The following is a 144,179-nucleotide window of genomic DNA, read 5'->3' on the forward strand; positions in this document are numbered from 1 at the left end:
AGTTGAGACGAGTTATAACTGTATAAAAATGCTGAAGTATCTTTCCAACGGCATTCCATCTGGTAGTATTATAACTTCTTGAGTAGGTGTTTTTCTGTTAACTAGGGTAACTAGTAGAAGTACAATAACCAAAAAAAAACAAATTATTAAATACTCGGGAAAATAACATACGGAGTTCCAGATATCATCCCACATCTATTTCGTAAAAACGTGTAACAATAAGAATCCTAATACAAGTTACTGTTTTCTTATTGTTACTCAGTACTGAAATCTCATATAAAATTGAGAAAAAAAAACAAAACAAAAACAAAAACAAAAACAAAAATAACAAACAAACAAACAAACAAACAAAAAAAACAAAAAAAAAACTAAACTGACATTTAGTTGTTTACTTTTGTTAAATCTTTAATTTCAACTTGAATAATAACTCAAGAATGATTAAAAGAATTTATGAATTACCGAATAAAAGCAACTTTTAAACAACTCATCGGTATCTTTCTCATTAGGATTCAATCCTCTTTCTGGAAATTCGTATTCTTGAAAAAAAATAATCATCCGACAAACAGTTATTTTCTAAGTACTGCAATTACCTTACGGGTGCACTGACCGAATCAAAAGTACAGGAAACCTTTCAATTCAATATAACAATAACATAAATGTGATGAATTTATTTGACAAAAATCCAAGACGGATAATGAGTCATGGCCATCGCCATCATACGTTACCTAAGATGCATGATGTCTCCATAGATGGTCTTCTTCTTTTCATACAAAAACCTCTTGGGCTTCATCACCTAAACTCTGTGCTATACCTCTCACTCTGCTACACTCTCTTTACAAAACAAGTCTTGACACTCCTGTTTCTGAACTTACCTCATCATTATACAGACTTGTTGCCATCATTTTGGATATTGGTTTCTACAGACTCTTCAAACGAGTTTGTGTAAAAAGTCAAGATAAAGAAATACGATGATTGCTTTCACTACCGTTTGTCAACAAAGGTATAGAGGTAACTAATTTAGCTAACATCCTCCATCATAAAAACGTAACCTAAAAAAAATTCCCCCCATATTTCTAAGACAAATCAATACCGATTATTTCATATTCCTATACTTCACCTATGGCATCCACAATTTTCAGTTATTAAAGGCTATTGCAGAACTTCAAGATCGAGGACTTCAAGGCTAAACCACCTGACTGTTCTTGCAAAAACTCTCCAATCAAATATAGTCTTTCCAGTCCATCAGGTGTATCCATCTGCACCATGAGAACCGATTTGTTTAACATGTCATAGTTTTCTTTCCTCTTTCTTCTTCCCCGGACTTGACTTTTCATGAGCAGCTCAGCAGCAGGTGTTTCTAGAAAAGCAAAGGATGCTTACCCTACCGGTGCACCTGGTCCATGCTACCAGTTTTTAGTGGAGTCCGAGATGCTCATTTTTACTTTTGTTACTTTGTATGTATTATTTTAGTTACTTTATGTTCTTTGTTGTGTTTGTCTGTTTTACATGTCTGGTCTTTGTCCCTGGATTTCATTCTTTTGATTTCCGCTAGAATCTTGGTTCCCTTGATTACTCTTTTTACGTTTTTAGATGTCTACAACTATGAAAGCAATGAAAATGATTTTAGAACAATTTTAAAGGATTAAACTTTCTACAGCAAGTAACAATAAGGAAAAAAAGTTACTCTTATTATAATTTTTATTCTTATCGGTTTTTTTTTCGGGCAAAATTAGGAGTTAACTGTTGCTACGTAACCGACATTGAATAAAATATTCTTGATGTGGTTGCTCCCGAAGTTTGACCCCTGAATTCAATTTTTTGATAATTTCTTAAGGATCCAGAGTTTTAGGAAGATAGAACCCTAATCCGGGGCCTTAAATAATGTTAAAAAATATCGAAGTGATATTTTTTTTATTTATGTACACAATGCTAAATAACTAATTTCCTTGGTTATTTATTTCTGCGTATTTAAAAAAAAACTATATTTATAAAAAAAAAAATCAATGTCAAAAGGGACCATGGCCACCTTGGATCCACCTTTGCTGAATTTTGTTAAACTGAATTATGTCTTGTTTTCATCTCATGTGTGTGGTTTTATACGCATGAGGCTTACATAATTACATGATGTAGTATTTGGTCAACCTTCATGGCCAAATGTGAACATTTCATTTACTCTCACAAAACATTGGGATGGATGAAAATTCATCATTTAGAGAAATCGCGTGCATACTTTCCGGAAATACTAATGTTTGAATAAACACTAGTCACCTGTATTCGAAGCTAAAAATCGATGTAGAATAATAAAATACATCCAGACATTAGATGTGTCAAGAAAAATAATACATAATTGATCAGTTATAGTAAACATTTCTTTTCCTTGTGCCATTTCTATTAAATTCTGTTCATTTCTAGTAAGTCTGCTACCCACTGAGAGACCCCACTGATTTTAATATTCTCTCATAGCCCTTATTACAGTTAAATGAACCTTAAGAAGCCCAAACAAATTTAGTTCAATAGTTTATTATGTTCTAACAATGGACAAAATAGTTTACGAACTGAATTGTGAATTGGCAAGTTACTTGAAGCATGTCCAATTGTATTTCTAACCTTTACACCAAACATAACTCATACTTTAAAGCAGAATATATAAACAAATCTCCATACAATTTATATGAATGATATAAATATTTGAAGTCTTGGATCCATAAAAAGGCATCATCCTGACAATCGTGCAGTAGATAACGCGTGTTGTCGTCTGATAGTTATTGGGACAGGTAGCTGATTCACGTGAGTGGATTTAAACATTCTGCCTTTAACATCGAGAGTATCCAATGGGAACATTGAACTGGAGTCTATATTTGTATTCTTTTCTGAAAACTGGTTCCAAATACAAAAAGGTTAAATTGGAAGACCTGCAGGACTAGTTTTCCTGGTTTAGAATGAGCGGAGATCAACACCGACTCAATGATGCAGAAGACTCAAGGTAAGGGGCTCTATAGAGCAGCAGGCTTGATTAAACTTACTACACGTGTTTGCCAGTACTGTGCACGTAGAACCGAAAATCCGAAAATAATGCATGTGAAAGGATTTAAACTTATTCATGATTTAGTGTAACGTACTATTACTTTACGTATTAGGTAAGTGTCTATAGTTTGATATATTTCATTGTACTTCTATGTACTGTTGGAGACATCGTCCAATCAGTGATTTAGCATCACTTGTTACCGTAGTAACAGTTTTTTTCAAGGGGTATATCGCGTTACCATTCAGATATGTTTTCATATTATTATAGTCAAATAGTGAATATTTTGTTTAAAGATGATATAAACAATAACTGCCAATAGATAAATATTAAAACAATTAATCATAGATTGTAGCATTTATAGAAGAATGACGCATTTCGAAATGTATATCAATATTTCATATCATAAAATAATAATTGAAATCTACAACATGTAAAGTTATGTAATATTTCTAATTAGCCATGTTTTGAATGAATTTAAAAGATACAACGATGATATGTTGTTGAATTTAAATTAGATCAGAGAGAAATTTACATTCTAATTGTTTCATCTAAGTCATAAAATTTTCTGTCAAAGGTGACAAGTTTTATGTCTAAGCTGTTGTAAACCTCCTAAAGATGACAGATGGTTGTAGTTATATATGCACAAACCTCGGAAGCTACAGATTAAGCTAACACTGAGATAATATGTGTCACTGTTCCAGAGCAAGCTTTGCATTAGGCTCATTGATTTGTCCGCTCCTCTTAATTAGGTAAAAAAAGAAAAAAAGTATTCGCAAGCCACATAGAAATTCTCATTTTTGCGTGCTAAAATATGCGCGATGTATTTTGGTTGTGAATTATCGTGAACAAGTTCAGAACAAACGTACCTGAGGTTAGGGGTACCCCCCCCCCCCATTTGGGATGCTACTTCTCATATGGTGGTGTTTTAATACCCATCGATAAAGTTTTGAAAGTGTTAAATCTTTCTGTCATTTTTATTAGAAGTCGGGATAGTTATTGTATATGAAGGAATACATTTATTTTCAATTCTAAAAGATGGAGACTTTGGACTAGAGTGTTTAACTTGGATTTGTAACTTATAATTACGAAATGAAACATACTTATTTTTATGGAGTTGCTCAAAATCACATTTGAACAATATTTTACACCATAAAAACTCTTCATTTCCTTAATGGATTAAAATCCACTATACGAGGGACAGTACTTCAATTTTTGGTTACCCCTAATCTTAACCTTTTTGGATGAAGTCTAGGAATTATAAAACTTAGAAAGGCTAGTAAAATACATTGTCGTCGATCCATGACATTTCAATTAAAATACCATCAATATTTTGTCAATTAAAATGTACAAACACAGAGGGTCCATGTACTTTCAAAAGAGACATTAAATAAGTGACAAGTCTCTGATGTTATCGGTCAACCCTGGGGTATTCCGAACGATAGTTTACGGTAGTGTGTTTTCATCCAATTTCCCACGGCTGTAATTTGTTCTTGTGTCTGAAATACTGCCGTTTAAGTACCTAATTTTAATGAGTAGGTCACGATAATTCACGGGTAGATGAAACCTTTGACCCGCTGCCGCTGCAGGTGGCTTATTTAAAAGGTGTTTGCTCATTTCTTTCACAATTTCCCCTTCCATTTCAGTTTTAATTTGAACTTGAGCTGATAAATGGGTGATTATTGGTTGTATGACTGCAGTGGGGTCAAGGAAATAATTTTCTTTTCAATGAAGTTTCCGTTTGACCACCGATCGTCTCTGTATTATACCCCCTGGTTGATCTTAGGTTTTAGCAACACCACACTATTCAACGAAATGAATTATTACATCGATAAATAAACACTTTTGAAACTTTGTTTTGGGGAATCTAAATCATGTAATGCAAGTAATAATATGGATATGATGGAGTTAAAGAAAGAATAACTACGGGTTCGGTGTAGAAAAGACAACATATAACATCTATATGTATGCTTTCTATTTACGAATATATGAGTTATTCTGGGCAATTTTTGTTAATGATTTCTTCTAATTTCTTATTATACTAATGAAAAGTTTAGAAAATAGGAAGAAAACATCGTTATATGGATTCGATGAAATGATCATTTAATTGTAAACCAATGAATGTTAAACCAGAAGACAGATTGCTATGAATGCTTATTGCAAGGGACTAAAACAGAAAAGGGGTTGTAGGTAGACCTTGCATGTTGTTTACTTGGGACTACACAGAAGAGGGATTATAGATGATCCGGATACTGCTGAATGTTTGGGACTATATAGAGAAGAAATTTCAAATGGATCAAATAATTAGTCTTGCTGGTTACAAATGGCATAACAAAGGAGGAAATATGAATGGACCACAGCCATGACAAAGTTCTAGGCATATTTCCCATATTTTGATACATTGTTTTTCATCCACGTTTGGTAATATAAGGTTCAGTGAAATCTATTTGAGATGTACAGTTTGTTTAAATCATGCAATATTAAAAGTATATAGTTAAACGATAAAACGATAAAAGACAAAAAATAATTGTTTTCATTTTAAAAACAATTCAGAAAGGTGTTTATGTTCAACTAACAGATAGAATTTGTATTTTTTTTCTGTGTGTGCAATCTCACTTTGTTTAGCTTTTTTTTTTGCTATGTTGGGTATAATACTAAGTATACAAATCACAAAAACTTCACAGCTGTAAGTTGGGGAAAAAGCAAAATGTAGTATAATTTAGTACATACCATTGAATGAATTCACAGCTGTGTAGCATGACTGATTCTCTTAACAAATTATTAGTTGGGGAAAGAGTGGACGCGTCGCTCCGAAACTCTGTCGGTCAAATAACAGGTGTTGCGCTACAGAACTGTTGACTGTTATTGATGACTTTATATAATTTCTGCAAGAGACAACTGAAAACCAAATGGATTCACAATTTAGATCTAGGCATTCACGAGAAGCACTGAGTTGCATTCGTCACGATTTTATTGTGTTCTTGTTCCAACCGATGTATGACGCGTAATAAATTTTGTAAACACGGGTACTAGCATTCATACACCAAGCAAGAGTGCTCTAGTGGGTTATACATGTATGGTCAAAACAACTCAGAAAATGTTGCAGGTGATTTAGGTGGTAAATAATAAATCATCTGAACTGACAGTGGATAAATGGGCTTTCCGAAACGATTTTATTATACATAGTTACATGATACATTATCACAAAAACAGATAGGATTTTAACTATACCATGGCTTCAGGCCATTAAAGGTCTAGACTTCATTTCAGTTTCGAAATGAACAACCCAGCGAGTATAGATTAAATCGGGAGTTTGTCAAAAATGTAATGAAAAATATATCTTTTCTGTAGTGAAAATGTTAAGTCTAATTTTACGGTAGTAATTATGCGACATTTTGTGCTTGTTCGTATCAACCACTGAAACAATTGTGTGGGAAAATGCAGTTAGGATCTGCTTTTTTGTCATTAATATAAATATAGTGTTAAAAAATAGATGGCAAATATTGCTAGCCAAATCTGTTCTCGCAAGCCAGAACTTTTTACTACATTATTATATGCCACAAACCAACCAAGGAGAGGTGATTAATTTCAGTAGTTTGAAATAAAACTGACACCAGCAGTGCCGGCATGTGATGTGCTTGTTCGTATCAACCACTGAAACAATTGTGTGGGAAAATGCAGTTAGGATCTGCTTTTTTTGTCATTAATATAAATAAAGTGTTAAAAAATAGATGGCAAATATTGTTAAGCGAAATGTGTTCTCGCAAGCCAGAACTTTTCACTACATTATTATATGCCTCAAACCAACCAAGGAGAGGTGATTGCTTTCACTAGTTTGAAATAAAGTTGACACCAGCAGTGCCGGCATATGATGTGGCCTCTGTAGTTTGTATCCATATCCGTCGTTTTAACACAAACTTATTAAAACAAGTGCCAACACATTCAGACGAAAAATGTCGAAAATCTATTGCAAAAAGTCGGGACACCATTCCAATTATCAATGTTATTAGTAATCGATTAATATAACGATCCCTGTAGCAATTCACGAATCTGAAATCGATAGGAAAATTATCATGACTAACCATCCTTGACTCATTAATGCCAAAAAGTCGGTCGCTGCATCCTGATTACATTTTTTTATTTCGAAATAAATCACGGATCGGTATCAAAGATATCTGTAATTGTAATCATTATTTAAACTCTTTCTTATATGGGCTAAATATTTTACCTCTGGGGCTGCAAAAGATTCCGAGAAATGACGACAGAGGAAATTTATTCAAAATAGTAGAAATATCGAAGTTCCTTTGACAAAACAATTCAGGAAAACGAATAAAAAGACCAATTCACAACTCATACGCTATGCCAGAGCTTGCCGAAACTACGTAGACTTTTTGTATCGCGTTAGAAGTCTAACAAATAGGCTTCTGGAACAGGGTTATGTTGCTACAAGATTGAAGTCATCACTACAGAAGTTTTATGGTCGTCATCATGAACTCGTGGATCGTTATGATGTATCCATCAGCACCATGAAAACTGATTTATTCAACGTTTGTCTACCCCGGGCTTGACTTTTTATGAGCAACTCGGCGGGTGTTTCTAGAAAAACAGAGGACGCTTACCCTACCGGTGCACCTGGTCCATGCTCCCAGTTTTTAGTGGAGTCCGAGTTGCTCATTTACTTTTGTGACTTTGTATGTATGATTTTAGTTACTTTATGTTCTTTGTTGTGTGTGTCTGTTTTCCATGTCCGGTCTTTGTCCCTGGATTACATTCTTTTGATTACCGCTGTAACCTTGGTTCCCTTGATTACTCTTTCACACTACACAAATAACCTAAAACACAGGAAGGAGCAGCAGAAACCTTATTAAAACCGGAAATGAACTCATCTGCTCCATGAGGGTTCTTGCAAGATACACGCCGTGCTGGTCGTTAAACGTCAGGTCCGGTGAACGTGTCATTTGTCGTATTGGAAACGGACACATGTCGATCAACCAGGCCATTGTGATGACCATTGACCTTAGGGAGCGAGAACCTTAATTTATGAACAATATAACCCTGTTGAGGTGGGTCTATATGGTTGCTGAGTCTAGAAATCGGCATGAATGATGAGTTTACAAATGTCGCGTTTGTCATATTTTACTTGATATTGTTCATTGTATACAAATTTTGAGTGGAAGGTGAAGACACGAGGCGGATTAAAGAGTTTCTGTAGTGTCATCTTTTATAATCAATAGGTGATACTTATAACGCATACATAAATATATCCTACTTGTTAATAACGACTGTATATATCTTCTAATGCTTCTACTTTGGATAGTCAACAAGACGAGAATTACTGAGTTATATATAGCGAAAGCTAAAATAAAAGGACTGCAGGTACAGTTCAAAGGGAAGGCGTGATAGCGTAAGCCCAACATAAAAGGACATGGGCCATTTTCCAAAGGCATCAGACCACAAGTAGGACTTATTTCAAAAATTGTTCATATGCCAGAAATTTTCTTTGAATATGTAGGAAAAAACTTATTGTTCCCAAAAATGCAAATTAGTGATAATAGTGTAAAAAATGCAACAAAAGCACTTTAGCAGCATATCATATAGTGTTCATGGCCCAATTAACTTTACAGTCGTCCCGGTGTTTTCCGATCAGCTAAATATAATATTAAGTGTAAGAGTTTGTAAGATTCAGACAAAATGGAAAACAATCAGAAACATGCATGTCAAAACCTCACCGATCTGACATCGTAATATCACTCAAGGATACCTTCTCTATTTGAAAATAACACTATATAATCACAGCATCACTGGCTTTGCTTAGACAATTTTCAATAAAACCTTGGAAAAATGAGGTTATCTGCCCTTGAAATGTTCATTTTCAGTGTATTTCAATAGTCCAGCATGATATAGGAAATCTCGTCTGTTTTCCTTGATTCTGGTGGTGCAAATAGTCAAAGTACACTCTCAAAAGGATGGATTTTTTTCTTACCATGTTTCACTTACTGCCTGATGCTTACAGGGACTAACATTTAATTCATGAGGTATTTGGATGCATAATTTTAGCATTGTTTCGTGAGTATTTTTCAATGAACAAAAGACCGGGAAAGTTGGCCAATATATATTTGTATGAAACCTTAATTTTTCTTTTTTTCGTTAGTTCTTTTATTCTTTTTTTTATCCTACACCCAGCCTGGAATACTGGATCCACCCCTTAACTGCAATTTGTCGAATTATGTTCCTTTTGCTAACAAGTGTTCAGGGTGAAGACGAATATTAACTTAAAGTTAACCTGACCGAGTTTTAACGACATATGGAGCATTAATAGGGAATGCACCGAAGACGGTTTTACGGAATGCACTGAATCGAGCTCACCCTCCTTAAAATGTATCAGACGAGGGAATTCACGATATGTATGTACGAAGTGGGATTGTGTAATAGGTAGGCTTGAAATTAGTATCATAACATTTAATAAACTTTTTAGAGATGTTTAAACATACTCGACTCCACTTATTACCTAGTTCATGAGTACGCATGTTGGGATACTCATAGTAATTTATATATATATATATATTTGAAAAACGTCTCAGAATGTGACGACTCTATTCGCTACACTGCTCCATCGGATCAAATTGATACAAGGAAGATATGTAAACGTATAGAAAGGTCTGAAAAATTCCCAACGATGTTAGAACTGTCAAATTTGCGATGAAAATTTTTGGTCGTTCCCTCCGCGGGACTCGAACTCGTACCGATGTGACATCTATGGCAACACCGCCTGCATAAAGTCCATCGCCCTAGACCACTCGGCCAGCTAGGCTATATGTAAATATATATATATTTTTGTATATAATTTTAAGCAAATGGGGTCAATGAATGATTCACGACTCCGGGGTGCATTCGATTTGTGAAAAGTAGATAATGTACAAATTGTATGTAAATTGTACTCCATTTAACAATTTTCTGCCTTGAACTGTATTCATGCATGCAGTACCTAAGTTAATATTATGAGGAAATTATTCGTAAAAATTTGTTCCAACGTCAAAAGGCAGAAGATATTTTTATCGTTTAAAGCTGCATTAAAATACTTTGACGGACATATATTGCCATTAAATATATTATGCTCTTTGACAAATGATCACTGAAGTTCGAAATGGGTTTTAAACATTTTTATATCTTGTGATAGATTTAAACAGGGGAGTGCTTCCAGTGCATATTGGATTAAGTTTTCAATTATAATTCATGGCTATTCAGTTTCTTAAGAGTATGTGTTAAACTTTGTGATGAATATATTTTGTAAGATTTTCAGACAACAACCTAAAGTAGACTCCCATTAATTCAAATTTGTGGGCATATGTGGGGACATTTCCAAAGAATAAGATATTATACAAATATTGAAATACAAACATTATTTCTAAAGCATATTTAAACTCGATAAAAGATTCAGTGAATTGTTTGTTAACTAAATTAAAAGACAGATACTTCTTTCTGAAACGATTGTGGTCACGACTAACATTGAAGTTAACAAACAGAATTCATAAGAAGTTGAGTACACGGAAAATTCACATATGGCTGTCAAGGGACAAGTTGGCTTAAGCCAAGTTGGTTTTAAAGTTTATAATGCACAAGTTGAAATAAATTGCAAGCATGAATGCTTTTTTATTAGTTGTCAGGAGGTAGATTTGTTTTGAAAAAAATGTACTACTTAGTGACGGATGGATCCAGATTTCTTCAAAGAAGAAAGCAAGCAACATTATTTTTTTCAGAAATCCCCATGAGGGCCACAATCAATTCTTTGTAAATGAAACATTAACGGGAGGGCTTAAACCGGTCTTTGAAGTTTGAATGTTCACAAGGTATGGTTATGCTCATGAGATGAAAAATTTTGTGCAGACTCTCACGAATAGGAAAAATATAAATTTTAAGGTTCATGTATCAACTTTTATTGTTGATGAAAAATCGTTTAAGTCTATGGTTAAATCTTATGTTGCGAAAATGTAGACACTTTGTTTCCTTGTAAAACCTGCTGTTTTTTTTGGGGATAAAATAAAGCAATGAGAATATTCCCAGCTTATTCAAGGTCGGATTAAGAAATTTATAGGGGAGTGTTCCTGGCCACTATTAGCTCTCGCTCTCTATAACTGCACTAAATTAACAAAATATTTTCTGAATAGGGGTTCTTACTTCGGAACCTCCCACTGGATCCGCCATTAATACTCCCCTGTCTCCTCTGTAAGTACTAGAATATTTCATCAGTGTTTCAGATTAGGTAACACTTTATGACATTGCATACATGGCACGAGATATATATGGCAAGCCAAAGAGGACAAAAATGAGCATTTTCTAATATTAAAAAATGATTGTTTTAATATTACAAATTCATTTTCAAATATTACAAATTAGATTTCTCATACCACAAAACACTTTTTTAATATTAAAAATTCAAATGAATTTCTAATATTAAAAATTATTTTTGAATATTAGAAAATGGATTTGTCGTATTCAATGACAATTTTTTAATATTAGAAAATCATTTTGTAATATTAAAAAATGCGACTGATTTTCTAATATTACAAATTCATTTTCTAATATTAAAAATTCAATTTGTAATATTACAAAATGTGTGATATTTTATAATATTACTAAATCAGGAATTTGTAATATTAGAAAATGAATTTGTAATATTAGAAAATATAAGTGTTTTCTAATATTAAAAAATGATTTTTTAATATTACAAATTCATTTTCTAATATTACAAATTAGATTTCTAATATCACAAAACACTTTTCTAATATTAAAAATTCAATTGAATTTCTAACATTAAAAACGGTTTTTTGATATAAGAAATTGGTTTTCTAATATTAGAAAATGGATTTGTCGTATTCAATTGCGATTTTTTAATATTAGATAATCATTTTGTAATATTAAAAAATGTGACTGATTTTACAATATTGCAAAGGGATTTTTTAATATTAAAAACTCATTTTCTAATATTAAAAATTCATTTTCTAATATTACAAAATATATTTCATAATATTACTAAATCAGGAATTTGTAATGTTAGAAAATGAATTTGTAATATTACAAAATGAATTTCTAATATTAAAAATCTTTTCTAACATTAAAAAATGATTTTGTAATATTAAAAATTCATTTTCTAATATTACAAAATATTGATTTTTGTCCACTTTGGCTTGCTATAGATATAAGAAATTTCACATTTGCTCGGATCAGTATCGTCTCAATCTACCTGATTCATTGTTGAGTTGACAACCAGGAGAAAACATACACCTTGTTATTGACCTAATTGTATGTGGGTGCTTTTAAATGTTTATAGATCATAATTTTCAGTGGTCGGTTTTTGTTCTTCAAAAAGATTGTATAACTCTTGTTATTATGACACATGGGTTCGAATGGGTTTTTAAATGCTTTTGTACCGAGTAACAATACAATTGTAGGCCACTGGAGTACGAGTAACATTGCCATACTGTGACGACGTAAGCAGTCGTGACCAATATTGGTCAGAGTTGTTGGCTTAAAAATGGATTTCGAGTTATATTTAAAGAAATTAATTATAGGTTGTATTTAAATTAAAAATGTGTCACTTAACTGACCAGTTACTGTATCCTACTCGGACGGGTTAACATGTTTACAGAGAGGTGAATGACACCCGACTCGTATGAACCGTATATATCTTGTCAGGAGTTCGTGCTTCTGTACCATCTTCACCTTGGCCGTAACCTGAAGCAGAAAGAAAAGATTAGTCATGAATTAGGGTCCAGAGACAACATTGACATAGTCCGAAATACTTTATATTGATGCCCTTCCTCTATATTGTTCATCATAGACACATTATATTTGTCCCATCTGATTCTCAAAACTTCGTCAACTCTATTTTATCTTACAAAATTCAAAGCTAACTAATCTAAATAACAACTTGTTGACTGTGACAAGATGACATTAGTAAAAATAAAACGATTTCTTTTTTTTTAATTTCAATTTTTTTGGCAAACTGCAGGGAAGTGATGCATTGTTTAAGTCAACATTTATTATGCTTTCTATCATATCGTCAAATGTAACTTTGAAGGTTTAGGATTTATTATTCAGTGTTATAATCATTCATAGCTACATGTGGCAGATCTTCTTTTTTTTTCAAAAGGGAATTTTTTAATTTAAAAACATGAATTTATGAAATCTTGCAACATAAGTTTTAGTTAGGATAGGTGGCGACAATTATGAAAGATAAGACTCCCTGCACGTTCACGAAGATTCGATTTTTAAATTTGGATTATTTCAAAACCATGTGTACAAATTTATACTGTGTGTTTAAATGAGACAGACTGTGACCAATAAGCGGTGTGACGGGGAAGCCGGCTATAGAAAACCAATGGAGCGCTTCGAGATAATTATGTGGAATAAACACACGTGAAGGAAACCGAACATAAATAAGATTCTCCCAATCATCAAATCTACTACCTTTTATGAAAGTGCTTCTTATTTATTTGTGTAGATTAAACCAATGATTTTGACTCATTCAAGAGATCCACCCTAGTGTAACATAACAAATTTGAACTATAACCACATGGAATAAGCATGTTAAAATGACCGCTGCTAAAACACTTCTCAAACTTTGGTAAGGTTACTTGTTAAACAGCTTAATATTACATTTTTGTTTATAATATTGCATTCGACTATAATATTAAATATTTAGATGTCTTATCACATGTCATGTGCATCTGGTTTAGTGTGTCTTCCATTGTACAGTAAACAGTCCGAAGAAATTCTGTACATATTATAATGCTTATGTGATCTATTACAAACTTTTTCTTTCTTTTTAAGTGAGGAACTCAAAGCCGGACTTGCAGAGAACAACAACGTGCCAGAGAAGAAGGGACACATTGATCAAGATGGCCCACCAGACGATATACGGGCATTTTTTGGCCACCCTTTGGCTGCAGCAACAACATCTAGTAGTGGTGAAGACACCCAAGCATCGGCTGCTGCCCTTTTACATGAATACATTAACTTACCCGCCTTAGACAAAAGTGGAATGAAAATAGGAGAAAAACTTCATTTTCTTCAGGAACTAATCAGGTAAGATTTTGTATTAGTTCCATAAATTCTCCTGTACTCACACTCCCATACTTCAAATGTAAGATATTTGATGGTCTTATAAACCAGATTGACAACATAAGGCAAAGTAACGTCAGAGTGAATCTTTGATGCCCCATGGTAATTATTTTGGTCTAATGTGCATCTGGTAGGGTTAAAGCAAAGTACACGTCTACTAGTTCTTCCAGTTGTTTTTATTAAGAAATTGACACAATTCAACGGACCTTGTGTTCCAGACTGTTTATACACTAACATGGGTTTTGTATGCATGGTATGGTATAAGTATTACAAACATAGCAGATCTACGGGCCATATTTTACAAAGAGCTTTGAAAACAAATGTAGTGTAAGAAATTTTGTACATTTAAAAGGAAGTTGTTAGATTGTGACATTGTGACAACACTATTGATTAACCGAAATGAATACATTTAAAATAGGGGAGCTTTTAGCCTTTACCTTGAATGAGCTAAATTTTGATTTTCAGTTTTTTTTAATTGTGGGACTGAAAAGACATCCACACATCAATAACATCTCTTCATGAAGGATCCATTTTCAATATTTGTTTTTTTTATAGCATGTTAATCGGTATATATTGTACTTTGAAAAAAATTGTAAGTCGACCAATTAAGAAAGTCTTTAAGTATCAGAGAGAAAGTGATACATGAGTATCAAACACTCATAAAGTTCACTATTATTTCAAATTCAGAAGCAGTTACAGGTCACATAAACAGTCTTAATTTATCAATCGGCCCTTGTAAGGTATATAAGAATTTGTCACTTTGCAAGAGTTATCGTTTTCTGTTTGGTTGATTTAAGAGGTAGATGTATGGCATTTGGAGCAAAACTTCCAAGCAGTAATGTGTCACTGCCAGTTAAATACTTTTTCGATCTCACAAGTGATGAATTATAGGTCAAGAAATGTTTCTACATTTTTGTACAAAAGAATACGCTTTGTACAACAGATGATTTTTTTTCTGAATATTTTGAATACTGTATTGATGCACCTTAATTTGTCTGTTATTTTTTTCTTTAATCTTCCTAATCTTACGTAATACTAAACAAATCTCCCACACAGTCCTTGGTTAAATAAGTAAGTTTAAATATACCAAACATAAGATCTTTCCTATCATGCAAATCTTCTTAACAATACACAATGAAATCACGCATTGATTAAATCACACTGTTGAACAACTCGAACCTTTATTGGTGGATTTGTCTCCTGATTACCTTAACGCATTGAAACCATCGTCTGTTATTACCATATTTCGCTAATTTCATTTCTCTACAAATGGGAAAATAGAGGAAGAAAATTACGCTGTCGAGATTTACTAAACATTTTATGCTGTAAAACATGGTCTAAGTTTAAGCTATGAATAATAATAACAATTTTATGCTGGTGCATTGACGAAACGACTGCAACATTCCCCCTGGTTTAGAAGTGGATGGTTCACTTTTCTATTTAACTCCTAAACCTATATTTGATACAGTAGATTATCCGTCGTATCTTCCCTGTCCACAGTGACTGTGAAACTTTGCTCAAGACCGGAAAGAAATACAATTACTTGCCCATATGCGACATCTTTTTCACTTTTTTTTAAATTTTGAATTGATCTTACTGATATCCCTTCCTTCCATAACAACATATATATCAAAAAGTGGGGTTTCTTCTCTCTGTGTCCCCTCTTTCAATCCGTTTGACCATACTCATGGCCTTTACATGTATCTTTCTGTTGCTTTTATTTTCATTCGAGTAGACCTTAACTAGCTGCAGCGTCACCAAAAACGCTATTAATTGAAGAATGCACATAAAATACTGGCTTTACATTTTTAACTTGAACAGCTTGATCTTGAAATCCAATGTTGCATGGAAATAAAATATCATGTACAGTATTCAATTGAAAGATGACAAAGCATGTATATGATTTATAAAGAATTCATTTATCATTCTAATGTGGACTTCGAAGTTGTTTTTAAAAGCTTGTGTAGTAATGCAAGACATTCATTTCAGGCGGACTCAATTTACGAGCCATATTTAAGTTTGACACTAAAGTATATTCACCAGCATAACTTAACTTATTAGGTGGTACTTTGTCAAATTTCCTATAGTTATTACTGATCAAGGTGATCCTAAAAAATTCCACTCATTAAAAAATATGAAGCTATCCCTTAATGTTATTTTGAAGTTGAACTAATGTCCAGAATCTTCAATTCCTCAATAATATTCATGTGATCGAGGTGTGTTCTATCAATCTCAACATACCAAGTATTCCTCAATACACTTATTATACCCCACGCAACGAAGTTGCGAAGGGTGTAATGTTTTTGACCCGTCCGTCCGTCAGTCCATCTGCAGTTTTCCGTTTTTTTTTTCTAAACGCTTGCAGATATTGACATGATTTTTAGTTTTAAGTTGACTATGATAAGTTACAGGTCAAGTTTAACTTTCGTTCCGCTCCGATGATTTTTATGGAAATTACGGGCCTTGAACTTAACAAAATTCACAGAAATAACAGTTTTCCGGACTTTTTTTCTAAACGCTTGCAGAAATTGACATGACTTTTGATATATAAGTTCACCATGATAAATTATAGGTCAAGTTTGTTTCGTTTTGCTGTGATGATTTTTACTGAAATTACGGGCGCTTTCCGGACTTTTTTCTAAATGCTTGCAGATATTGACATGATTTTTGGTACATAAATTCACCATGATAAGTTACGTTTTGCAAAACCCTAAGTGTTGCCGCAACTTTCTTGGTACCATTGTAAAGCTGAGACATTGGGCTACTTGATGATACATACATACGTCTCTTTTCTTCGTTCTGTAGAAAGGAGTAGTTCGAAGACTCAAAAAATTTAAAAAAATATTTTTTACCTCAACGAGGTATAAAAAGTAGCCAAAATGTACAGAAATGCTTCAATCAATTTTTTAGCGACAAAATATTCTTAAATGGGAGGTATAAGGGTAATTGAAAATCATATTTTGGTTGATGAGTGGGGGGTGCACGGGGGAATGTTATCTCAGCCCACGTACTATTAACGTTAGTGTGATTTGATCTCGGTGTCAGACTCGTGTGTGTAAATCATGGTTATTCTGAAAGACATTGTATTATACGAACCCTGTCTGTCCGTTGGTTGCTCTGTCTACCCCCTGTTGTAGCAAATCATTTTAAAGATATCCTTTTGATTTAAATGTAAGACGGTACTACTTTGAGACGACGTGCATGTGGCATATAGCGCTAGTTGAGTTTTAAAAAGAATGTTATTCAACATTTAATCTATTCGGGTGGGTGTCAGTTTCGAAGATAAAAATGTTCTTTGTTAAAAGTGAGCCTTTTTTTACTTTACAAGATATTAAATGAATGAGATTTTCACCGATGAGGCGTTCACATCATGAATAGTTCTAGATGTTGAACTTGAAAACTAGTAGATGAAGTATTTTGCTCTAGTGGTCTTTAGGTCGTAGTAATCATTTGAATAAAGAAGGCAACATGAAACATTGTCCCAGCGGTTTCTCATATTACTGTACGCCATGAAAACGATTCTTTCTATCAAAAGTCAACCTATATAGGCGATTGTGTCGGGAGAAATCGACAGTTTAGTAGTTGCTTTCAAGTAATGGTACTGAGTAAATAATTTCGATAACTTTTCTTATAGTAGTAGGATTCAATTAGTGTGGAAACAGTCCGAAAATAAAAGTTTGACAACTACATAAGTCTACAATATCAACTAATCTACTATTACAAGTGTGTGAGTGGGTTATACCATGTCGTGCCATTTACCAATTTAAGGATACCATTGTAATGTTTTAAAATATGGACCCCTTGTCGCAGTGAAACATCTTTTGAATGTAAAAATAAATTAAGATTTAATTAATCATCATCTTAAAGATAGAACCCTGTGTTTTTTTAGTGTCAGTCACATAAGTAGCACCTTTTAACAAATATACTTTGTGATTAAAACTTTGTTTGTAAATGTATTTTATAACGTCAGATACCATTATTTACAGTGTTCTGTCGTGATAGTATCTTCAATAAAACCGTTAACTGTAAAAATAAAACATTAACTTTAAAAGTTCATTGAAAGCCCACTGTGTGGAGAATTTTTAAAAGATATATATCGAGTGGTGTAATTTTGGCGAATTCTCTGAATTTGTTCTCTTCCTGAAAGATTTCTGAAATAATTCGTTTTTTTTTCACTTCATATTTTGGAGGACCGTTAAATGATTATCACTTGTTAATGGAGATACGTGTTCAAATATAAAAAAATTTCCAATTTTCCTCACACTTTATTTCAAGAATTTTTCACAGATGACTACATTATCCACAGCATGGTCAAAATGTTTCCTGTTTTGTTATATAAGAGACCCGCTTCCTAAGTATTTTAAAATAACTTGAAAAAAAAATACAATGTATTATGCGCAAATATTTTTGAATTAACAATAACTGAAAATTTGTTTCTCCAAGAAGTTTTATATACATAAGTATTCGATATTTCTACTGCATTACCCGTCTCATTCACCATGTAATATAGAACATCAATTAAACATTAAATACTGACCACTTATATTCAGTTTATTGTCCGAATTAAATATGGAATACTGAACACTCATATTCAGTTTATTGTCCGAATTAAATATGGAATACTGAACACTTATATTCAGTTTATTGTCCGAATTAAATATGGAATACTGAACACTCATATTCAGTTTATTGTCCGAATTTAATAAGGAATACTGAACACTTATATTCAGTTTATTGTCCGAATTAAATATGGAATACTGAACACTCATATTCAGTTTATTGTCAGAATTAAATATGGAATACTGAACACTTATATTCAGTGTATTGTACTTGATGTACAAGTTACCAAACAAATTCATAACTCGATATAGCAACAATACTGGTTATAATCATATTAATATTGGGATATTGTTATCCACTTCTTACATTGTTTTACATGGGCAAACTTTTTCTCTGTTTCTCTTCTGTTTTGTGAATACTTTACATGGGCAAACTTTATCTCTGTTTCTCTTCTGTTTTGTGAATACTGTACATGGGCAAACTTTATCTCTGTTTTTACATGAGTGAACTTTATCTGTTTCTCTTCTGTTTTGTGAATACTTTACATGGATGAACTTTGTTTCTCTTCTGTTTTGTGAATACTATTGACAAGACAATGAACATCGACTTGCAGGAATCTGTAAGAATCAGGGAAAATAAAAAATGAATCTGAAAAAACCACACGAATTTGACTGTGTGGGGTCCATTGGAGATGACAGTTAGTTTGTCTTACAAGTGTCAGGGGATGCTGAAAAGGCGAGTTAAGTTACAATAGAATGACAAAGGAACCCTTTGATGTCATTTTGTATAATTTTAACCGCGAATCAAGATTTTGAGTAAGATTTCTAGGAAAGATTGTGTGTGTTTTTTGTCTCATTATGATTCGCTCACTGCTTGATTCTTTGGTACAGGATACTGGGTGTTACCTGTTTTAATACATTTTTCTCAATTTTAAAGTTTTTCATGTCAATTATTTTTAGCATAGATGGCATTGAGTGTGAATTCGTGAAACGTCTCAGGTGTGGGAGGCGCTGGTATCACATGTCGTAGGAATTGTTAGCCTGAAATAAACTGTCAATAAAGGTGTTTTTTTTTCTTCTTAATTTTAATGTCCTTTACACGTCCTTTAATGTAAGTGGTTTCGTCGATGAGAAAAAGTGGGCGTTGCAAAAACTATTTTAAAGTTTTTTTATCATGTAGTTTGAAAGTACTAAAATAGAACTATGCCTATTTAAACCCCTATCTTTCAAGGCCGGTTAAGCACCAATTGAAGTTTTACACAAATGCTATTTTCCTAACCTGGACAGGTTGATAGATGAAAACGATTGGAATCAATAGTATATATTTACTTTCAATTAAAAATTTCTCAGCTTCATTGATTTTCGAAATAAAACAGTGTATCTAATATGGTCGCAACAATCTGGATGAACGTGCAAGTGAGATAGCGTGACGGTCCAATATAAATGTCGTCATTTTTTTGTCGCTCTTCTGTCACTGATAGTATTGAAATTCAATATTTTCCTTACTGATTTAAATGGAGAATAATAGAGGCATTAATAAAGTGAAGTATTCGGTAAAAAGCCATTAAATAATGAACTATGATTCTTGTTCCCTTTCTCGTAGTGTTTTCTCGGGCGTAACCAGTTACGGAGAGAGAACGATACGTTAAATATTTCCGCTTGGTTGTTCTGTTGGCTGGGAGGATACATCTGATTATAAACACATTTCAAATGAATATTAAATAAATACCTATAGATAGATCACTGTGATGGATTGTTCATATTGAAATGTACAAATTTTTTTAGTGCATAAAAATATAATTATATACGTTAATTGCATTTTCAAGCCGACATTCTTTTATGTGAAATAGACGAAAGGAATACTTTTTTATTCTCAGGGACAAAAAGGAAGATTTGCAGGACAGCGATGATCCGGCCGATTATATGACAGTCTTGCAAACTGAAGTTGATAAATTCTTTAACATGCAAGAGGAGCAGGCCAAAGCAAAAACAGACGAAAATGTTCCTAGCGGACAGGTATGTAAAATATAATTAATGTTCCTAGCGAACAGATATGTAAATTATAATTAATGTCAATTGATGATAATTTGCTAATTGTTTTTCAATATGATAATCGCATTAGTCGTTCAGTCGATACCTTCAAGTCAGACAAAACTTACATGTTTATAACCTCAATATTATCAGATTTAAGACAATAAAGATGTAACATATAAGTTCAGGTTAATTTGGCCTGGAGATGACAGTAATTAGATACAATATGTCACTTAGAATGTTATCACATGCATCTGACATTGATCTACTAATATACACATAATTTACTTTTTGAAGATTTTAATTATAATTGCAAATTTACATGGAGGATATATGTTGACATGTCATTGTTTTATCATTGTATTTTAATGCTAGTTTTTACATGTAATAATCAACTTAAGATTATCCAAAGGCCATTCTAGTTTAGCTCTATGCAATACACAAATATTTCTGTAATGAAAAGGACACTTCCAAAAGCACTTCTAAACGAAATCTGTTATAAATTTCTAATATCTTGTTTCTAGGGTTGTATTTGTAATTGATCAATATATGGGGGAGGACAGTACAATACACTTTTTAAATTTCTTTGACTATATTAACATATATGTTTTCCTATGTTTGCCTTTTTAATTATTAATGGAACGAGGGAACCGGGGTATTTTTAGATTTGAGTGTTTTTACATAATCTCTCATGTGCTGTACATTATTTCTGCCATTATACAGAACTCACAATTTGTATACAAGTCAGATCATCTTTAAAATGTTATGCGTCATGAAGCACTAATTGAAAGTATTTCCATCCTCCATTGAATTTATGTGTTTGAAGGTTAACCCAGATGCACATTCCTTTTCAATTGAATTTATTTAAAGTCATATTTAGAAAATCTTGGGCCTATTAAGTTCATTCTATTGATTACCTAATGTACATACCTAATAATCAAGATTTGCAATGCAGAATTTTGACACAGTAATCTTTGAGAGAGGATATTTTGTTGTTGTAAAGAAGTGTAAAAACACTGACATTTTAAACCCGTAGAGGTCACGGGTGACTGTGTTATTACTGAAAAATAGTAAATGTTTTATTATTTAGTCAGTGTTAGCCTTTAACTATCGACCTTAAGGCTACAACTTCCTTCGTGGTGTGGCCCACTATCCACGAATCTGTACCATACTGGTTAATGTATCTTTCGTTCGTGCCTCTTTTTACTCCAAATGAAATTAGAAACGGTTGAGATCCCATGGATAACACACACATTTACCCTATAAATTGCTTCACTTCTCCTCGTATGTTCTCGGCAAAGATATATATCTTTTGTTTGGTTATTTACGTTAAATAATTTTGGCTAAAAGTTTAAAACGTTCAATAATTGCAAACAGTAAGTTGACGCCAGTCTCATCGCCTACTGCTAGATCAGTTACCCCACTAGTAATGTTTAAGATCATGCGATGGGAACTAAAACGAAGACTTTCATGTAGAAATGGTGATATTTCGAGTCTCTTAACTTGTTTTAAAGTAACAATGAATCACATCAGTATATTATATAAAATGTATAATTTTTGTAATTTTGAGTAACACCTATTTTCAGGAGACTGACAAAACTCAGGGTGTAATCCAGAAGGACACTATCGAGAAAAAAGTAGAAAACGACATTGTCTTTGCATCTACGAAGGACTTAGTATCCTCGGGTGCTTCTCATCATGATTCGGTCGCATACAACACCTCAATGGTGCAATCTACCATTGGTACTACCCCATCAGATATCATTAATTGTGACAAAATTCTACCAAATTATAGTGAATCTATCAAACTTCGAACCAGTGCTACACGACAGATTCAAAATGATTTACAAGGACACATTTTTGAAAATGGGCCAACAAAAACGATTGTTAAAGCACTTTCAGAAAAACTATTGAAAAATAAAGCAAATTTACAAAATGTACGAGGCGTGACAATGCCTGGGGGTAGTGCAGTATCATTGACTAATGAGAGTAACGGTATATCAACCAGTGCAATCAACCGTGAAAATAGTGCTTCTGACTCGACAGAAAAATCCGAGGAGTTCCAAAATGTCTCGACGACTACTTTAACCCTGCCAAGTACGGAATCGACAGTCACAACCTCGTTGACTTCTCAAGATACCACAACGATGTCTTATCGTTTAGCAACACAGACTGTTCTTGAAGTAGACCCTGCAACACTTCACCACACAGTTGGTCAAAGTAATTGCTTTTCAGACATGGTCCTTCCAAATATGCACCATTTAGCTAGTCTGCAATCTAACTGTGTTTCGGATCTTCAGAATTCTACACCGATGCGACAAAATCCGTATCCCGTTACAACGAACAGTTTCTACAATCAAAATGGTAGTTTTATATATTCACCAGTTTCAACATCGATAGAGAACCAGATTCCCGATAGAGACATGATGTTGGAGCGATTTATTCAACAGCAACAGTTTTATCAAGAACAACCTCCCCAACAGGCGCCACCTACACAGATGTACCCCTGTGCAATAACAGGAAAAGAGAATTATACAATGAAGTCTCCCGATAGCGGTTACCACGAACCATGCCTGTCGCCAATAGAGCAACAGAATGCATTGGTAAGACATACATGTATATCTTCAGAGGGTTTTATAATTCGTTTTGTTTGAATTTCTTCTTACGGTACAGTCATTTTATTCCGAAGTCAATGGAAACAGTAAATGAACTATTTTTGAAAAATCTGATTTGAAAAGCAAAATAATTATTTTCGTTTTCACTCTTGTAAAAACTAACAGTAAAACTGCTACCTATTTAACAAGATAGATTTTATCTTAATACTAATAATTATTTGTAATGGACTTGTTATTAGGAAATTTGACGAGTAGATGCCTATCTATTAGATTTTTTATAATCCAAAATTAATATAATTGTATTTATTCGATTCCACGGCGTAGATAAAGCTGATATGGTTTGTTTAATTAATTTTACCCAAGGCAAGGCAAGATTAACGCTTTGAATAAAGAAAAATCGTGTTGTGTACTTATTTTGTTGCAACGAGTTAATTTCTAACGTTTCATAGCTATCCACAAAGAGTCTCTCACATTTTTATAAATCTCAGCATTAGAATAATTTATACAAAATACCGTGTGGTGAGTGGTAGAAGTCTTAATTGTTTGTTGCTTGACTTTTGATGGACGCCTCTCTCATTGGCGATCATACAACATCTCCTATTTTGGATATTTAGTTTTTTGTTCATGTTTTTACGTGTCAATTAGAGGAACAAAATATCCTCTTATATGACTAACAGGTACATGTAATTCACCATATAAAGTTTTTATATGCCAATCACGTACATGTGATTCACCATATGAAGTATCCTTTTTTTTTCTTTCCAACTTTGCAATATTGTTTGGGGTGATGAATGAAATTAAGTTTCTGTATATAACATTTATTGAATATTGATTTATAAAAGGTGGTGTACAAAGATGAAAACAACTATCAAGATACCCCAGTGGCACCACAGAAATCTTCAAAGAGACGGAAATCTGCTCCAACACCGACGATGTACAACAAACAACGATGGGCATCCGATAAACTAACAGCATTCCATCCCACCATTCCAAAACTGTAAGTTGTCGAATTTACCATCTATCACTCAGACAATAAATTTTACCATTCCAAAACTGTAAGTTGTCCAATTAACCATCTGTCTCTCTGACAATAAATTCTACCTTTCCAAAACTGTAAGTTACTGTCAAGGCTATATACTATCTTTAAAGGCTGTAAGTTCACCGAACAGTAGTTTTGCACTTTACATTCCCAGCCATTAAAAACGTATGTTACTAGTACATGTATATGTTTTAAAACCAAAAATTTCAAAAATGGTCGTACAAATCTTTGGAAGTTTTTAAAACATTTGATTTATTTGTTACAATTATTTGAGTACATCAGAAAACATTTGTTGCCTTTAGAATTTAAGTAAGATGTTATAAAATCCTTGAACTCAAACGACATTTTAAAGAATGGTTATATTAAAAAATAAATATTTATATTTCAGTGAAGTAAATCCAACAGGTTATAGTTACTACTTAGAAACCCCGATCTCAACCTCAGTCAGAATAGACGAGGACAGGATAACATATGTAAATAAAGGTGAGAAGAAAACTTAATAGTAGATATACATTCATTGATCTCTAACCTATCGTTTTGTCAACCTATGATTCATGTGATTTTACATGATTTACAGTAACCTCAGAATAGAAGAAGGAATTCAACAGTTGTCTATATCACCTAGATGAAGGAGTTCAACAGTTGTCTATGTCATTAAACAGATTTAAAGTTTTCAATTAAAACAGAAGTTCCGACGTTTTCTCTTTTAATATGGTATTAAAACATGGATTTGATTAAATTTCCAGGTCAATATTACCCTCTGACGTTAGAGTTCGCTGCTGATAGAATTCCCCCTCACCAGATGGTCAAAGTAAGTACAAGATAGATCTGATACTACAATAATGTTGCAGATTTCCTTGTTCAATATAAAAGTCTCTGTATAAATATAAATTTTAATAATTTTAGTTTTAAGTATTTTGCGTCTGTAATAGGGAAGTCAACCGGTTTAGTTTAGTTTAAACATATTTTATTTGCGTAATTATGCAAAAGGGATTAGACACAAGTTAGACAAACTTAATAAGTCTTCTCCCATATACAGTGTGTAACAATACATATTGAAAGCATGCAAAAAACAATACAATAAATATATAAACATAATATTGACATGATATAACTAGCAAATATTGTGGTGATGTGATGATGTATGTGGTTGTTATAAATATACTTACAGTATCAATGATACTGATTATACAATATGGAACATCTTAGATCATTTTATATTATTATATACATGACTAAAAATTATTGCATTTTGCTCATCGGTAAGAGCCGGGTGACCACACGTTAAGGTATTTAAATTTACTCGACAATTTTCCGGTAACCAATTCAATTTAGATTAATAAGGAGTCTGTTTCTAATATCAGAATAGTGAGGACATTCAAAGAAAAAATGATTTGAATCTTCAATGCTAGCACCACATCGGCAGGATGGATCAGTTATAATGTTAACTCTCGAGAGATCATAATTTAAAAAAGGAGATCCGAACATCGTATTTGTGTTAAAATAATGTTTAATTTACGATTTCCAAACACGAAATATTTAGGAACTCTGTTTGCTGGATTTGATTTACTCCTCTTTAATTCATTTTTAAATTTACTCCATAACCGTATAGTTGATGGCAAAAACGAGTCTTGTGTCAAAGACAGTCGACAAAAAGGATGTAATAAAAACCGGTTTATAACACACCTATAGCAAAGAAAACCGGTGTTGTACAGACGACTTGTTATAAGGTGTATTTTATCCTATTTCAGTCAGTGATCATGGTTGTATTTAGAGATGACAAATCTTTAGAAGATGAGAGGAAGGCTTGGGAATTCTGGCATTCTCGACAACATAGTTATAAACAGAGGGTTATTGATATTGGTATGTAAGATGTTGGTTAAGATAACTTGCAAGTAAATAGTTTAGTCTCTTTATAAAGTATTTTAAACAACAATTTTTTTACTATTATATGTAGATTATATTTTTGTAATACTACGAGTAACCACTGGTTTGGTGAAGATTTTGGTAGTATGCGTGCTGTATTTTTGTCTATAGTCTGTCAATAGTCTGATATCTGTTTTGTAGACACTAAAGATAGCCAGGGTGTTCAAGCAAGCAATATAAACGAAATTGCATTTAATGCTGTAGCAGTCAAATGGAACCCTAAAGATTCCAATGTTAAGGTGACTATTTAAATAATTCTCCAAACCGATTTTTTACGTCATTTGGAAAATAGTTTTTTTCAGTTGTTTGTTGTTAAACTTAAAAATGCCAAACGTATAGTATATATATAGACCCAGTAACCAAGAAGAAATATTTTCTTTGCTATGTTTGTCATTTGTATTTTCCCAGCATGGAAATACCATTTGACTTAATGGAAAAGTCTATTCAGAATGGATTAGAAATAATGCATGCATAAGGAGCCATTTATAACTTTGTGCTATAGGATACCAATAAATAACTCGCTGATTGATTTTTCTGCCATAACATGCGAAACGTTTTGATGTTTTACAGGTAAATGTAGCAGTCCATTGTCTCAGCACCGATTTCAGCAATCAAAAGGGAGTCAAGGTGTGTGTAGCTTTACACTTGTTAATCAGTATTCAATCTCCTGTCTTTATTTCTTGGTGGGGATGTGAGGAAAATTGTTTAATCAATTTATTGCCTCAGGTTGTTGTGATTTGAATTTCATGAACACATTGAAGTGTAAAATCGATTTGATACCTGACTCAAGTATCATGCTAAAGTCTTGTTATGATTTTGTCATACAATTTCTCCTGCTCGTTAAGGCAAATTAATGAATAAATTTATAACTGAATTTATTTTCTTTTATACCATTCAGCTCAGTGCTGCCTTTCATTGATGAGATTGACATCTTCAAAAATTTATTTTATTGGCAAGACGAAGATCCTTAGTCAAATATATTTACAACCACCAAAGGTAATATCCATACATGTACTGGTGGTTAATCACAGGTTCAATATTGATGTCATAGTCCTCTTTTGTCTGACTTAACCTTCAGAAACCAACAATTTATCTTAACTCATTTTTTAACTTGTATTATTTGTTGTCAAAGCACTTGATTTTAATGGGAAGCCTTAATTTGTTTTTCTAGGGTTTACCCCTCCATATCCAGATTGATACATTTGAGAACCAGAAAGATGTTTATCCAGTTCACAGAGGATATTGTCAAATCAAGGTTTTCTGTGATAAGGTGGGTACTTCAAATTGATTTGTCAAAAACAACAGAATTAATTGTATATCAGGATACCTGCCAAAGACATACTTTTTTATTTGGTGACTGATTGATAATATTCTGGATAGTCTTACACGTTCCATGAAGAATAGAATTATATTTATAAATTAAAATAGTTAATGTTGCTTGAATATTATGAAGCATCAATAATAAGTAAAAGTATCTTTTTAATAGGGTGCTGAAAGAAAGACCAGAGATGAAGAAAAAAGGAGAAGTGTCCGAACTAAGGATGGCCAAGAAACAACCAAAAGTATGTTGGTGAAACTTCTGCACTCAAACCATTATACATTTACTGTTTTAAAGGTTGATTTATCTAACAGAGACAAGTTGTTGTAGTAAATTAGTTTTTTTTCTGAATAGTTCTGAAATGGTTACAATAATGTATATTTTCTGAAAAAAGAAAATTACTGCGGAAATCATTGATAATTCAAAGTGTTTAATATATATATTATATTTGAACAGGGAAACGACATGATGAGGATCTACATTGGCCACCATGTGAAAGATCAGCTTTCTATAGCATGGCTGATACAAAAACATTCCCTGTCTTGTTTACACCCGTTCAGGATCAAGATGATTCTAACAAGGTAGATCTTCATAGTTAAGATATTTAATTACATATACATACATGTCTTACGTCCATTCTAACATACTGATCATTTCCCTTCAGTTTAATTAATGATATTTAAATTAAACAGCAACTTGAACCCATAGAGTCTGAAAAAGCTTTTAAAGGACACGAACTCTTCAACTCTTTAGCATATAACCCTTGAACAACGTATAAGTTAATATAAATGATAAATGGATATTGGAAATAAACACTCCTGTATTTTGTTTCAGGCAAGCACAAGCCCTCTAAGTATCAATGGAGTTACTGATGATGATGGCAACTCGAGGTCAGTTTGATAATTTTATTTTGTATTCAATCTGAACAATTTAAATTGCAAATCATGTTTAAAAGCCTTTCTTGGAACTCCCCGAGAAACACTTATACAGAATACTGAAATATGTAATATTACTATGATTGGTATTTTGTCTTTGTATTTTTGAGCTTAAGTCTGTTTTCGTTATAGAAGATAAGCCAGTTATATCTTCATTTTTTATTCCTTGAAGCTGACAATGTAATTATTGTTGATATTCTTTTTTTCAGTCTGGCTAGTGCAGAAGGTTTTGAAGACTTATTAGGTCCACCGTCAAAGAGGAGTAGAACTGATGCATTTTATAATGAACTTCCTAAAGGTATATTTTTTAAAGTACTTCATATTTGTTGGAGAAGCTAGACAGTATTGTGAAAATTCTTAGGAGCGCTGCTAATAAGCCTAAGACTGTTTCATTTCTATCATTTCAGCCCATTCATTGATTGTTCTGAAGCATCTTTCTTACAAATTTGATTATTGATTTTTTTTCTATTTACAGTGTTACTATATGTTAGAGAGCAACATGAAACAGTATATACAGCACTGATGCTACGCATGCCGACACTCCAGGGCCTCCTACATGCTGTTAGTATAGTTAACTTTTCTACAAATAAACTCTTAATACTGTTACTGACTTATATTGTAACCTGTCTATGTTTTTTTTCTACGTAATTTGATTTCGTTTTTAAAGCTAGTTACTTCTAAAAATAATTCTTTTAAGTGGAATACATTCTGAATTTATTTATTAATTTTGTTCTCTTATTTGTTTGATTTCAGGTGGAAGAAAAGTACAAAATACCAGCCATCAAAGTTAAAAGTACTTACAAACGATCTAAGAAAGGGTAAGAATCTAAGTCTTTCATATTATGTTAAAGTGTAGATTAGCTGTGTCATTTTGTAAAAAAAAAGATCTTAATTGTTTTTTTTGCCTTATGTAGGTTGGATGTAGAGTGGTAGCACTTTAAATTCAAAAAAAAAAAAATAAAACATGCTAAGACTGTTAAAACTAATATTAAAACGATGTTTCTATTACAGAATCCTGGTTCGGATGGATGACAACATTGTTCGTCACTACTCTCATGAATCAACGTTTGTTATAGAACTGAACATCGTCAGTGAGGACAAAGACTATGAAATCATACTATCAGAACTGGAGGTGTAACCATAGTAACATGTTCCAAACAGTCAGTGCTGAATCATTCATTTACATTCGGGACGTTGATTGGTGGGTTGTCTTGGCCATTCGGGTGCGTTGGTTAGGTGGTGCTACAACCATACTTAACATTGCGACATGACATTCCTTTGACATATTGTGACATATCATGACATAGTATATGGCATATCATAACATACTGCTGAAAGCAGCGATCTCAATCTAGTCCTTTCTATGTATCCATGTGTGAGTGTTGATACTTCATTAAAATGATTTATAAATGTGGTCCAAACCGAATTTATAACATTGTGATTGTTGATCAGTATCATTTCGGTTTAAGGAGGAACAGCAACATTGTTTTTAATTAAGGATTAATTTTGGATATTATTTCCTATAGTAATAATTGATTAAATGTGAAAACGGGCATTATTTAGTAAAGAGTTCTGAAATAAGACGAAAATCATTCTGCTAATAAAGCATCTCGTTAATTAGATAAGCTGTAACATACACAAAAAGTCTTTTCCCCTAGTCTTTAACGGTATTGATATTATTTCATGACTTGAGAAAGGCATTTTCTCAGATTACATGTTGATTATTGAGTGACCCCTCTGTCCCTATTGTTTACAGTAGATTTATACCAAAGTTGATGTTTGTTTTTTGTTTGTTATTGTTTGTGTACAGATAATGTGTACAGATATTTTCTATTTTTTCATTACAAATCTTGTAAAGGTAGCTTGTCTCAAATACATTGTACATTTCAATACATGTTCATGTTCATTTATTAATAAGCAATATTTTGATACAATGGTCAGTAGAATTTATTTTCTTGACCAATATATATATATATTCATAACAGGGTATGCGATTTATGAATCAAAATTGAAGTAAATTTATTTAATATTTCCTTTGTTGTGTTTTTCATGCCTTCATGAACTGCTTTCAAATCGGATTTCAAGTGTACACATGGAAAAAAGGATTATTATACATGTATTATTAATCCTTTGAGAATAAGAATACTTTACTCAATCTTTGAAGTCAACAGTTACATTGACAACAAATATTTATTTTACATTTAACTAGGAGAATCCTGGTGAAAGGAACCTAGTCTGGAATTTTTAATTGACAACATATTTGTCCAGTGTGGTGGACGTGTTTTTCAACAAACGGTCGGCATTCCAATGGGTACAAATTGTGCTCCTTTACTTGCTGACCTATCCCTTCACTCTTATGAGGCTGACTTTATAGCTGATCTGATCAGAAAGAAAGAATATCGTTTGGCTAGATCCTTCAATCTCAATTTCCGCTATATAGATGACGTATTATCTTTAAACAATCCTAATTTCGGGAATTTGATACATCGCATCAACCCAAAAGAACTTGAGATAAAGGATACTACAGACACTGTGAAGTCAGCCTCATATCTTGACCTACACTTAGAAATCGATGGTAAAGGAAAACTATTGACCAAACTTTACGACAAACGTGATGACTTTTCATTCAGAATTGTCAACTTTCCTTTCATCTGTGGCAACATCCCTTCGGCTCCTGCGTATGGAGTGTTCATATCACAACTCATACGTTATGCCAGAGCTTGCCGAAACTACGCAGACTTTTTGTATCGCGCTAGAACTCTACCAAATAGGCTTCTGGAACAGAGTTATGTTGCTACAAGATTGAAGTCATCACTACAGAAGTTTTATGGCCGTTATCATGAATTCGTGGATCGTTATGGTGTATCCTCAGCACCATGCAAACTGATTTATTCAACGGGTCATAGTTTTCCTTCCCTCGTTTGTCTACCCTGGACTTGACTTTTTATGAGCAACTCGGCGGGTGTTTCTAGAAAAGCAGAGGACGCTTACCCTACCGGTGCACCTGGTCCATGCTCCCAGTTTTTATTGGAGTCCGAGTTGCTCATTTACTTTTGTTACTTTGTATGTATAATTTTAGTTACTTTATGTTCTTTGTTGTGTATGTCTGTTTTCCATGTCTGGTCTATGTCCCTGGATTACATTCTTTTGATTACCGCTATAACCTTGGTTCCCTTGATTACTCTTTAATTGCTGAAACATCCCAACCCGTCCCTTTGTGTATACTTTTGTCAATAGGGACAAGTGTAAAAAAACTTACTTTCCAATTAAAGTGATAGGTGGAATATTGTTGTCTATCGTAAAATGTCGACGTTAATTTATGAAATGGAAACAAGTTAATTGAAATCATTTGTTTTCTTCCATATTCTGGTAGATTTGGGTTTTAAGTGGCGCACAAGTGCTCCTAATAAATATTTTTAACTGCTTCAAGTTCTAAAATCAATAATCGAACAACAACGCAAACAAATAATGCTGGGGTTTAATTTTATACTGCAGTTTCTGTTGATACTCGTATTGAAAATTTGAAAATATCGAAAGGGGAATAACCTCAGTATGTTTCCCATAACACTATTTCGCTTTTAAGCAATGTTTGTATGTTTGTTTGTTGGGGTTTAACGTCCGAGCAGCAATATTTCCGCTATGTACAGACGATGAACATGAAATTGATGATAAAATGAACATTAAATGATGATGAAATGAAAAAGGGATGGGACACAAGGACAAAGGGGTCGACAAATTTTGATTGCCACTGGAAATAGGGAGAGGTGGGTACGGTCGGGCAATTTAGCCTCCTGTGGCGGAGCCCTATGGTTTCTACTCCGGGAGAATACCACAGTAGGGTTCTTTAACGTGCGTGCGAGGAATGTGGCATCTTTCCCAACACGGTGTACCACTATTGTTTGCGGTCAGATTTTCCGTATTATAGCCTGACAACCCCAGCATGTAACATACCAGGGGTACCCCATTCCACCATCTGAGACACATAACCCAGTTGCTCTATGGACAGAGCGCCCTACTCCCCGGCTAAGGTTCTGAGCACTATTTAGTCGCCTTTTACGACAAGCTTAGCGCTGCTGCCGGCCTATTATTTTAACACCCGGACCTGTACGGGGCTTTTAAGCAATGAAATATTTTCAAAAACGTATTTAATGAACCACACCTTACGAGTAGTGTCAGATATCTTTCTACTGGGAGCGTTTTATGGAACATGAATGACATCAAAAGAACGCAATATGTGATGACAATAAGAACCGGAGATAATTCCCGGGTAAAAACGTTTCATTCTCTCTCTCTCGAAGTGCTCAACCACAGGCACTTGGGACCAGGATTTTTTTTTATTTTCCTAAAAAATATCATTTTGTTTCCATATTTGAGTTATTATGCGTGTTCTCTGACATGTCCGCTTGCTATTTATTGCTGTTTATACTATGCCTAGTTTTCATCTATATAGTATAAACAGCAATAAATAGCAATAGAACACGCATAATTAACTCAAATATGGAAACAAAATGGTTTAATGATACTTTTGAGGAAAATAAAAAGAAATCCTCGCCCCAAGTGCTTGTGATAGCGGCTTGGTTGCAGTTATATTGTCAATGCGTAGTAAATAAAGATAAACCTTCAAAGATACTTGGACAATTGACCCGTAGGAATATTCAACTCCTAGCTTACATGCAAGACATGATGAACAACCGAAATTCAGATATTGTACTAAAATTAACTGACAGCTAAGAACAATATTTGTTTTAAGAATAAACTGCACCAATGACTTATAAGTAATTATTTCAAACATACAAGTAATAGAAAAACTGGAATGGCAAGTTTAATATTCATCTTTGTTCACATCCCATCTTCTACTGCATACCTCATGTCAAACATTATTCAGTAAGTACATAAGCTGGGAGAACCCGTTGTCAACCCACTCACCAACTTCATTCTAATTTTCAAGTACCTTTATATATACACCCCATTTGCGAATAAAATTTTAACCAAAAATGATCTTAGATTCTTTTTTAAGTACAGCTCTGCCTAAAAACCAGGCAGATGCTTATAATGGGTAATTCGTGCATTTCCTAATCCAAAATATTTTTCATTGCAAATCCTTCTGTAGGTCACATAGAAACCATATTCGGAAATAAAAGTGCAAATAAAAGCAGTCTACTAGAGCTATTCAAACTTAAAATTTGGTCATGTTCTACTACTGAAAAAGTACAGGAAAAGTTCCTGCAAGAATATGTGTACTGTAGCCAGTCAAAAAATATTTCACGATAGGTAGCAGATCCAAGGACATGAACATAGGAAGAGTTGTTTTCAGGAACTAACAAGTTTATTTATACAGTATCATTGATTATTTTAAGATAAGATGAATCACCCCGTGTCTGGTTTTTAGGCAGAACCATATTTAAGTAATACCCTAATAGATGAAAAACATCAGATTTTTGTAACTTTTTTAAATCCTAAGGTATAAATGTAAGCCTGTTTGAATTATGGTATTTAAGTAGCTGTCTTTGTAAGAATCATGCAAAATCTGAAAAATGTGATACACCCCAAAAAAAGGCTACATATTTTTATTTTTGTAATTAGGTTGTTTTATGGGTTTATACTGTGAAATGTGTAATTATTCATTCAAATCTGCCTGCTCTTAGGAGATAACCCACATTGAAAATTCAGTAGATTCTATTGTATTTGAGCGTCATTTACAGAGTTATCTCCCTTAATTTTGAAATCTACAGTGCATTCTATACACTTTTTATCTCCTTAGAGCACGGGTTATATGAAAAACCACATGTTAATTTCTGTTTACTATGACATTTCAAACAAAATATCAAAAATAAAAATATGTAGACTTTTTACCCATGAATCACATTTTGCATGATTCTTAGCTGGAATACTACTTAAAAAAACGCAAATAATAGGTGAAATAGAAGAATACATTTTACTAATCAAATATAAGTGTGATCTCACCTTTCTTGATACTACATGTATTATATAGAAAGCTGTAATATTATACTATGTATCTGAAAATTAATATTCATACAATTACGTTGATTCAGTCTTTGTCTCAGAACGTAAAGGTATAAAGATTTAGTAGAACTAAAATTTTGGAATTTTGCTATAAAATTCAAGTAAACTTTTTAGCGACAAATTTGATTCGTAAATGGGGATACAAAGGTACATAAAAGTATAAAACGTATAAAATAACCAAACTGATACGTACAAAGAAACAAAGGTACTAGTAATTGAGCAATTCGGACTCCAATGAAAAACGGGAGCATGGACCAGGTGCACCGGTAGGGGAATCATATCTGCTTTTCTAGAAACACCCACTGAATTGATCATAAGTCGGGGTAGACGAAAAAAGAAAGGAAAAGTATGACACTTTGAACAAATCGGTTCTCATGGTGCAGATGGATACATCGTAATGACACACGAGTTCATGATGACGATCATTAAACTTCTGAAGTGATGACTTCAATCTTGTAGTAACATAACCTTATTCCAGAGGCCTAATTGTAAAAAGTCTAGCGCGGTACAAAAAGGTCTGGGTAGTTAAGACAAGCTCTGGCATAAGGTATGAGTTGTGATATGAGAACTCAATACGCATGTGCTAAAGGGATGTTGCCACATATGAAAGGAAAGTTGACAATACTGAATGAAAAGTCACAGCGTTTGTCGTATAGTTTGGTCAATAGTTTACCTTTTCCATTGTTCTCTAAGCGTAGGTCAAGATACGAAGCTGACTTCACACAGTGTATGCCGTGTGCGTTATCTAAAGTTCTTTAGGGGGAATCAGAAACATGCATATCAAAACCCCACCGGTCAGGTAATATAATTTCACCAAAGGATGTTTTCTCTATTTGAAAAGACCATTATTTGATGACTGCATCACTGGATTTGCTCAGAAATATATGAAAATGAGGTTTATTCAGAGTTATCTGCCCTGCCCCTGAAATGTTCATTTTCAGTGCATTTCAAAGAAATTATAACAAAATTTGCAAAAATGATATGGAAAATCCTTGATTCTGATGATGCACATTGTCAAATTAAACTTTCAAAATGTTTTTTTTACATACCATGTTTCACCCACTGCCTGATTGTTACAAAGATTAATACTTAATAAGGCTTGGAGAAGGGGTATGATAATTGGATACTAAAATCTCAGCGGTACAATTAGGTCAGCACCGTGAATTCGTCAGCATCCATCTAGGTGAGAGACAAGATATTATCCACATGCCAAGTACCATTGGAATTCTTTGGAGAGCAAAAGGACACTTGATTCATGCTTTAATAGTTTGGTGGAATTAGAGTTGTTCATTTAAACATTAGCTTTCTTTTCATCTAATATCAGATTCATCGAGCTTGCTGTCGTCGTCACTTTACATGGGTTTGCTCCTACTATGAAATACACAGAACTGCTAGTATATTATCCGGGTATATTCGTGTCTATAGTCGGCCTGCATATTTGATGGTGAGAGCAAGCCCAAATACATTTTTCGAAGATTTCCCTGTATCTTTTTTCACTGAAATTCGATTGAAAATAACCATTTTATTCAAAACATGATTACTTTTAAAAGAAGGCATTTCATCCCATTTCATAAATAATGCGCCGAATATATGGTATGTACAGAACGCATACTTGATTCTGTCATCTTCGATCTACATTGTCACCGAATGCATTAAATACCGCATCAGTGGTCATGAATAAAATGCTAACTTGACCATGTATTGTTTGTGAATCTATATAAGACTGGTCACATTCTCGTCAATTTCCGTTACTGAAAGGAAGCCATTGTCTGTGAAAGGAACTACCCTGTTACAGGACCTGTCAATCAGGCAGTGGTTTTCCGTTCGATACTCCCCAGATCTTACGTCGATAACCAAGCCATCGTAATCTTTCTTACCATGTTACGGCTTTATTAATAGACATCAAAGTAATAAAGAGACAGTTGTAATCAATTTTATCTTTTTTTCGACACAATAATTAATGAAAATTCAATACTTCACTGTCATATTTACAGGCAGAGAAACATGAAATGTTTAATAGGTGACTTCGAAGTATCGTATGTTTGGTGGAGATAACGCGACACATGAGCTTTTGGGGGATATTTGTCAGACAGATATGTCTTGGGGGAATAAGCTGCTAATACTTAAGTTAGATGAGAACTGAAATCACTAAACAAGTAAGTAAAAGTTTCCTTTCCTTTAATAATTGTTTTGTTACTTATTTGTATGTTAAAAATGGACAAGTAATTCTCACGTGGTGACAAAGGACGGAAACGAATTGCAAATCTAATTTTGAAACATATGAATATATTTAAACACAAAGAAACGAACGAATTAGATAAGAAATCAACAGTGAAATCATTTGGCGTTTAGGCGCACCTCTCCGCGGTTGTGCAAACTAATTTACCTTTTAGATGCTGGAACAGAACATTCTCGAATTCGTACTGTAGCCGTATTTACCGACATCCCCACAAATCATGCTCTAGACAGATTTATTGAAAGTAGTTTTACGTCCTGTGGTAGATATTTCATGCATTTCAGGTCATGAACGGTTGATCAGAAGAATCTGCTTTGTACTAGTTCGACATACTAGTTGAGCTGAATTATAATGTGCTAGCTTACAGAAACAACAACCCTAGGTAGACCTGTCACCCCACTTGTGCCCATAATTCTGAATTCTAGCCAACCAGTCGTCACTCTGTCCTTAATGGCAGTGTGTTCGACAGAGAAGCAATGATTACAAATTTTAAAGTCTTTGGTACTACTCGGCCCAGGGTCAAACCCATGAGTCGAGGCGAACATGCAACCAATAGATCACCAAGGTGGTTACGTGTTCTAGACGTTAACTTAGGCGATTAGAATTGGGTCTAGATCTATTATTCTGGTGCAAAAAAGCATTATATGTGATTGATAATAGAAAACCAAAATCTATTAGCATCACTCCGGTTCTAGCGGATGATGTTCCTATCTTCACCTTGATGATTAGATCTTTAATGATTTATTAAATTTGGCTTTGAACCACATAGTAAAAAAACACAACATTAAAAAATGAATATCAGTTTCCATCGTAAAATTGAATTACTAAACTCGAGAGAAATGCGGTCATGGTCTATACGTTTATATTTTTGAGCAACGCCCTTCTGTAGTTGAAACCTATCGTCTTATAGTACAGCGCTAACATTTGGTATCAACCCATCTTAGTTTCATGATCACTTGTACCGAATTCATACCACCCTACAGTTTTGCAATAGTATACGTTAATGTCTAAACCTAAGTTTCTGCTGGTGCTTGGCGCTTACTGACTCATAAATATACAGATACATCCCGTGAGAAGCATTATCTACGTGTAATTTATTTGGGTCTAAAGAATTGATGTCATTTGAACACTGACCACTACAAACACAAATATTATTTAAAATGATATTTAACTGGTGTTAAAGGTTGAAGAAGACAATGATCTCTAGGCACAGATTTATAACATGCATCGTTAACCTTAGTGTCTTCTATGATTAAAACAACATTTAAATCAAACTACAGTATTATGTACAAGGCTAACATGGGAAAAAATTCTCACCTGAAACTGTAATTACATAGTATCAAATGTATTAGATTTCTCTACAAATCACGACTCTTTCGTTAGATAACAGTCATTTTCAGTAGATCAACATTGATGTCTCCGTCTGTGATAATGCAGTAGTCGAAACATAACAAAAGACCTTTTTGGTCCCCTGTTTAAATTGATACATTGTAACCATTTTTCAATTGAAGTTAATACATTTAGACCTCTATATTATGCACCTAAACTAATGTACTGCAAAGAATCGGCTTTATTTAATTCCTGCAATGAAAAATGGAGGCATAATAGATTAAGCTTATTAAGAGTATTACGATGGAAAGCTTTCTGGAATCTTTCGTATTGAAAACACTGGTAAGACGCTTTTGTGAGTGTTTTATTGAACGTTTTATTGGTCAAGTAGAGTTAGAATAATTTTTCATAAGTAACAAAAGCGGGTTAAACGCATAAGAAAGTTTAAACATCTCTGATTTGATTATTTGTCGCAAGTAAATGTTGACATGTATTCTCAATATAAACTCCAGCAATAATTAGAAGGGAACTTCGTTATGTGTTGAGACGTTTTGTGCTAACATCAAATATTATTTATAATGAAAGGATATTTACTTGTCTATATTATATATACTGAGGATACGACATAATTTATTAAGTTCTGAGATAAATTTAATATGGCTCAATCAGACTACGTGAGACATTATAAAATACCGGATAATATAGCCACTAAGAAACCTTTTATTAAAAAGGTAAGTCTGTAAAATAGAGATACAATCGCTGCCAAATGTAGAGAATATTCATATAGCAACGGTGGTGAGATTTATTAACTAATGACAGTAAGATATATAAACAAACAAACTGTGGTTTTGCGTAAAAGATTCGAAAAAAGTGTCCTTGATTTGTGATGTTCTGTTTTTTTTTTATCATATCATTCAGTTGTTTAATCATTATCAAGTTTGTAGTTAAGTTAAAAGCTCTACACTATATACTATGTTTAAACCATTTCAAAGAAGTAATTTCTATTGTACATGCAGAATTGCATATAATACATGTAGCATAATTATATACAAGTAAAATGTTTATTATATTGAGAATTGTTAAAATATTAGATAGTTTAACTCAATCAATTATTGTAAAATGTGATACCAGTACCATTTTAAATATTTTATAAAATTGTAGTCATCAGTCAGATAAAGTGTTACTTTTCGATGGAAATTCTTTTTTTTTTTGGATATTGTTCCACGCACTTTCCTGAAATGAAAACACTTTTCTATTAATATTCTATAATGCTACAATTTATACGGGTTTAATATTGTCAACGGCTCCATACCTGATCCACCTCATCTTACAAGTCTTTATAAGTTTCCTGGAAAAGCAACCAATCATTACACGAAACAGAAACAATATAAAAGAATAATCAAGGGAACAAAAGTTACAACCGTAATCAAAAGAATGTAATCCAGGGACAAAGACCAGACATGGAAAACAGACATATAACTAAAATCATACATACAAAGTAACAAAAGCAAATGAGCAAATCCGACTGCACTAAAAACTGGGAGCATAGACCAGGTGCATCGGTAGGGTAACCCTATAAAAAATTTTCTAAGACTTAATCATTATTTAATTGTTCAGGGAAACACATTGACTTGAAAAATAAATTCACATAGTTAGTACTGTAACTCTACATGAATCTCTATAAAGTTAAATAAAATATGTAAAATCACAGTAAAACCAGACACAATTTACAATACATGTCATCTATGACGATATGATAAGAGGAAATATCGGACAGTCATTACAGACTGAATCTGCACTCTTTTTACGAGGTTATTTGTAATAAGATTATATATAAATCGAAACTCAACAATTTCCTGACAATCACTTTGACCTAGATGCTCTGTATCTGCTCTTTGTTGACAGAGCCGACCTGCCACCACAGAGATCGATCTATCCGACGGTTCTGATGAAGAAGAGAACAAAATAGACGATGATCAAGAAACTTTACTCGACCTTTCAGGTAATCTCTCACCAATTAAACATATTTACATTAAATCTGTTCTTTATTTGAGGATTCCTTGAATTCAAGTGTTGTCAACAAAGAATTTTGACACTTAACGGATTTTATTCACTTGTCGATGTGACGGGTATAATTAGCTGGGCAGGACAAGCTTACACTTCCAGGCAAACCTATTCCACTTCCGGTTTTTGTGGGAGTTCATATTGTGAGTGCTTTAGTTTTTGTGTGTGCTGTCAGGTTTTCCTTATTTTTACTTTTTATATGAAACTTTAATTAAGCCTGATATTTACATTGTACGTGTAGGTTGCATATATCTCTTTTTCCTGCTTTTCACGTCTTGGCTATGTTTTTTCTTAGTTTGGTGTTCTTGAAGTGTACTTGTATTTTAGTGCAAGGTTAAAACATAATTTTATTACCTCACAGTTTCTTTTGATGACGTGTCTATGATATTTTGTATTCGTGCTTGATATATCTAAGCATTTCACCTTGGCTGCTAGAGCATTGTCCCCATGATTTTGAAGTTTTTAAAAAGACCCGTTTATGTCAATTTCATCCTATATCGGAGTTATGACACACGGAAACAACACTAAACAGTAAATAAAATTCGGAGCGTGCTTTATCCTATCAAATGTCAATATCCTCTTGAGGATACATTTATAAGAAGAATTACGTAATAAACTCAGTAGCTAAAGCCCTTATTTGTCATAGAGGGATTTAAATAAAATGTCACTGAAGTTATTAATAGAAATGCAAATGTTTAGATATACAATTTTGATTTTGTTGGAATCAGCCTTATGTGTTTGTTAAGGGTGCTTGAGTTTTTACACATTGTATTTGATACTACAATATGAGATTTATCAGATTGGGTGTTTAGTCAGTCTCTTAACCGACAGGTCAATATTTGTATGTATTCTATGGGTAGTAAATGGTCTTAAGTGGACATTTCACGGGTTAACACGACATAAAACAATATTTTCAAGAGTTCTTTAAAGTCAACCGCTCACGCTTTCGTTCCGTAACCTACCCCTTCCTGTATTTTTTACCTTTTTGGACAGGATAGTCAAAGCCTTAGGTTTTCCAGAACAATCGATGTTTACATGTGTTTTAGACACTTGTCTCTCCTGATTACTTATCAATTTATGTCGGAATATGAACAATATGTACAGACATACAGACATGTAGTTTATCAATAGCCTCAATTATTACTGCCATTTTACAACATGACTAGGAATTATGCAAAACCATGAACGTAAGTCTCTGACTTAAAAAATAGTTAGTTATATCATGTCTGAAGTCTCTTAACAGAAAATCATGGTTAGTTGGTCAAAGTTTCTACAGCAGATGTTTTGATGACTCTCAGGGGAAGACACATACAGCCACTCCTCACTAGTGAAGGAAATTTGGAAGTCAATGTTAAATGTTTTAGCGTTTTCAAATGTCTAAACCTTAGGAATCTCACATAAAATTAAAAACTGCTATTGTGATATCTTATTTACATTTTATGTTTTAGTCAAATATCCCGACTACGACAGTACAGGTTCCAAGACCTATCAAAAGGCATGTCGGAAATTCGACGTTGTACCGTCATCGAAGATAACAAGAAAAATGGACAATTTGAAGGAAACCACACTTGATCTTAGATTTTATGGGTTAGATAGTAAAGGCACTATGGCTGTTGCCATGGCTATGGTGGTATGTAATGATATTACTTATATGATAAATGGTGGAGTAGTCCCAAAAATGGTAAAATGAAATTTAGGGATCTGAATGTGTCCAAACATATTGTGTAAGATGACGGAGAGGGGGTTGCGCCACGTTACATTTTACCACATTTGGACTTCTAGAGCTGCCATTTAGCTTTCTTCGAGAGCATTCACACATGCGTAGTGAAGATATGAACTAGAAATTTAAATGCTATTACCATATAAATCATAAAAAATATGCAAATGAATACCGAAATACTTTATCAGTAAATGTCTATCTCTTTTATAGAAGTCCAATTTACTTATCTGATACACAGTATATGCTTTAAGGATTCTTCTTTTCGAATATCGTTTTATTTGTATATGGTATTGGCCAACAATTTAAAGTTAAAAGATATTTTTATTTTCATTTAAAAAGAAATGTGGGTTTTTGTCATTATTTAACAAAACATTACTTGCTTTAAGGTAAATTCAACGCTAACGAAACTGAACTTAATGGGAAACAACATTGGTGAAACAGGGATGTGGTATATACAGGTCATGATGTCAGAAAATACAACCATAACGTCACTAGTAAGTAATGTCAGATAATATAACCATAACATCACTAGTAAGTTATGTCAGAAATCACAACATTAGCATCACTACCAAGTAATGTCAGATATCACAACATTAAGATCACTAGCAAGTAATGTCAGAAGTAACTACATTAATATCACTAGTGAGTAATGTCAGAAAATACAGCCGTAACATCACTAGTAAGTAATGCACAAACATGATACCATTACACCAATAAAAAACGTCAGAAAACACAGCAATGATAACAGTATACCGGTAAAAAAAATGTCAGAAAAGACAATCATAACATCACTAGTAAGTTATCAACACTTTATTTATTAAATGTATGGTCTTAACATGTATCAGGCAAATCTATATGAAATAGTGTACTACACCTCATAGCAGTATGCAGGAGAGAGTGTTTCTTCGTCTCTTAACCTTACTCGGTTATATCATTGTTTTATGCCTATTTAAAGGCTTGTATCAGCTATACTGTGTGATAAACAAACACAATAAAACATCTGAAGTGTTATACTTTGTAAGAATCAGGCAGTGGGTTAATCATGGTGAAAAAGTTTCCAGTAAAACTTATTCCTCACTCTGCACTTGTTAGACTGTTGTAGTTTTAAACTCATTTTTCTGCATATTTTGACACTTCCAAAACGAACAAACTCTTAATTCGTCTACATTAGACAATTAATGACATCCTGTCAATTTCGTGTTTTCTCCAACTTTGCCTGATTCTTACAGATTTCAGTACTTAAATATGTAAATATGAAGTTATTAGTTGTGAGGTGGATTTTTAAATCTTTCTAAAAATGACAACTAAGTTAATCAGGTCAATAAATTAATTTTAAATTTGACGTATTAGATATAAGCCATTGTTCTTCACCACAATACATCTGTATGATGTTAAAAACTGGTCGGATTTTTAGTTATAAATTAATATTATCATTTCACGTTTTGGCATGAAAAATGATACTATTTAACGTGTGTATTGGTTTAATTTGACAGGATATTTCTGAAAATAACCTGAAAACATTTGGTGCTAAATCAATAGGTGCGATGCTACAAGAAAATAAGTTTTTGAAAGAACTGAATATTGCAGGTATGTTTAGTATGCTTGTGATTTTTTTCTAAGATATCTGTATTATTAGATCTAACAATGTATGCATATGATCTTGGAAATTAACCGAAAAATCATTGCTCTAAAGTTAATTAAGTTAACAATACTTTACAATTTCCATATTTTAGCATGTGAATTACTTCCAGCGTAAGTAAGTTTCAGGAAGTAGGAATCTCAATGATATCTTGTTTTTATAACTGTATCAATGAAAAAAACACGCGCATATTTATACGTTTTCTAAGGTTTATTTTACCAACAACAATAATGTCGTATTGCATCCATGACTAACTTCTAATAAATTTGATTGGACATACACTTTTTTATTGCAAAACTGATATAGGAAATGAATTTTTTTTGTAATTTTAGAAGATAGGAAAAATGTTTTGTTTTAATGAAAATATGAAATGCACCGGTCCCAACTACCGGTTAATATTGCCCGGTTCCTGAGATTTGTCCTCACATTCTCAAAAGGTAATGCAACAGACCTATCAAATTCATTAAGACGTTATTATTACTTTTAAAACCAATAAATTATACACAAGTTCATGCATCGAAAAACATTTAATTAAAACTAATTTGTAATAAATATCGGTAAGGTCACATGAAGTGGTTGATCGTGCAGACGTGACATGAAGAAAATAATCATTCAATATCCACCATAACCATATAACAATTTACTGAAAATAAAATGATTTATACGGCCAAAGATTCCCCTATGGCAATCCCATGAATGAGGTAATTGGTCATTTCGTGAGTTGACCAATAAGACCTGTTAGAGAGGGGCCACGTGATACTTACAATTTATCTCTATCAAGTAGAAGTCTAATTTTTATTACTGGTGATTTTTTTTTAACCCACCACCACCGCTTTCTACAAACATTTTTCTTTGATCTGCTATGTTATTGTCTGTATTATTCATATATTAGAATTGCTGGGAGTGGCCGTTTTTAATCCCATTCCTTTTTTGTTGTAAGGAGACTCACCAAATTTTAGGGGGAGTAATTTACTTATATCTGTTATATAGTGTCATGTTTACTATTTTCATAATCCCAGTTATTGTATACATATGTACATACTTTCTGTGTTTAATAAATGACATTAACTGGAGACTGTTTTCCTTAATCATTGCCCTTACCAAAAAACCTAGTGGAGTAGCGTGTTTTGTCATAGCTTAAAGAAATGAGAACTTATCTCCTGGGACTTAGTACAATATAAATTAGGCTTTTTTCAAATATAAAGTATAATACCATATGTTTTAGTAATGTGATCGCTATGATTAATGATAGTTATCCCATCTTTCTAATTTTTGTCATTAATTTGTTTATTTTCAGGTAATGGTTTTACAGATTTAGATGCACCTTTCCTAACAAAAAAGATCGAGGTAAAATATTAATCATAGATTATAACGATATTCCTGCGATTATCAATGACAACCGTCTTAAATTTCAAATATTTAAAGTTATTTCTTACAATGTTTTGTGCAATCGAAATCTCAATGTTCAAACTGCCTTTAAATATTATTTCTAATTCTAAAGTAAAGCACACATTTAACTTTTCAGAAATTAGTTTTGTTTTTGGACAAACTATAGGCAAGCCAACTTCTGGAAGAGTTGTCAATTACCACACAATTTATTTGGTCTTCCGCGGATGTTGACTTTATTTTAAAAATGATCACACGAAAACTCCTCGGAAGTGTTTCGATGTTTGTTGATTTTTTGTACTGACCTCAAATTCTTACATTTAAGCGTTAAGAGCAGCGCAATTATGACTCAAAGTGAATTCATCTTTCAATAAGATCGTCTTTGCTTGTCAAAGTGAGCTTCTGGTGAACTTATCGACAGCATAGAGTAACCGTTTACCACGAAGACATATTTTTGCATCTCTTCATAGAAATAGCGGTCATTATACGAGCATAAAAAAGTTGTTTTACTCATCCATTGCACTTGCTTCCAAACCGAGCTAAATATATACTATAAGTTTACTGGATGTTTTAGGAAAAATGCGGGTTCAAAAATCGAGTCGTCGTGAGATTATGTTTGCCAAATGCAGTTTTATTTTCAGGAGCATGCGGGACTACAATATCTCAATCTTAGTCATAATCTATTTGGAGATAGATCTGGAACGTCGTTTGAACACATGATAGGTAAGATTACTTACTTGACTTGTTTAGTCTCCATAATGTCTACTACATAATAAACTATTCTTAATCGAAAAGAGAACATGTCAAGCACAAATGTTTCAATATATTGTTATGTGATGCACTTGTCGTTTACTTTTTGTAATAAACTGTACAACCTGCTGTCTTTGGCCAGCTTAACACTGCAGTAACTAGTATAAGGTGCTACTCAGTAGTAAAATATAGACAAATTTGAAAATATTGAATCGTTTTTGTAAATCCCTCCCTCTTCGTCTAACCTGGACTTGATTTTTTATGAGTAACTCGGCGGGTGTTTCTAGAAAAAGAAGAGTACGCTTACCCTACCGGTGCACCTGGTCTATGCTCCCAGTTTTTAGTGGAGTCCGAGTTGCTCGTTTACTTTTGTTACTTTGTATGTATTATTTCTGTTATTTTATGTTCTCTGGATTACATTCTTTTGATTTCCGCTAGAATCTTGGATTCCTTGATTACACTATTCAAAATCCAATGTCCCGTAATATTGATCTCAATATGTTAAACAGATTTTGCAATTTAGTAAACTTTTGCTCTCTTGATTTTAAAGTGATCACAACTTATAGACAATTGTTTTTTCTCGAAATTATCATTACAGCGGAAAATGTTACTCTCCAAGAACTAAATCTTAGTTGGAATCAATTCAGAATTATTGGTGCTAAAAAGATAGCTAATGGTTTGAAGGTAAGTCATTTTTTTTACTGCAAAAAGTTAATTGATATTTCCAAAACAAATTTAAACAAATTTAAAATATAGATTAAGAGTTATTTCCCTTACAATATACTGAGTTAATTTATTGAACAGATTTGCTTCCATTTAATGTTTTATAATACTTTCCCTAGGAAAATAATTACCTGAAGATAATAGACTTATCTTGGAATGGTTTTGATGATGACGGTGCTTGTGCTTTCGGTGACGTTCTCGCCCATAATGGAATCTTAGTAGAATTAGATATATCTTGTTGTCGGATAGGACCAGAAGGATTCGGTAAAGTCTTAAAAGGAATGAGGAATAATGAAACTTTAGAAGTTTTGAAAGTAAGTACTATTTAAAAAAAGCGATTTAATCATGATCCCTTGACTTCTTAAGATGAGTAATATCAATGCTCTATAATAAAGGATAAAGTCCTCAATACAAATTTAATGCATTACCGTAGGAAACTGATAGACCGACTGTTCCCCAGTATCACAGAGTACGGATCTCTACTTGTATTACCTTAGGAAATTGATAGACAGACTGTTAACCTGTATCGCAGATCAGTCAGAGTAGCTCACAACTTAAAATATTGTCAATTATGAAATAAAAAATATATCCTGGTTGATATAAAATTGTAAAAGGCACAGCATATCAATATATTCAACTACGTTCACTTACAGGTTATATCTGCCTCATATTATATTATCAATAGTAAGCGCAATTATACAAACAACAAACTCCTGTAATATTTTACAATAGAGGCAATCTATTGGCCAAAATCTAAATATAAAGTTCATGATCTTAAAAATTCAACATGTGTAATGTATTAAACATGAGAAACATTATACATTGTAGTTTTGGTTATTATTTGTTCTCAATTAAATCAAATCTAACTTCCATAACAGATTGGTAAAAACAATATACCTGATAATGCTGTGGAGACAGCCGTTGAATTACTCCTGACTTTAGATCCATCAAAATGCCAACTTGTCTGCTTCGATTTATCAGTAAGTAGAAAATTACACGATAAGTACATATATTTCACTACAGCTTTTCTGGTACTAGAAAATAATATACAAATAATGCTCAAATACAGTACGTTGTACTTCATCTTATTTGAACATATTATCAATTGCATTTTATCGCCATATCTACTAACAGTAGAAGTACAGTAAATACTTTACCAAGCGATATAATCGATATATAATTTGTTTCTGTTAAATCTTCATTCTCGAGTATGGTATTTAAGGACGTGATGCTATCTGCCAAAACACAAGAAAGATTGAACGAAGTGAAAGATCTTTTTACCGAGATTGAAATAATTCATGGATACACGGATTCCTATGGTAAACGACGGATGATAGGATTTGGTGACATGGGACAAGAGGCGCTGTTGACATTAAAGGAATACTTAGAAGAGAAAAATATGACAGTAACTGAACTATTTAGTCGATTTGATGATGATGGAAGCAATAGTGTTGATTACGATGAGTTTAGAGCTGGTATCAAGGTAGGTGGTACAGGTAATGCACACTGAAACCAAATGCCATGCCTTGGATTCCACAAACACATCTATTGGAACAAAATGATACTTACAATGTAAGTTTGTACAAACAGTGTGCAACCTATGATTTAAAAGTATCATTTTCGAAAGACTTTTTTTTTAAACGAAACTCTGCAGACAAGTACGATATCTATACATAGAATGGGAATTTCTATGTTTGAAAACCAATTATTAACAACAGCGAACAACAACAAATAACGAGCTGAGACGGAGATAAATTCTTAAGTACCGACCATTTTAGTATTGCAAATTTCGATACGCTGTACACGTGTTTCAAGGATTGACCTCTCATCAGCAGCATGGGAATCAAATACAAGGAAGATCTAAATCCCAATTGTATTAACTATAAATATCGAAGTAGAAATCCAAATTCAGCTAAAAACACTTCTATCACATACAATACAAGAAATAAAGCCTTGGTGTTTTTAGGAATTTAGGAATTTTGACATTTTTAATAATGCGAAATTCTATGTTTACTTCTGGTATTAAATTTCAAACCCTTTTCCGTTATAAGCTTTTTTGTTTTTGTTTCCTGCAAATTGACATTCGACTGTTTCATTTTCTTCCTGTTATTTTTTATCCACCCTGTTGTAGGAAGAAGGTATACCCCTTTCTACAGATCAAGTCGAGGCTTTGATCAAGTTTATAGATATTGATGGTGACGGTGATATAGATTTCAGGTAATTCTAAGACAGCTTGAGAAGATCCTTACATTAAAACAAAAAGTAGCATATACATTACAAATTAACATGCATTTAAAAAGTAAGTCTATGACATTATTACATATAAAACATAATATAAAATATAAATAAACTTGTGATATATGGCAATTCTAGTCTATACTGATAAACAATAACTTGAGTCTATAAATGTATTTTTTGAAATTATTGTTGTCCTTCTACCGTTGTGGTGTTGTGTTGCTTTGGGTTAGTTTTCAGTAATTTCATATGATTTTATAATATTGAATGATGAGCTCTAATTTAAAAATTTTGGATTTAAAACAGACTTGTGGTAGGAAATGATAGTATTTATGAACAGTATGCTATCAAACTAATGCAACAATTTACCATATGTGCAGAAATAATGGGTTTTAACAAACAATGTTCTTAATTCGTAGAATACTGGTATTATTTTTTCAACCACTCTGCGCATTTAATAATATGAAAAGTGCAAAACAAAACTGAATAGGAAATGAGTTGTCGGACATCAAAATGATTTTATTGAAGGAGAATAAGAAAGTGTTGCAACATTTCTTCCTCTTTTAACCTACATATGTAATACATGTTATTTGTTTAGTGACTATTTTCAAATTCCTAGTATATTGATTTACTGGTGTATATCTCATTGTAAAGTAGACTTGGCACTGCCAAAGGTACAAACGACAGGAATGTGTGTACAAAACAATACCGGGAACATCAAACCTGCTATAGACAAAAAAAAAATTCAAACAACGGAAAGCAAATTAAAATGCATGCAAAATAACCAACATCATGAAACCAAATAAAACTTTGGGTAAACATTAAAATTATACATGTTAAGGCAGACCATACCTAATATATAGAGTTTCTCCATTTTTCTTAAAGACGACATTGAACAAGCATGCATTAATTTTTAATGAAAAGGCATAGGTCAACGATCGATTCCGAGATAATTGAATCTAAATATGGATCATATTTTACATTGATTCTGGAGGGAAATTTCACTATGTTGTAAACTATTAAAACAACTGGTCTATAAAACTACTTAAAGATTTGTATAAAGAACACTTATCTAACATTCTTGCATATTTCACACACACACACACACACAAAACCAACTAAGATTCCAATTAAATTTCTAAAAATAAATTTCCCGCTAATTATCTCCCCTTTGAAGGGGGCTTTATAAAGTAAATGTTTGTGAATTTTTATTTAAATGTCTTAAAAAATAATTTAAGGGCATTTTTTTACATCATTTTAAGAATTATTCGTTCTTTGAAAATATATATTACTATATTATTTTGCAAGATAAGAGAAAAGAATGTCCAACTAATGGGTACATCCAACCTAACAAATTACTTTTGTTTACTTTTAGTGAATTAGTGCTAAAGATAAAGGAAATCACGAAGAAACGTGCAGAAGAACAGGCCCAAAGAGCTGCAGAGTCAGCAAAAAGAAGGAGATAGAAGAACAAAGTCTCTGTTTCAGTGAAAAACTTAGACGCGAAGTTTTCAAAATATAAACGAAAATAACATACAACAAGAACCGAACCACAATGGTTTGTTGATTCTAAAATTCAAACAAATTTATATGAGTCCTATATATCCAATTGATATATGTCAAACTCTAATATATTTCGAATTTTATTGCTTCAAAGTAAATAAAAAGAACATAAAAAGGTTTTTATTGATGAATTTTAGCAGGTTGCTAGGATGCATATCAAGATATTTATAAGGTGTATCCACATGAATTATGATTGTAAAGATTGTGTTCAGAAATCAAGTGCACTTGTTTTGTAACGTTATGAAACTCGGTAACTTCTTTATTTACTATGTTATTGTTATTGTAATTTAGTTCAAAATAAATTTTCGAATGTGTGCACCGCTAGAATAATAATGAAAAGTTTTACTGACGAGATTTCCAGCATCGATATAGTTATTATAGTTACTACCACATGAACGGCTATGAATTTTTGTTTGAAAACTGATTTTTTATAATGAGCTTCCAGGATATCGATATTCTCGTACACAATAATTACAATAGTGACATATTGATTTAACATTAACTTTGACAGATATATATATATATATATATATATATATAAACGTATAAATATGTTTAACATCACCAGAAGATGGTAAAATTTAAATTGAATATTTCGGATAACAGATATCCTTCCTCAGCATAAAACTCATAAAACTATATGAGCATAAAACTCACAAAACTTAACGAGCATAAAACTCACAAAGTTCAAGATCAAAACAGATTCAGAAGCTGAATAGCGTGCGCTGTGGGTGATTGTACCTTTATCAAAGGCGCACATAAGCAACTGATGAGGAGCCTGAATGAAAATAACAAAGAGGGTCTTTTTATCAAAGTTACAATTAACTGTGGAAGACAATTAAAAAAAATAAAAAGTTCAAATATAGTAGTACGGCGTATTGATGTATAGCAAGTAGTGCTGTACTAGCCTTAGATCCAAGACCTAAAAATGAATTATTTTTTCTCGTTAATTCCATCTGGAGAAGTCGTTTGCAATTTCTTTATCCAAAAGCTTTCCCGAGATACTCTTTTACATTTTGACCAGTTTTTATTATGTTCTATGATCGTCACAACAATGTTGTGGAGATCCTCGTGGGTGTGTCCGGCAGATCTAAGATGGCGACTCAGAGGGAGGTCTGGTTTGCATTTGTAGTCACTGCGATGACCATTCATACGCCTGTTGAAAGGTTGTTCTGTTTCGCCAACGTACTGCATACCACATCGGCACTGGAGAAGGTATATGGTATTTTCGGTTTTGCAAGTTACGTCGCAAAAAATGGCAAATTCCTTTCCAGTGCAGTAGCTTTTAAAAGTTTTGGTGTGCAGCATCTGGGTACAGGTCTTACATCTCTTATCTCCACATGGTCGACACTGGCCCGTTGTATTTTGTTTAGACTGAGATGAAATCTCTGCCCTTACTAGGGCATCTCTTAGGCTCCTCGGTCTACGGAATGCCAGGACCGGGGCCCCCGGAAAGAGCTTGGAGAGCTTGGGATGTTTTTGAATGTCTTTCCAATTTGAATGCAGTAACTGCGAGAGTTTCTCAAAGGCTGGATGGTACGTAAGTACAAAAGGGACCCTTTTGTTCTTTTTCTTAGGTTTGTACTCGAGGAAATCCTTACGGCTGATTTTGTTAGCACGTTCAGATCCCCGATCTATATCTGTTGATTTATAGCCACGCGATAACAAATGACCACGGAGTTCATCTAGACGTTTGTTGGTGGTAACCTCAGAAGAACAAATACGCCGAATTCGAAGTGCCTGACTGTATGGGATGCTTTTAGTACAATGTTTCTGATGACAATTATTGGGAGATAAGTATTGGTGACTATCAGTTGGTTTGCTGTGAAGATCCATGGACATTTCCCCGTCTTTTACAAACGTAGTAGTATCCAAAAATGTGATTTTAGTGTCAGAAATTTCATGGGTGAATTTGATTGATGGATGAACATTATTGGCATGTGTGATAAAATTGTCTAAATTTTGTTTCGACTCAGTCCATTTCATGTCAACATCATCGATGAATCGAAACCAAGAGAGGGGTTTCGATAAAGATGTTGAGATTATTTGATTTTCTAATTTACCCATGAAGATGTTAGCATATGAAGGAGCCATTTTCGTTCCCATAGCTGTACCATTGATTTGAAGGTAGTGTTCGTCGTTGAAAGTGAAGTTGTTACACTTCAAAACTAAAGTGAGTAAATTAACTAGGCAGTCGGTAGGGGGGTCCAAAATATCTCGTGTTTCCCAAGCTTCTCTGCAGGCTTCTATACCGTCATCGTGTGGGATATTAGTATAGAGTGAAGTGACATCAAGGGAGACCAGAAGTGTTTCGGGAGGTAAAGGATTCATCGATTCCATTTTCCTCAGATACTCCGTGATGTCTTTTAAATATGACGGGAGCTTTTGAACAAGGGGTCGGAGATGGTAATCCACAAATTCAGAAATTTTTTCGGTTGGGTGACTATTAGCAGAAACTATGGGTCGTCCAGGGATATCTTTTTTGTGAATTTTAGGTAGAAGGTAAAAACGTCCGGGTCTTGGATCCTCTGGTTTTAAGTATTCGAACTGTTCTTCTGTAATGCTGCCGTCCTTGAACATTTTGTTCAGTTCTGAAGTAATTTTTTCACTGAAAGATTTAGTAGGGTCACTGGATAGCTTTTTATAAAATCTTTCATCAGAAATTTGACGCGTAGCTTCTGAGATGCAGTTATTTTTATCCATAATTACTATGGCGCTGCCTTTGTCTGCTGGTTTTATAACTATATCGTCACGGATTTTCAACGACTGTATTGCTTTTTTCTCATCGGGCGTAATGTTAAAGAAAGATGGAATGTAGTTGTTGGATAAGTGTTTGATATCTGATTTTATTTTGTCAATGACATTTTCTAGCGTGCCACATTTATTTGATTTAGGAGCCCATTGATTTTTCTTTTTGAATTTTCGAGTGTATATATCACTTTCTTCGTGGTCGGAGTTAGAACTGTCAGGGTCCATATCTTGGTCTTCATGTTTGTTAGCAAAATGTTCTTTGAGCCTGAGGGATCTAGCAAATTTATCCAGGTCACCTTCAAGTTGAACTTCATCTATATTGTTAGGGGTGGGACAAAAATTCAAACCTTTAGATAAAATCCTGGTTTCAGTTTCGGAGAGAGTAAAAGATGAAAGGTTGACAATTGTCGTGGTGGAAATTCGTTTCAAGTTAGATTTTCTCTTAAATCTGCGTTTACGAGACTTTTTAAACGTAGTTTTGTCCTGTGACAAAATATTATGTGCTTCTATATTGTTAAAGATGTTAACGCCATCTCGTGTGAATTTGTGAAGTTGTTTACTTCTTAATTTCTTGGATTGAATAGTTCGGATTTCGACTAATCGTCTCTGAATATTACAAAGTTCAAGATCAGATAGAAAAGAGCGAGCATTTTTAAGTAAATTTTGATGAGATATGTTGAAATTAGCTAGTTGATGCTTTGCTTCCTGATATAATTAATCCATCAGACTCAAAGAACCATTAAAAAGAACGTTATTCCATCTGTGATGAAATCTGTTGGATTTTTCTCCAGTGGTAAGGGGGAAGCCTTAAGTGTTAGGCATTTAAGAATAATTCCTTGATGTAAATATGTTTCTAAAATAGATATATGATGCTCAGTTTTGATCATTTTCAGAGTCAGAGTCCTAAATTTGTTGAAATAATATTGGAATTGCATATTAAGAATGATTGGATCGTGCCTTAAAACACGATACAGACTAGAAAGTAAAAAAATAATAATTAATCGTCTAAATAATAGTCAACAATCACTCTTACGGGGTGATGGATCGTTAAAAACGATGCGAAACATAACTTTCCTTTATTTCAATATCATTATTTATCATATGAGTAGTGTAATTTGTAATAAAAACTAATTTGATTCAACCGAATTCGTTCTTTACCGAAGAACACTTAAAACTTATGTAGTTGCTACAGAATATTTTTAGAGGACATGAAATTCAAGTGGCGACCCAAATATAACTCAGGAGACTTTACATAAAAAAAGTAGTTAAAAATGTAATATATAACTGTATATAATGTGATGGATGTAAAACTCGCTGATTGGGCTTCCGATAGAAAATCGACAAATCAAGTAATTTTAAAATGCACTCAAGGGAACCAAGATTCTAGCGGAAATCAAAAGACCAGACTAAGTGTATTCTACTGGAACGCAAAATTTCTGAAAAAGTGAAATATATATTGTTTTAGTGTACATTGCAATGTAGTGATATATACTGAATATTACTTGTCAATATCTGTATCGCATGCTGTATCGATTCTCGACCTGTATCATCCCGCCGGTCGGTGTCCCTTGAGGTGATATAGAACTATCGCGGTTGATACAGCATGTGATATATATTTTGACATGTCATGTTCATTATATCATATATTTGAACCATACTTTAAGTATGCTCTGTAAAGGGGTGTGATGTAGGGTATAAAGATCTGGGTGTGTAATATAGGGTATGCGATATTGGTCTAGAAGTGTGATATAGGGTATGGGATATAGGGAAGACGATATAGGGTAGACGATATAGGGTTTAAAGAGTAATCAAGGGAACCAAGGTTATAGCGGTAATCAAAAGAATGTAATCCAGGGACAAAGACCAGACATGGAAAACAGACACACACAACAAAGAACATAAAGTAATTAAAATCATACATACAAAGTAACAAAAGTAAATGAGCAACTCGGACTCCACTAAAAACTGGGAGCATGGACCAGGTGCACCGGTAGGGTAAGCGTCCTCTGTTTTTCTAGAAACACCCGCCGAGTTGCTTAAACAAACACTTATAAAGCATGTACAAAAAGTTATATTTTAATTTAGATATATGATATAAGGCAATGAACAAGTAACACAGCGATTTATTCATATGCTGGGCAAACCAACAGGAAATAGTTTTCGTTTTCAGTACAATCCATACTACACCAATTATATAAATGTACATCGCTAGCCATGTTACTTTATCTTCCTTTTTCTATATGATATAATCTTATAATCTTTAGTGTACCACTTCGTAATAATATAACTATTCTACCTTGTACCCCACACTGCCACATGGCAACCTCAAGTCAGTTTTAGGTAATCTTATTCGTCAAGGTTTCTAAACAAAACAGGGGACTAGACGATTTACTAGTATTTTGAGTCTGATGTCGGTAAAATGATGAAAAAATAATAGCGATTTATCCAGTTCTTCATTATCAGTTTTCTATATACAGATGATGAATTACCTGTGAACAGTCCTTATTTCAAAGATTACTTGCATTTGATCTTCCCAAGCCGCTGTTGGAGCAGGTCATACCTACCCTTCCGGAGTACATTTCCGTGTTTTGTTTGGGAGTTCATATCATCTACTTTTTTGTGTGGTGTTTTGTTGTCATTATCGTCAGTTTTAATATGTAACTATTAACTGTTTTTTTTATTTTGTAGTCTACATTGTGTGTGTAAAATGTCGCTCTTCTTTTTACGTTTTTATCATAAACTTTGATTGCTTCTGAATGTTCTTCTATTTGATGCTTCGGTTTTTTGTCGATATAATGTTTTTTAGTTTAAATATCTCTAATTGCTTTTTATGGTCGTCCTCGTGAACTCGTTACGGTGTAACCATTTGCACAATGAAAACTTATTTTGTTCAACGTGTCATGGTGTTCCTTTCCTCTTTTGTCTACCATGGACTTAAGTTTGTTAATTTGTATGTGTTATTTTGGTTATTTTATGTTATTTGTTCTGTGTGTGTTTTCCATGCCTGGTCTTTGTCCCTGGGCTACATTCTTTTGATTTCTGCTAGAATCTTGGTTCCATTGATAACCCTCTCAAAACAAAATAAAAAGGTACAGTATTTTAACAACTAACTTCAGTTTGCCATTGCCATGATATCAAAAACAATATGTGGTCTGGTACATATCATATTAGACTTCACAATTCTACATTGTCTCATTTTATAAACAGAGAAATGACTTTATTCAGAATAAAGAAAACAACAATTTTTTCACCGTTGGTGAATTAGTATCTCAATATAGAGTAGACACCTAGGTGGGCAACAAATGTGCATCTTTACCTGTTGTTCTTTTCGTGCACACAAAAGGCAGTTTTATTCAAATGTTACTACAACAAAAGGAATATATGATGAAACAGTCCTTTAATTCTAGCTTCAGCAATATAGATAATGTTTTATCGCTAAAATACCAAAGATTTGGTTACTATATGACTCCGAAATTTAAGACTCTATAGACACATTTATGTGTTTTATTTTCACCTTTATCTTGAAATTGATAAAAGGGGAAAAACTTCAAGAAACGCTTGTGAAAAACCGACGACTTTGATTTCACTTTACCTTTTTTTACTATGCATTAACATTCTAGCGGTTTTTCTTTCAACTTCTACGCTTTTCGAGAAGTTGAAGCTATCACACGACGATCTTCTGTTTTCAAAACAATGAGGTAAACAATGAGTAAAATATGAACATGAATTAAGAACTAAAAGGGATAGCCATAATCAAAATACATAACAACGAGTGACGAACATTAACGAGATAATTAGAAAAAATGGGATAGCCAAGATCAGACCCTGTAATTTCTACATGGTCTTTTGGTTGAAACTAATAGACTCTGGTTAGATAGATTATACACACCTTTAATTTAAAACCGGATCTTTAAACTGTCAACAATGATTAAAAACCATTTTACATACGTTTGTTAAGATTTAAACATGGATGGATATTTCTAGAGTTAATGTATTTTCCCCTTTTATCACAATTTATGCTCGATTAAGGATTACATTGAATAAACATTGTAAAACTTGTTTTAAGTACTTTTACATCACATTGGAGATCGATCATGCAAAAACTAGGCAACTTGTACAACTATTGTCTACAGTGAATCCAAAGGAAAACATAGTCCAAGAGACAAAAAACGCAGTGAACAATATATTTATGATATGAATGAAGGGGAAATTGGCTTTTAGTGACTTTACTTTACATCAATCATAGCGGGGGAGACAAAGACCACAAAGTTGGTGAATATGAATATTGTTTTTACGTGTTCACGAATACAATCCAGTATCCGACGAATCGAAAGGCTTATATAGCCAACAACAAAATGTTACTTACTTTCCTTGCATATGTTCCTGCAGCCGTCTGTAGGATACTGACAATTTGTCTAAAATCATTTCATGCAACATCCGCTGCTTATTGCAAGCTAATATAATTAGTTAATCCATGTTGGAAATATGATTACATTGATTTTATTTAATTGGTTTTATATGTGAGTTCGCAAATCTTTGTAAGAGAAATGAAATAAAAATTAAACTAAAATTACAGTATAAATTGAAATATCATCCAACTGGAATAATACATAGGGTGTTAAATGTAGTGAAAGAACTCATAGCTTTACGTTATTAACGTACCATTTAAGGGTCATTGTCGATCATCAACTCAATCATCCGGGGTCAAATATAGATATGACCCTTTTATTTAGAATTCTTTAAATGAGTTGATACGCAAGAGCACTTTAACTGTCATAAACTAAGAACTTATTGATTAAAACGTGATAAACTTCATGATAAAACGATACCTTATCAAGACTTGTAATTATTTGGAAGAAGATCTTTTATCATTTATATAAGTTCAACGTCAGAGGTGTCCAGTCTAGTGTTCTACCAGACTGAGCAGGAAAATAATATTTGTGTAGAAGATTTTAGAAGAATTTGTATTTCTAAAACTTAAAAGGTAAGTTTCATACAAAGTATTTATTATTTATCATTTGTAATATATTTACTATTATTTCATGAAATATTATGGTAAACTAAATAAGGCTTTCCATTTATATATCCAAATAAAAAGGACAAATAAAAACGACCACATATTGGTAGAAAATGAGACACATATTACTGTACGCATTCCGTTAAAATTATAATTGATAATCCATTCAAAGAATAAGGCTAAGAAGCCTTAAATTCGTTACCTACAAATTCATTTGGTGGTGCACTCGGCCGTTACACGGTTTCCAGTTTATTAATAAAACATATTAGTTTTACTTTTCATTGTTTCTCTAAGATTGTGTAGTGTTTTAGAGCCTTTTAAGTGCCCTTGCTTACGTTGTTGTTATCGTCCGATATTTGAGATTTTAAAACTCGTTTCTCATGACATCTAAAAACAAAATAAGGATAAGAATGCTGGGTTTCATTATCATTTCTATGTTTGTTTTGACCTTCATTTCTTCGGATGGATTGTCTTTATTTGTTTTCATTATTGTTTCAATTCTTTTAATTGCTCTTGCTATTTTATCTAAAAGGAATTTTCTTAGTCGCCGGGTGTCAGTTTCACAAAAAGTCGTAAGTGTAAAATTGGTCGTAAGTAATGGCGTCATAAACTAAAAAAGCATTGTGACGTAATGATTTACGATCAATTTCACACTTACGACTTTTTGTGAAACCGACGCAGAAATAATTACTGTTTGATTCAATTTTCCCATTCAATATATTTTCTTGTGTACCTTTTAAGAGTCCCTCATGCTAAAATGTTAATGCTTTAACATAACACTTGATTTATAAAATTCTAGATAAACACCAAAATAAAAGTGATCACAATGCCATGTTACCAAACATTTGGTGTGAAGACCGTTAGATACTTAAACGTGAACGGACAAAGTGTCAATGTTTCCCTAAACAAGTGACATAAAGTCAACCACTTCACTTGATCGACAGGGCGCTAGAACAAACATTTGATCTTTTCAAATTACCTTCGTATGTATTGTATTGTAATTAAACCAGTAAATCACAGATGTTTTTATTTCAAAATCGAATCTTGACCTACGTGTAAATAACACACTTTAGACGCAATGTGATTTAACACCATGTAAGTGAAATTCACAACATTTCTGCATTTAAACCTAAAATATGAAATCGAGGATTTAATTACTGTAACAATTATTTTCTTTGTACAAACCTGATGTGCAGCTGATCTTAAGCGTTTACATCGAGTAAAATAATGGCGCCAAATTGGCCTAAACTTCCGGAATAGCAGCTGACATCAATATGGAAATAGACGCAGCAGACAGGAATTCCAAGAAGCAGACGGAAAAGAAATTTCCGAAGGTATAGATTCGATAACATAGTTTTCCCTGACTTTAATGCTGAAGTATTTGTTTACACAAAGTAATTTAGGGTATTTGTCAAAAATACTTGTAGTCAATTTAAATCAAATGCACTTTCAATCTGGAGTATTTAATATTTCATTTGTTTGGCATACTAAAGGATTAACTAACTACATTTTCTTCTCATTTCAAATCTTAGGAGCGGTAAATTAGATAGAATATTGATGAAAATTCTTAAAAAGTTGGACACCTTTTACAGTTCTATCAATATAAAGGTATATCAACCTTACTCTTCCATAGTTAAACCAAGGCGATCTAACTAAAACTGATTTGATGGAAATAAAAGAAAGACACCAAACGGGTGTATATGATGATGATCAGGAAACAATTCTCAATGTAGCAGGTCAGTGGTTACTCTTATTTACATTTCAGAAAGTTCGATTTAGCTAGATGTAATGAAAAAAAAATGACATTGAATTAACTATGCTAAATGTCATGGGATATTTTAAACTGAAGATGTTTTCAAAAATAATCTTGTTTAACTATGCGAAAATTTAGTTATGTAATTTTATCACTTTTTAAGGATATGTATGTGTTAGTTTGTTGTGAATCCACTGGTTGGATTCACAACTCATTTTATTGTTCAGTTAGGTGATGTAACTGTGTCCGGTTTTACTTGATACATAAATTTCTTCATTTTAAAATAGAAAATTAAAGTTTACTTGGCGGTTCAGAAACTACAAATAATCACTATTGAACTTGTCACCAACATTAATGGCGATTTATCTTTTCAAGCAAGAACATTAATTTATCTCAAGAATTAAATCTATTTTCTTCAACAAATGAAAAATAAACTAGAAGTTCATTTACAACTTTAAATTCAATACAACAAAAACTAAGTACTTTTGGGTGTTATAGAATGTTGGTTTATTACTGATATGTCTCCGTATATATGTTAATGAAACGATGACTCAGAAAATTAAATGAAGGAATTTGAAAATATATGGGGATTTAAAGTATAAGTACTTTGAACAGGGTTTCGGATGATAAAAGATTTTTTACAATGTTAACTTAGAATTCAACATTAAGGTTAACCATTCGAACTACACGCCATTGTTATGTCCATGGGAGTTTTGTTTATTGTTAACTCTTACGATCTTTGACCGATTGTTTTGTACTAAACAATTCTCAGGAAGACCTAACTAAGTATCAACTATTGCCATTTTTATTAAATAAAGATATCATATTTATTTATAAGATAAAACAAACTTCAATAATTGCATTACAATAATAAAAATCTTCTTAAACGATCAGTATATTTGTAGCCACAGCCTGAACTTAGACATAACGACTTTGACTTTTAAATGCATTTTAGATCACTTTAAACACCTTCGTACTTGCATGTACATGCACCTGTGACATTTATAACTATATTGTTTTATGTTTGTTCTATTCCTGTCGCAACAAAATGTAAATAAGATCCGGTATATATTGTTTGTAAGTGAAACTTATATCCTAATGTAGTAGTATACAGGGTATATACATACTTCATTTTGAGAAGATATAGTGTCATGAAAAATATTAAGAGGTAATATTTCTTTTTGCGTAAGTAGGAAACGAAGAGTCAAATACGAAAATTCGAATACGAGCGGCTGTTAAACCAAGTTCTTGTCTAATACGTGCTGCTGTTAAACCAAGTTCTTGTCTAATACGAGCGGCTGTTAAACCAAGTTCTTGTCTAATACGTGTGGCTGTTAAACCAAGTTCTTGTCTAATACGAGCGGCTGTTAAACCAAGTTCTTGTCTAATACGTGTGGCTGTTAAACCAAGTTCTTGTCTAATACGAGCTGCTGTTAAACCAAGTTCTTGTCGAATACGAGCGGTTGTTAAACCAAGTTCTTGTCTAATACGTTTGGCTGTTAAACCAAGTTCTTGTCTAATACGTTTGGCTGTTAAACCAAGTTCTTGTCTAATACGAGCTGCTGTTAAACCAAGTTCTTGTCGAATACGAGCGGTTGTTAAACCAAGTTCTTGTCTAATACGTTTGGCTGTTAAACCAAGTTCTTGTCTAATACGAGCGGCTGTTAAACCAAGTTCTTGTCTAATACGAGCGGCTGTTAAACCAAGTTCTTGTCTAATACGAGCGGCTGTTAAACCAAGTTCTTGTCTAATACGTTTGGGTGTTAAACCAAGTTCTTGTCTAATACGAGCGGCTGTTAAACCAAGTTCTTGTCTAATACGAGCGGCTGTTAAACCAAGTTCTTGTCTAATACGAGCGGCTGTTAAACCAAGTTCTTGTCGAATACGAGCGGCTGTTAAACCAAGTTCTTGTCTAATACGAGCGGCTGTTAAACCAAGTTCTTGTCGAATACGTGCGGCTGTTAAACCAAGTTCTTGTCGAATACGAGCGGCTGTTAAACCAAGTTCTTGTCTAATACGAGCGGCTGTTAAACCAAGTTCTTGTCTAATACGTGCGGCTGTTAAACCAAGTTCTTGTCTAATACGAGCGGCTGTTAAACCAAGTTCTTGTCGAATACGTGCGACTGTTAAACCAAGTTCTTGTCTAATACGAGCGGCTGTTAAACCAAGTTCTTGTCGAATACGAGCGGCTGTTAAACCAAGTTCTTGGATTACTAAAATTACTAAAATTCCGAAGAACATAGGAAGGACTGTATCAAAACGCTTTTATAATATCTTCAACTATAATCTGGAATGTATTCTTAACTTGAAATTGCAAAATAGAGTCGTATCAGTTTATAATTACAGAAATGTTACAGAAAGGACAAATGATGTCATTTTGAGCTTAGGTGATCTTTCTTCCTAGAACAAATTAGGAAAAAATTGCGTTAAAGTAAAAGACCGTTCGTTGTTTAATGTGACATACACACCGTCATTGCTAAACGTATTTAACTTTTATTGTCTTCTAATAGTCTACATTTGTTTTATTTGTGACTGATAATTGAATTAGTTTTGTGATTCGAAAACCCCTTCATGGTATATGAATGAACATTTTATACAACGCAGTTGATTGTAAATCTAACTTTAATGAATTTGCTAAAAATGAGTTGAAATGAGTAAAGATATGATCTTATAATGAATAAATGGAAATTAGTCCGGGATGAATGTGTCATGGGTGATTATATCTGAACGGGAATATTTTAAAAAGATGAAGATAATGTTCATTGACTATCAATTATAAATAATTACTGGGGAATCAATATGGACGTTTAAATAAATCATAGATGTGAACAATCAAATATCTTTACAAATATCTACTAAATTCTATCTACAGTGAAAAGACCAAATTTTGATATAACCGGTGCCCAAACATATGTCCGGGCCTGTAAAATGCAACATGTTGTTCCTTGTACAAAACTGACCAAACAGCTTGCAGCTGAGGGCAACACTGAGCTTAAATTACCTTATTATGGACTCGCCGACAACGGAACCATGGCTTTGTCTATAGCATTACTTGTAAGTAACTGATAGGACACCTTTTCCTACCAAAACCATTAAAGACACCATGTAAAACGCGACATATTGATGTATGTAGGAGTAGATATCAATGGTCTTAATTTTAAATTATAGATAGAAATTGTTATCACGTTTACATACCCGAAGTAATCACTGAAGGAATACCATACCTATTATACTGTATTTATTTGGTTCTAACATCTTTTGCGATACCAAATGTAAACATTTTTTTTATGTAGATGCGATGTATTAAATCCCCGAAATTAGGATTGTTTAAAGATAATACATCATCTATATAGCGGAAACTGAGAAAGAGAAATAATCTACAAGTATATTGTTCTTGTATAGGTAAATACTTCAGTGACTTGTCTGTATCTACGCGGGAATAACATCGGTGACAAGGGTATATCCTACATCCAGAAAATGATGGTTGAAAACACCAGTATAACGGACCTGGTAAGTTAATGCTTTAATCCGAACATGATTAAAGTAATGTATGGTGAGTCGGGTGGCAACATGCGTTCTACTATAAATTATCGCTGAATATCTTTACAATGTACTAGATTCTGCAAAAGTATACCTACTATAAGAGTAGTGAATTATTCTTAAAATTCGTTTCCATCTTCGTTTTGATGACAATTACTGTTCTTATTCTTGGAATTAGATAAGAATGAATTTTATATGTCCTGTCCTGTTTTATTATGTTATTTTCTTTTTATTAGGATCTCTCTGAAAATAATTTAAAAGAATTTGGTGCTAAAACAGTAGCTGCGATGCTCGATACAAATCGATTTATACAGAAAATCGATATTTCAGGTATTTTTTGTAATATATTGATATTGTAAAGTACTATTCAATACTGTAATTTGTATTCATTTCCCATTTCGATTTATATATTTAGTTGCTGACAGAACCTTTTCAAATTACTCTGATAACTAAGTTGAAAAAATGCTTAACTATGTAATCAGTACTTTAAAAAAAACTGACAAACTGCATTGTATCAAACGGTCCACATCAAGCTACATTCTTATGAGACCGTTAGGTCCAGTTATTTCGGGAAAAAAATATACCCTACCATCCCGTGCATAGATTGAACACTTTCAGATTTTTATGGATCCAGGTTGCTCACTCACTTTTAAGTTAAATGGGTGTTTTATTTTGATTATTCTGTGGTGTATTGTCTGTTTTAATTGTTTTTGTTTCATTCCTTTTTGAGTTCTGGCTGTCACTTTAATCACTATTTCCTTAATTGTATTCTAATGCCTTACAATTTCAATCAAAATGTCTGTAGAGTACTCTTACTGCAATTGCAATTTATCAATTTATTTATATACTTAAATTATGATTAATGTTATACATATATTAAAATGAGATATCTCATTTCCGAAGAATTGATTTTCATTTTTCAATGATGTACACATTTTAATTTCAACAATTATTGACTGTATTAAAGAGTAATCAAGGGAACCAAGGTTATGGCGGTAATCAAAAGAATGTAATCCAGGGACAAAGACTAGACATGGAAAACAGACATACACAACAAAGAACATAAAGTAACTAAAATCATACATACAAAGTAACAAAAGCAAATGAGCAACTCGGATTCTACTAAAAACTGGGAACATGGACCAGGTGCACCGGTAGGGTAAGCGCCCTCTGCTTTTCTAGAAACACCCGCCGAGTTGCTCATAAAAAGTCAAGTCCGGGGTAGACAAACGAGGGAAGGAAAACTATGACCCGTTGAATGAATCAGTTTTCATGGTGCAGATTGATACACCATAACGATCCACGAGTTCATGATGACGATCACAAAACGTCTGTAGTGATGACTTCAATCTTGTAGCAACGTAACCCTGTTCCAGAAGCCTATTTGTTAGAATTCTAGTGCGATACAAAAAGTCTGCGTAGTTTCGTCAAGCTCTGGGATAACGTATGAATTGTGATATGAACACTCCATACGCATGTGCTGACGGGATGTTGCCACCAATGAAAGGAAAGTTGACAATTCTGAATGAAAAGTCATCACGTTTGTCGTAAAGTATGGTCAATAGTTTTTTTTACCATCGATTTCTAAGTGTAGGTCAAGATACGAGGCTGACCTTACAGTGTCTGTAGTATCCTTTAAGTTCTTTGGGGGTAAATGCGATGTATCAGATCCCCGAAATTAGGATTGTTTACATCTATACAGCGGAAACTGAGATTAAAGGATCTAGCCAAACGATATTCTTTTTTCTTTCGAATCAGATCAGCTATAAAGCCAGCCTCATAAGAGTGAAGGAATCGGTCAGCAAGTAAAGGAGCACATTTTGTTCCCATTGGAATGCCGACCGTTTGTTGAAAAAAATGTCCACCACACTGGACAAATATGTTGTCGATTAAAATTTCCAGGATCTTCTTCTGTATATTCGGAAGATGATTTGGAATTATTTCTTACAAATTATGAGGAATCTCTACCAAGAACTATATATTTATATCCAGGTGTACCATCTTTTTTGGAAAAACAACGATGTATAATGTTTTTTAGTCGGGATTTTAACTGAGTATTGGGAATAGAAGTATACAGTGTTGAAAAATCATAGGTTTTAATGCTATTATATTCAGATAATAGTCTTGAACTGATTGTCTCCAAAAGATCTTTCGAATTTTTCAGGATCCACATTGAATTAATACCACTACGGGAGTAACAAGTGTTGTGGTAGGACTGCAGCCCCTTTTTGGCAGTTGTGAAAGATGTTTGGTGGTACATTTTGCAGATCCAGCGTTGAAACGTTGTTTGCATGGATTCTTGTGGAGTTTAGGAATCCAGTACATAGACCGTTAATCACTATCATCGTCCTTGGTAGAGAGACCAAAAGAGGATAGCACAGATTTATGGTTTTCCACAATCTCTTCTTTGGAGAGTGTGGTAGCAGTATAGGTCTTATTACTGCTATTATTTTCTACGTCTACCTCTGATAATAAACATTGGATGTAAAACGTTTTGCAAACAAAAAATATGTTGTTTTGGGCTTTGTCTTCAGGTACAACATATTTGTCATGTATAGTAGACAATGTTTTTGCTACATCGGGGTCTTTGAAAACTGGTGTAGCCTTGGCACTTATTGACCTACCTAGAACTTTCATTCGTTTCAAAATTAAAGACCTCACGGCCTTCAACCACTTTGACAGAGAATCAATGTCTTCTTGTTCTCGTTTTATCCATTTTCTTGCATAGTCCTCGACGGCATCCATAAGAACTTTAAAGTTATAATTCCAATTTATGGAGCGTGGTTTACGGTACTTGGGACCTTTAGAAAGGTTGTTACGCAGAGATTCGTTTTCGATGATGGTTAAATCTCCCGTAACGACGTGACAAGAAGGGCCATATTTGAATGGAGAGTTTTTGCAAGAACAGTCAGGGTGGTTTAGCCTTGAAGTCCTCAATCTCGAGGTTCTGCAATAGCCTTTCATAATTGAAAATTTTGGATGCAATGGGTGAAGTATAGGAATATGAAATAATTGGTATGGATTTGTATTTATAATATGGGGGAATTTTGTTGGTAACGTTTTTGTGATTGAGGATAGCCAAATTAATTGCATCTATACCTTTGTTGACAAACGGTAGTGGAAGAAATGATCGTTTTTCTTTATCTTGACTTTTCACACAAACTGGTTTAAAAAGTCTGTGGAAATCAATATCCAAACTGATGGCAACAAGTCTGTATAATGATGAGGTGGGGTCAGAAACAGGAGTGTCAAGACTTGTTTTGTAATGGGAGTGTAGTAGAGTGAGAGGTATGGAATAAAGTTTGGTTCTAATGTGATGAAGTCCAAGAGGTTTTTGTATGAAAGGAAGGAGACCGTCTGTGGAGACATCATGTAACTTAGGTGACGTATAGTGGCGATGGCCATGACTCCTTTCCCGTCTTGGATTTTGTCAAATAAATTCATCACATTTATGCTTTTGTTTTATTGGCTTGAAAGGTTTCCTATACTTTTGATGTCATTGCATCCATAAGATATTGCAGTAATTAGTCTGAGTATCCAGTACTCCTCTCTTTCCCTACGATAGTTTTTACTTAGAACGGGACTGTTCGTAGGATGGTAAATTTTTTCTACAATACAAACTTTCATAGAGAGGATTGAACGATCTTGTTGATTAAAGTGTTGATAAATTGTCGGGAATTTTTGTGGTGTTAATTCCCGAACGATGACCGCACATTCTTTTGTTTAATCGTTCTTGCGTTTCTCCGACATATACTAAACCACATACGTTGCATTTTAATCCATACATTAAGTTTGTTGATTTGCAAATTAATTCATCGTGACTTCTTGTATGGAAGTTTTGTTTGTATGGGAACTTGAGAGGTAAATGTATCATTGAAGTAAAAGCTCAAATATAAAATCCATACAAATAAGACAAATCTAGAAACTGACACTGAAACAAATAACTTAAAACAAATGATATGGACATTAAACTTAAAAACTCAACAACGGAAAATTAGAATAAAATGACAAAAGCACAAAACATGACAGTAAAGACATCAACAGGATTAACTTTGTTTTTCCTTTATTACCTGCCAGGTTGCTCTTGGCATTTCCGAGAATTTGTACATTAACTCCCTTGATATTTGTTGATCAGATACAATTGAAACCTATCAACTAAAAGTCGTTTAAAATATCATTACTGCAAGAAAGATTGCAAGTCGACGCTGTATATCTATTATTATATATTTTTTCAATAGGGAACGAATTCACAGATTCTGATGCTCGTGTACTGGCAACATCTATAGAAGTAAGTTGTTTCATTGGGTGCTCACAAATTAAGTTTTTCTCAGTGCCAAAACACAAAAAAAACCCACAATGGTACTTCCGTCTGTAGTGATTGATTTCCAAATAATAGCCATATTTCATGCAGATGCTACTCCATTTCTTAACCTGTTGGAATCGTTTATATGGAAGAGTAATGACGGGAACCAATTTTCTGGCGAAATATAGATATATATGGAAACAAAACAATAGACAATAAAGAAATATGATTTTCAATAATAATACATATCGTGCAAATACAAAACTTGCTCTAAGAAGTGAATGGCTACATTTGATTTGATAGGTGCACCCGGTCTTGGAATGGGTCAACCTTAGCCATAACGCGTTTGGAGATTCATCTAGTCAAGTTTTTGAGCATTTACTCGGTATGTGAATTGTTATATTACATCAATTTACATTCATATCTTTGTCTTTTGACAGGTACGTATGAGATTGTGATCTTTATCAATGTCAGATTTTTTTCAATATTCCATGTTCATAATGAAATCTAAATGTGAGAAAACTTTGTTCTATTATGTCATTTACTCCTTTACGTTGCCCATTTCTCATTGAACAATGTACCATTTTTCCATTGAAACATACATAAAGCACTAATATCAAAATATATAAAGTGTCATTCCTGTATACAACACGTTATTAATTTGATATCAAATCCAGTAAAGTCCTTTATGTGAATAACAATAATGGTGTTATGCAGCTTGATTAAATTTCTACCATAAATTGACAAACACTTCAACTAGTTTTCCAAAATAATTATATGTATATGAAGTAAAAGAAAATGATTAGCATGATATATATTTACTTTTTATAATTCCGGCTTGGTCGTTGGAAGTTATTATTATGATCCTTTACAATATTCTGACAAAGAAAGTTGGTTGATAACCGTATGTGTAACATCTGTGCATGCCCTTGGTGGAAAAATGTTTTGTTTGCAGAAGTTGTTGTACTAATAAATTCCCAGTTAAAAGTCCTTCCATTTTCTTATAATTTTTTGTTATTTTCTGTGATATTTTATTTCTATCCTGTGTGTATTTATTTGTTGTCTTTCGTTTCAGAACAAAGTAAACTTCTTTATTTAGATATAAGCTGGAACTTATTTCGTACTCATGGTGCTCTTCATATTTCAACAGGACTTAAGGTATACTTTTAAAATAATTTATTGAGCTAGGTAACAGAACTTCATCATTAACAGTAGTCTTAGCATTATACTTTGTTCTTACTTGGATGTTGGGTTGTTGTTATTTGTATAAATACTTTTGTTAGAAACTATGTGATGAAAAACTCACGAGCACTTCAAGTTCTCACAAACAGATCTGAAGTTCTACTGTATGTATACCTTATAGACATGTACATGATGACCACGTGTTTGGATAGAATTTTACATACATTTTCAAGTTATTTCTATTTTGACAACTTTATCATTGCCTTATCTCTGAATTAGAATATACGTGAAGTAGTATTTCTATGAAACGATTGACCAGTCTTGGATGGACGTGTGTATTTCCATAGAAAATACTTAACCATGTAATAGTTTAGTATGCGATCTAATTTTAACATTTTTCTGATGTGTGCATGGAGTCAATAGAATTTCGTATAATTTTAGAAGATTTTCAAAAAAGAAAAAAGAATTAAAATTAAATATATTTATTAAACAATACACTTGACCAGCTGTCAATACAGTTGCAGTGATGCACAGTAGTAACTAAAGCGATCCGTTATTTGACAATTTTTATTTTCATTATTATTTGGTCACAGAGACTTGACTTTTTTGTACATCATATTCGACCTGACAAATGTGTAACTCATATAGCCATTAAAAGTGCAAAGGTTAGTTTACAATGAATATGTGACGTTTTATTAGAGTAAGGCATAAATGTAATATTCTGTATTCAAGCTTCAAAAGATGAGGACTAGCATTTATTTCAGCTCTTCGTTTTATTATTCATTTCAATTGATGCATTTCAAAGACAAATCCATATCAATTATTTCATATTGCTATACTTCACCCATTGCATCCACAATTTTTAATTATAAAAGGCTATTGCAAAACCTAGAGATTAAGGACTTCAAGGCCAAACCACCTGATTGTTCTCACCAAAACTCTCCATTCAAATTTGGTCCTTCTTGTCACGTCGTGACGAGAGATTTAACCATCATTGAAAACGAATCTCTGCGTAATATCCTTTCTAAAGGTCCCAAGTACTGTGAACCATGCTCCGTAAATTGGAACTATAAATTTAAAGTTCTTATGGATGTCGTCGAGGATTATGCAAGAAAATGGATAAAACGAGAACAATAAGACATTGTTCTCTGTCAGAGTGGTTGAAGGCCGTAAGGTCTTTAATTTTGAAACGAATGAAAATTTTAAGGAGGTCAATGAGTGCCAAAGCTATATCAGTTTTCAAAGACCCCGTTGTAGAAAAATATTGTCTACTATACATGACAAATATGTTGTCGTACCAGCAGACAAAGCCCAAAACAACATATTTTTTGTCTGCAAAACGTTTTACATGAAATGTTTATTATCAGAGGTAGACATATAAAATAGAAGAAGAGAAGAAGAGATTGTGGAAAGCCATGAATCTGTGCTATCCTTTTTTGGTCTCTCTACCAAGGACGATGATTGTGATTTACCGTCTACGTTTCCTAACCTCCACAAGAATCCTTACAAACGTTTCATAGCTAGATCTGCAAAATGTACCACCAAACATCTTTCAAAACTTTTAACTTCTATACTCACAACTGTCAAAAAGGGGCTGCAGTCCTACCACAACACTTGTTACTCCCGTAGTGGTATTAATTCAATGTGGATCTTGAAAAATTCGAAAGATCTTTTGGAGACAATCAGTTCAAGACTATTATCTGAATATAATAGCATTAAAACCTATGATTTTTCAACACTATATACTTCTATTCCCAATACTCAGTTAAAATCCCGACTTAAAAACATTATACATCGTTGTTTTTCCAAAAAAGATGGTATACCTTGATACATTACATATAGTTCTTGGTAGAGATTCCTCATACTTTGTAAGAAATAATTCCAAATCATCTTCCGAATATACAGAGGTAGATGTTTACACAATGCTGGTATTTTTGATCGACAACATATTTGTCCAGTTTGGTGGACGTATTTTTCAATAAACGGTCGGCATTCCAATGGGAACAAATTGTGCTTCTTTACTTGCTGACCTATTCCTTCACTCTTGTGAGACTGAATTTATACCTGATTTGATCCGGAAAAAAAGAATATCGTTTAATCTCAATTTCCGCTATATTGTCCGCTATATTTAGATGACGTATTATCTTTAAACAATCCTAATTTCGGGGATTTGATACATCGCATCTACCCCAAGGAACTTGAGATAAAGGATACTACAGACACTGTAAGGTCAGCCTCATATCTTGACCTACAATTAGAAATCGTTGGTAAAGGAAAACTATTGACTAAACTTTACAACAAACGTGATGACGATGACTTTTCATTCAGAATTGTCAACTTTCCTTTCATTTGTGGCCGAAACTACGCAGACTTTTTGTATCGCACTAGAATTCTAACAAATAGGCTTCTGGAACAGGGTTATGTTGCTACAAGATTGAAGTCATCACTACAGAAGTTTTATGGTCGTCATCATGAACTCGTGGATTGTTATGGTGTATCCATCTGCACCATGAAAACTGATTTATTCAACGGGTCATAGTTTTCCTTCCCTCGTTTGTCTACCCCGGACTTGACTTTTTATGAGTAACTCGGCGGGTGTTTCTAGAAAAGCAGAGGACGCTTACCCTACCGGTGCACCTGGTCCATGTTCCCAGTTTTTAGTGGAGTCCGAGATGCTCATTTGCTTTTGTTACTTTGTATGTATGATTTTAGTTACTTTATGTTCTTTGTTGTGTATGTCTGTTTTCCATGTCTGGTCTTTGTCCCTGGATTACATTCTTTTGATTACCGCTATAACCTTGGCTCCCTTGATTATTCTTTCAAACAAAGTACCTAAAATAGAAGAATGTTGTGACTTCTTGTCCTTCAGGAAAATACCTACCTTAAAACCCTAAATGTATCTTGGAATGGGTACGACGATGAGGGTGGAGCAGCCTTTGGTGACGCACTTGCCAACAACAGTTTTCTTACCGAACTGGATATTTCATCGTGTCGAATAGCAACAGAAGGGTTTGCTAAACTCATGGCTGGCCTGAAGTCAAATGAGAGATTAGAAGTTTTGAAGGTAAAAAGAAACGTAAAAATATCAAATGTTGTAACAAGTTTAGTTTACTGACTTAAGCTAGGTTTCTGCAGACAGTACGAAAGTTCTTTTGCCGAATCAACACATATGAGACTAATAATAGTGCTTTTCCTACTAAACTGCTATTTTCAGAAATTTTAATCAAAGTTTTTTAGCACAGTCAAAATTAGCGTTTTTACTATACATGTCTTAACTATGATGCAGGTTGTTACCATTATTTTATTTTTACATTCACTTGAATCTAATACTAAATTGAAGGTGGGAGGAAACTATGTATCTAAAGAAGCGATTGATACAGCTTTGGACGCATTACAAACCTTTGATCCCGGAACGTCTAAAATAACTATGATAGATGTTACAGTGAGTACACAATAAATATTAGTCATATTATTCTTTCAATAGCCAATGTGATCTCGGATGCATCAAAACCATCTTTAGAATATATGTCTGTTCAATTATAAATTATCTTTTCCATGCAGATCTCTTCTCGGAAATCAAAATGTAGTATTTTCGTGCATTGTACGACATGCAGTCTGGCCTTAGTTTTCACATTAGTATGAATGTCCAGGTTGCTTTTGATTTCAGCTATTGAATGATAGTTCATATTGATCTTACTTTACTCTTTTAAATTATCATCATTTCACTAATTTGAGTAAGCTATGGTTTCTCCTATGAATTTTAATTCAACTTACGGATAATCCATTTTACGTAGATTTGTTTTATGAAATTATGAATAAAGTCACTAGATTAAACAAATAGATCGATTCAGCGTTTACCTCCCCTTTTACGTCGCATACATTACTATATAGTCCTTACTTTGTATAAAATTCTTAAATGATAACACATTTCATTCCCGATTACTAATGATGAAATATGTTTTCCTGATTACTTCGTATTCGTCCTGTTAAGTTTGCACTTTTTGTGTAACGGACGCGGTACGTCTACCAAGCTCTAAAACCCACCATCATCCATTAGAAAATATCTGAATTTTTACCCTTGCCTTGATTGAGCTAATGGTAGTGACTATCCAACTTTTTGCAACCAGCAGTATACCTTTTAAAGACAATTATAAGCCGTTTACATTAAGTTTTGTTTTATAAGTACAAGTATATTGCTTTCAGGGACTTCATCTCCCAAGGTCTGTTGATGACAAAATGCATGAAGTAAGGAAGGTTTTACCTAGTTTAAAGATAAAGCCAGGCTGGGAAGAAGACAAATCTGTGAAAAAAGAAAAGGCAAAGTTATTGGATAGTGGCACTGAGGGCTTGTTAGCAATTAAAAGACATTTGGAAGCAAGAAATATTTCCATTTTCAAATTATTCAGAGAATTTGACAATGATAATAGTGATACAATAGACTACAGCGAATTCGCACAAGGAATAAAGGTATTTATTTAGATATTATTAACTACCAGTGTAATACATTCTAGCAGTGTTTCGTTTTCATTCACTGTGTGTGTGTGGTTTTACAATGCACATAAACTTAAAAAAATAGATTATTGAAACTATGGAATTATTTTTTTCTTTATTATTTTTTTTTTTTGTGTAACTAAATAAAATAGAGGAATAACAAGACTATTGCATTTTAAGCTGACACCAAATATATGAGTCGACATATTACTATGAAAACCACATATGATAGTACAGAAATTGACTGAAGAATCGATGTTGATAACATTTCTTTCTCTATTTGAACATTCGTGGTTATATCAAAATTAAGGCCTCTGAGAAATGAGATGTTCAACTTTACAATGCGCAGCTTAATATTTGAATAATACCTGATAATACAATTTTAGGCAGCCAATATACCATTATCATATTCAAAGATATGTTCGTTGGTGAAAGTGTTAGATGTTGACTGCGATGGAGAAATAGAACTGAAGTAAGTAAAAACAGAAAACTGTTTTCGCCATATCGTATTTTGTATGTAAAAAACTTCAGCTAAAGCTATTTTTCTGCCTTATTTTAATCTACAAAATGGTTCAATCTATAAGTATAGATCAGGGCTACTAAGGAACATCAATTTCTAAAAAGGATTGTGTGTATGAAATTTTAATTAGAATCTGTTAAAAAGAGAACGCTTTCTGTTATTTTTAACACAAATTTATGAAAACTCAGATGGGTGTAAGGTAGAAAGATTTTCGACATTTTTTTCTCACTTTTCATCCATTACAATATACGGCCTTTCGTGTTAATTATATTAAGAACAATTAATGGTTAAACAAATTAGTCTAGGAATATTAGCACCTATGTAACTAACTTGTAATGAATATCGAATGTATATTGTAGATGAAAGTTTTATAGATCTTGCTTTACACCGCTATAATTTGTTCAGAGTTTTGATGTTTATCTATTTTTTTTAAAAATTTTTTTGTTAAACTTTTTTTTTCATTTTTATTAAATGATAATTCTTTCCTTTAATTCATATTATCACGCACAAATACTTTTCTACACATGTGTTTCGCCTCATTTTTTCTTCTAAACAAGCAGCAAATTCTTCATCATTAATAAAATTGTCGACATGTTTACTCAAAATACGATATTTATCAAGTATTTATCACCTTTCTTTTCTTTAGAGAACTTGTCGCTAAGCTGAAGGAGGTAACATTGTTTAGGAGTAAAACTGTGGCCTAATGGAAGTTTGTTACGAGATATAAGTGCAATATCTAATTTATATGTGTGGATGACTATGTAAATCGCATTTGTGTACAATTAAATTAATCCTATAAATGTTGCAACCTTATCACTTTGTAATGATACAATGATTTACATACACAAGTGTCATCTAATAGAGACACAGCAGAAATTCACTTCATTTGAAAACTTTAACAAATTCTGCTTCCTGCGAAAATCTTATATGGTTAACTTATATGAAATAAGTATGATCAAAGAATTAATCAAGGGAACCAAGATTCTAGTGGAAATCAAAAGAATGTAATCCAGGGACAAAGACATCTCAATGTGTAGCAAATCTGGAACTCCCTGGGTAATATGGCATGTCGTATTGTATTAGCATTGCACCATGATTATTTAAAATCAAACACTAAGGTCTTCAAAGTCGCTAATCATCAAATATTATCAGTACTGAAATTACGAGTGCAAGAAGACGCTAACAATATTATCGACTTAAAAATGTGGCATTCATAGCTGTATTGCGCACAATTAATAATGTTCAATATGTCCACCATTCAAAGCCTAAAATGAAGCACTAAGGTTATCTTTTATAACGTATAATAAATTTGGATATTTCCTCAGTAATCCAATTCGATAAAGAATTAGAGAAACGATGCTTCAGAATGCATTTTCTATCTCTGTACCAATATAAAATAAAGCGTTTTCTTTCTTATCTACTCTACACGACTTTGAATATTTCCTTTAGAACGGGTTATGCATGGACTTCGAGTTGGAAGTCTTCTTCTCCTCCTTTATATTTGATTCTAATGCTGCTGATGATAGGTCACTTCATCAAACACAAGTACAGCATATCGAAATTTCCAATATAAATGATTGGGATTTTTGTATGCACTGTTTTGTTTTCCTTGAACGACCCTCAAGTATCGCAAAAACTTGATAGTGTAAAACTTTTGCCATGATCGTGTAAATTTTATTCGTACAGTTTGTCAAGTTAAAAATTCATGTTCTTTATGAAATTCCATTAAAAAAGTATGCAGTCATAGTGTTCAGTTCGACTTGGACATTAGTGTATTTTTATGTGTAATTCGCCAAGTTGGAAGACAAAGTAGGGATAATTGAAACAACAGTATAAAATATTTTATTACAAATAACAGAAATATAATAAAAAAATGTCTGGAATGTGAAAACGCATAAAGCTAAGACAATACTTTTGGCAAACAATAGAATGCCTGTCGTGGTTAGGAATACATCCGAGATTGGAATGGATTTTTAAGAATAACAAGATAGAACAGAACCACACCTATCAACTTGACAGTTAAATGATTTATATTAATTTGAATTTCAGTATGTTCATTAATATGGAGAAAACAAGTGGAGCGTACTTTCAAAAGTAGGACTCCGAATTAAGACAAAATGCACCTGGTTTTATAGAAAAATAAGTGATAATGAAATGTACAATGGAATTATTAAATGTGTTCTCGCACATGCACATCCACTTGAAACATTTGTACACTAGAAAAAAGACACATTTGTTCTTGTTCAAGAGACAACAATAAAGGTAATATATGTTATGTATTCTAACTAAGCACCATAGAGCCATGATAAGGTCTGTACGAAGGTCGATGTGAAAGTGACCATGGTAAGTCGATTCCTATTCAGGTGAAGGTTAATAAAATGATCGGTTTTCATACGGGGGCTAAGTGAAGGTTACACAAAAGGTCAACTCCCATACGGAGGCTATGTAAAGGTGAAGGTTAGCACGGTAGTTCGAATTCCATACGAAGGCCAGATAGAGATAGTATGATAAAAGTTCCTAGTAACACAGTCAGCATTATCTGCTGAATACAAATCAGATAAAATCACAAAACACAAGCGGGCTTTACATGATACAATGCCCCAGTTTTAAATGGAGGGTAATTTGTTATTTCTGATACTAATTCTTTGAAATTCAACTTAGCGATTTTACAAATAGTTTCCAAACAATTATCGAAACGTTCCACTGTGAATAGAATAGGTCATGCAGTTATTTAAAATGTGTATCTCTAAGTTAAGATGTAAGACAATTAAAATAATAATTCAAGAATGAAATGGTTCTCCCAAGAAAGCATTTTCTTAGAAATGTTACTTGTCAAGTTACTTTTACCCGATTTCAGTTAATGTTCAATAAAACAAATATATCTGAAGCACTAAAAGCAAACAAGAAAATAATGGCCATTATCTAAAATATCCCTATTATAAGACACATTTTATAACATGCTTTACAAATATCAAATTGAGAAGATTTCGACAATATGTAGTTAATTTTTATAGTGGAGCAACAATTAAATATCTATAAATATCTTACATACATTACAGTTTTCAAGCAAGACAAAGAGCACCAAATTTCACTCTAGGATGATTCTATTCACTTCAATGTGTATGGCACAAGTATGCGTTTTGAATAATATCATAATGTGTTGAATATACATATTAGAAAGTATATATAGGTATAATAAGCCAAACATATAGAACTGAAATTAGTTTGTACTTGTTAAACATGTTTTAAGTTATTAGATTTAAACAAATCCTGGTGATTGATTTTTGTATTCTTAAAAGTCATATTAATGTTCGTCACTAGCCAATACAGAAATCACGAAGAAATATCGGAATTTTGCACCTGTTAGCCATATTATAGTCAAAAAGAGGTCCGCGAGAGAAAGGTTTTGTTTTTCTTTGGTTGATTTACATGAATATAAAAAAATACGATTTAATGATGATTTGAACAGCTCATTAAGGGTGATATCACAATAACACAAATAAAATGTCAAAATATTACAATCTTCCATTGGTTCGATATAACAATTACATGAACATAGGTGTTAACCTTGAAAAACTGTGATAATTAATTCAGCAAAAAGTAAAAAAAGACATGTTTGGATTCAAATTTACATATATATTATTGAAAAAAGGGACGTTGAAAATCCAGCACATTATCCCAGACATCTGACCAACCCAACTAGGTTTTAAACTATGTTCTTCCTTTCTTTAATTCTATCTTATTTAATTATGACAATCATATATATATATATATATATATATATATATATATATATATATATATATATATATATATATATATATATATATATATATATCTCATATACCCCATAGGAAATAAACGGTGAATTTCTTAGATAAACAACGGATAAGTTAAATGAGCATATAAACTATTATGCTTCTGCTGTTGCAGTGTGTTCATCTTCTGGAAGTTTAATAACGGGGATTTCATGTAGTGAAAACGATTGTCGAGACTCCTTCTCTCTACAACAACCTTTCAGCCAATGTTCTTCCTCTTCTTTTTCTTCTTCTTCTTCCTCCTCAATACTATCTTGAGGAGACAGTCGTCGAGCCGAACTAGCACTGCTATCACTTCCTAGACTAGCACTGCGCTTTTCTGGAAGTAACCGATCTCTCCTGCGCTCTTCGATGAACACAGAGTCTGCGTGTTTACGATGTAATCGGTGTTTGTTGAAACGTGACGATCTATGAAGATAAGTGTATGTATGTTTGGGGTCAAGTTTTGGGTCATATCGTAAGAATTCTTGAAATATTTTGTTTGAATGTTCATCAATGCTGTAATCACGCATTACAGATCGGTCCTTGTTGTCACGCTGGGACTTAAAAAATCTAGAAAACACCGACTTTTTGTTTGGCAGCTTTTCCTCAAAGCTATCACTAGATGGATGGTCTAACTTCTGGTCCTGCTCTGGTTCATTGATACTTTCATATATTTGAACAATTTGTCTTTCTTTACTATACTCTCGCCTCTTTTTTGAAGCAGTTTTGCCACTACGTCTATCAAAAAATGTGCCCCGTGATAATAAATCGGAAACTCCTGTTTCCTGGCTTGATAAAGAAAAGCGTCTAAATGCATCTTCATCATAGATATAATAGGGCTCTACTTCACCGGCACTATGATTTCTTTTGACGGCGCCATTAGGAGGCGGGGGGTGTTGTGTTTCTAACGATTTGTAACCACTATCTGCTTTCATTTGCATTAATCTGCTATTCTGAGTATCATTGGTGTTGTCAGTAGTATCAGTTGTGGAATCAAACGACGTCGTCGGTTCGTATCGACTTATTTCGGAAACATTTTCGTCGGTTTCACACGTTTCTATGCTATCGAAACTGTTGTCTTGGCTTCCGCTCTCTGAAAACTTCTTTAAACGATTTGTCAATATATTTTTGTACGATTCGTAATTAGGATGATGTTTATGCCCACATCCCTCCTCTGAACCACAGTTATCGGTTCTCTTTCTTTTTGAACAACCACTTTGTGACTCAAAATCAGAATTTTTCACTTCACAATCTGGAGACTGATCTGGCGAGGTCATATCCTCCATTCGAATCGTGTCACTACATTCCTCCTCCTCTTCGAAAGTTGCTCTCAAGTTCCATAACTCTCGGTATTTCCGGCTTCCGTTTAATGTGTCAGTATCATCACTTTCTGACAAATGACAAATGTCAATGTCAAACTTTTCTATTTCTAAACGTTCAAGTTGATCTTCATTCAATTGCTCAATACTACCGGTATCATTGTACCTTACTTTAGACCGTTCAGAACTTAATTCTGATATCACATCAAAGTCTGTGTTGTAAAATGCTCCTTTGAATTCAGTTATTTTGAACAGATCATGATCAAAACTTTTTGCACGTCTTGTTCTCCTTTTTAGACTTTCGTTACCACGTGACCCCTCCGCTTGAGAAAAAGACCGTGCCCGTTTTTCTGGTTTGTGTCGTTGTGAAAATGAATCGCTACGTACAGGAGAAAGATTTGGTTGGTTATGAATTTCGACAGACACCTCTTTTTTAACCGACTCTTCTGTCGGCGAATCATCATCGGGAGGAATAATAGTCAAAATTTCATTTTCTACTTCTGTTGGTGATTCTTCAAGTTGAATTTGGTGATATTTCCACTCTACAGACCGTCCATTTGAGGCATGCGGATTAATTCCCAAAGAATATTGTCGCGGTATACTCTTGTCAATCCTTGCTTTTTTTAGATGATGGAAATCGCCGTCTGTATATCTAAAACGTAAAATGTTCGATTGAAATATATTGGTCGTTTTTAAATTACAACACTAAACTTTAATCAGACCAGTCGTTGTTTATTATTGTACTTTTACATGTACATTTTATATGTAAATTTTACAGTAATTGTGTTCGAACTTACGTAATTTTATTAAGGAAAGAACTGAAAATTTGTGCAAATCTCTTCACTTAAAATAAGTTTCTAGTGTCGTTACAAAATAAATCACTGTTAATTAAATCATGCACTAGAAGTTGTAATCCATTAGCAATCCCTTTTCTTGGAATTCTTTATTTGGTAAGATTTAAAATAACATGCTTTAATGGCATGCGACATGAATATAAAAGTTCAAAAAAGAAGAGGAATACTTACAACTGTAAAATCATAGGGATAAGAAAGAGGGTAAGAAAAGAACGCCGGAGAAAGATTGATCAAACTGCTGATATAAAACATGCAAAATGTGGAACTTTGGGAAATGGTTAGACCAACTGTTTGGATGATTTGATTGAATTTGGAGGGAAAAGGAAACAACATTTATAAATCATAAAAAAGTCAAAGTAAATTTTTAAAATTGAAAAAGTAATGGAAAAGCTCAAAGTGAAATATGCGCTTTTGGTAGACATAGCAACGCCCAGCAGTTCGGTCACACCTTCTTCCCTGTTGGCCTAATGTACGGCGTTCTCTTGGTTTTTCATCCAATTTGAAGGATACTCGCCTCCCAATTTTGTTCTCAGATTCTTCTGCCTTTGGTTGTTGATCCTTTGAATCTACAGCGGATTTGTTTATCTCTTTATAGGAGACTGAAACAAAAATATCATAGGTTTAAATCTAAGGAACATTCTAACTAAGCTTATTTTGATTACCAGTTACAACACCAACTGGTAAAAACAAAGATACAGTAAAGTATGTACATTTTAACCACTCGTTATATACAAGATGATCGACGTCAAAGCTCATAAGTTATAATTTATACAGTAGGATCTTTTTAATTGATATTTCAGAATGAACTGTTGCTACCTTAGGCAGACCTTATCAGTAACAAAGACAAAAAAAGACAATATACAACCTTTATCAAAGTCGGACTTAAGCTGTGTTGTCTCATCCACTTCATTGATTTCGCTGTACCTTTCAACCCTGAAACAAATTTAAAGAAAAGGAATGATGATGGAGAATTTACAGTTATTCACAAGACAAAAACAACGCAATTGTTTTATCAATTATAACACTAAATTAATGTTAGTGTTGTGACAGTGACCAGACAATTAAATACGCAAAAAATACAACATGGTGTTTCTAGAAATCAAACAAAGATTTTTTCAGCAGGTACTTCCTACGAGTCTTCACTTTTACTTTATAACTACAACATTGTGTTCCTAGAAATTAAAGATTTGTTACAGCAGGTACTTCCTACGAGTCTTCACGTTATTAATGTTGTTTTGGTTGCTCTTGGTACAAGTTGGTATTTAAAAAAAAATTGCTTTTATCTTAAAAGTCACAACAAGTGTCAATATAGTTAGTTACAAATACTTACTCATGATGAATTCTTGGACTTATAGGAACACCATCCATAGACCCTGTACTTGGTTCAGAGAACACATCAGAATTTATTGTTTCATATCTCTGTAGTGCTTTAAATCTCCTGTCTCTGTCTGAAAGTCTACGACTACTGTAGGAATCTTGTCTGTAAAACAATGAGGCCCGCCAGTTTGTAACTGGTAAGTGTTCATGACACTTAAGTTATTCATTCATCTACTTTAGTTAAAGTTTGTTTGCTTTAGATGACAGCTTTCACCGTCTTTTTCGTTTGTTTGTTTTATTTTGCATTTGTATATAGTAAAGCAGAGAACGCCTTACCTACCAATGAACCGGCTCCCAGATTTCAGAGGTTTTTATCCATTGACATTACAGTGTTTGTTTTGGTATATGAGTTGTTATTTCAGCCTCCGTTTCGTCTACTATGTTTGAGCTTTAACTTGTTGCCTTTGAACTTTCTTTCAATTTGCATCAGTTCTTACCGTAAATATGTTTATTGCAAGGTTTACTAACATTATAAATCTAAGATAAAATTGAACTATTTGACGCCCATTTTGATGGCGGTCAAATGTCTCCATATCTTAGTTAATCAACTGTAATCATGAACACTGGTTTCGGTGTACTGAGCCAAAAACCAAGCAAATATTTTCTACTGACAGCTAATAACAGAGCCCCTTTTCCCCCAAAAAATCAATATATGCAACCAAATCTAAAACTAGAAAAAACTGCTGACTAACTTGATATCCTCCATACGATAACATGCACCTTTTAACCTCCATATTGATATGGATCAAAATAGGAGGTGCACAATATCAATATGTAATATCGATTCTTTGAACGTTTTCGTTCAATTCCATTCAGTAGTGTATGTGGAGTAACGGATAAGAGATGGGTCCCCCATGTTCCTATTTTCACAAACGACAGACTCCATGTTTCGCTATTGTGAAACCCCCAAAGTGATTCGGATCAAAATCTAAAATAGGAGGTGAACAATGGGAACATGTAATAACGACTTTCATTCAATTCCATAGAGTGGTGGAGAAAGAGTAACGGGTATGAGATAGGCTCCCTGTGTAACGAAAGGAAGTACGGACGGACATCACCTATTACTATACACCCCCACTTTGCAAAATGGGGATGTATTATAACGATAGAACAGGTGCTGTATAAAAATGTTTCGTTAAAGAAATCTGCTGTGCCACGTAAACTATCTAGTAATAGTCGCAATTTCTAGCAAAGCGTAGAGTCAAAATCTCAATACCCTGGATCAATTAAATGCGTTTGTCATAGAGATTATACCAAATCTGTCTTCATTTGTCAATTTCTAGATGAATGTCAATACATGTATAAGCAATATACTAGTAAGAGGGTAACTTCATGGGGTGTGTAGTTTCCTTAATTTCTACGTCTTTAAGAAATGTCTAAGGTGATGACTGTAGTTTTGCCAATTTGAACTACTTTGTCAATTTCATCATTATTTCCCAAGTTGAAGGTAAAATTTAAGCGAGTGGTAATAATTAAATTTTGACCATACCTTCTCGAGTCTTTGTTTTTCTTGACACAGTATTTACAGAAAAGAATAACAGCTATTACAATAATCAAGCCACCAAGAACACCGGCGACCAATATACTGATGGTGACTTCTGGGGCAACCTGTCCCTTTGCAGAGGAGTATCTCTAAAATGACAATAAAAATACATATACAATTAAATACTAGGCTAGCGTGCAGTCTTAATTATATTAGGGGCATTTGTAACAATCTAGTTTGTAAGTCCAAGAATAATCATGTGCCACAAAAAAATCACGCATGATAACTTTAGTCCAATAATAAATGAACAACAACTGGAATAGGAGTGGAATAGAAATTTGAGTAAAAGTGGGGTTTTTTTATTCTGCAAAGATGTAGATGTTTTATCATGCTCAAACCTAAAGTGAAAAGGAAAATATAACTAGTGCAATGCATTGCGCCATGGTAACACTGTCTTGGTATGTTGCTAATTTGACAGTATATGAGATTAAATTCATATCGTTGACCTTTAGCATGTTTTGAAATTTGAACAAAATCACAATGCAAGAACCGGTCAGTCTGAATGTAGTAAAATAATAGCTGATAAGTATGTGTTATGCAACTTTAATCAGTTGATTTAAAGTAAGTTGGCAAATATGGTTAACTAATATTTTACTACTTGCACAAAATAAATAGCCTAGTAATTGTAGGATACTAGTTATTGGAAATGAAGAAGGTTAATTAATGTCTGCTCAATGATACAGAGCTAATAAGAGATGATCGAATTTAATTATAAGGAACAAGACCCACTCCTTGTTCCATTACAACTTAATTGTTATTATCTCCCTTTATAATCTAAACACAGGGTTATTGTAAGTTCTGCCTAATGCTGTAAGTATATTGCTTAAAATATTAAACTCCTACACTTTTCTTGAGTACTGAATACATTAATGAATGAAAATAACCTAAAGAAGGATATATACTGTATGATAATGTTAAGAGAATGTATTGAAAGATTGATTGATTGTTGGGGTTTAACGCCCGAGCAGCAATATTTTAGCTATACCCAGGCGATTATAGAAAGATAAATAACTTCAAGTATTAAACATGCATCAACGAACACGGGTTAAGTTATCAGTCTTGTTTGTATTATCTAAAAGACATTCATAGGTACTATTAATTGTGACTTAGTAATGTCATTTGCAAGTTTATAACGACCAATTTAACTTTTGATTTCGCCATTTTATATTTCCTAACTTTAAAAAAATCAGTACAGACATATCCTTAAAATAAACAAGAGCCCTAAAGTGTTAATAAAACCATTGCTTAACATACAATAATACAGGTCAAGACATTAATCATTATCATTCAGGAGGAACCCCCGGGAAGAACCTAAATTATCATTCACCCATATAATACTGCTACAAACCAGTGTCATTCAGGAGGAACCCCCAGGAAAAACCCGAGTTATCATTCACCCATATAATACTGCTACAAACCAGTGTCATTCAGGAGGAACCCCCGGGAAAACCCTGAGTTATCATTCACCCATATAATACTGCTACAAAACAGTATCATTCTGATACCAGACCTACATATATGAAATTGTTACAGACATTCTGGTGAACCTGAATTAATTACCAAAAATTAAGGTCAAGGGCAAGGTTGTACACGTACAAAAACTTTAAGTTAGTTTTAATTTACGAAATTCATTTCTAATCTTAATTTAAAAATATACATGAAAGCAAAAATACGGATCAACGTAATTGTTCTCCGTATAATGTTGGAAGGCCTAACCGATTCGTCGACCTTGTCTCATTGTCAATTATATAAGTAAAAAAATAAGTGCAGCTTATCTGAATACCCGAACTATGCATGCTTTTTTTGTCTGGAAACCATTCAGCAGATAAACCAATCAGAACCAAACAGGGGGTAATTACTTCTTATTCAAACAGAATTTAGAAAATTTAAAAATTAATAATGCCTTTAAAACAGAAAATGAATATTGCATTTAACAAAATCTAAGACATCAAAAACTGGTGACGTAAACGACGCACTTACCGTCTGTCCTGGAACATTTGTAGACTGTTGCATGTCGGTCTATACATCTAGACTGTTCATTTCCTGGAAATACATACAAAACCATAGACTTTTTAGTCTGCATAAATCACGGCTGCTCAGTTTCATATCACACGTTTTACTATAAATGTCAGCATTTCATAGTGGAAATTTGATAAATTCTCAAATAAGTCATGATAGCATTTAGGAATATCAATATAAGCCGATCGATAACCTGAAGTTAGCGATACGTCACTCGTTCTCCTCAACATAACAATGAATCTAGAAGCGAATTCGTGATGGCATTAAACTACCACCCACACACAAACAACAAATCAGGCTTCAATTCACTTTTAGATTGATCATATTAGATATGCAATACATCAATCACTCCGGAGAAAACCAATACTTGCATTCATTGGGATCGGGATTTTATACATTGTTCTCATTCCTAATCAGCGTGCTTTAGTCTATGACGTAGAAACTAGGTACATTGACGGCTTTGTGGAATATTCTGTAGACAGATGACAGAGTCAATGAAACACAGGATGTAGAATTTGTTAAGGAAAACACATATATGTATATACATACTGTTTTATTTCTCATGCCGACATATGCATAATACAAATTACATCAAATAAAAATAAATATGGCAAATTCAGACAAAAGGGTTGTTTATGGATAGTATATTTTTATTGGGGTATTCCATTTAGGGGGTCTTTTCCATAAAGTTATATGATTGAAACAGACGAGTACTACGGAATATTGTAGCCGAGCGTTCATTTACAGATGTAAATTACAACTATGTATGAGATAAATGTTTGAAACAAATAGAATTGCTGTCTTAAAACGTATCATATATACATAATTACTTTGAAAAATAAAAACATAAAATGCTTGGTTGGCACCTTCCTGTTACAATTACAAAGTTATTGTCCAGACTTTGGGAAAATGTTTTAATCTTGGTATTGCAGGTTGTGCAATAATTAAAAAATATCTATTAACTTATATAGTTAATGTCCAGACATGCAAATGCTTGTTTCTAATCCATTATAGGCCCAGAATTTTCAAGCAATTTACAACCACCCCTTTCTTTACTATCAACTACAGCATTGTCTTGGTGTATAGAACCTTGCAAAGGGATCTACACACTCATACTCAGGTTATTGGCTGAACATAAAGAAAATGGTTGTTTCTGGTCCATTTTTGCTCTATATTTTATAAACGGTTCAAGTCAAACTCCCAATAAGTAACTTGGCCTTTCGTTTTTTTTTTTGTATATACGACACCTTGTTGTACAATATCAAAGATATATATTCATACACTAAGACTCGTGTTTCTTTATCTTCCCGACACAAAATGATGACATCGAAATCATTCCATTATACCACAGCAATTTGTTTTCGGTCATAGGAAAAAAATACAAATTAAATAAATTTGACATTATATAACATTATTTATATAGATCATATACTTTCGCAGAAGTGTGTGCAAAAATTTTAGTGCATGACTTTTTTATATTATTTCAATATTTGAAAAGGCGTAAAAGAACACCATGTGAAGGTATGTTATATGTTTTATCAACTGCAATACATTGCTGTATAGTTGAAAGCTTTTTTTTTCGACACAGTCGGTATAGTTTTGCTTTTTAACCTTTGACCTTAAAGACGATCTTCTATGGAAACGCAAGTCACTTGATCGCAATTCTGTTTCTCGATTGGCCAAATACTGATAACTTAGTGGCATTTGAAAAAAAAAACTGTACAGAAAATTGAGATTGCGTGCTGTTTTATTTCCTGAAAGAAATGTAAAAAATTATAAGTAAAAAAATAAAAAGAGTGTTATTACGCCGGCTATCTTTTTTTAAAGATAGTACTTGTTATATTGTACTTTTTTAGCCCAGACACCATTAGTGACAACATATCATGAAAACCAGAGCAGCCTTCCTTTTTGGTTTTCTAAGTCATTATTGAGGAACTACACAATATTCATTTCAATATCATTTATAATGACGAAATTCAAAACAAATTTATACATTTCAAAACACTAAACAAGCTAACTGTTACAATACTATACAATGATACAGAAAGGTTTGGCACATATTCCATAGTTAAAAGCCTTAAATTGTTTTACTGCCGTATGGTCAAAGGCAATTGGAACTACCAAGGGTTTCCCTTTACACAAGAGAATCAAAGTGCTGTTATCACTGTTTTTTTTTAATCTTGTGAAAATTGTAGCATGAACAAAATTTTAAAGATTACACGATGTAAAATATAATTATAATCATATATTTGCATTCCCCATATTATATAGAACTGTTTTTCCCCAATATGTATAAACTGAATGTCAATCATTATTACGGATTTCTGTAGTATAAACTGTAATATTGAGTTAAAAAGTATTCGATTCACACACCTTTCCGAACTTCGTTCTATTTCCCCCTTTTCCAAAATGTTTAAACCTGTCCAAAAGTTAAATTGCAAGAAAATAGCTTCCCTGATCAATTTAAGATTTTTAAAACTAGACACTTATTATCATTTTAAATTTTCCCGCCAATTTTACTTGGTTAAAATAACTGCCTGTTTTATTAATCGTAAAATATTGATGATAGGATGGAGATTTTGACTGATAATTGTAATAAATGGAACATACTCAGTATATCAAATGTCATCCAAAAAAGGAGTCCCTCAAATCTTCAGTTCAATTTTGAAGACTAGATCTTAATCTTATTTTCAGAAATAATATTATTGAACTGAATGATAGCCAGAAACATATACAGGTTATATAAAATTATTGAATGACATAAAAGGAATTACATTTGGACTATATTTCTTCTGTCATGTTCAGAAATAGTAGGAAAGTGCTAGGTACATACTGGCAACATAAGGTATTTTCGATTTTGATAAATCAAAAACCCAAAAATGTAATTTTTAATGGAGTTAAAATGGCCAATTAGTTTTTTCTTAAAAGAAACAACTTGAAAAGTTATAAAATAAATTTTTATTGAAAAGTGTACCCTGAACTATTTCAATAGATTCCGTTTTATTGTATTTTCCCACCACTGCCCCAGTTCAATAAAGGGTTGAGCGCTCACATACATGTTTAACCCCGTCCCAAGCCAGGAACTTGTAGTCAAGTGGTTGTCGTTTTTTTTCAGTTACTCGTTTGATGTTTTTTCCATAGACTAGATATTAATCTTTTATGAATAATTTCACTTCATTTATTTTGGGGCTTATACAGCCTGCTATATGGTATGGGTTTTGCCCATCATTGAAAAACGGGTGGTGACTAGTAGAAGTTGAATAGTTCATTGGATCACTGTTTCATTGGCAAACATACCAGATCATCTTGCTATTTTGATATTATTAATAAGAATTCCAAAATCTGAAGACAAAGACAGAGATGGTGTAGCCAACTTTCTATTAAATGTCTTGCACTTACGTCATCTGTATGTTCCAAAGCTGTGTTGTCTGATGTCTAATAGTGACGTTAACAGTTGCTCTTTGTAAAGTCGTTGATATTGTCCGTTTTCTAATGGCATACCGTCAATAAGTCGTTTACATGTGATAATCAATCATGTTCCATGTTATGTCGTCAGTAATTTGTTGTTAATCTGTGACGTATAATTTATCATTCCCATGCATGTCTACGAAATTAAAGCAATGAACTATTGAACTTCATGAAAGCGTCACGATTTCGACCAGAATTTTTAAAGCAGTAAACGTATTACCCATTCACTAAACTCTTAAAAAAAGTAGTCGGGTTGAAAGTCTTAAAAAATTAAAAAAAAAACGATATCATATTACATTCTTAAATGAAAAAAAGACTCATTCAAAAGTTAATGATATACAAGAAAATGCATATATTGATGAATTAGGCAAAACACGATATATAACATAGTCAAACACGATCTGTCGAAGATATAACATAGTCAAATCATTATTCTTTGTTTTATACTAAAGATACGAGTATTGTTAAGAAAATGTCGTATTTTCACAATGGAATTTGAGAACAAAAGGTCAGACCATACGTGCTTTATTAGGGCTTACGATTTAGACTTAAGGCGTAATTAACATACTATACAAATCGTGCGATTTTCTTCCAGTGTGCAGTGTTTTACATCTTGGCCTTTAGACCAATGCATGTATCAACCACTTAATTACACGAAAGTGTACCGAATTTCCTATTTAAAACTGAAACATTCAGTATAATATTTCTTGTGTGTGTGTGTTAGACCAACTCAGAAAAAAAGACGACTAGTAAATGTTGTATTTCATACAGACTATATCAGTTATGGTCATACATATATAGTGTATGGATCTATAATTCCCAGATACACTATCTGTTTAGGACTACAATGTACCCAATGTTTTGAATTACGTGTACAGTGTTGAATTTCATGTAATAAAAGTAGACAATGGTACGAACTGCCACTTTTAAAACAGCTACACAAACACAATGTTTGCTCCCGTGTTTTCTCTTAGCATTGGCAGAAAATAAAACCGTGTTTAAGAATCCGGATATTTGTATTGATTAGTAGGATCTAAAGAACTATGTCATTGTTTCCTGATGTCACTCGGTCAGGTCGCTTTACTCATAGGATAGTTTAAAATCAATCCATGTAAGGCAATCAACAATGGTGACACAGTTATCCGCTAAAATAATTTTATGCGATAAACGTGGGTAAAATATTCTTTTTGTTGTTAGTGGAACTGCCGTTAAAGAATTACGATAACGTTTGAGATTGATGCGGAATTCCACAGTTCATTAGCACTCAAATCATTGGCATAATGTATAGTCCTTCAAACAGCAATAGAAAAGCTAGGAAAATGAACTGGAGAAAAATGAACGTAAGATGAAATCAACCAACAGTACTATTTGATTCGTCTTCCACTTAATTCGCAAGATATACAATTTACATTTGTTTAACTTTCAGAGGAAATTACTCTACTAAACACGTGGGGACGATAAAGGCCTCACTAAAAGGATCATTTCAGATATTGAAAGTTTCCTTCTGTCTATTACGGTTTCCAAGTAAAAAGCTAAAAACCACAAAACGTCTTTTTTGACCTTCCAATGACAATAACTCAAACACAGAGTCTCCATGTACACGTAACTTCAATTAAAGCATTTTGTAGATCATTTCAACAACCAAACTACTGCTACTAAGTTAAAAGGTAAACTGACAGATATCGTCATTTCTAGCTTCCAAGTACAATAACTCCAATAATGAGTCGTCATACAATTTCGACAAAAATGAAACTCATAAATTCCTATGACGACTCACTATCAGAGTTTTTGAGATATATGTAGAAATAGGTGACTTGGCCACTGTGGTTTAAAAATAGTAACGGTTGCCATGTTTTACGCTTGATATACATAATCGACATATTTTTTTTAAGTAGACACGAAAAGGATGATGGTGTCTAAATTTGGTAATAATCCAACGAACGGTTTCAGGTGAGCAAAATAAACAACCATATGCAGCATCAACGACCTCCAACAAGGTACATATAGACCATGGTACTTCTCATTGTTATTCTCGTGTAGAATGAAAGACTCTCAACGAACATGTTTTCATGCTATACAAATATGCTTGAGAAAACTGAAAATATGAAGTGAAAAAAGTGAATAATACTTTATTCTGATATCTAAGTACCGATTTACCAATCGAGGAACATTAGCATCATCAGATGGTTTTGCTAACACAACAAGTTAGAGGCTCTAGAAAACAAAATGAATCGCTCATCTAGGTATATCAGATATCTGTTATATATAGTGCTTTGTTCGGCTACAAAAAAGACACAGTACATACAGGTTTAAAAATAGTTAAACGAAAAAAAAAAAAATGTCTCGAACCACTATACATATTGTAAATATATGTATTTAAATATATGTATAGAAATTTAAATTTCTTGACGATAAGTCCGTGAACACAGCACGCATGTTCCGGTAGGCTTCATACTCTACCCTCAGAGTCTACTCCTGAAATAAGAAGACAAACAACAACAAAACCCCTGACAATTGTGCTTTTTTTATGGGAAATACCCAAATACATGTACTGAATGTCTTTATATAGGGATCATATCACCAATCTTAAAACAAGTGCATGCTTAAATGTAGAAACCAAGGCACAAAAGTTAACATAAAAACCTTTGAATTAATTTCAAAATATTAATTCACTTAAAAAATCCAGTAATGCTCGTACAAACCATGCTTCAGTGCAGTTCCCTTTATACTTTGCAGCTTCTGCTTAGCAAAAATGCTTGCACTTTAAAAAAAAAACAAAGAATGGACTGTTTTTATCTTTGAATAACTGCGTAGGTCACTATACGTCCGTGTCTAAGCAGCGAATAAAACCAACCAACAAATAAAGAAAACAAAACACAAAACACAAAACACAAAACAAAACAAAAACAAACAAAAACAAAGAACAAAAACAAAGAAAAAGAGGTTCAGTTCAGGGTTTTGAAGGGTTAATTACTTTACTTATATATTTTTTTTTAATTTGAATTAATATTACAATTTGATTTCTATTACATCGGATACTTTGACAGGTTTTAATCCTTCTAATGTTGAGACAGTTCCTAACTGAAATATTTGATAATAAGATGACATAAAAACGGCAACTTTTATACCACCGACCATTCACTATATTGTGTACATATCCCATGTTTAATCTCACTATCAACTTTTATACCACCGACCACTCACTGTATTGTGTACATAACCCATGTTTAATCTCACTGCCAAATTTATACCACCGCCAATTCACTATACTGTGTACATAACCCATGTTTAATCTCACTGCCAACTTTATACCACTGACCATTCACTGTATTGTGTACATAATCCATGTTTAATCTCACTGCCAACTTTATACCATCATTCACTTTACTGCCCAAACTCACGATTAGCCTATTAAGTTGTTAACTCCACGCGTATACATTCATATCACTATTAAAATTTCATTAAACTGGTGGTACAAAGCTTCCATATAATAAATTTTAACGATCTAATTTTGTTCCAACCACAAAAGAGTCAATTCAAGATTAAATGTACAACATCACAGTGTTACACCTCGAAAAGTAAAAAAAGGTAATGAGATCATCGAGAACAAATATTTCTAGAAAAAAACTGAAACAAAGGGCAGACAATTTAACTTAATCTAGTATTGTAGTTGCAGCGATTACTTGAATATATACTTGGTGTATTTTCTTAGTGCTGGCGATACACATAACTATATAAAAAATGCTTTATATATAGTAGCTGACTCTTGAGGATAATATACGGTCTATTCTAAATAACATTTTATGTTTTATGGTGACATATAGACATAGTAACATAAAGAAACTGGTTGAAAATTATTTAAAATTTATTAAAAAGGTTCAAACATTTTTTTTCGTCAAAAATTGAATTCTATCAGTCAACAAAAGTCCCATCGCCCCGCCCCCTCCAAAAAAAATGGGCTCACCCTTCCGGAGCACATGACTTCATCCCTAATTTTTATCACGTTTCGTGCTCGTTGTTTTTCTGTATTCAATTATTCTGGTTTTTTGGTTGTGCAAACGTTACCTACAGTCCTTTTAATGTTCCCACCATTGTTTTGTCTATTGTAACCGTCGGTTTCTGAAAAGAAATCAGCCTCAGACGAAAAAAAAAACTTATTATTAAAAATTTAGACAGGGGACGATTCATGCATGTCACAATCCCACGAAATTTACTTACATTTCTGATTCAGAATCAGTTACCAACCGCAGAGCCAGTCTTAGATTTTCATTTGGGTGTTTCGCTTTTGAGATAAAAATCATAAAGACTATTAAATAAGAACTTTGCAGGATTTATCTTCCTGATTTTGTTTGATCTGGTTGACTTTCGTGGATGATTAAATTAAGTGTGGTTTTCTCAAAAGTACAGATCTAAGTACAGGAAGTACTATAGTCACACTATTTAAAGGACAAAATTATCTTCTTCGGCGGCTTGTATTATGTTTGTACAAGTAGATTTCATTTTAACACATTCCATTTTGTGTATATAAAAAGGGCCAAAGTAATGCTTACATAATACCTATTTGCGTCAATTAGAGCTAATGTGAAATTTTAGAGCAGTTTATCCCCTTTTCCTATCCATGTGTGTTAATATTTGAACATATATGTAATTCACTGTATTTTATAATCCTTTAAGTTGGCATGGTTACATATCTGTCAAAACATAGTTTTGTTTACAAATTGTAATAAAGGACACTCCGGAAATCCGATAGCTAAGATACGGACGCCGTATTGTACTTTCCAGACTTTCAATTGGAATGTTTCCGTTGGTTTTGTATGGAAACCATATGTAGTTGTGAACTTGAATTATATTATTGTATGCTATTTCATTGAAATTCGGACTACAGATAATGACATTTTGTGGATACCACATTGTAGTATGTTTTGGAACCTTTGCAGTGTATTATATTCAATATAACATTTAACTTATGATTGTGTTATTCGTTTTAACCTGTACCGCTAGTTTCCCCGCATTGCGTTACATATATGAATATATTATATGTAGACCAAACAAGTTCTATCTTTAAAAAAAGATAACCGACGCAGTATTTTTTTTCTTTCTATTACTTATAATTTTCTACATTTCATTCAGTAAATATAACACCTGGCACGCAATTTTCGATACAGTTTTTCAGAACTAAGTCATCAGTATTTGGCCAATCAGGAAACAGAGTTGCGATCAGGTGACTTACGTTGTCATAGAATAGCGTCTTTATGGTCAAAGGGTAAAAAGCGAAATTATACCGACTGCGTCGGAAAAATGGATCGTTTGTTCCGTGGGTTTATCTACATCATAAATCACTTTACCATACGAAGTGAATATGGACTAGTACTTAAATGCATTATCTGCAATTCAACTGCTTCCCACTAAAAACAATAAATTATCTATTAAAATCCAAATGGGCCGATGAATATTGTAAAATTCCCCTGATCAACCATTAATAAATTAAATGCATATTATATCAAAAACTACATACAACAATATCATTACAATATATCCTAGACAATTTCCTACTTTAGGCCCAATAAACTTTTACAAATCTTTCAAACAACAAGTCCAAACTAGACTGATAACTCTTCTGGACCTGTTTCACCGTCATATCTTCTATATGTATATAAACACTAAGTAAAACTATAGTGCGGGTAACAAATTACCTAGAGTACAATTGTATATACATATCATAGCATAAACTAGCGAAAAATATAACTTCGTATTTTAATTATTTGTCAAATTTGTCTAAAATAAGAAGGGATTATATAAACTGTGAGAAAAGTTTGAATAATATTGATGTAATACTTTCCGAGTAACAATTTAAACGAAGTAGGTATTCCCTAAACGCAACAGGCAGACGGGTTGACCCGAGCAGCTACTAGACATGTTTTGGGCGTTGGTGACGCAGGTATGATGTAATTTAAGATTAAAGGAAGGTGTGCATCGATATCAAACAAAAAGATCGTATCAGTATGTACCCAATTTCCTCTAAAAAAATGTCTCCAACGACCAATGTCACTACTAAATAAAATGACTTAGAAAAACAGAAAGCAGTTGATCGAATATATATTCAGAGGGGAATTAGTACAAGACTTCATTTCAAGACCATGGAAAATCGTCGCCTCATTTGCAATTTCTTGGACCAAAATTCCAACATAATACAAACCATATGTCAACTGTTGGGGACGGTGGGGGCATTATACGTATAAAAATACTAGATCACTTATGATTCTTTTGAAGTTGCCAGATAAATTGTCTTATTCTAACGATCCAGTTGTAATCAATGATGTTTTGCATATGTCCTGAACTGTTCAAGCGCGTTCTGAGCTGTGTGTAAAAAAGTTATAGTGTAAAAATATCGATTTTCTTCCATCACCATTACACCTCGTATAAAATTTATGAATGGACAACAAAAAATGCATATTTAGAAAAAAAAAGTTCTAAGGAACGAAAAAAGTCTATGGTAAAAATATGCCTTACCTTATCTTTAGCTTTTGCACAAACGACAACTCGGTAAATGAAAAGGCACAGATATATAGCGTCTGGCAATGTTTCTGCATTGCAGGGTCTTGATGACAATTTTGTTTTTCAATGAAAAACAATGTCATTGAAGAAAATTATTCCGATCTAAAACGAGGCGATGTCGTCACTCAACTTGATGTTTACAATCAAGCAAGCTAACGGTTTTAGAATCGATATTCCTGGTATCGTCTAGTAAAAACACGTTGTCAACCAAAACACAATTAAAACAGTGCTAGAGTTAGATCTAATTTCCCATCAATAGCAATGTATCATCTTCATGAAAAATTCAAACTGTGGGACACACGATTTAACAGTTATTAAATAACAATTACTTTTTAAAAATGAAATTGATTTGGTAAACATTCAAAGCACAACAGAACTTCTATGAAATCGCTCGTTCTTCATAAATAAATTAACTCTGAAAACACATTCACTGCTTTGAACATGTTTTAAAGAAAAATCGTTCGGCCCACGATTTAAGTGCAGCAATACGTAGTTTAAAATATTGGTATTGTGATGTAAATCTACGTTTTCATATAAAACATGTTGTAATTTTTTTTTCTAGTACCCACTATGTTAAACCCTACCGACAGATATTTCAGTGGCGTGCATTATTGTCTGGCCACCTACATTTCTATCTTCTATAGCCACAAGTGTTATTTTCAGAAAACATAACGTATTACACTCCCTTAGTCTTAATGCTCATTCTAAAAAATTACACTAATGAGAACAAGTATCTTTCTAACGTGGTACAGTGCTGGGTCAAGGAGGGCCAACTGATCAGCCTACGATGGGTTCGTTCTAAGGATTTCCATGGATTTTCTATGTAAGCCCCACCCTCCCTCAATCCGCCTATGATCATCTAACTTACAAAGTACACAAGAAGAGAATATGTGTTTTTTTTTTTAATGTATTTGACATGAAATTCATGTGAGTATATGACCAGTACCATAATTCGGTCATATCAGCATTATGAAAAGTAGACAAATAACTTCATGACGTGATCTTGCATTATTGCTTGAAGAATTCCTAAGAAACAAATGTAAGCAATTTAAGTAGCAGGAAAAACAATGCATATTATAGTGTGTAAAACCATTCGTATAGAGACACAAGTGCGTATGCATACGTATCATCATCTTGGGTCGAGCGATTTAAGACCATTTAAATATCGCTGATACATTAATTGTGGGTATATCATGAATACCAACTAAATAGAGACAAAGAAGGGTTATTACCATTTACAGATAATACACCACTTACATAACTTATCCAGTTCTAGCTCGTCAAAACCGACAGTCTAGACTCAACATTATACTCCTGAAAGATTGACTGTATAAGACAGGCCTACTCATTATAACCAGGGAATGGGATCGAGCTGCACAGGTCGACCTACTGACATGTTGATGAGGCTGTGTATTCAATGCCAATTGTCTTATCACCAATGTCACGTGATTATTATAACCTTATATCGATCTATGTATGAAAAAATGTGTCATCTTACCCTATCAGGCCGTCTGATCAATCAGTTTACATAGGTTCTTCATGCCATGTCCTTCCTCTCGGAGATAAATTCCTTGTGTTCGTAGAAAAATCACATCTTCTCAAAGTTCGATTTTAAATAATCCATCGATCCGATCTTTGATTGTCTCACAAACCTTGTCCTGCATTTTGCAAAATCATCTTTATTTATAACTTACACATGGCATCGCTACAGCTCTTATCGTATTGATTTAGCTTACCGGAACCTATTGTATTGTCGTTCTTGCTTCTAACACTTCTTATTGCCTTAATTTTCCGCGGCATTGGACGTGTCAATATAGGACACCATACTAGATCATAGATTTGTTTTATTCACCTTATACCAAGTGCTTAACTCTTATCACAAAGGATTGGATCTTTATAAAATGGTTTTGTTGACAAGTTCAGTTGCAGTTGATGTTTAAAAAAGATATCGATTTTTTCCCCTTCAAAATACGTATTTGCATTATGAGAGCTTTGGATCAATAGATGAAATATTCATATCATACAGACACTTCCCCATGTGCGTTAGTTATTTTAAAATGATTACAAAATGTTTATATTTGGTAAAACCCCCTTTCTGCGTTGAAAACTAGACATTGCCAACTTTTTGTAGTTTCAAATCAGAAAATTACTGCTGTATTCGTCAACAACGGATTTCAAGTTCAACTGGTGACAATGACACATGAAGATCAGTTACTCTTAACTAGGCTCATTGTAATAAAATATCCCAAACATCGCAGCTTGATGCAACAGCAAAGATCGAACCCGTAGCAATTTTGACAAATATGTGAACACAATAACAAGTCAAAGCCTTCATTTTTTTTTTTTTTTTTTTTGGGGGGGGGGGGTACCTTGTGATACAATGTGTAAGATCTATTTACTCAAAGTAATATATATCATAATGCTTGTTTCTGGTCCCTCATTCCCAATCATTATCACAACCCAAATCCTCACATCATAAAAATGCTTTTTTTCTGGTCCATTTATAGCCCTGAATTCAAAATTGGCTGAAGTCAACCCCCACCCCAAAAAAAAAAAAAAAAAAAAAATTAAAAATAAATACATAAATCCCACCATTCCTTTGGTGTTAAATTTGACGATGATATATACACTTAAACTTAAGTTATTGTCTGAATATATATGTCTATGGACAATAAGATCAGCAGGATACCATTATACAAATGCAATTTTTTTGGGGGTCGTACAATTGTCTTGCGCATTCATTAAAAAATGATTTAAAGTACAATTGCTTGGCATTCTATAAAAAACAAGGCCCTGATAACAGATGAGTTGGAAAACACATTCAACAATATTGGACAAATTTGATCAGTAGCTAAGGAGATAAGCTTTAAAAAACACTTCTTGGTATTGATGGATAGACACATGAAAAATTATATAATCAACAGTTTTTACTCAAGAAGACTGGCCATTTTCTCCATTCAAAGGCAATAACTTAATTGCAAGGAGTCATCTAACAAATTTTATTCCTGAAGACTTTTGTAGACCTTACAATAAGGATCATTTCAGCTGTTGAAAGAATTTGGTTTGACCTAACGGTTTGGGAGATATATGCGAAAAACTACTGTCTGACCCATATGTTCTATTTTTAGTTATAACAGCGGCCATGTTTTCGACGGATCAAGAATCCCCACACGTTCTATGCAGGATACCCAAAGGAACATTCATACCAAGTTTTGTTCCAATTGGTAAAGTAGTGTTAAAGGAATAGATTTTTGAAAGAAATTACATAAAAAATAGCAAAAACATCAAACAAGAGGCTCCTATGAGCCTGAATCAGTCACCTGGTTGATTTTTGCCTTGCAAGGACAATAAATTAAACAAGAAGCTGTCCAACAATTTTGATTCAAGAAAACTTTGATAGGACTTATCATACGGATCATTTCAGTAAATGAAAGTCTAAATCTATCATATTTTCAATACATTGACTGAAAACTGAAAAAAAACCTTGTCATTTTCCCCTGTCAATGGCAATAACTCTTTTAAGAAGGCATCAGACAAATTTTATGCCTGAAGACTTTTGTAGTCCTAAAAATAAGGATCATTTCAGCTATTAAAAAAATTTGGCTATACCTAACGGTTCAGGAGATATATGCGAAAAACTATTGTCAGACCCCTATGTTTTATTTTTAGTAACGGCGGCCGTGCTTTTCTACGGATAAAAAATCCCCACATCACTTCTATGCATGATACCCCAAGGAACATTCATACCAAGTTTGGTTCCAATTGATCAAGTATTGTCAGAGGAGAAGATTACATTAAAAATAGCAAAAAAACGTTGGAAAAGGGCAATAACTCCAACATGGCTTAATAGATTAAAATGAAAATTTGATCGTAGATAGATCTCATCATGCTAAACATTTGTATCATGTCGGAATTTGGCTAAACCTAACCGTTTGGGAGATATATGCGAAAAACTACTGTCTGACCCCTATGTTCTATTTTTAGTAATGGCGGCCATGTTTTTCGACGGACCAAAAATCCCCACGTCAGTTATATGCAGCATACCCCAAGGAACATTCATATCAAGTTTGGTTTCAATTGGTCATTGGTCAAGTAGTATCAGAGAAGAGTTTTGAATAAAATGATACGCCCGTTGCCCTTTCAACTTTTCCTTCTGCTTTTAATACTGTGAATAAGTAAAAAATAATACACAAAAAATTTGGCACTATCAAGGCTACCTCAATTTTAACTGTTTGTTGTCTTGATTTTTCACCCATACATTTCTATCTTGCTGAAAGCACAATTTTCTGACAAGGTTACCAAATATCTTTTATATTAATTAGTCGATCACCATAACAAATGGTCTGATTCAAACGATTTTTCAATGAATAAAATTTCCTTGGCCATTTCCGTTTTTTTTCCAAACAGTAAAACTTCATAACACGAAAATGTAAAATTTGACATTTACACAAATGGGAAGGGAGCTTACTTCAATAGATATGAACAATTCACCAAAGTTTCATAAAAGTTGGTAAAAGTGTTTTCGAGTTATTGTCCTAAAACTTGAAAATCCCCCCATTTTGAAGGAAAAAAATTCATAACACGGATATGAAAAAACTGAAATTTATAAAAATTGAAAGGGAGCTTACATCAATAGATATGAACAATTAAAAAAAATATCAAAAAAGGGCAATAACTCCATGGCTTAATGGTTTAAAAAGAAAATTTGACCACAGGTATATCTTATCATGCTGAACATTTTTACCCAGTGAAAATTTGGCTAAACCTAATGGTTTTGGAGATACATGTATAAGCAAAAAACTTGTCTGACCCCTGTTCTATTTTTAGTAACAGCGGCCATATTTTTCAACGGATCAAAAATCCGCAATCAGTTCTATGCAGGATACCCCAAGAAACATTCATACCAAGTTTGATTCCAATTAGTCAAGTAGTGTCAGAGGAGAAAAACTGTTAAAGATGACGACGGACCCCAAGTGATGGCAATAGCTCACCTGGCCAAAGGCCAGGTGAGCTAGATAGGGGGGCACTAACTGGCAAAAGAGATGACCTGCAACAGTGATTTTTTACATAATCAACCAAAATATTTTAATATAAGGGCCTCCTAGGATCTGCCTATGTTCATTTACTTATATTTCATGTTGATAAAACATGAATTAATTTTTTTTGTTTTCCTTCATCAAAGTACATGTAACAACAATGAGTATAAATTAAAAAACAGGACGTAATATAACGTATATTTTATTTTAATTTGTTCCCATTTATGAACAATGAACTTAACAAAACTAATGACAAAAAATTAAAAGAAGTAAAAATTGTTTGTAAAAAAAGTATAAAATTAATTGACTAAAGTTCGTTAACATTGCAATACACATTGTTGAAGTTGCCATTCACATGTAGTGTAGCACAACCTAACTAAAATAAACTAGAAATCATCAGGACTCTACTGTCAAAGTGTTACCATGGTAACAGTTTATTTTCTTAAGAGTTCATCATAACTTAAAAAGTTAGCAAGCAGGCATTTCATATCTTTTAAGACTTTGGACAATACATACATTATCAAACATTATTCTCAAGCACCATGTTTGTTGGCCAATTAAAACAAGTGGAAGAACAACAACAGTAATGTGATTTAAAACACACTGGCTGATGGGTCAGTAATGTGATTTAAAATAGACTGGCTGATGGGTCAGTAATGTGAATTAAAATAGATTGGCTGATGGGTCAGTAATGTGAATTAAAATAGACTGGCTGATGGGTCAGTAATGTGATTTAAAATAGACTGGCTGATGGATCAGTAATGTGATTTAAAATAGACTGGCTGATGGGTCAGTAATGTGATTTAAAATAGACTGGCTGATGGATCAGTAATGTGACTTAAAACAGGCTAGTTGAAAAGTCAGTTATGAGATTTAAAACAGACTAGCTGATGGATCATATTTACTACTCTTGTCACTATCTGATTTAATCTGCGGAGATTCTACCAACTTTTTCACTTTTTTCATTTTTCCTGATTTAAAGAGATCGTCATAATCACTAGCAGCATCAGACACCATTTGATCAACCAGTGAGACATGTTCCTTCTGATGTCTCTTTCGAGACTTCCATTTCACAGGGTCACTAAAAACATCAATTCCATCATCTTTCAGAGTGCTAACATCAGCAAAGTTTCCTTCCTCATCTTCTGTAACACTTGTCTCAGGCAATGAATCTAAATCACTCATTGTTTCTTGACATTTCTTCTTGGATCGTTTTGGTGCCCTCTTACGTTTAGGTTTCTCAGGGGATGGAAATATATCATCCAAAATTGATGTATTGAGGTTTCCATCCCTCTGACTAGATTCAACAACATCTTCTTGATGTCCAATTCTATACAGTAAATCCTCAATATCATCTGAATGATGAATGTCAGAAATATCCTGAGATTTCTCTATCATGTCAACATCAAGAACTGATATCGTATCATTAGTAGACCAATGTTTTGATTTCTGCTTTCCTGACTTCTGTTTCTTTTCCGGAGATTTTTTTGGTGGAGGTTTCCTAATAGTTCTTGAACTTGGTGGTATCCCAACTTCTAAACTCTGTGTCTTATTTCTGGCACTGTCAGCCCTTTCCAGGGATTTCTGAGATTCACTGTCCTCTATATCCAGAAATGAGATACCCAAAGTCTGATTTTCCTTTTGTATTCTTTTCCTACTGCTAATTGTTTTCTTCTTTTTAGTAGACTTTGTATTTTCAGCTACAATGTGAAGGGTTATATCATTATACATGTGTCTAACATTTCAATGATTTGAAATTGAACTTTTCTACAAATTTTCAAGTACTTCAGCTATAACTGTAGACATAGAGGTATATTTCATGAGGTAAATTAATGCATGAAAAAAGGGTAGTAGCACTGGTTTGGGGATATTTAATGAAATTGAGATTTACAAGTAATAGAAATGGTGGGTGAATCAATGACTTTTCTCATGACTAATCTTATTCCATACTATTTACTAAAGGCGAGTTATTGTACTAATTTTCATGATTTTTTGGGGGGTTTGATCAAACAGTCAATTCAAATTAAAATGTTTAATTACAATTGATATTTAAAGGCTCTTCACAAAACTTTACATCAAATGAATATTTGATGAACCATCATAACTGATATCACTTAATATCTAGGTACCTTTGCGGTATTTCCACTTTAACAACAGTAATGAATAAGAAACATTTTTTCATTGATTGATCAACTGGTTGTAGCTTAAATTTTATTATGTTAATGACAGCTATTTCATGCATTGCAGGATGAGAATATTTGACCAATTGAACAGACCTTGCTTTTTACAAGTCCAAATGCAGAGCCATATATGGATTGTGCTAGCTCACAGTAGCAATAGTCCGCAGGTAGGCCTGTCACCCTACTTGTTCATGCTTGGTGGAGAAGCAGAGTTTACCAAATTTCAAATTCTTTGATGTGACTTTGCAAAGATTTGGAGATTTTTTGTTATTAAGAACATCTGTTTCTCAAAAATCTGTGATATTTTATAAAAGAATGAAGTTTTTGCCTATTTATCCAACTGTTGTGAAATATTACATGTACATAACTTCAGTTTACATTATTGTATATTGTATATATTCTTTTTAAAAGTTTAAGGTCACAAATCTAATTCTAAATATGTATGATATTTCGTTGAAAAGCTGTAATTTTTACAAAAAAATATTTAACAAATTGTTACCAAAATTTAAATGTACATCTTTATATGGTAACCAATAGTGTATAAAAGTTTGTTGAATTGTTTATGTGATTCAGGGCTCATAATAAAAAAATCTTAGATTTTCCTCAACTCTACAATTTCACACGATCTGATTGGTTGAAATGTGAGTTGAGGAAGAATTTGAGGAAAATCTTAAGTTGAGATTTTTTACAAAACTGTGCCCTGATTATCAAAATAAAAAAATTACCATAAAATTTAAGTTTTTACAAAATTTATCTATCCAACTTTGTTAATATCTCGCACCAATTTGTCTGGGCCATTCATCATTCACCAAATCATTGCTTTTGGGTGCTGAACAAATAAGGAATACCAAGTAGTATATTATGATTCTCCAACAGGTTTTCGCATGAAGTTTAACATATTATCACATATTATCACAGTTAAAAACTGGGCATAAAATATTAAAAACCAAATAAAAAAAGAACAAGAAATCTGTGAGCCAACACTCGCTAATGATACCCCTATACCCTAACTATAGTATATGATTAAACTATAAAATTATAAATGAGTTGTAAAACAGGAAGTTGCTGAAATCCAATCTCATGATGCAGAACACTTATATAAACCATGTGACAAAATACAAAGTTGTGACAAGTAGTTCTAGAGAAAACTGTAACAAAAAATTGTGATAGCCAGAGAGACAAGGGTAATACAGTATACCCATCATCCTTTGGAAAGGGAAATAACATGTACCTGATACTGCTGGGGTATATTTGATAGTGTCATCCATGGATTCAAACAGTTGTGTGAAGTCTGGTTTGTTCTTGGAATAGAAATCCCTGAGAAAACTAAGTCTAGATTGGACTGATTCTGATAAAACTTTCTCAGCAAGATCTACAGCAGTACTGGAATTATCATGTCGTGTCATCTCTTCAAAGTGCTTCCTACATTGTACATAAAAATAATATGGCATATATCAAACCAATCTAAATCAAGAAAAGTTCTTTCTTCTTCCAACACTAGTCAGAAGATTCCTTCTTCCAACACTAGTCAGAAGATTCCTTCTTCCAGCATCAGTAAGAAGATTCCTTCTTCCAGCACTAGTAAGAAGATTCCTTCTTCCAACATTAGTAAGAAGTCAATATTTACACTGCAACGTCAAAATCAAATTCAGTTTTTTACTTGGTTATTTTTTAACAACATAAAATACTAATAGATTTCATAATTCCACAATAATAAACAAAGTATAAATAGGTCCTTATTAATCTTGAAGGACTAGATTTTCATAATACTTTTTTCATGACTTTATGCCTGCTTTTTTCCATTGTAAAGCAATTAGAAAAAAAATCCATAAATAAGAAAATCGACTCTTGCTATTAAATACCCTCTTCCAATTTTCTTCATTTTCTAAAATTTACCCATGTCACTTGTTGCCATCATTTTGGATATTGGTTTCCACAGACTCCTTAAACCAGTTTGTGTGAAAAGTCAAGATGAAGAAAAATGATCATTTCTTCCACTACCGTTCGTCAACAAAGGTATAGATGCAATTAATTTGGCTAACATCCTCCATCACAAAAACGTTACCAACAAAATTCCCCCATATTTCAAAGACAAATCCATACCAATTATTTCATATTCCTATACTTCACCCATCGCATCCAAAATTTTCAATTATAAAAGGCTATTACAGAACCTTGAAATTGTGGACTTCAAGGCCAAACCACCTGACTGTTCTTGCAAAACCTCTCCATTCAAATATGGTCATTCTGGTCACGTTGTTACGGGAGATTTAACCATTATCGAAAACAAATCTCTGCGTAATATCCTTTCTAAAGGTCCCAAGTACGGTGAACCACGCTGCATAAATTGGAATTATAACTTTAAAGTTCTTATGGATGCCGTCGAGGACTTTGCAAGAAAATGTATGAAACGAGAACTAGAAGACATTGATTCTCTGTCAGAGTGGTTAAAGGCCGTGAGGCTTCTGGAACAGGGTTATGTTGCTACAAGATTGAAGTCATCACTACAGAAGTTTTATGGTCGTCATCATGAACTCGTGGATCGTTATGGTATATCCAACAGCAGAATGAAAACTGATTTATTCAACGGGTCATAGCTTTCCTTTCCTTGTTTGTCTACCCCGGACTTGACATTTTATGAGCAACTTGGCGGGTGTTCCTAGAAAAGCAGAGGATGCTTACCCTACCGGTGCACCTGGTCCATGCTCCCAGTTTTTAGTGGAGTCCAAGTTGCTCATTTACTTTTGTTACTTTGTATGTATGATTTTAGTTACTTTAATTTCTTTGTTGTGTATGTCTGTTTTCCATGTCTGGTCTTTGTCCCTGGATTACATTCTTTTGATTACCGCTATAACCTAGGTTCCCTTGATTACTTTTTAAAATCCCCTTTAGACCTTCTTTCTAATGAGTCCATTGTACTAATCTACAATGATTACTTACAATCTAATAGCTTTAGGAGTTTGTCCTACCAGAACTTTATCACTGCCTATGACAACAGACTTAGGAGTATTATAGTCAGGTTTGATATATTTTCTAGCTCTAGACTGCTTCACAGGCGGAGGAGCTATACCATCATCTGACTGGAATACAAAAATAGCAGGGAGTTTTTCTGCCTTGTACAGTTTTAATTCATGGTGACACCTATGATTTTAATGTAAATGAACAACTTATTAAACTAAAAATTTGTGTTCAAGTTATTAAACACGTTTTAATGTGTTAAAACAACATTCATATGGCAATAAAACAAGAATAACATTGATTTATCAGGTTTTTTATATGAACAGTCTTTCATGTAGACATTATTCTGCTTATTAGCAGTAAAACAGTTGATTTGCCATTAGAAATTGTAAGGTTTTATTCTTCACAGAATCACAGCTGTAGCTAGAGGTATAAAATATCAGGCAGTAAGAACATTAGACAAGCAATAAAGTTGCCAATAAACACATATAACATGACCTCATTCTTATTTGGTGTAGAAGTACCATTATCAAAATCATTACAATTTATTTTAGTACACGTGTCAAACCAATCAAAGAGAGAAGGAAGTATAATTGTGACCTTTGACCTTACATCAGACATTGGTTCACAGTGAACAGCTGGTGCTTGGGAATTTTGATGTAGTTCATAAACATCCTGAATAGCACATCTAGTCATATGATCCTCTGCCCTGCTTCCTCCAACAACTTGACAGTTCTCATGGATATGAACAACACCACACTGATCTGAAACATGATAATTATAGAATTTTCCTTGGTACTACTGTCCAGTAAGAATTGATTTGTCATGTGTTATAAGTGATAATTACACTTTTTTAACTTAAATTTTAAAAATATGGAGGACATTTCTATGAGAGAATTGAAAAATATGCACTATGAACTTAAATGATACTTGATCAAATATTTAATCCAGCACACAGAACACAATTGAACAGTCTGTGAATACTAACCAAAGACATCAGATACAGAGGAGAATGTTGCATCAGTTCTATCAACCCTATTCTTCCAATCTTTAGACTCCATTTTTTGATTTCTTGATTGTCTTGTTGGATTGGAAACTTGTTTTCTCTTCACACCAGTATTGGTCTGAGGACTTCTCTTCGGACCTTTTCTTTGAGTGGTAGATACAGAGATATTACTATCTGTTTTACTACTGTTCCCACTGCTATTATTGAATTCATCTCGTTCTGTGAAAAGTATAAGAATTACCTTTTAAGAAACACTGTACTTACAAAAAAGAACAAATAAACTTATTAAGCCAAAAGTACCACATATGATAAATATATGTTGCTGGATACATATGATAAATATATGTTGCTGGATACATATGATAATAAACATATAATTGTCATGTGATTCTTATAGTTGATGTTAGATTATCATATGTATGTGAAGATCATGTGATTATCATACGTTGCATTGCATATGATTATCATATGTGTCACTTTTTTCTGGTAATTTGTGTGTCACTTCTGCCTGTGTAGTTTCAGCTGATTCTTGTAGATTATTGAGTAATATCTTAGTTCTCAAATAAAACATAACCTAAAAAATTCAACTTGAGCATCTTTTGGTTTATCTTAAAACTGACAATAACTCTTCAAAATATGATAACAAATAAACATTCTAATTTACTGGTATATGATGCTCTGGATGACTTAATGTACTTGACCTTATATTTTTAAATATAAAAGTAAATATATCTAAGAATTTCATAACCAAACTTTTCTTTTACTTGGGTAAATGTTGACTTATCTGCATTAGAAAACATTCACTTTGAGTATTTACGTACATACATATAGCTAACAACCAGTGTTTCTATACGGTAAAGTAAATGGGCACTCTGTATGTATTACTACTCCAGCAAGATGCCTGCTAAGCATTTTTCTGACTTGATGCCACCCTGACTTCTGGTATCTGACAAGGCTGAAGTCACCAACAATTTGTTTATATATTTTGACTGGAAAATGCTAAGTTTTCTAGAATTAGAACTTTTCATGAAATGCTAAAAACAAAGGAACTGGATATTAAGCTTTAAAAAAAGGTGTATTTTTCAGTGTAATTTTACAAACACCCATAAGTCCAAGGTATGGCAGATGGTGTGGTTTGGAAGAGGGCATTTTGAAATAAAAGACAGGAGTACTCAAAAAACTAAATTCCAACCTCTCATGTCGTAGGTTTTACCTGCTAATCCAAACAGCTCTAATAATGAACTATCCATGTTTCCATCCACTTCATCTTCTCCAGTTTCCTCTTCAGACCTCTCAGAGTTATCTTCCCCGGACTCAGTTGTTGTTGAGATGTACTTAGATAGGGTAAACCCAGCTAGCTCGGTCTCTACTCTCTCATTCTCCTGGATACAGAATGAAAGTAGTGAACATAAACAAGATCTACTACGAGTCCTTGCTCACTAATTATTTCCTTACATTTTATTATTATACAGGAAGTTTGTATTTTGTGGGTGTGATAAATATTACAAAAATTTGTATCAAAACCATAAGATAAACTGACAGAACCACAAAGATAAATAGGTATTGCCAATTATCCTCCAGAAGGGGGGTTATTATAATAAAATTGAAAACATAGCTGATAAATATGAAATATTATTGACTAAACCATATCTCAGGTTGGTATTTTAAGTCATTACATCAACTAATTGATAATATACACCATAATTTCCAAAGTATTAAAATCAAAGAGTCTGAAATAGTCTCAAACTAGTGACTTAGCTATATAATTTAATCATAACAAAACATATTTTGGAGGGTATTCTAATAAGACATTGATATGATTCTATTCAAAGATGATTTTGAGGACAAGACATCAAAACAAAAGAATAAGGGTGAACATCAATGCAATTAATTTCTGATATCAAGCCATATTATAAGCTGCTTACATTAAGTATTTCCAGAGTAAGACATTGGTTCCCTGTTCTGAACTGGAACATATTTTTAACACCAAATAACTCCCCTTGATGAGCTCTGTCTCCTGCTATTCCCTTGAAATATCTGTTAGCATTCTGATTCCCTACAGCAACACTATCTAGTTGCTTAAAAATAATATACTACAAAATGTTACAAAACTGTGCCTGGCAATTTATTTCATAATTGATGATAAATCTTTCAAATGTCAATAAAAAAATGAACTAGAAATACTGTGAGCAAGCTCACAACGAGAATACCCACTGCTTCAAATGAAGTTAAATACATAACTTGTAAATTCAGTTATCTCAATTTGGAGTCTTCAATAAATTCCTTTGAGTGGTTTACTGATTCTTGGGTGTAGAAGTTGCACTTACGTGGTTTTAACATGTAAAATACCTCCCATTGGTGTCCTCCAACAGAAATTATAATTCATCATGCATATCTACACGTTACCCAACCTTTCATCATATTTACTCGAAATCCATTGAGTGGTTCCGATGGGGTCTTAACATGTAAAACTCTTAAGGTAGATTATTTCCCTTTGGAGTCTTCCGACAGCAACTATATTTCTCCATTCACATCTACATATGATGCCCGACCATCCTATAAAATTTCATTAAAATCCCTTGAGCACTTTAGGAGGAGTTGCGCTTAGAAGAAATGTACATAATATATGTTAATATATTTGTTTGAGGTACATACTACTAGTTTATATATTTGACTGAGGGACAACCTACCTGTTTATATATTCGTCTGAGGTATACATTTTCCTCTATAATGTGTGAGGTACATCCTACCTGTATATATTTGTCAGAGGTACATATTTTCCTCTATAGTGTCTGAGGTACAACCTACCTGTTCATATATTTGTCTGAGGTACATATTTTCCTGTATAATGTCTGAGATACATCCTACCTATTTATATATTTGTCAGAGGTACATATTTTCCTCTATAGTGTCTGAGGTACATCCTACCCGTTTATATATTTGTCTGAGGTACATAATTTCCTCTATAATGTCTAAGGTACATATTTTCCTCTATAATGTCTGAGGTACATGCTACCTATTTATATATTTGTCAGAGGTACATATTTTCCTCTAAAGTGTCTGGGGTACATCCTACCCATTTATATATTTGTCTGAGGTACATATTTTCCTCTATAGCATTTGAGGTACAACCTACCTGTTTATATATTTGTCAGAGATACATATTTTCCTCTATAATGTCTGAGGTACATACTACTTGTTTATATATTTGTCTGAGGTACATAATTTCCTCTATAATGTCTGAGGTACATATTTTCCTCTATAATGTCTGAGGTACAACCTACCTGTTTATATATTTGTCAGAGATACATATTTTCCTCTATAATGTCTGAGGTACATAATTTCCTCTATAATGTCTGAGGTACATATTTTCCTCTATAATGTCTGAGGTACATCCTACCTGTTAATATATTTGTCAGAGGTACATGTTTTCCTCTATAGTGTCTGGGGTACATCCTACCCGTTTATATATTTGTCTGAGGTACATAATTTCCTCTATAATGTCTGAGGTACAAAATTTCCTCTATAGTGTCTGAGGTACAACCTACCTGTTTATATATTTGTCAGAGATACATATTTTCCTCTATAATGTCTGAGGTACATCCTACCTGTTAATATATTTGTCACAGGTACATATTTTCCTCTATAGTGTCTGGGGTACATCCTACCCGTTTATATATTTGTCTGAGGTACATATTTTCCTCTATAATGTCTGAGGTACATATTTTCCTCTATATTGTCTGAGGTACAACCTACCTGTTTATATATTTGTCAGAGGTACATATTTTCCTCTATAATGTCTGAGATACAACCTACCTGTTTATATATTTGTCTGAGGTACATATTTTCCTCTATAATGTCTGAGGTACAGCCTACCTGTTTATATATTTGTCTGAGGTACATATTTTCCTCTATAGTGCCTGTAGATATCAGCCTATAAACCTTTACATTTCTTCTCTGTCCTATCCTATAAGCCCTACAATCAAGTGTGAAAGAGTTAAGACGTTAAATTGATAAATTAGTCACTGCATGAAGGATCAAGGTATTCTGTTCATATGACTTTTTCATCAGACAATCAGATTTTAACATTATTCATAAAGAAAAAGCTGTGATTCAGAAAACGACATCTGAACAGAAAGAAGAAAGGAGTATAATTAGATCCTACATACAAAAGGCTGATTAAACAAATTATTAGACTTAATTTTAAATAGATTGGTTAGAATCCACAGTTAAAATCAATTTTTTCGCGCATACTATTTCTCATGGTTTTCTGTCCAATTAGAACGTTTACAGTATTTAAAGCTAATATTTTCGGTAAAAATAAAAAAAAAACAAAAAACAAAATATCCTTGAGATATTCACACCTACATGGTGCAGGAATGTTCTTCACAAAATATAATTAAAATTCATTCCATCCTATTCATTGACCAGAAATGACTTAGATAACCACTGATTATCAGTTTTTTAGTTACTTAATACTGCCGTCATTTACGTTAACTTAATACCTATCCTGAGCCTGTAGATCATGGGTTGGATTCCAGCTTGGATCAAATATAACAACTCTATTAGCACCAGTCAGATTTAGTCCCAGACCTCCTGCCCTAAAACATTACAACAATTGGTTATACCAAGCTTTTAACAACAATCAGATTTAGTCCCAGACCTCCTGCCCTAAAACATTACAATCATTGGTACAACAATAACTTTATCAACAATCAGATTTAGTCCCAGACCTCCTGCCCTAACAACATTACAATCATTGGTACAACAATGACTTTAACAACAATCAGATTTAGTCCCAGACCTCCTGCCCTAAAACATTACAATCATTGGTACAACAATGACTTTAACAACAATCAGATTTAGTCCCAGACCTCCTGCCCTAAAACATTACAATCATTGGTACAACAATGACTTTAACAACAATCAGATTTAGTCCCAGACCTCCTGCCCTAAAACATTACAATCATTGGTACAACAATGACTTTAACAACAATCAGATTTAGTCCCAGACCTCCTGCCCTAAAACATTACAATCATTGGTACAACAATGACTTTAACAACAATCAGATTTAGTCCCAGACCTCCTGCCCTAAAACATTACAATCATTGGTACAACAATGACTTTATCAACAATCAGATTTAGTCCCAGACCTCCTGCCCTAAAACATTACAATCATTGGTACAACAATGACTTTAACAACAATCAGATTTAGTCCCAGACCTCCTGCCCTAAAACATTACAATCATTGGTACAACAATGACTTTAACAACAATCAGATTTAGTCCCAGACCTCCTGCCCTAAAACATTACAATCATTGGTACAACAATGACTTTATCAACAATCAGATTTAGTCCCAGACCTCCTGCCCTAAAACATTACAATCATTGGTACAACAATGACTTTAACAACAATCAGATTTAGTCCCAGACCTCCTGCCCTAAAACATTACAATCATTTGTATAACCACTCTAATTGATCCATATTATCATCATATTTAATTAATCATTACTCTTCACTTATATATTCAATGTAAAATACTTTGTAGAAATAAGGAAGATGAAGATGTCAGGATCACTGTTAAATTCTCGGACTAAATCCATTCGTTTCTTGACATTGGTGCTGCCATCTATCCTTCGGTACTCATACTCTGTTGTCATCAAATATTGCTCAAATATGTCCAGAACCTGCCAAAAATAATTACCTTTATACTGCAAACAAAATGATAGTAAGTTTTATTCACAACCTAATCTGTAAATGCCTGTGAGTATTAGTTCACATAAGCATCAAACAGGGACATATGAAACATTAAATTTTCACAAACTTTTTGACAAATTTTTCTGTATTGAACTTCAAGTTATTTTGTTTATACATATTTCTTAATTATCCTTAAGTCCCACAGTATTTTGTTTTGGTTAGATCACTGACTGCATTTGCATGGATTTAACTTGTCAATAAATACTGCTGAAGTAATATTGCCTACACCATATCTTCTGTTGGTTTGCCAAAGGATTATATGGGTTAGTGTTTGAACTCATGTTTTTAACCATTTTTAACGATTGTGTCCATTTCATATTTACTTGAAAACAAAATGTTTATACTTACATAGAATAAAGGGACAACCAAATTTTTGAAGCTCTTTAAAGAAGATTCAGTATTACATAGATATTTATTGATTATATGTATTATAATAAAGGACCAAATACATGAACTAGTATAAGGTACTAATATGTGTTTATCCAGGCTATTATTATTATTATTATTATTACATGTACTATTATTGATGATATGACTACTGTATATTTAGAAGAACTAAGGTCTTTCTGAATTGATGACGAACTTCATCAAGTCTTCTCATATTTTATACATTATTTATAAATGTCACTGACATACAAATCCCTAGATCTCAAATTTCATACAATATGTGTTTATGTTACAGGGCAAATTGGAATCCAGTAGGATCTGGAATCCTCCTAGGGCAAATCAGAATTCCAATTTCTACTACGACACTTTGAAATATCCCGATTTGTATTAGGGGGATTGCAGATCCTACTAAATTTCTAATATTAAGGGAGCTTACCTCAATAGATATGAACAATTCACCAAAGTTTCATAAAGGTTGGTGGAAGTGTTTTTGAGTTATTGTCTGAAGTGTGGATGACGGATGAACAACGGTATACCGTAATACGTCCGTCTTAGACGGGCATATAAAAACAAAACTTTTTCAATATTTTGAACAATTTTCAATTTGCCCAGTGTTTGAATTTTGCTCCTTCATTCGTTTTAAGTCCCTTTTCAGCATCAAGACACTTTAAGATAGATGGGTATTTTACTCCTGACAAGACAAACTTCTCCCTGTCATATTTTTGTGGGAAATAATCTCATATTCCGCTAGGTTTTCATAAAACAATCTTTTATGGTCTTCCATGTTACCACTTTCCAGTTAATGATAACAACTGACCACAATTTTAAACAGAGTTCAAAGGATTAAAAGGGTGGCGCAGTTAAAGACTTAATTTTAATTAAATTGACCCATTTAAGTAAGGACGATCCTCCTAGATTCCAATTTGCCCTGTAACAATTACATGAATAAAAAGGTGATCTATTTTTCAATATCTCTTCATCATTTTTCTTTTGCTTTTTCAAAAATTTCAAACCTGACTTACTCTGGTGCTGTAAGAAAACACTAGAACTTTACTGTGGTCTTTGTAAAATACAGACAGAAGTCCTTTTAATACCTACAATGTTTAAGATAACAGAATATCTCAAAGCAGAAGAAGTGATTAAAAAACTGGAAAAGGAAATGCAGACTTACTCATATAGCAAGTATTAATGTACTCCAGCTTCTTAATTGTTAGTTTGTTAACCATTTTACTCCACTGTTTACATTGTTGTTTTCTATGTCATAATAACATTATGTATAAAATTTTTTTACCTTTTTTATAATGCATTATTCATTGTAAATATTTCATAAGCAACAAAATTCAGCACATACCTTCATTTTTCCACAGTATTTAGGATCTGACAAAGTCCTGAATGATGCTTCTTTACTGTCAGTAAAATACTGAGGAAACTTGTCATATACTGACTTGATGATGTGTTTGGTGAGTGGTTTTAAATTGTCCTCGGATGACTTGCTAGGTACCAGTAGAGCCACATGGTTACCTACTTTCATAAAGAGGCTGAGAAATGTAAACATTACTTCTCGGAAGCTAACCTTAAATTCCTTGAGTGTCTGAAAAGAAAAGATAATGATAATAACTTACTTTAAAGGGACAGTAAAATGTTGCTATGTTTTAACTATTTTTTTTTTAAATGTGACAGGGTGACATGGTTGGATTGTGATAATAACACTGCTGAAAAGAAATTCCTTTCACAACTGCCAAAGAACTAAATATTTAAAAAAATACACAACTCATAGAACTGAAACCTGTAAAAAATGTACCAATCAAACTTGATTACCACATAACTAAGACAATTTAAACAGCACAAAAAACTATCTGTGTAATATTTCGCATTTTAAGAGGATAGTATGATAGACAATCAGAGGGAGGAAATGATGGACAGGAGGACATATTGATAAAATGCCACACTGCCAAGCTTTAAAGTAGTAGATATCGTAAATGAAAGTCAGAAATATAGTGTGTACCGTATGTTTCGAACTATAAGTCAATATTTTTTTTCAGCAAAGTGTCAGCCTCAACTTATCGTCCACTTCGACTTATTTAAGGATTTTTCAAGAAAAATGTTCATCTACAATGCATTTCATTTGATTTGTTTAATTCAGTTTTCCTTGCTTTAATTCAATATTTTTGGGTAAACTGCAATCAACAAAAGCCGTCTCTCAAACGGTCAAACCAGTGAGTGAATTCAAATACTGTTGATCATTGCCGCTATCCTTTACAAATGAATACGACAATGTTGATAAAAACTTTGAAACCATTAAATTATATAAACAAACTCTAGAAATGATATGTTAACAAAACTCTTTGTAACTGGAAAGACATTATCAAGTGTTCTGGAGTTATCGGTCCTTTAATATGCGGATTTATACCCATTTATGGTAATACATTCGCACGTGGCTCAAATTATAATAAGTTATGGTATTATCTAAATGCCTAATTGCATTGCTGCTCGGACGTTAAACCCCAACAAACAAACAGCTAATTGCAACCAAATCTACAGGTAACATTTACCTTTTATTGTATTTCGTAATACCAGGTAATATTGTTTATTAATTACTGCTCGTAATTATGACCGATTTATCAAACGAATATCCTGCTTATTTCACACATGGCTGCCAATGATTGACATGTTTAAGATTTCGTACTCCTGATGATCTAAGGCTTCAGAGAAACTTGCGGACAAAGTACACTTAAACAAAAACACAATTATTAATTTAATTCAGAAATATTATACTTAGTAACATCGCTGTAATAATACACTGTTGAAAACAAACCGTTCACCTCGGATCTCTGCTGACACCTATGATATAAATGCACATGTCTGACCCTTGACTTATCTGCCGAATTCGACTTATCCATGTTTTTTCGTCAATTTTGGTCAAAATTAGGCAATTCGACTTATACTCCATATCGACTTGTAGTCCAGAAAATATGGTATAAAGTAATATGACTAGTAAATCTGAAAATCTGATAAAGGTTGGCAATATAATATGTAGGACTGTCAGAAATCTTATATATAGCTACAGCAGTATACAACTAACATTACAACATCTGCCAGTGATAAAACCACTACCACAGTCACATGGTCTGTCCATATTCATCACAGTTTTCATCAGAGGGTGCTGATGTAGACAATTATACACAGCTTCCTGGAATGGAGTCAGTTGGCAGTATACAACATTATCATCCTTGACAGGTAACTGGTCTGCTATCAGTTTCTTTGTTCTTCTCAATAACATCTTTTTCCTCACTGCAGAAAACTTCTCTTTCACTGCAATCAAATATTTAACAACTAAATGGTCCTAACATGCAACAAAATGACTTCATATTTGTATATACCTTCTTTTTTAAGCATCTGTTTTTCTGTCTTAAAGAAAGTTATCTTTTGAAAACATATAAATGTATCAGTTTCTGCAGTTTGCACAGAGGAGAATGAATAAACTATGGTATAGATATATAAACAATATCAGTAGCGGACTTACATTTCCTGGCCTCTGCTAGCTGTCTTTTTGTAGCATCACTCTTCTGTCCTTGCTTTATGGGCTCTACATAGTTAAATCTGAACTCCTCAGCATCACCAAGGCAGTTTGGTTGAGCCCTTTAACAATCAAATGACAGTTTATGATAAACAAAGTCTTTCAATTCATTTCTAACAAAAGGACCTTTCCTATACATGTTATCAATGCAATATAATGAAAGACTTATCCTATTCCCCATTAATATTAAGAAATCTTTTACAGTAAATTTGGAAATTTTGTTTGAAATGTTATCTTGTTTTAACCAATACATTTAAATGGTACGGTATAAATAATTTTGACAAATCTTCAAATATTTTACAAATGTTTGTAATGCCTATGCTATTTACTCATTATTGTACAATTATCGTAAAAAAGAAAACAAAATTATTTAAATGTGCAGATATCTAGAAGTTAAAAATTGCTATTCAAATTCTTAACTACATGTACAATGGACACATCAATCATGGAATAGATGTATACAATAGATACTGACCAGTCCAAGATGCACCAAAGTTCTATCATATCATTCTGTAATGCAGTCCCTGTCAGTCCATACCTCAGCCTGGTATTCAGACCTTTCAGTGCCTGAGTTATCTGTGCTTGTTGTCCCTAACCATGAATATAACAATATAGTAGTACACATACTGTTCAGTGGATATTACAGTGTTTGAAGAATTGTATATCTGTTTTTTAATTTTAAAAGTTTTAGTACAAATAGTTATCAAAGCAATATCATTATATGTTCCATAGAATATTTCTTAGTCTTCTCATAATTTTCTGAAAGATGTTAAATCATTGTCAATCTCATTACCTTAATTTTATGTACTTCATCAACTATGGCTGCTGTCCACTTCACAGCATTAAGTCTATCCTAAATGTAAAAATAAATTAATGAGAATTATCAAAGCAGGGTCAGAACATCACTCTACATGCAGCAAACAGAATTCTCCGAAGTTAAAAAAATCTGTAAATTTCTGTGAAAAAGTGAGTGATTTTACAAGACATTATCCCATTGTCAAATGACATCTGAATACTGTCAGAGAAAGATCTGTCTAAAGTGGTTAGTAAGAGAGAAAACAAACGTCTGTTGCTGTGTGGAGCTTGATAATCTAGACAATGAACACAATTTCATGAGTTTAATTACAATGACTACAATGAAATTCAAATGAATGTCAGTTTGTAACTTGTTTTTCACTTATTTTTTTTACATTATTGCTTACTGTAATGATTGATCTAGAAACCCTTTACTAATGACTCTGGTTGTATAAAAGACACTATAGTCATTTAATTGACATCACAAGACAAATATTAAATACCAAACATACCTGATTATCGCATTGAATACCTAACATCCCTGATTATCTCATTGAATACCTAACATCCCTGATTACCTCATTATATACCAAACATACCTGATTATCCCATTGAATACCAAACATACCTGATTATCCCATTGAATACCAAACATACCTGATTATCCCATTGAATACCTAACATACCTGATTATCCCATTGAATACCTAACATCCCTGATTACCTCATTATATACCAAACATACCTGATTATCCCATTGAATACCTAACATACCTGATTATCGCATTGAATACCTAACATCCCTGATTACCTCATTATATACCAAACATACCTGATTATCCCATTGAATACCAAACATACCTGATTATCCCATTGAATACCAAACATACCTGATTATCCCATTGAATACCAAACATACCTGATTATCCCATTGAATACCTAACATACCTGATTATCCCATTGAATACCTAACATCCCTGATTACCTCATTATATACCAAACATACCTGATTATCCCATTGAATACCAAACATACCTGATTATCCCATTGAATACCTAACATACCTGATTACCTCATTATATACCAAACATACCTGATTATCCCATTGAATACCTAACATACCTGATTATCCCATTGAATACCAAACATACCTGATTATCCCATTGAATACCTAACATACCTGATTATCGCATTGAATACCTTACATCCCTGATTACCTCATTATATACCAAACATACCTGATTATCCCATTGAATACCAAACACACCTGATTATCCCATTGAATACCAAACATACCTGATTATCCCATTGAATACCAAACATACCTGATTATCCCATTGAATACCTAACATACCTGATTATCCCATTGAATACCAAACATACCTGATTATCCCATTGAATACCTAACATACCTGATTATCCCATCGAATACCAAACATACCTGATTATCCCATCGAATACCAAACATACCTGATTATCTCTGTAAGTTTCATAAGTAGTGACAACAATGTCATATTTCCCTTTCTTTAATTCATCATAACACTGGTCTTTACCTGTGCCATGGAACTTTCTTTTGTAATAGAAAACAGATGATATTATTTGTTTTACCATTTTTTTGCAGAAATGGTAAATAACTCAATGAAAATTTATATGCTTCTTTTCTTTTCTTTAAATATAAAAATTAATGAATATAATCTTATAATATGGAAATTTAACTCAAATTTTGAAGTGAATACTTTGTTTTGACGTTGAAAGAGTTAAACTTATATTAAACTGCAATCGTACTAATTTCCAAATTGACAGTATAGAAAACTAAAAATAAAAAATCTGGTATTTACCAAAAAATACAGGCAATATCAGATCTGATTGTCACACTTTGTTCTCTTGATTCCTTGATTTTAGAAATTGTGTATAATAATTGTGGCAAAGACGTATAATTTACACCAGTAATTGGTATACTTAAAGTATACAGTTTTTTCCTATAACTTTAAGTACCAACTGGTATATAACACTGGCATATCTCATTATCTTTTGGTAATTACTCATCCTACAGTAAAATATTCCCAGGTTTCTAGTTGACATATAACTCAACCATCAGTAAAATATCGCCAAGGTTTTGAGTTTTGTTAGTTAACTCACCCAACAGTAAAATATCCCCAGGTTTCTAGTTCACCCATCCAGTTATACAGGACACTCCCAGGTCCAATAATTAGGAAAGGATCTACAGTTGTATTTTCTCTGTCCAGCTTCTTCTGGTTGTCAGACATCTACAAAATTAGAAATTCAAATTAATAGGCACAAAAATCCATACTTCACAACAGTGCTACTCAAAAGCAGACAATATGTATTAGAATTGTACCATAATTGATGCTTCGTTATTTTTTTGCCAATATTCAATAGGCTCGTGGACTTTTCCATGAAGATTCACGTGGTTCATTTATTAAGGAAAAGAAAAATCAGCTTAAACTTTCCACAGAAAACAGAACAATTTTTCTAATTTCTCATATTTTTAATTTGAATAAGATGTCTTAATTTTCTTTAATGAATTATGAACTTAGTTATTTCATACCTCTCTGATGAATTTTGGTTTATTTTTTAAAACATCCAATTTGTTTCCATGCTTCCTCAATAGAGCTGCTAAAAACCCAATCACCTGAAATATCAGGTATAATGTATGTGATCATTAGGTTACAGAGCAACAAGAAAGTTAATAACATTAATTCATCAAATACATTTTACATATTAAGAACAAAACACATGCTGTTGTATTATCAAATTTGTTTGTGGGGGTATATTGTTACTAGTGTTTTGATAGCAACATTAAATTTCTCAATTATCTTTACCTGAATTTCTAATCAATCTTTTTTTTTATTATTGGAGTAAACCCAGCACATGTCAAAGGTATAAAAACAGTTAACTATTTTACCTGGGATAAAACAATGAATATCAAATGTTACACATTCACAGGTACTATATTTTTTTACAATATACATGCATATATTTAAAATGGGAGTTAAATTTCCCAAACAAAAGGATGGGAGACAACCTCTGTAAATGTGAGATTCAACACTCACAGCAGGAGGTATCAAATGTACCACTGATTGCTTCATATTGAAAGTTTACATTAACAATTATAACGATACTAACTTGGACGGTTTTACCAAGTCCCATGTCATCACCAAGGATACAACCCTGACCTCTACTGTAGTGATCATACATAAACTTGATCCCTTGTCTCTGGTAATCTCTAAGATATCTATTTATGGTTGCAGGTATCTATAAATACATACAGAAAGTTAAAAGTACCTGAATATTTTTTTTTCTATTCTAAAAGTCTAATGTTTGCTCCAGTACAGGGTGTTATAATTATATCATTACAATTGTTATTCTGATATTGATAAAATGGATAAATTAAAAGACAATAAATAAGAAATAAAATAATAATTCTAATAATAACTCATTAGAAAATGTCAACACGGAAGACCAATGACCTGTACTTGTGTGGCATCACCTGGTCCAGATAGAGAGAGGACCAATGACCTGTACTTGTGCGGCATCATCTGGTCCAGATAGAGGACCAATGACCTGTACTTGTGTGGCATCATCTGGTCTAGATAAAGGACCAATAACCTGTACCTGTGTGGCATCATCTGGTCCAGATAGAGGACCAATGACATGTAACCTGTACTTGTGTGGCATCATCTGGTCCAGATAGAGGACCAATGACATGTAACCAGTACTTGTGTGGCACCATCTGGTCCAGATAAGAGGACCAATAACCTGTACCTGTGTGGCATCATCTGGTCCAGATAGAGGACCAATAACCTGTACCTGTGGCATCATCTGGTCCAGATAGAGGACCAATGACATGTAACCTGTACTTGTGTGGCATCATCTGGTCCAGATAGAGGACCAATAACCTGTACCTGTGTGGCATCATCTCGTCCAGATAGAGGACCAATGACATCTAACCTGTACTTGTGTGGCATCATCTGGTCCAGATAGTCTGTATGGTACTGTAGCTGCACATGGTGTAAACTTAAACTTGGGTTTCTCATGGTCACAGTCGTCAAAACCTATTTGGATAAATCAGTAAATTAGCTTTAATATCCTTTTTATATATGAATCCATCTAATCTAAGAAAATGGCACACTGATACTCAATGTGATCATAGCCTTCAAATAGTATCTACAAGTACAAATAAGTATTTTGAAATTAAATGACAAAGCTAGTGTGTGAATAGCGTTTTTTATTATTGTGAAACTTTGAAATAACTTCCACTAAGGTATTTTGCTATATCAGAGCAATCAATTGGTCAAAAAATTTATCATTTATTCAATGACAGAATGAATCTTTACATTTATTACCATCAGATTTAAAGTCAGAGTCAGTGGAATCAGTAGAACTACCCTTACATCTCTTCAGGTTAGGTTTGTGACGAGAAGTAGAAGTCCTATTTGTTACAATCTCTTTGGTTGGATGTGACTTTGTGTTGAAGCTTACATCTAGCCAATCATCATCACTGTCACTGACAACTGGTTTATGACAATAATGAAGAGCTATTTTGGATGTGGATGGTTTTTGAGAATCAAATGTATCTTGACTGAGTTGAAGACATGGTGAGGTGTCAGCCTGTCTTTCCGAACTAAAAAACATTACATATATTACTGGTAAAATATGAATTATTGTTGAATAAATTAATTTGAGATAAATACTGCAATCTGATTGGTTAAAATAATTTTGCTATACCTCAATGGATAAAAAAATATTGACATGCCCCTATTCAGTTAAATTCAGAGCTACTTTTCTCATGTTTAAAGATAAAAATATGTTTTAAAATTAATTTATAAGAATTGGCTATGAAAAAGATTTTGTCTATTGAAAAATAACATAAATTTTCCATACACATATTTTGTTTATTGCACTTCGCGCAATAAACAATATGCACATGGAAATTTTTTGTTATTTTTCAATAGTCAAAATTTTTATTATTACCAATTCTTAAATAACAAATAACAAATATACGTATCTTATCGTTACGAAAGATTTATATCACTTTGAAATATCCTTTTTTGTAACATTTTAAAACAGAAAATTAGTGTATAAGTAATACATCACTCACTTACCTTGTATGTGGTGCTTTATCAGTACTTGTATTTCCCTTTCTGAAGTTAGATTTGTTCTTTACAACTTTCTTTCTCACATTTTGTTTTCTATTCTTGGTTTTAGTCTGACCTCCAGTGATACTCTTTCTCTGAGGTGTTATAGGTATATAATCATCACTGTCCTCATCACTTAAAGCTCTGTATTTGTTCCTGGATAAACCCAAAGAGTTATTGGAATGTAACTTAATACTGTTTATAGTTCTCACATTCAACTTCCCATGAATTTTTTTTTATCTGGTTGTAGTTTAAATGATCTGCGGCAGATAATTCATGCCTTCTATGATAAAAACATTTGACAACCATGGAAATCCTGCTTATACTGCTAACAGAGAAAATAATATATGTACGCTTATATTTTCTGGGGAAAAGATGATAATAGCAGATCTGCATAAGTCATATAGAAATTATTTTATACTTACTCAAGGTACGAATTTTCTTCAGCTCCACAAAGAGGTTTAAACAGACTATCTTTCCTCTCTTCTGATACAATAATAATATCATCATCTACAAAATAAAATGACATTCATATGTAAATATATCATGCAATACTAATAAAAATTTTGTTTTAAAATCAATTATGCTCACTACCTTAATACCCCCAATCTCAAATTTGATAACATGCACCTTTCGAACTTCATACTGATTTAGATCAAAATCTACAATAGAAGGTACAGAATGAGAACATGTTATAAAGATTCTGAGAAAGTTTCATTCAATTCAATTCAGTGGTATAGGAGGAGTAACGGATAAAGGAAAGGTCCCCCATGTCCCTATATCCACAATTGACTAGGTCCATGTTTGGTTATGTGAAACCCCTAAATTGATTCAGATCAAAATCTAAAATAGGATTCACAACCCCACATGGGAAGAACTGGGATTGATTTAACAATGTGGACATAACTATTTGTAGGTTTAAACTGGTCTGGAGCTGGCATGTCAGTTAACTGCTAGTAGTCCTTAGTTTGTACATTTGTATAATTCATATTCAGTTTCTTTATTTCTATTGTAACAAGGGATTTAGAGCTTTTAACTAAACTAATTTTTAGGTGTGTTTAACTGTGCCTAATTTTTTCCACATAGACCTGATTTTAAAGGGGGGTTGTGACCACACAAAAGTACTTTAACCAAGCCCCATTTTTTTGTGCCTGTCCTAGGTCAGGAATTTCTGGCCTCAGAATGTCTTGTTCCATTTTCACCTTTAATTTACTCTTAGATTACTAAAGTATATAGGGGCAACAATTTCCCTGTACCTGTGTATAATGTTTTGGGCCAGCTGCAGCCTGCCCTCTGTTGTGAGAGTTTCCTTGTCATTCATTGAAGACCAATGGGTGGCCTTAGGCTGACATCCTGGTGGAGTTATTGTCTCTATGACACATTCAACATACCTATTCTCATTCTATTTGCTATGTGAAACATTTTCATGCAGGGTCAATTTTCTCTACTCCAAAGTCATTTAATAAACAAGTAAATTGTACTGCCTCACTGCTTGGAAAAATGCTTCTTATTTTAGTATCTATGATACCCCACAATTAAATTAAATTCCAATGAAGATACCATTGGCCATAAACTATTATAGTTACAGTAATATTATACAAGTACCAGGTTTTTCCTTTTGTTTCTTTGGTAGTGGTTTTATTTTAGAAATGTCAACAGTTTCCGATTCATCTTTGTTGTATCCATCAAACTGTACTATGACCTTCAGATCTGGTGACCTTAGAATCTTTAAAATAGACCCAGGATAGTATTTATTCTCCTCTTCATACAGTGCTAGACATTTATCCCCTCTGCTCCATACTACAAAACATTGATCAAATTAGAACTTGAAAGAATCATCATAATAAATGGATTATCATTATCTTACAGATTACTAACACAATAAATGCTCCTTGTGATTCATTGTACAATAGTTAATACACCTAACATGTACATACATTGTACATGTATCTTTTAAAACATGCAAACTTAATGCCAAATTAATTAATAGGTCTTAGAAGTCTTTGGATCAGTGAAACCTCCTGGTTTTAACTCTAGAAAGGAAGTAGTGGAGATTTGTTTGATGTATATATCTAAGAAATGAACCAAAGAGACAATATCCCTACTAGAGTGAGAAAAAAACAGCCAATAGCATTCAATGGGTTCTTAATACATGGAAAGAAATTAAAAAAAATAATTCAAGAGAGGTCTGCATGCAGTGTTAAAAGGAAACATCTTTTACAACAAAGAACAATGTTGTAAACAATAAAGAAAAAAAATATGTTGCCTATCCTAACTTATTACTTTTGGAGTTCAGTCTATTCTCACTATGAACATGATGAAGTCTATGTGACATGTTTCTAAAGGTAGTCTACTTTAACCTACCTACCATCCATATATCTTGTACTATATATATGTTATGGATGCATGTAAGCTACATGTACATGTATATGAACACTTGCTACCAACTTAATACAATGAAGACAAATTGAAAAGTACATGTACATCATACATAACAAAATGTTACCTCTTTCATTAGTCATCTCTTCATTCTGTTCTTTCTTTTGTAGTTCTTCACTAAATCATCATACTTATTTGTACTGGTATCTCTTACTAAAAATAAACAAACAATACTAAATAGGCATCATCAAGTGTGTACATATACCATTTGGCTTTATACAAAAATGTACAAACAAATTTTTAACTTTATTGTCTTCATGCTCATTACTGAAATACTTAAATGGTTTTTATATGGGAGATTTCAGATGTGTCCCTGACATAGGTAACATTTTCTAGCTTGAAAACCTAAGAATAGATAAAAACACCAGATATATATCTAAAGATCCATAAAGTACCAATTAAAAGTGATGTGCAAACCCTGTACCATAACTTTATACAACGGAGTGTAATCATTATATGCACTTTCAATAGTAGGTTTCAGAAGTACATGTATTCTTTTCTACTAAAACATGAACATCACTAATATGCTCCTACAGGAGTTAAAAGGTATATAAATCACAATTTGAGATGGGTCCAATTACTTTCAATGTAATTGATTAAATTACAATTACTTTGTCAAATGTATGGTTAAATTAAATTAATGACTACACTGGTAAGTAATCATGATTACATCTGATTACAATGAAATTGCAAATAACTATGAATTAATTGAAAGGTTTGGAACTTTTTGTTTATGTTATTTGAATTTTTCATAAAGCCTTAAATTCTGTAAATTCATTAAAGCAGCATTAGCTACCAAATTTGTCCAGTTTTGATTCTACTGCATTTTGCTGATAAAATGAAATAAGTTTGTAGTAATGCAATTGAAGCAATAAATACCTACAGAACATTGTGAAAACAACGTTTTTTTTAATAAAAAAAGATTGATAGCTCAGATCTAATTATGTTTCGCCATTACTTCTGAACATTGCAGACAGGGCATTAACCTGGGTTAAAAGTACTTTAACCTTGGTAAAAAAAATAACTAACAGATACACAGGTAAGCATGTGTCTTGTTTACATTTCATTTCATCTATTTCTTAATTAGTTTTCAAATAAATAATGACAGTTACCCCATATTTGTGCCACATTATATCATAATACGTAAATTTCAAAAGGATCCTTGCATTATATTTGAACTTTTGTCTTTCACGGCTTCAGTCCGAGGGTCTTCCTTGATACTGATTACCCACTTTCCCTTTGCAATCAGATGTTTTTTAAAAAATAAACCCTTACAGCACATGCATGGATTAAGGTCACCAGAAGTCACATGCATACAAATTTATCTAGGTCAATTTTTTGTCTTGCAAGACAATAAACATATAGACACCTATTTCATGTATTTACATGTAACACAATTTATTTGCAGATATCGAGTAAAATTATACAGGAAAAGTACAATTTAGTAGAAATAATTCAAGGTTAAGGCATATTTCAACAGAGACAAAAAAATTACCAAAATGACAGCTAACGCAGCTTCAAGATATATTATTTTTGATCCTGTTTCCAAAATAACATTAAACATTCACTGTACACAAATATAGCTTAAAACTATGACATGAACTCACTTTGCATTTGGCAGTCAATCAGTTTTTAGACAAGGGCATTTGCAGTGAGAGGATAAAATTTAATATACCGTTTGGTTTGACTTTTGTACTTCTTATCAAATTCATTAAAAGAATTGTATAAAATCTTTTGATAGCTCTAACAAACAGTTTTTTCATTAGAATAATTAGATTTTTTTTTACTAATGTTGGTATTGAATTAACATTTTGTAATAACTTCACGAAAAAAAAAAAAAAAAGAAATTTACATAAAGTAGCACTGAATGATTAACAATCATTTTACACATTTTCTGTTGTTGACATAATGCATTATTGATAGATACCATTTGACGCTTTAATATTTCCATTGTAATCATAACGTAATCAGAATTACAGGGTATTTTGAAAAGTAATTGATTAAATTAAATTACATGTAATCAGATTATTGGCTGATTAATGATTACAGTGATTACTTGAAGAAATGTAATCAATAACAGCTGATTAATGATTACAATTACCCCATCTCTGATCACAAAGTAGTAAAATGAAAATCAGGCTTGGATTTCACAAAAAAAAAATCTCACAGTCAATGAGATTTTCCTTAAATCTCCATTTTCAAGCAATTTCATTGAGAAAAGGAATGGTTTGAAGAAAATCTCAATTTGTGATTTTTTTTTATGAAATCCTGCTCTGATATCCAATGGGCCCTTCCAAAAAATTGAAAGATGGCAGAAAAGGGATTTTAAATATTCTCAAACTTCTCTAATGTGAACACTTCTTCAGGACTCATTGGGGGAATGAACTTACATATTTTTGGGAGTTGTTCAGGTTCCATCTGTATGATATTAATAGAGAGAAAGGACCCTATAGCAGACATGTGCAAGTTAGTAAGATGCAGGATAATGAGAACAAATATTCTTTGTCTGGGAGTATTATGTAGAGAATGTAAATTCACAATAAGAGTCTCCTATAATCTTTTCAAAATTTTAAACAATGTAATGAATGTTTAAAAATCTAACTCAAATAGCAAATGTGGATTTAACATACATGTATGTCACTTCTTTATGAAAATGACAATTCACAATCAATGTCATCCCTATTACTTAGTCTCAAACTCATTTGGAATGAAAAACCATGAATATTAAAATGTAGAAATTTGAAAACAAGTAATTGCATTTCATTTTCAAAACACATATCTTGTGCACATGTAATCCACCTTGGATTTCAATGTCTGTAGCGATTTTCTTCTCAGTGGGCAGCCAAATAAGAAAATACCTTTGGATACTGTTCAAATCCCAAATTGGATTAGTGCATGTAATTGGTGTACTGATGTACATTTTATACTGCTGTAGTACAAGTAAAGTCTAATCAATTCCAAGTGTCAAAGCTATTTTCTAATTTCCAAACTAATAACTACATGAAACATGATTGTACATGTATAAGGAATAGCTCTAGTCCAGATAATCATGGCTTTTGCTGCTTAAGGCATATTCTTAAATCTCATATTTATGTAGTCCAAATTTATTCTGACCTTGCAACCCTCCGCTTATTTATTTGGATTTTGATATGTTGGGTTGGGGTCAGAACTATGTGCCATACAACAAATTGGAGATTCGGTAGTACAATGTACCATGGAGTTGAAATTGTGCATGTCATATCTACATGTACCTAGATCGATTACAGAATCATTTTAATGTATGCTGATACCATATTTGCTACAATAATTAAATTTTTATGGAAGTTTTGACAATTTTGTTGAGAGACCCTGCTTTGTTGACATTTTGAATAATAATACATTTGAAGTGGCATAAGACAAGAGAAAGCAGAGCTTGTTCCTTTTAGAACGAAATGGTATAAGACACATAATTTTTCAATGGAAATATGAACTATTCTGTTTGATTCCAGTTTTTCAAAATCTTGTCTGCTCCATTCCAAAGGAAAAGTAAAAACTCTGCCTACTCTCGTCTCACACCACTTCAAATACATTACGATTCAAAATGTCAACAAAACGGTCATAAAAAATGATCAAAACTTCAATAACAAATGTAATTTTTGTAGCAAATTTGGTATCAGCATACAGATAAATGATAGAACTACAGGTAAGCAGGACATGCACAATTTCAACTTGAAACTTGTTAGAAGGGGTTGTAGGGTGGTACTCTGCGATACCGCTGAATCTCCAAATTCATGGCACATTGTTCTGACCCCAACCCGACATACAATGTATCAATATCCATATGAAAAATGATGCAAGTCGTTCCTGCCACACTATCACTTCGGCCATAGTTATCTCGACCACAGTATAATTCGACCACACATTTTTAAAATATTTTATACGATTCAAAATATTACATAAATTTGTATTTTCAAGTATAAAAAAACAGATGGATGACTGTTGTAAAATTATAAAAAATAATACTAATTTATTTAAAAAAGAGCAATTTATATAAGTAGGGGGAAAAAAAAGGTGAATACATAATTGATAAACATAAACAAATAATTAAATAAATTAAATAAATGTTAAAAACTACTGAGGGAGATAACACCACTTAATATTTCAGAAAGTTTAAACAACGATAATTTATAAAACAACTTGAACAATTACCCAAGCCATGTACTCAAGCTAAAAGGGGGGGGGCAAGGTTAGTAAATTGCTATTACTTTATTAGGATTGACTCCTATACTTCCATAACTATTTACAGTACACCTGAATTACATGTATTTTTGCACTCTGCAGGTATTATTCCATGCTGTTTGATTGATTATGTATAACATTTCTTGTTTTGTAAATACTACAGCTGTTTATGCTGATGCAGTAAAGTTTCTTCTTCTTTAGAAGTTGCCTAAGAATTATTTTCTGAAATTAAAGACGACAGAAAAATAAATTGTATCAATTAACTGCAATAAACACATTTTTATTCGTCAAAAAACTTAAAGATCGTATTAAGAAAATTGTGTAATTCATTCGAATTATTGATAGCTGGATTCTCTCTAATGTACTTTTTAAAAAAATTCCACAATGTTCAGCATAATTTATGTATAAAAGCAGGGAGTGTATATTAAATATAAAGTCCCTGATAAAAGGTATAGTTTATTTCCTGGTTATTTCATATCTAAATTTTCAAAATTTTTCATGTACGTTTAAAGAATGTGACTTCTGTAAAAACATTATTAGTTGGTTTGTTTTTTTGTTTTTTAATGAATGTTGTTATTTGTGGTTTCTAGCATAGAACTATAATTGAATTTAATCACAGCTCAATGTCTCTAGTACGTAATGATAATTAATCAGTAATCATGTAGGTAATTTGATTATAAAGCCTTTTAATCATTATGCCACCTGCAATTACCTGTTTATTTAATTACAATCAAATCATATAATTATCTACTATGTTTATTTAATTACAATCAAATCATATATTTATCTACTAAAATCGTCATGTAAAAATTGGAAGACAAGCTTCCTTTAAATTATATGGAGCTGTTGCCTAATGCAAAAGTTGTCTTTTTAGTTGATGACATTGGTTATACTTTCAGTGATGAAAGAATGTCTTTTTATCGAATTTACGGTGGTTAATAATGTATTAATAATGATCTGATACAACATTCAAATACAAAAAAAAAACAAGTCTTATTCATTTCAGCATTATATACCTGTCCATTGCTACATCTTTCTGTAGGTATTTTTGTGATGCAAATCATTCTTAGGCAGAAATTTGCAGTTTGTACGTCATCAGCAATTATGTTATGTTATTCGTGTGATTTCTTTCACTTCAAATGTCTATATTTAAGGCAAAACGATATTTTTTTTACTCTAATAAAACTATTTTACAACAAAAGAAGCCTATGTCGATAAAAAATGCAACTTTTTTTTAACAAATTAAAATACTTCATTGATTCAAGGATATATATATAATCAAGTCAAAACTACACCCCAACTCTAGAACTCACAAATCGATTCCAGGTTCGCTCCCTCAGTGGGATTCGAACGTATCCCTTCTCTTCTCCAATATCTATGGCAACCCTGCCTGCAGTACGTCCAACGCTCTAGACTACTCGGCCAACTTGGCTATATAATATAGCTTTCGTTAACCGAGTGATACTTCGTCGTAAGTAAATGTAGAGCGCGAACATTAGCACATGATGTGACTGAATAGGACAACCTCTGATGGTATCGAGTAAGACAACAGAGGATCTGTAACAGTATACAAATACAGTCACACCAAGTATATGATACATACATTGTATAAGAAGTCAAATGGGGTGAGGCACTCAACCATCTTACTTCGTAGTACATTACTATGTAGACACAGCATGCACGGTGAGAATAAACATAGTATGTTAAGACAAGGATGCATACATATATATAATCAAGTCTAAACTATGCCCAACTCTAGAATCGACGCGAGGTTGCAAATCTTAGATGCAAATTTGGTCGCTCCCTCAGCAGGATATATATTCACACACACACACACTGTTAAATGTATTTAAAGACAAAATAAAATACAAAAAGACACACAAATGAATGTATATAGTCACATCTTTCCTCTCCTACCGGAGTGATGTTCTCATTTGTCCAATATAGTTTTCCCCGCAACCACTGCAAGTTACAATGTCCAAAAGATTTTCTGAGGTACATGTACAAGTAAAACTGCTCTTTATATTCAATAAGTGTAGTGGTCCGGGGTTTAGGTTGCCCCAATAGGATGCAGCTTTGGGGAATCTCCAACACTGTTCCCGCCAAAAACCAGCCAGCCGGAACGAGGCAGACGATATCCAGGCCTTGTACAATATAGTTGGTTTATTACAGACGCTGAAGTTAGAATATATTTTCCAGCCCGGTGTGCACCATAGAAAGTAAGTAGTCATAAGCACTATATATATTTCTAGAACTAATTGTAAAAGATTTAACTTCTTGATTGATTGCATATAGAAAACCATGGCCGAAACGACTATGGCCGAAATGGACTATGACCAAGATGACTAGAAAAAAGAGGGTTGAAGGGTTAAGAGGAAATTTGGAATAATATTTATGCAAGTAACAAAGCAAATTTAACCCAGCCTCCAAAAACATAATTATTTTGGACTAGCAGTGGCGGATCCAGGGAGAGGGCTTGCCCCCCTCCCCCTTTAGAAAAAAAATTGTTGAAAAAGTGTGTGTGTTAAATCATGAAAAACACTCACTTTGTGATCCTCACCAGTGATCCTGTCCAGAATTTTTTCTGGGGATAACACCACTGACTAGAATAACTATCGACACTGAATGAACAAAGGGTTTTAAGTAAATGCACTGTAAATGTATAAATTTGATGTTTACAAGACAAGCCACAAGGAATTTGATACCACAATCAACATGCAGTAGACGGCTATTAAAATCCTTGGCTTGTGAAAGTCAACAGATAAAAAAATCATGTCAGTAAGTACACTTTACACTATGCATCAGCCTAAAAAATAACTTTGAAACCTGGAATACTCAAGTTTTCAATACTGTCAACAACCGTAATAACCTTGCAATTTGCATGTTTGTTTTCATGTGGTCGCGCCATTTTTTCTCAACTTTCGATTCTTTCTTACACTTCTACAATGTATTCCGAGAACCCTCGAAAGTAATCTTTGCCATCTGTATTGAAATATTTAATTGGTCAATCTATAAATATCCTCTAATCAGAAGTCGCTTTATAAAAACCGATTCCCTATATTGATATTGATGGGTCACAATCACTGTCACAGCATTTTAATTTTGCAATATTTTTAGACACACTAAGTCAAGATAAAGGTAATAATGTGATAATTATATTGCATATACAGTAGTCAGAAAAAACTAAAATTTTAATCACATATGTTCTTTATCTTAACGACAAGTTTAAAACAATGTCACTGTCAGAAGTTTTCTCCCACTGCCGGCACAGGCTTGTCTTAATCTGTTAATTTTCACCATACTATCCTTAGTAACACGGATCGAAAAGGTCATGTCTCAAGTTGGCATTTCAGTTACATTATAATTCATATTCATTCCTTGTAGTCCATTCATCATTGATTCTTCAATCTTTGTCGTTATCGACAGGATAACTCTCGTTTACTTGAGTTCTCTAACGTTTAGGATATTGTCTCCCTTGTAAATCCTCACTTATATTTGTAGGTGGCACTAAAAGATTTAAGGATAGAATGCAACTGAAGGTACAAAAAATAAAGTCTTGATAAAATCAAAATAAAACTGCCGGTCTCCTCATTGTAATTTAACACATCCAATGAAATGACTTCTTGGTGTGTTGATTCTACTTGGAGAAGCGTATCTAAATCTGAATAGGTTTATAGTGATGAAATAGATTTCTTGCAGTATTTTTTCCCTTTGTTCAGTGTATTTCTGGCAATGAAGGAAGAAACGCTCTGTATCCTCTCTTACTCCACAAGTCTGACAATCACTGCTTAAAACGTTCGGGTTAATGTGGTTTTGGTAAGCATTTAATTTAGAATATCCAGACCTCAGTTGATTAATAATGATGAACAAATTTTTGTTTGGTGAGTCCTTTCTTAATTTTATCTTAATGTTGTTATGAAATCTGTAGTAATGTCTGCCTGATTCACCATTTTCTCATCGATGTTGCCATTTCTTCAATACATTGTTCCTTGCTGCTCTTTTGATATCCAGTTTAGTGTTTATATTATCTGCAAATTGTTTTACTTCTGCTTCTTTAGATGCCTATTTGGCTAATGTGTTGGCCATTTCATTACCTTTGATTTCGCATGACCTGGTGTCCAAAATACTATACTGAAATTAGACCTTGTCCACACCTGAACACTCCATAACATCCCAGGACAGGTAGAATGATACAAGATAAAACACCTGTAGTATTGAAATAAAATCATGCTTGAAAATCTATGCCTTTTTTTATCAGTTAGTGTATCTCAATGGCTTACTGATAAATTTTAAGTGTCATTTTGATCTGTTGATTATTTACATGAGTCTTATTATGGCACTTGTTAGTCCCATAGTGGTATCTTTTCAATGTGGATCCTGTAAAAATTGAAAGATCTTAAGGAAACCCTAAATGCTAGATTTTTATCAGAATACTATAGCATCAAGACATATGATTTTTTAGCCCTTTATACTACTATTCCCAATAATCAGTTGAAATCCTGGCTAAAAAACATGGTACATTGTTATTACTCAGAGATTTTGTTCCTTTTTTTAGAAGGAGTCCCAACCCTTTATTTTTGGGAAAAGTTCGTTATATTTTCAACCAATTGAGAAAATATTTTCAATGAAGACTCAAAAATAATTTGTTAATATAGATGGTAACCATATTTAAATCACAGTGACGGAAAATTAATTTGTTTTGCAAAAAATATCGCCACTTCATGCCTCAACTCATATTTAGTAGGTGAAAACTTGTACTGGTCAACAATCTGTAGATGATGAATATACAGGTGAGCTAGACATTTTGACTTCACTTTTTCTAAACAGAAATTAAAAGTTACTGCATAACAGTTTTCACATCGTCTAATAATTTCATTTCAGAAGTACATGTAACTAGCTTACTGATTGGATGAAGAATTTTGTCCATCATCTCATAGACCAAATTTTGTAATGTGACTATGATGTCATTAACCTTTTTAGCTCACCTGGCCGTAGGCCATGTGAGCTATTGCCATCACTTGGCATCTGTTGTCGTTGTCCGTAACAATTTTTCAAAAATCTTCTCCTCTGAAACTACTGGGCGGAATTATTTGAAACTTTGCACAGATGTTCCTTAGGGTATCTTGTACTAAACTTATGTTCAGATTTTTTATCCGTTCAATAACATTGCCGTTGTTACTATAAAATAACATCGGGGTCAGACTGTTGTTTTTTTGCATACATTACATGTATATCAGCAAAACTGTTAGGTTTAGCTGAATTCTGATATAGGTAAGGTGTTCAGCATGATGAGATCTTTCTGTGGTCCAATTTTCTTTTTAATCTTTTAAGCCATGATGGAGTTGTTGACGTTTTTTTGCTATTTATAATGTTATTTCTTTCAAAAATCTTCTTCTCTGACACTACTTGACCAATTGGAACCAAACTTGGTATGAATGTTCCTTGGGGTATCTTGCACAAATTTATGTGTGGATTTTTTATCTGTCAAAAACATGGATGCTGTTACTAAAAATAGAACATAGGGGTCAGACAGTAGTGTTTCCCATATATCTCCAAAACCATTGGGTTTAGCTAAATTTTGACATAGGTTAAAGTATTCAGCATGATGAGAAATATTTGTGGTCAAATTTTCATTTTAATCTGGTAAGCCATGTTGGAGTTATTGCCCTTTTTCAACATTTTTTTGCTATTTTTAATGTTATTTCTTTCAAAAATCTTTTCTGACACTACTTGACCACTTGGAACCAAACTTGGTATGGATGTTTCTGAGTGTATCCTGCACAATTGTTATGTTGTAACGAATCAAAAATTTACTAAAAATAGAACATAGGGGGCAGACAGTTGTTTTTTTGCATATGTCTCCTAAACTGTTTGGTTTGGCCAAATTCTTACGATTGCTGATATGATTCTTATAATAAAGCCTAAGAAGTCTACAGGGATCAAAGTTGTCAGATTACTGCTTGTAAGAGTTATTGCTCTTGAAAGATGAAAAATGACTTTTTTACAGTTTTTAGCCAATATCTTGAAAACTATAATAGGTAGGAAGAAACTTTCGATTGCTGAAATGATCGTTATGATAAGTCCTACCAAAGTCTTTTTGAGTCAAAATTGTTAGACAACTTCTTGTTAAATTTATTGCCATTGAAAGACAAAATTTAACAAGGTGAGCGATTCAGGCTCCTTGGAGCCTCTTGTTTAATGATTTACTCATTGAATTTCGATACTAAAATTAAAAAGAATGGCTGTTATATTTGTTCAGCCTACTTGAAATAACTTCAATGCCTGTGGTGTACACTTGAAAATAACCTGTCATTTCGTAGGTATTTCATCAGATTCACTCAATTTTACAGTAGAATTTTCATTACTTTCACTATTCATCTTTTAAAACAGTGTCCCAATTTTGGGAATACCTTAGACATCATGTTTTGTGAGCTTTTTATGTGTAGTCATTCCAGTTGTAAGATATTTTCACAAAAAGGGGATAAATGGTACAGGGCAAAGAAACTTTATGTGCCGATCTGAACTGAAAACCTCCCAATATAACGACTTGCTGAAAATAGCTTTCCCAAGAAGTAAACAAAGTTTCAGGGCTGATAAATAATGTCTCAAGGAACATTTCACTGGCTTCTTTACCTGGTTTTCTATAAATCATGTCTGACAATTGGGTGGTTTCCTCCCTTAATGGGAAAAATATTTTTCTGCATTTTGGGAAAATTCTCCTGGACAAACATCCCATTTTCGGCTGTAATAAAAGGGTTACAAAATTATCACTGTTATTGCAGAAAGACAGTACACCTAGATACAGATACATAGTACTTGGAAGAGATTCTTCATACTTTGTAAAATACGATTCCAAATCGTCTTCCAAATATAAAAGGAAGATGTCATCAAAATGCTTGTTTTTTTTTAACCACAACATATTTGTCCAGTGTGATGGATGTTTTTTTTTTAAATGGTTGGCATTCCAATGGGAGCAAATTCCTATTCCTTCATTCTTATGACGCTGACTAATTAAAACTGATCTGATCCAAATGAAGATACATGGTTTAGCCAGGTCCTTTTATCTCAGTTTCTGCTATATACAAATGTAGATGACATACATGACATATTATCTTTAAACAATCCTAGTTACGGGGATTTTTAACATCACATCTATCCCTAAGAATTTGAGATTAAGGACACTTTAGACTCCATGACTTAAACCTAATATCTTGACCTTGAAAGGGAAAACTCATGACAAAACTGTACGGCAAATGCTATAACTTCTCATTCCATATTGTCAACTTTCTTTCATACAGGTAATAAAGATTATTGTGCTGTACCTAATGGCCGGCAATATTTTGTCTGCATAAGTCCTCCAAAACTTAAATCACTATCAGTCCACAGTATATTTTGTGTAGAAAAAATCGAAATCAACTTGGTGTAAAACTTCCTGTTCTTGTAGCTTTATTCTAACATAGAGAACCAGTATTTTCATAGTCTAGTCATTTCATACCATGTCAATTTTAGCCAAAACAATTTGGTTTTATAATCTCCCTCTGAAGCCTTCCGAAGGAGGTATATTTGTATACTTAAAGGACAGGCAATATGTCATGGCAGATCAAGTCAATATGAATGGTGTAGCATTTCATTGTTGAAGTAGGACAGTTGGACAATCCTCACTATGTTATGACAAAATAATAGTGTTTGTCTGAAGTCTCATTGTCTATTTAACATTTATTCCCAAGCATTTAATTTTTTTTTTTTTTTTTTTGGTTTGAAATGGTTTTAGGCTATGCCTATGATGTATGAAGCTCAGTGTCGTATTTTTGAGAAAACAGTGCCTCTACACTTGCTCATTCATCTACTTCCACATCGGCAAAATTCTTCACTTCTGTCAGAATATTTTTAGCCATTCATAGTTATGTTGCTACAGCTAAGATTGAAACCATTTCCACAGAAGTTTTATGGTCATGATCCAGTTGCTGGTGGAAACAGAGTTGCCTTAGTTACTTTGTACATGTTATTTTGGTATATTTATGTTCTCTGTCCCTCCTGTCTGATCTTTATCCTTGGATTAAATTTTATTTAGATTTCTGCTCAAATCTTGGTTCCCTTGATTTTACATAATTACTGTGCATTAACATGTCCAGTAAATTTCAGAGATAATTAGGTGTTTACTGTAGGTGTATCTTGGTGGTTTATGTTATAGGTTACAGACCACCAATTCAACCAATGAGCATTTGGAACGTACGCAAAAATAGTCCTACGCAGAAATTACCCCTGTTCCTCATAGTGCTGTGAAAAAAGTTCTCATCTTATTTTAAAAATTTAAACAGTTTCTGAAAGGAAAAACATTTCTGTACATTTTATAGGTGCATTTTGCTTCTTGTGATGTGAAGCCTAATCTCCATAATGATTTTTAAATATACCCCTATCTTGTGAAAACACTGGGATTTCCCATGCTATTTATAGACCCTTCACTTCCGGTGACCAGTACTGCACTGCAAGTCTGCTAACCCCACATGCCATTCTGAGGATTGTGAGCTGACATATGTAGAATCATGCTGATATATAGTCATCTGCAGGTTAAAGTTAAGGTAAAGTCCAGAGAAGCCATTGAATATTGTGAAATTAGCATAGAAGCCTATGGGAAGTGGAATTAGTGGTTTTTAGCCTTAAGCTGAAGCCATGGCAAAATGAAAAGTTTCTTGAAATAGCTTTAAACTACTTGAAGATCTTGTTAACTTTGCCATGAGAGGAATACACTACAAAAATCCTTCAAAATATGCATTTTTTTAAGTTATAGGTCCAAATTATGGAAAATTGGTCTTTTTGGCTGATTTTTATGTCCTATCTTGTAAAAAGTGTAGAAAATTTAGTAAAAATATCAAATATTAAACTTTGAGGGCTATATTTACCTAAATATGGTAGTAATAAGCACTTGAAATCAAGTTTTGTGTAGATTTGAGCAAAAATTAGGTTAGAAATGAGGAAAAACTCACTTTCATTACTGCGGTTAAGGCCATATAAGCATTCCCCTATGGCAACATGGAAAATCCATTATTGAGCACTTTTTTTGCTTTAGGTGCCCTTTACTGGTCATGTTTTAATGTGAAAACACTGTATTTACAAATTTAAAGCCAAATATATCACCTTTTGTGAAAATTTAAAGATTTAGGATGTTTGACATGTGATCAAGAAAAAGGGGGAGGCATGTCAGAAATAAATTTTTAAAAATAGACCAATTTCTCAGAAAATGATTACTTTTAAAACTATTTCTTCATTAATATTGTTAAAAAACAAGTTGTGATTGATATTTTTTATTTGAAAAGTCAGAAAAAGTTCTTTGCAAATATTTAATGCATTTCAGTATGGTAGAATATTTTCACTTTTTTGCTCGCACAACTTGGTTACCCTATATTTAAAAATCAAATATTTAAAAAAGTGCTTGTCACATTTCACTGAAACTTTGCAAATGCATTCAGTATGTGTGTAGGAAGATACCTGTATAGTTATTTATTTTTTCTAAGACAAAAAGTGACGCTTTAGGTTACAGACCACCAATTCAACCAATGAGCATTTGGAACGTACGCAAAAATAGTCCTACACAGAAATTACCCCTGTTCCTCATAGTGCTGTGAAAAAAGTTCTCATCTTATTTTAAAAATTTAAACAGTTTCTGAAAGGAAAAACATTTCTGTACATTTTATAGGTGCATTTTGCTTCTTGTGATGTGAAGCCTAATCTCCATAATGATTTTTAAATATACCCCTATCTTGTGAAAACACTGGGATTTCCCATGCTATTTATAGACCCTTCACTTCCGGTGACCAGTACTGCACTGCAAGTCTGCTAACCCCACATGCCATTCTGAGGATTGTGAGCTGACATATGTAGAATCATGCTGATATATAGTCATCTGCAGGTTAAAGTTAAGGTAAAGTCCAGAGAAGCCATTGAATATTGTGAAATTAGCATAGAAGCCTATGGGAAGTGGAATTAGTGGTTTTTAGCCTATAGGTGTAAAACTCATTGCACAAAATTTTAACATTTTTGTAGAAATTTTATGAATTATTTTTTCATTCTTCTTATCTATATTATTTTTGTTAATTACTAATTAATTAAAGAATTAGACCAGATATTAATATTACAAATGTCACAGATGGCGTCAAGTTACTCTCTTTTAATTATTATTGTTCAATTGCTTAGAGTGACAAATGTTTTTCATCTTTCATTTAATTAATATCTCATAATTAGCTTTTGGCATATTTCAAACAAATGTTAATATTGCTCAAATACATACCAGTCTTGAGCAGTTGTCAGTTTTGGACCATAAATAGACTGAAGAAAGTAAACGAATATAATGATAGGGTAAAATATAGAATAGAGTTAGAAACAGTAACAGTGAAGTTAACTTTAGAACAACAGTACAGAAGGAATATAGTAGAACCTACAGAGTCGTCAAGTTCCAGTCCCTCCGCATCATCCATAACCAGCTATCTGCAAACATTACTGATTCATTAGACTTCAAAGGAACAGATTCCAGTACTCGCTGGATCAGAACTTAACCTTTTGGACTTTATCGAAATTCACTCAGATTTGGATTTAGTGAATTTGGACATTGTTAAAATTGAAAATTAACATTATAGAACCAGAAACTGTGACAATCTTAATAGTTCATTTTATATTTTGGTTACTTTTGGCTATTGTTATTATTAAATTGTTGAAACTTTATTTGTAGTTACTTTGCCACATATCAGTAAAAGAGTCTTAACCTACACACATATCCCGAGCCAAGCATACATAGTTAATTCCCCTAACTTCATGCTCAACTGGCTCTTGGTGACATTTAACTAATCTAAGTACTAACATATTTTTGATTTCTAGCTGGTTTTATCCAAGTTTTTGTTTGGTCATCACACACTTTGTGATAGGTTTTGCCACTTTCATTATAATTTTGCAGTAAGTAGTAGAAGTCATGAATATTTGCTATGTGTAATATTCTTATGACAGTATCTTGCTTAATTTTTTTTCAGAATAGTAGACAATGAAACACACATGAATTTGTTTGTGTCCCTATCGAAGTGACAAGTAGAAGTATATAATGCCTTGTGGAGTCAGTTTTACTTGGTTTTATCAGTAGATTATTGTTTGTAGCTGGGAAACTTCCTTTTTATCTGTATATTGTATATGTGATTCATACAAATTCAGAACATTCATCTCAGCCTGTAGTACATATTGACCTGGAAGAATAAATTTTGACCTCTTTAATTAAATGTTCATACATGTACTAACTTGACATGATCAGCCTAGTATTTTCTTTTAAATGATATTTGTATCTTGAAGAATTGATGTAAAAAACTTAACCAAAACTTACTTGCACATTGTCAGTTTTTGGAAGATAGAAGAAACAGTTCTATCAAACAGTTATAACGTGTGAAAAAGTACATTCTGTGACATATTGGAGAAAAAAAATGAAAGTACGGTTTTCATCATATAATGCAGTGTCACAGGTTGGATGACATTCACCGAGGACTGTTTTTGGTGTTTATTAAAATCAATATTAAAATAAATTCAGAAATACAGAAAATAGCAAGTTTAAGATTGTAAAATAATGGGGAAATTGTACATGTACATGTACAAAAAAATGTATATGAGACAATGATCACATCAATACAATCCTGACAAATAGTCACAAGAAGATAACCTTGCAATCCCACACATTCTTCATACTTTTGATCATCAGTTCTAAGCATCAGATGTCACATTTTGGAGTACCCAGCTTGTGTAGTCTTAAAACTCAAACTTTGTTAACTGTTAAAAGTGTTCTTGTGTTGTCATGGTCTGATGATTTTTATTTGGGGTCATATAATGGTATGGCGCTGTCTCATCTGTGTCATTGTTGTCGTCCTTGTATACTTGGTTTTTGTGTGATAACTTGAATACCATATAAGTGGATATTTTTTGCAGTGATTTAAATTTTTCTTAGAAAGTGAAAATTATATCACCTGAAACATTTATGAAGAAAAATAGAGTTATTCATCTTGGTCTTATTCATTTAACTTTTTGTCTTTCTTAAACATTACATTTCACACAAAAAAAGTCCTCACCCATTTTTTTTTGTAGAAAAACACATAATTTTCCGTAGACGAAAAAAAAACACTTACACAGTGTAAGTTAGTTCTTTTTTATAAAATTTTAGCATGAGGTCCCAAACAACAAAAGGAAGTTTGTTATTGATGTAAGCAGTAATGGCTCTTTACAGTTTTGGAATTAGGGGCTTTAAAGGAGCCTAAACAAGTTTTTTTTAGAGAATTGAATTATTTAACTCCAGGTAAAGCATATGAATGTCTAGGATATTGCTTAACAATATTTTTTACTACTATAATTATACAGAGGTTAATTGGATATTAAGATTTGAACCATTTAGGAATTGGGGACCAAAAAGTAGCAGGAAACAAGTGTATACCTGATGTCTGGACAATGACATGACAGTGAGTCAAAAATCTTTTTCGAATAGTACTTCAAGGAAGTCACGGATTGATTACGAGAGTTGTGACAAGCTGAAAAAGAAATAGAGACCACAAATGGGCCAGAAACAGCATTTTTCTGATTTCTTGATGATAACTTGAGTAAAAGGGAATGAATCTCTTTGAAATTTCAACACAAGATGCTATAAACTAACAGGAAAGTTGGGACAAATTACAGAGGTTGTGACTGGAACATTTAGGAATTAGGGGCCCAAAAAGGGCAATGTTCATTCTGATCAAATTCTTATCCTGTGTCAATGTTTAATTGTAATCAAATTCTAAAGCTGTATAAATGTTGAATGGTAGGTCCATATCCATACTTACCCAACTGTTCAGTATTAGACCTATGCGGTTGTATCCAGCTGATTTCTATTTGTGTAACTTATTGGTACAAAATTCATTTTTTATGAATTTAGAACATGTAGACCAAAATAAGAATTTTTGTCTTATTTTTTAAATGATTATTTACTTCTGTTTCAGTTAAGAATGGATGCTGAGCCTAAAAAGTCAAAATCAACAGATGGGGAAAAGCGTAAACGGAAGAGCACAACCAAGAAGGATGAAAAGAAGGGTAGAGGCAAGCAGAGGAAAAAAGATGATTCAGTTGAAGATAAATCCACTGAGCAACCAACTCAAGAAAAGGAAGGAGGTTCCCCTACTAGACCCTCATCACCTGAAAATTGTTCAATATGTCTAGGTGATTTACAGAACAAATCGTTCACTGACAGCTGCTTCCATATGTTCTGTTTTGTCTGTTTGAGAGAATGGTCTAAGGTCAAGGCTGAGTGTCCTCTCTGTAAGCAGAAGTTCAAGAACATTATTTACAATGTTAAATCTTATGAGAAATATGATAGGTACAATATTGAGGAACAGAACAATCGAAATCAACAATTTGAAGGGGATGAAAGAAGGTTTAGATATAGGACTACATTTACATTTGAGAGGAGATTTACTATTGGCTCAGAGCATGATTACACTCAGCCAATAGCAAGACCTTCAAATAGACCAACTAATGTAACAACACGTTCAAATTGGAGGAGATTTAGAGAACCTGCTACTTCAGACTTCAGGCGGAGGGTTTATCAAAATGGCATGAGGGCTACTGATGTTGCTGATAGGAGACTTCGTGTAAGGGACACAACTCCACAATTCTTTAGTCGTAATCCTGCTCAAATGCATAGACTTGTGCCATGGCTAAATCGAGAACTGAATGCATTGCTCCAAAACCAACCACAGCATGTTGAACTATTAATGGAAATTGTGATGGGGACTATCAAAAGGTATCCAATTGACAGTGAAGAATTTTACCAACATGTATACCCATATATTGGAAGAAATACTCGCCATTTCATGCATGAATTCTCATGCTTTGCAAAATCGCCATATAACATGCCAACATATGATGCACATGTGAATTACCAAGAAAGAAACCATACTGATAACACTATATCAACAGATGATACAGATGATGACTTTGACAATGAGATAATAGATATAGAAGAAGAAAGTGATGAACATAGATCCCCACCCCTCCCAAGAAGAGGAGTACATCCATTTTCTAACCTCACTGGTTGGTCATCACTCTTAAGAGGCTATGATGACTTATTTGACACCAACATAGGTACAAGATCTCTTAGGATGCCATTATCAATGTCCGGTTGGGACTCTCCTACCCCTGGACCTTCCTGGGATGCGGGGGCATTGGACTTTTCTGGAAGTTTGTCTGTTGCTAATGTACCTGTAGAGAGTAACCGAGCTTCTTCTCCTATTGATATTGGTACAAGTTCAGATTCTGATACAGATTCCACTGATTCAGCTGAAAGCACAAATAGTGATATTGTATTTGTAAAAATGGACAAACCATGGCAGGAACGGTCACCAATTATGTTATCTTCAGATGGGTCAGATGTTGAAAGGAATCTATCTTTAGACTTTCAACGTAAACATTACTTTAAAAAGAAAACACATATTAAGAAAAAAAAGCATAAAGAGCACAAGAAACATAATAGGGAAAATTCAAATGAAAGAAAAAAACACAGGAAACACAGGAAACATAAGACATCTGAGAAAACAACTGAAGACAGAGATAGCTGTTCAAAGAGTCAGGATTCCAGTGGCTATCCATCTTCATCATCATCACAGAAGGACCATTATGTAAAATTTAATTCATCAAAGCACAAAGAGAGAAAGAGATCTTCCTCTAAAAGCATTGATAGAGATAGTCATATCATTGAAAAACACCATAAGAAACACAAAAAGCGTAAGAGAGATGAGGAGAAAAAAAGTTATGAATTTAGTGGGAAGTTAAAATCTGTGATAGTAAAACCAACTGCAACTGCAATAACCACTGATATGTCTTCCAGCAAAAGTTCATCTTATTCTCCATCATTAAAGAGCTCTCCCACTTCATCGAGCAAGTCAAGCGGTTCAAAAATTAATGACAGAGGAGACCGACCTTATAAAAAACATTTCTCTGGCCACAAAAGATCTGGAAAATTAAGTGATATTGTTCCCAAACTTATTGGTAATAAATTGATTCAGTTCAGTTCTAACACGCTTAGAAAAGAGGAATCAGCCACAGCAGAATCTCAACAATTAAATAATGAAACAACAACTACAAGTAGTGTAGAGAAAGATAATTCATGTACATCATTTCTAACAGTTGGTGGATCATCTGGTAACTTGGATGTGATTTCTGATAAAGATGATTCAAACCTTGGTGAAAGTTCTTCATATAAAAAGTCTGATACTATTTTAAGCTTGGACAACTCAAGAAGGTGTATGAAGTGCAACTTACTCTACATTCCTGAATTGTTGGACCTTAATGGTATTTGTTTTACTTGTAAACGGAAGCATGCTTGCGAAACAACTACACGAAGCTTCAGTGATGCATTTCGTGACCTACCTTTACCTAGCATACCATTTAATAGTTATATTAACAATCTAAACAGAAGAAATCAATCGACTTCAGGCCTTACTCATATAAACAACAGTAACCTTGCAAACCCAACTAACACTCAGATTGATCTGTCTTCTGATGATTCATCTGTCAATGTTAGTGATTCTGATTCAGATGGGTGCCAAATTATTACCTCAAAAACTGCTTCTCAATCACAGGAAAGTAATTCACTCGGAGTTTCATCAGTGAAAAGAAAAAAATTATATACTCTATCAAGAACAACTTCCAGGGCTCAACCAAGGAGTCACTCACTGTCAAACAATGAAAGGCTAGATAGCATGACTACAAGACCTCAGGTTGATTGTTCTTCTAGGTCTTCATTTTTGACACATATTTCAGCTTTTACATTAGAAGACAGATTAGGTGTTAGTTCATCCTCTATAGAAATCAATTCAAGTCTCAATCCAATTCCTCTTAATGTAGATGACAAGGACCAGGAGTTGAATATTGATGATCAAAATAGTAATA

The 144,179-nt window shown here is 33.0% G+C and overlaps 6 protein-coding genes across 17 annotated transcripts in view; 4 read left to right on the forward strand and 2 right to left on the reverse strand.

The window, feature by feature from the left end:
- The first annotated feature begins 2,620 nt into the window (after positions 1-2,620).
- LOC148630071 (uncharacterized) lies at positions 2,621-30,579 on the forward strand. 2 transcript variants are annotated; one of them, XM_088560521.1, is made up of 18 exons: positions 2,621-2,983; positions 13,853-14,107; positions 20,580-20,718; positions 22,320-23,336; positions 24,191-24,345; positions 24,776-24,870; positions 25,134-25,198; positions 26,139-26,250; positions 26,455-26,552; positions 26,884-26,940; positions 27,485-27,583; positions 27,800-27,875; positions 28,088-28,212; positions 28,466-28,521; positions 28,776-28,864; positions 29,042-29,127; positions 29,320-29,384; positions 29,578-30,579. In XM_088560521.1, the coding sequence occupies exons 1-18, from the start codon at positions 2,940-2,942 to the stop codon at positions 29,702-29,704; spliced, it is 2,760 nt and encodes a 919-aa protein (XP_088416647.1). In that variant the 5' UTR covers positions 2,621-2,939; the 3' UTR covers positions 29,705-30,579. The 2 variants fall into 2 exon arrangements, with proteins under 2 accessions (XP_088416647.1, XP_088416655.1); XM_088560529.1 differs by lacking the exon at positions 2,621-2,983 and adding an exon at positions 13,453-13,646.
- A 6,019-nt stretch (positions 30,580-36,598) lies between these two features.
- On the forward strand, positions 36,599-50,549 carry LOC148630072 (uncharacterized). Of its 2 annotated transcripts, none has more exons than XM_088560553.1 (13): positions 36,599-36,746; positions 40,061-40,157; positions 41,668-41,849; positions 42,326-42,433; positions 43,433-43,526; positions 44,876-44,925; positions 45,606-45,687; positions 46,313-46,398; positions 46,557-46,751; positions 47,316-47,417; positions 47,660-47,920; positions 48,569-48,654; positions 50,048-50,549. In XM_088560553.1, the coding sequence occupies exons 1-13, from the start codon at positions 36,723-36,725 to the stop codon at positions 50,136-50,138; spliced, it is 1,458 nt and encodes a 485-aa protein (XP_088416679.1). In that variant the 5' UTR covers positions 36,599-36,722; the 3' UTR covers positions 50,139-50,549. The 2 variants fall into 2 exon arrangements, with proteins under 2 accessions (XP_088416679.1, XP_088416669.1); XM_088560543.1 differs by lacking the exon at positions 36,599-36,746 and adding an exon at positions 38,339-38,497.
- Positions 50,550-56,961: 6,412 nt separating this feature from the next.
- LOC148630073 (uncharacterized) lies at positions 56,962-74,605 on the forward strand. Of its 2 annotated transcripts, XM_088560566.1 has the most exons (14): positions 56,962-57,970; positions 59,200-59,337; positions 59,637-59,739; positions 62,629-62,810; positions 63,159-63,266; positions 63,533-63,626; positions 67,535-67,584; positions 67,903-67,984; positions 68,675-68,757; positions 71,651-71,845; positions 72,122-72,223; positions 72,985-73,248; positions 73,659-73,744; positions 74,439-74,605. In XM_088560566.1, exons 2-14 carry the CDS (start codon positions 59,278-59,280, stop codon positions 74,494-74,496), a joined length of 1,467 nt encoding a protein of 488 aa, XP_088416692.1. In that variant the 5' UTR covers positions 56,962-57,970; positions 59,200-59,277; the 3' UTR covers positions 74,497-74,605. The 2 variants fall into 2 exon arrangements, with proteins under 2 accessions (XP_088416692.1, XP_088416701.1); XM_088560575.1 differs by lacking the exons at positions 56,962-57,970; positions 59,200-59,337; positions 59,637-59,739 and adding an exon at positions 60,811-60,924.
- A 2,987-nt stretch (positions 74,606-77,592) lies between these two features.
- Positions 77,593-96,632, reverse strand: LOC148630074 (uncharacterized). 2 transcript variants are annotated; one of them, XM_088560652.1, is made up of 7 exons: positions 96,226-96,632; positions 84,666-84,728; positions 82,632-82,774; positions 81,096-81,245; positions 80,631-80,698; positions 80,280-80,364; positions 77,593-79,563 (listed from the first exon to the last, which is right to left on the reverse strand). In XM_088560652.1, exons 2-7 carry the CDS (start codon positions 84,696-84,698, stop codon positions 77,706-77,708), a joined length of 2,337 nt encoding a protein of 778 aa, XP_088416778.1. In that variant the 5' UTR covers positions 84,699-84,728; positions 96,226-96,632; the 3' UTR covers positions 77,593-77,705. The 2 variants fall into 2 exon arrangements, with proteins under 2 accessions (XP_088416778.1, XP_088416787.1); XM_088560661.1 differs by lacking the exon at positions 96,226-96,632 and adding an exon at positions 94,683-94,883.
- A 3,317-nt stretch (positions 96,633-99,949) lies between these two features.
- On the reverse strand, positions 99,950-131,197 carry LOC148630075 (uncharacterized). Of its 8 annotated transcripts, none has more exons than XM_088560605.1 (28): positions 130,787-131,100; positions 128,322-128,462; positions 124,090-124,175; positions 123,189-123,383; positions 122,009-122,093; positions 121,551-121,739; positions 120,792-121,069; positions 120,397-120,500; positions 119,572-119,700; positions 118,994-119,077; positions 118,564-118,691; positions 117,895-117,994; positions 116,424-116,483; positions 116,106-116,221; positions 115,577-115,692; positions 115,136-115,365; positions 113,405-113,644; positions 113,076-113,147; positions 111,451-111,596; positions 110,413-110,508; positions 109,724-109,883; positions 107,833-107,985; positions 107,121-107,289; positions 105,890-106,126; positions 105,514-105,665; positions 104,884-105,023; positions 103,175-103,365; positions 99,950-101,463 (listed from the first exon to the last, which is right to left on the reverse strand). In XM_088560605.1, the coding sequence occupies exons 3-28, from the start codon at positions 124,103-124,105 to the stop codon at positions 100,637-100,639; spliced, it is 4,413 nt and encodes a 1,470-aa protein (XP_088416731.1). In that variant the 5' UTR covers positions 124,106-124,175; positions 128,322-128,462; positions 130,787-131,100; the 3' UTR covers positions 99,950-100,636. The 8 variants fall into 8 exon arrangements, with proteins under 8 accessions (XP_088416731.1, XP_088416724.1, XP_088416747.1 ...); XM_088560598.1 differs by having other exon boundaries at positions 128,267-128,462; XM_088560621.1 differs by lacking the exons at positions 128,322-128,462; positions 130,787-131,100 and adding an exon at positions 131,110-131,197 and having other exon boundaries at positions 120,840-121,069.
- Positions 131,198-131,287: 90 nt separating this feature from the next.
- LOC148630076 (uncharacterized) overlaps positions 131,288-144,179 on the forward strand; it is a 19,285-nt gene continuing 6,393 nt past the window's right edge. Inside the window, exons 1-2 of the mRNA XM_088560674.1 lie at positions 131,288-131,378; positions 141,233-144,179. The exon at positions 141,233-144,179 is cut by the window's right edge and continues 981 nt beyond it. Of these exons, the coding sequence (XP_088416800.1) occupies positions 141,239-144,179 (2,941 nt within the window). The 5' untranslated portion in view covers positions 131,288-131,378; positions 141,233-141,238. The remainder of the gene's footprint in view (positions 131,379-141,232) is intronic.

This window comes from Perna viridis, chromosome 1 (assembly GCF_037379345.1).
Source record: "Perna viridis isolate PV_CMFRI_1.1 ecotype Kerala chromosome 1, ASM3737934v1, whole genome shotgun sequence".
NCBI lineage: Eukaryota > Metazoa > Mollusca > Bivalvia > Mytilida > Mytilidae > Perna > Perna viridis.

Bases quoted from the DNA above. Each gene is read 5' to 3' on its own strand.
- LOC148630071 (XM_088560521.1), top strand. From the start codon at position 2,940: ATGAGCGGAGATCAACACCGACTCAATGATGCAGAAGACTCAAG. The intron at 24,346-24,775 runs GTAAGTTGTCGA...TTTATATTTCAG, and splicing joins CATCCCACCATTCCAAAACT to TGAAGTAAATCCAACAGGTT. The intron at 28,522-28,775 runs GTCAGTTTGATA...TCTTTTTTTCAG, and splicing joins GATGATGATGGCAACTCGAG to TCTGGCTAGTGCAGAAGGTT.
- LOC148630072 (XM_088560543.1), top strand. From the start codon at position 38,459: ATGGAAAGCTTTCTGGAATCTTTCGTATTGAAAACACTG. The intron at 41,850-42,325 runs GTATGTAATGAT...ACTTGCTTTAAG, and splicing joins CTGTTGCCATGGCTATGGTG to GTAAATTCAACGCTAACGAA. The intron at 45,688-46,312 runs GTAAGATTACTT...TTATCATTACAG, and splicing joins GTCGTTTGAACACATGATAG to CGGAAAATGTTACTCTCCAA.
- LOC148630073 (XM_088560566.1), top strand. From the start codon at position 59,278: ATGGAAATAGACGCAGCAGACAGGAATTCCAAGAAGCAGACGGAAAAG. The intron at 59,338-59,636 runs GTATAGATTCGA...ACTCTTCCATAG, and splicing joins CGGAAAAGAAATTTCCGAAG to TTAAACCAAGGCGATCTAAC. The intron at 67,585-67,902 runs GTAAGTTGTTTC...TTGATTTGATAG, and splicing joins TACTGGCAACATCTATAGAA to GTGCACCCGGTCTTGGAATG.
- LOC148630074 (XM_088560652.1), bottom strand. From the start codon at position 84,698: ATGCAACAGTCTACAAATGTTCCAGGACAGACG. The intron at 80,699-81,095 runs GTAAGTATTTGT...AATTTGTTTCAG, and splicing joins AGTCCAAGAATTCATCATGA to GGTTGAAAGGTACAGCGAAA. The intron at 80,365-80,630 runs GTTGTATATTGT...TTTTTGTTTCAG, and splicing joins TAAGTCCGACTTTGATAAAG to TCTCCTATAAAGAGATAAAC.
- LOC148630075 (XM_088560584.1), bottom strand. The intron at 117,995-118,563 runs GTGAGTTAACTA...CTATTACAAAAG, and splicing joins TGGGGATATTTTACTGTTGG to AAAGTTCCATGGCACAGGTA. The intron at 115,366-115,576 runs GTAAGTCCGCTA...ATTTGATTGCAG, and splicing joins GCTAGCAGAGGCCAGGAAAT to TGAAAGAGAAGTTTTCTGCA.